Source organism: Paroedura picta, chromosome 8, assembly GCF_049243985.1.
Source record: "Paroedura picta isolate Pp20150507F chromosome 8, Ppicta_v3.0, whole genome shotgun sequence".
Classification (NCBI taxonomy): Eukaryota; Metazoa; Chordata; class Lepidosauria; order Squamata; family Gekkonidae; genus Paroedura; species Paroedura picta.
Window position 1 is genome coordinate 38,125,055 of NC_135376.1, and position 144,179 is coordinate 38,269,233.

General features: G+C 43.2%; 1 long non-coding RNA gene across 1 annotated transcript; it reads left to right on the forward strand.

Annotated features, from left to right (window-relative positions):
* The first annotated feature begins 51,354 nt into the window (after positions 1–51,354).
* LOC143842619 (uncharacterized) lies at positions 51,355–116,226 on the forward strand. The gene is made up of 4 exons (XR_013233224.1): positions 51,355–51,586; positions 52,192–52,296; positions 52,924–53,155; positions 116,093–116,226. It is a non-coding gene; the product is annotated as an uncharacterized LOC143842619 (long non-coding RNA).
* The last annotated feature ends 27,953 nt before the right edge of the window (positions 116,227–144,179 follow it).

The following is a 144,179-nucleotide window of genomic DNA, read 5'->3' on the forward strand; positions in this document are numbered from 1 at the left end:
AGTGGTGAACTACCACCAAAAACACTATGGCAGTAGATCTTCCACATGATGAGAGTGATCCTTGTGGAAAACTATCATTTGCAGACCTACAAGGATAGATCAGGATCATTTGAAGGAAAGATCCCTTGGGAAGGTCTCATATCCATCCTCACAGTAGGGTTGGCAGCCTCCAGGTGGGTGCTGAAGACCTCTTAGAATTGCAAGTGATATCCAGAATATATCAATAGCTTATTTATTTAAAACATTTATTCTTCTTCTCCTGGAGAAAAAGGCTGCTTTGGAAGATGGACTGCATGACATTGTATCCTACCAAGCACTCCCCTCCCCACAAGCCCCATTCTCCCAGGCTCTACTCTCATTTCAAGACCTGGGGACGGCAAGCCTACCTCCAGGTATGATGCAACTTGTGAGAGCAAGATGGGCCATATTAGTCTTATTTTGGGCACATTGAATGCTTCTGGGAAAAGTTCCCGAACCAGAACAATTAGAAACCCATTATTCCCAGACGTCCCGTCCCCACAACCCCCCCCCCTTCCGGTAACTACTGGTCTTTTCGGCACCGCTGGTTTCCTTCACTTTCAAAGTAAATTCCCATCTGATTATTTTTTCATGTCAGCATTTAACTGCACTTTCCAAGAGGATGTCAGTTAAAGTCTCCCCCCCACTCCGTATGCATCGATTTCCAATCTCAAATTTTCAGCATACATTCAATGAATGGTTTTCCCGAGTGCTACTGCCAAAATTTTTGCATGTTTTTTTGGGCTCCAAGCTGAAGTTATCCCAAAACAGAACCTTCTGGTAGCCATCATTTCCTTCATCCAGTAATGCTTAGGCATTTTAAGGGTTTTTTTTTTAACAAGCTCCCCTTAAGTGTAGTGATAATTAGGGTTCATTGTTAATGTTGGAACTGTAGAAAAGCCTTCCATGTTGTTTGTAAATTGCCTCCAGACTTCTCCGGCCTGTGTTCCCGCTGTCATTTGCCTCACAGAGTGGGGCTCTGGGAAGCACCTGGCTGCAGGCTGCCCTCTCCTCCCTCTCGCCATCTCCATGTTCCTTCTGACATTTGCCTCACAGAGCAGGGCCAGAGGAATGGTGGAAGCTTGCAAGGACTGCAGGCTTCCCTATCTTCCCATATTGTCAATTTGATTTCTTTTCAGAAATAGAATGTCCACTGAGTCAGGGCAAGACTTGGATTCCTGGTTTAAAGAAAAATCAGAGAAAGCTTTATATGGTGGTTTTCTGCCCTGATTTTCAGTACATTAAATAGCCCAGTTGGAAAGGCATTACGTTGGAAATAAGGAGGTTGCTGGTTTGATTCTGGGTTTGGGCAAATAGGAACACAGCACCAAGGTGCTTAAAAGAATAAAATAGTTTTATATAGAAGAGATACAACTTTGCATAGAAAGATGAGAGAAGAATCCTATCTAACTGTTCTGTTCTTTGTTCATTCAGTCTGTTCTGGAGACAAGGAGGGAGGAAGTGTGTTCAAATGATCAGGAAGTCTCCAAATAAATCAATCAGGACACTGGAGGAGATTATTTGAAAAACATTAGGACATTCCTATTGTAACTATGCTCCATACACATCTCCTCCAATGCATCCTGTAGGATCCTCTTCATGTGCTTTTGAATTATGCAGACAACAGATCTTGTATATTCCAACATATAGCAACCCCAAAATGGATCCAGAAAACAGGAAGAGAATGTTTTTTTCCTTTGCCAGTCATGAAGTCAGTGGCAATTTCAGGCATTGGGAATCTTTGGTCAGAATAACCTCAATTCCCTCTGTCCTGATTGTGCTTACTGCTTCATGGCTGTGCCTCCCTTTGCCAACTTTCCCTGGGTCCAATTTGCACTGCCACCCATAGTGAGAAGATACTGTAACCACTAGAGGTAACTGCTGCATTTCCTTGATTGCCTCATGGTTTCCTTGCTCCAAGGGCCACATAGGATGTTATGCTGGGATTTCTATAATAACCTCCCAAGAAGGTTTTTATATCTTTTTAAAAAGACATGCAAGAGGAGCCCCTCTCTGATTGGAACCGTGATGTGGGGAAGGGAATTAAGCCTTCCCTCCCTTCCGCTTTCCATTCCTGAAACAGCCTTGCAGAGCTGTTCGTTGTCATGTTGGTGCAAACATGCAGCTCCTGATCAGCAGCTGTTGCACAGAGGAGGTAAAGTAGGTCTAGTTGTTCTGCACAGTTGACCTCCTGACTTGGTGAGGCTCTTGGTAGGGGCCTGATTATATCAAGAGCTGATCATGGCACTGCCCTTTGCCATACATTTCTCACGGCAAGTCAACGGTAAACGGCTATACACAGCCAATGATCCCCCCACACACACACTTTTTATTTATTAGCCAATAAAAAGGCCAAGGTGCCTGAGGACTACAAAGCCCTCTCTTGACCATGATGCAGTGCTGTGTTCTGGAGGCAGAGACAAGGGCAACTCTAACAAAGGCCTTGGTAGGCCGAGACAGAGTGTAGGAAGGAAGATGAATTGTTCTGGAATTGTTTCTAATTTATGGGCCTCCATGATTCCTGCTGCCATATGTCTCTGAGAAATGACACCACCTCTTCACTGAACAAAGATTAATGTGTGCCTGCATGAGAAGGATGAAATAAATCATCTAAGGGCAGGGGTCTCATTTGATTCCTGTTAGGAAAAGTGCCACAACGAATGGGATTTGTTAAATGTGAGAGCCAAGGGTCTGCCCAGACATATAAAACTCAAGGCTGTCTTTAGTTTCAGGTTTGTCAACAGCCACAGATGAAAAAAAGAGAAAGAACAAAAATCCACAGGAATTTCTTTTTCTTGTGATCAGCATATGCTCTAGCACTTTCTGTCCAGCTGAAGGCTGACCTTGCTTGGGATTTCAATACCCCAGTATTTAAATACCTTATATAGATCTATGGTATAGCCTCTTTTACAAAATTGCATTCATGTCTAGTCTCTTCACTTTAAAAAGGTATTAAAGAGCTGGGGGAAAATACATACAAGAAAGGAACCCAGGTGATTAAGAGGTTGGGGCACCTTTGCTATGTGGAGAGTTGTGAAGTGCCAGGCAGCAACAAACAATCCTCCACTATTATACCCAATTAATTGCCCACCTACTGAAGCAGTAAGTGCAAACTTAAATGGAGTCCAGGGAATGGTAGAGGACAGGAAGGCCTGGAGGATCATTGTCCATGGGGTCGCGATGGGTCGGACACGATTTCGTACCTAACAACAACATTTGCCTATCACCCATCAGTATAGTGGCAGGAGGAAAAAGTGTGTGTGTGTGTGGGGGGGGAGTGTTAACAGTGCCATGACATCATTTTTGGGCAAACCCTGGAAGTGATGTCACAGGCTGCTATGACACCCTAGACATTTCACCTATCTCTAGAGATCTGTGGGTGTGTTGTGTACATGGGGGTGTTGTACATGGGGGTGTTACATCGCTTCAGGGTTTTCATCTAGAAATGCTGTCACGAAGTTGGCAATGGTGTTTTCCAGACCTCCGTCCCTTGAAAGTCCCCAGGTGCTGTCAGTGATAGGCTGTCAACTCTGGCTAAGGGGGGAGGGCACTTCTGAAGGGGGACAAGGTAGAGGCTTATAACAATTATGCATGGGGTAAATTAAGTGGATAAAGAGAAATGTTCTCCCTTTCCCATAACATTAGAACTCAGGAGCATCCAATGAAGCTGACAGATAATAAATTCAAGATGAGCAAAAGAACTACTGCTATACTCACTGAGTAATGGAATTATGGAATTCAGTGTCAGAGGTTGTAGTGATGTCCAAGTGCAAAGATGGCATAAGGAAGGGATTAAAATACAATAATGGATCCATCACTGGCTTCTAGCCACTATGATTAAAGGAAGCTTCCACATTATGGGGTTTCCAACCTCCAGGTGTAGCCTGGAGATCTGGAATTACAACTGATCTCCAGATGACAGAAATCAGTACCCTTGGAGAAAATGATGGCTTTGGGGGATGGACTGTATAGCATTATATCCACCTTCTCCAGGCTTGGCCTTCAGAATCTACAGCAATTTCCTAATCCCAAACTGGCAACCCTACTACATCCAGAGGCAGTAACCCTCTGAATACCAGTGCAAAGAAGCCACACCAGGGGAAAACCTTGGCTTCCGTGTCCTATTTGTTGGCCTTTCATGGCAACTGGTTGCTCACTGCGTGAAAGAGGATGCTAAACTGGATGGTCCAGCAGGCCTTTCCTCATACTTTTTTATTAAGTTGTTAATTTCTGCTAACCCTTTGTGTGATAGAATTGTTATGCTCCCCTTTTCACGGACCCTGCTTCTTATTTCCCCTCACTGCTCTAAGTATTCATGACATGACACATAGGAAAGGTCTCCCTTCAGTAAGGATTTTTCTTTCCTCTGGTTTCTTTTCTGGTTTGCAACTTTGAAGAATTAGATTTAGCAAGGTGGTGGTGGTGGAGCAAGGCAGAGAGCACAACAAAGAGTTTTGTAGTATCTTAAATGCTAACAAATGTGGCATGAGTTTTTGTGAGCCAGAGCCCATTGGGTCTAACGTGTTGCATTCAGTCGGCACTTTATGCTTTAGACAAAAATGGACTCTGGCTCACTATAATAAATTTGTTAGTCTTTAAAGTGTCACAAGTTTCTTATTCTTCTAGCAGCTCTAGACTAAACACAGCTAACCCTCTGGTTTTTGTCACCAATCGTTTTCAAGAAAGAACTAGGCCTTTGTTCTCTGTTTTCCTAACAGACCCTTCTAGTCTCAGGAAATTTATTCTGAAGACTAAAGTTCTTTTACTAACATTTGGCTTTCTTGATAATTAGCAGGCTCCTGGGGCACTTAACAAGGCAAAAATGTACATTTAGTACAATGCAGATCTGTGGGAATGTCAAATATGATGGCCTTTGGTTGGGTTACCAGTTTAAAGATTCCCAACAAACCCCAGAAAACTGTATTCCATGTAGAATTTGTGGAGCAGCCTATAGTGTCACAGATACTCACACCTTAATGAACAGTACAATTACCAGATCATTTTATAGAACAAACCAAGTTCAGTGTTAAACACTTTGGATAAGAAAAGGAACATAAATGCTGAGCATCTAAAGGAAATATATCTGGTTACTCCTATGAACTGGTGTCTCTCTGGAGAGTTTCAGTTTACAACTTTTATATTCTCTTGACTGTTCAGAATTTGTCCCTGGAATTATTCCAAGGTTGAGAATCTATACTATATTTACGCTTAGAGAAATGCAAACGAAAAAGGGAGGATGGAAAATAATTCCTTGTGCAGGATCATCATTATACTGATGGCACCCATCTCCTTATGGGTCCAGAAGCTATACTTAGCTATACTTAGGTCTCTCAGTGGCTGAACTCTCTTTAAGGCTGGGTGAAGAATAACAAATTGAGGCTGAATCCTGAGTAACTTGTGTGATGGGTAATCTGTGGGAATACATTCACCTAACTTTACCTATCTCTATAAATAATTAGCATCTGGCCATGATTCAAGGTACTGATTCTTGTCAACAAGTATATCATAACATTTTTTTTCCTATTTGTGCCCCCCCACTCACCCCTGACAAGATCAACAAAGGAAGCTCTGCTTTAATTATCACCCCCAAGTGAAGCTTAAATTAATGAGTGGCTAGCCAAGGCCTTTTTTGCTGGGGCAGTGTTGCAATTCGAGAATTCAATCTACAAGAAATTCCCCAAAGAAACATTACAGTATAGTTTTAGATATCAAGTGAAGATATTTTGTTCAGCCCCTCTTCTGTTTGATGAAATTGAACACATGAAGTTGCATATTTTCAATCAAAGTCAGCATTGTCTGACTGGCAGTGACCCCTGAGGGTTTCAGGTAGAGATCTTTCATATCACCTGAGTCTCTTGACTGTAAATGCCAGGGGCTGAATCTGAACCTTTCAGTATACTAAGCAGATACAGTATTATTCAGCCACATCCTCATCAAATGTATGCCCAGCAGATGATCTGCTACTGCTACTATATTCAGATCCATAACTAATAGCTACTTGTGGCCTCCATCTGCAGGTATCTAAACATGCAGATTAGTACCACAACAATGCTAAACAGATAACAAATCATTCCTACCAATAGAGCTAGTGGACATTCACCGCATGGAGGATTCAGCCAGTTGTTATGCCATGCTGTTTTGCCTCGGGATAGTTTCCCAATTTTTTCTGTGCAGGAGCCTTTAGGCCATTTCCCCTTACATGTGGCCCAGAGCCTACTTACATCTCATGTCCCACGGCAAAAAAGGGAACACGGATTCTTCCACATTTCCTTGTTGTGGGGCAACTGAGGACCTGACTTGGGCCAGGCCTGGAACCACTCTGGAGAGGACCTGATTCCATCTGAAAATGGGAATTAGACCTGCACCCAAACAAGTGGGGATCACAGCCAAATAGGTTGTGTGGAAGACATCATGGTGGCCACTATAAAGAGGAGCTCCAGGGTTGGCAGCAGCGGACAGCAGAAGGGTTCCAGGCCCAACCACAGTGGCAGCAGATGCTGGAAGAAGGTCCAAGTCCAGCCACAGTGCCAAAGGATGTCTGACGTTGCCTTGGGCCCATATGCTGCAGTAGAGGGCATCAACTGATCCTGGGCTCATCCTGTGTTGAGCAGGGGGTTGGACTAGATGGCCTGTATGGCTCCTTCAAACTCTATGATTCTGTGATTCTGTGAACTGAGGTTCACATCCGGCCATGGCAGTTGGCTTAGAATGGTTCTCAGGCACCACTGTGATTGGAATCAAAAGTTCGTGATGGGAACTGGAGCCACTCCAGGCTGGGCAGTAGGAGGAATTAATCTCACATCCCCCTTCCCTTTGTATCTATATATGTGTTAGATGAGATATGCTTTCAAAATGTTGTAAAATTATTTTATTTTACTGAAATTATAAACAAGAATGTGCACTATCAAGGGAAAAGGTTGTCTAGATATACTCCGAAACACATAAATAACATGAAACCATCGTACAAGAAATGAAAAGACTCTTCTCATGATCATAGAATCATAGAATCATAGAATCATAGAATCATAGAATCATAGAATCATAGAATCATAGAATCATAGAATCATAGAATCATAGAATCATAGAATCATAGAATCATAGAGTTGGAAGGGGCCATACAGGCCATCTAGTCCAACCCCCTGCTCAACGCAGGATTAGCCCTAAGCATCCTAAAGCATCCAAGAAAAGTGTGTATCCAACCTTTGCTTGAAGACTGCCAGTGAGGGGGAGCTCACCACCTCCTTAGGCAGCCTATTCCACTGCTGAACTACTCTGACTGTGAAAAACTTTTTCCTGATATCTAGCCTATATCGTTGTACTTGAAGTTTAAACCCATTACTGCGTGTCCTCTCCTCTGCAGCCAACAGAAACAGCATCCTGCCCTCCTCCAAGTGACAACCTTTCAAATACTTAAAGAGGGCTATCATGTCCCCTCTCAACCTCCTTTTCTCCAGGCTGAACATTCCCAAGTCCCTCAACCTATCTTCATAGGGCTTGGTCCCTTGGCCCCAGATCATCTTCGTCGCTCTCCTCTGTACCCTTTCAATTTTATCTACGTCCTTCTTGAAGTGAGGCCTCCAGAACTGCACACAGTACTCTAAGTGTGGTCTGACCAGTGCCGTATACAATGGGACTATGACATCTTGTGATTTTGATGTGATGCCTCTGTTGATACAGCCCAAAATGGCATTTGCCTTTTTTACCGCTGCATCACACTGCCTGCTCATGTTTAGTTTACAATCCACAAGTACTCCAAGGTCTCGTTCACACACAGTGTTACCTAGAAGCGTATCCCCCATCCAGTAGGCATGCTTTTCATTTTTCTGACCCAGATGCAGAACTTTACACTTATCTTTATTAAATTGCATCTTGTTCTCATTTGCCCATTTTTCCATTGTGTTCAGATCTCGTTGAACTCTGTCTCTATCTTCTGGAGTATTTGCTGTATTTGATGATGTCATCTTAGTCCCTCTATGTAGAACAGAGGAGAACAACACTGCTAAGGAGACATTATTTTAAGTAGAGATAGGACACTGAGAAAAACACACAAAGCTACAACAGGAACAACAGTGTAACAGCATATTTGGTCAAGTAGGTACAATTTTCCATAACAAGCCAAATACGGAAGCTATAGCTTAGTATTGAAGGTCTATGGTTCAATCCCAAACTACATATCAGTAGGCTTTGATGATGATGTTTCTTTTCTGCTGGAGATCCTGGAGAGATTCTACTTGTCCATACAAATACTAAGTTAGTGGGTGAATAGTCTGTCTTGCCATAACACAATTTAAGATTGTGGGAAACATTTCTATGGGTGATATGTAAGAACTTAGAATCCTAGAATCAATAGAGTTGGAAGGTGCCATATAGGCTATCTAGTCTAACCTGTTCAGTGCAGGATCAGCCTAAAGCTATTAAAAGGTTTACATGACTGGTTTATTCACCATGCATTTGTGTCCTATCCTTCCTCTATGCAACTCCGCATGCCATACAAATCATTGTGCCATTTTATCCTCATAACATTCTTGAGAGGCTAATGAAGCTGACCCATGAGACAAGGTGAGTTTCTTGACTGAATAGGAAACTGAAGCTGAGTTTCCTTGGTCCAGGACTATGTTGATCCATTATTCCACCGTTCCTAGTAATGTGTACATTTTGAAACTGAGAGAACGGACAAGGGGCTACTGATACGATATTTGGATGGGCTGGGTGGTGTGTGGACAGAAGGGTGCCCATGGCAGTTTTCAACAGCTGTGTTTGAAACCAGCATCTCTTCTCTCTCCCTGAAATTTAGTTCACTCTACTTTTGGAAAATTTGTATTTGTCAAGAGAAAGACCCCTCCTACCTGCATTTGTCTTGGTACAAAAGCTACTGCACCCGCAGACCATGGCACTTTTTGTTCTGCTATGGAACAGGATGTTCTAGATCCATAAAGAATCAGCTAATTAGGCTCCCATAATTAAGAACCAGCCTTGTAATAGCGGCAGACAAAGCATACACAATGAACCCACTAGACATCAAATGTGACACACACAAAATAATGCACATGTCCACAATAATAATGGCTATAATTTATTTGTCTCTCGCCTGCCTCCTCTGTTTCGTTTAGAGTGGCATCAATAATGTTGATTGCAGCTTTTAGTGTTTTAGAGTTGGTTTTCCCACCTGTGCCGATAATGGCTAGCTGGAAATGAAGGCAGGCATTATTAGAGCAGGCGCTGGTTTTAATGTGTATTCAGTGGCGAGTAATAAAATGAAAAATGTCTTCGTGAATCCCTGATGATTCTCTATTCAGAGGATGAGGGTGGCATCTGGAAAGCTCTGCTGCTTGCCCTTAGGAGCAATCCTAAGCAGTAGTCAGAAGTAAGTCCCATTTTACTCAATGGGACTTACTCCCAGGAAAGTGGGAGCTTCCATCTGTACAGTAGCATACATAGATGTGCCGGTAAGATTGAATTTGCATGTGGTTTTTCTGCAACCCCCAGCAGGTTAAAGAGAGAGAGAGAGAGATCTTTTTCACAGCAGACAAGGGTATATCTGTCCTTGCTATGTAGGGCTGATGAGTCTCTTGAAACTCATCTTCTGAGAGTCAGGAGGCAGAGCCTGAGGGCTCTGAGGGCCTAGTTGAGCAGATGCACTCTTCTTAAAAACAGCCTCGTATTCTAACTGAGGTCCCATGCCAAATTATTGGCCACTCTGTCAAATATTGGCATCTATTGTTCTCACCTATAAAAAGAGATTTATATATTAAGAATGAAAGAATATGCATGAAACAGAGCAGTAATTTAGAATTTTGGAACAAGGAAGCTGAAAACGATTCCTGTAGACGTTAGTGTGTTGTCTTGTTCCTAGCTTCTGAGACATCCACTGAAACAACTACACTATTGGTTGTACATATTATCTCCCCCCCCCCCCCGCATTTCCACTTAAAAGCTAATCTGGCTCAGGCACTTATAATGTAAGTGGAGTTTTCTTAAGTGTTACAGTTGATGTTTGCCCAGAAACTTCTAGTGCTTTGCAGCTGTATATCAGTTGAATGGGATTAACTTTGATCCAAAGTAGACCACACAAATGCCTTATGTGTACATCAATGGATGTGTGCTTTATCTCTCAGCTCAGCACCATTCCCCATTTCCAGGGCCAACAAGGGTCCACACAGTAGTGTCTGAGCTGCACGAACACCAGGAGTGAGATTCTTGGCTCCAGCACCTCCATGGGCATATTAAGAATTCTTCCATTCTTAAAAGAAGCTATTTTCAATCAAGTCCCTCCCCCTGGCTCTCTCCTCCGAACTTCCGGCAAAGCGATTGCCATTTTTTTTTTCTCGGAGCAAGCGGAAAGCAATGAACCAGCAAGGCTTCATTCACCCAGTGAGGATTCTCCGGCTACAGTCCATCCACAGAAGTGCTTTAAAGCTCCCCTAAGTCCCCAAGCACAACACAGCCCCGTTTGCAAGTTCCCTGTATTTTCGGCCAAAAATCGCGCCCGTGCGGGGGGGGATTTATTTTTCACTCGGGGGAGCGTGGTAATGATGACTCGCCAGCTCACACACCAGCCAGATGGGTCTCTCCATTGCAACGAATCAACACGTATTTGTTGCAACGTGTGTGTGTTTTAAAAACCTGTCTTAAAGGGAAAGGGGCTTTTCCAGAGCATGATAACAACCGCCCATTGGCTGTTCGTTTGATTGACGGCCAGGGGCGGGACCAGGCACAGAAAAAATCGCTTTCTTTCTAGCGATTTTTGTGAGACCAGAAACCTGTGGGAAACGATTGAAACACTACTGGATTCCACTACAAAGGCAGGTATGCGTAACGCCGAGATTGCACTTTTAAAAATAGCGTTTCCGCTTTGTGGAACCTATTGGCAACATTGGTCCTTGTGCGGAAACACCCTGTGTTTTCCTTGGAACTGCAATTCCTGGAGTGACTGCTGTAGTGTCAGTGCCAAGCCGCGAATGGAGACTCCTTCTTCTCTGCCTGCATTGAAGGGAGGCAGTCCCCCCTTGGCAGACTAAGAGCTGGCCCTCCATCTTTGTTGACTCTATCAGGCAGTCATAATCATATTTACATGTGATGAAGCCCCACTGAATACAACGGGTAGGTATTGTATTGAAGGAACCTGGTGTTAGGATGAGCACCAGAGTATAAAGGCAGGGCAATATGATGCTTTTCCCCTAGGGTTACTATAACTTTCCATCTTGTCCCTGGTAGCAGCTTCAGATGAGGATAGGTTTCCTTCATTTGCTAGAAAAACTGGCTCACAATGAAGGAAACAGCCAAGAGTATACTCCTATTGGTCTGTCTCTCAATTTAGTTCAGTACTGTAAAGAAATGGTTAATGCTTTTGCAGTGACATACACTAGGAACTGGTAGAATATGGTAAGATGCTCCTTTGTGGCTACCCAAAAAATCACCACTTAAGCCCCAGATGTACTTTGTGAATTATCTTTGAAAAAGGTAATAGGTTGGGAAATGAAAGCTGCAGTCTTGATTAAACAAAGCAGCAGTAGATTAATCAGAGGAATTTAAGATGACACGCGACCAGTTAAAGACACATTGTTGTTCTTTGAGGTTATATGGTTCTCTTACATTATGGCATTGAGGAATGTAAAAGAAAATATCATAGAAGGTATTCTGTGGTACCGCGATCACTAGTATCTCCCACTATTAAACTTTATGTTGTCCGGCACCTTCTTCCGTATCTCAAAAAGGGCCCAGATTTGTATTATCTCAATGCTTTTAAAAAAGAGTTTATAGAAGATGGTTGCACATACTGTGCCTGCAATCCTATGCACACTTGCTCACTTAATGCAGTATGGCTTACTTCCAAGTAAATATTCATAGGATTTGGCACTATGTCCCACAGTCATACATTGTTCTCACCATGTGCTGGCACTTTAAATGCAACCCCATCCCGCTTCAGGAGTCTTTCAATTGTAAATGCCTGCTGCCCTTGGCAACATTTTTTTCATAAACTTGGGTTAATCTTGATACTCGGCATCCAAACAACGCTAGTTGCCCATGAAAACACCTTGGAGTAAACATTATTTTCTTTCTCTTCTGCACAATTTGCTACTGCCCCCAATATGTAATGAAGCTCAGCAGCTCATATTTTTGTATGCAGCTTCGTTTCACACCTATTAGAAGCTGGCCTAGTTAAACCAAAGCCTGTTAGGATGCCAGCAGTTGCTTCACTGCAGGGGGTGGCTTGCTGCTTTCCATGTGCCTGAATGAATATTTAGGTGTTCAGGCTGGCTTCTCCAATAACATCATATATATTCACAAAGATCCCGCTCCTGCTGGCTTATATTGAAAAGAAAATCGTGTTAAAACCTTCTAAGTTGAGGAGACTGAAACTATCAGACAGTTTCTTCACCACTCGTGAGAACTGGAGAATTCTTTTCCTTGCCAGACAACATTGCCCCTTGGAACTGACTGTCCCTAGATGTGGTCACTGCAGGCTGGCTGCTTACTAGTTTTCACACCAGACAGGAATACATGTGGTAAGCAAGAGGCCTTAGGATTTACAATTGTAAATAGTAACAAAATATGTACAAGAAATATGAGTGTTTGAGTCGGCATCTTAGAATGGGACACTTTTTTTTGGTTTTGCTTCGAGAATGGAGCTCACATGGATTGCTGTAATCATTTGGTGCCATTTCCGTTCTGAATCCTCACTGAATCCACTGAATCCAGTGGATTTCGGTGGGCAGAAAGTGGAAGATGACCTTGGCTTTTTAAAGCAGGGGACATTTTTCTCCCCAACTCTGTGATTATACACAGCTACTCTATAACTATTTCCCTTGTGGTTTATCTGGAAGTTTTGCCCCCTGTGGTATGAAGGCTTCCGAAATAACGTTTTATCTACTTTTGCAAGAACCATCTTTCTTATGGAAACAGATGTATCACTAATCTCCTTCCGCATTTCTGTGACCAGGGGCTCTCCTGCAGCACATTTGTTGCCTGTAGTCACATCTTGCAAAGTTCTGGAGCAGGGTTGGTATCATACAAAACCCTGTCTGGTTCACAAACAGGAAACAGTTGAACCATGTGTGTACATGAGAATAGACCCCACCCTGTAATAGGCAAGGTAGTAGAAATTTAGTTAAGAGGAGCAGCCTTGAAAACCCTAAAGGTGCCACCAAAAACCAGCTGTGACTTGATGGCCACCACCACTTACAACCCATGGCTTATCTGGCCTTTGTTGAATGATCCCCCCTCCACTTTGATTCTTCAGCCCTCCACGTACAGCCAGCTGGGTGACCTCGGGCTAGTCACAGTTCTCAGAGCTCTCTCAGCCTCATCTATTTCACAGGCTGCCTGTTGTGGGGAGAGGAAGGGAAGGCCATTGTAAGCCACTCTGAGATTCCTTTGGGTAGTGGGGTCTAAAAACTAACTCCTCTTCTTCTATAATACTTACAACATGACATGTTGAAGGACAGCTGAAAACTCACTTCATGCAAAAGGCCATACAAAATAGTGTGAGCTAGTCTTAGGCAAGGATTGTGGATTCTAACAAGTAGATTTTAACAGGCATATATTTGATCCTCAAAATGAACTAGAGGCTGTGTTATGGTGAGAATTAGACTGTTTCCACATGACCGATTAGGCTCAGATCACCATTTGTTTGCATCCAGTTCCCCCCCCCCCCCAGTTCTGCACAGAATCTGGCAGGGTCCCAGGGCTGTCACAACTTGTCCCATCAGTTGACATTTTTTTTTGCCATGGGATACAATGGGATGTATGTTGGGGCTGGGCCTCACAGAAGTGGGAAAAAATGAGGGCCTGATTCTAGCCAGGCCAGATGGGTGCTGGGATGGCCTTTCCCCCTTGTGTGGCAAAGGTCAGAGAGACTGATTATGCATGGTGCCGGCTATGCTGGGCCATCAGCACAGCATGCCCCACCACTTCTCAAGTACATATGGGGGACAAAATCCCCCAGCATACACTGTCTGCACATATAACTCCAGGGTGGGAAAGGTCCACTGGGCCTTATAGCAGTGGTGGTGGTGGGGCAGGGAGGATGGGGATCCCACTGCAGGATGATGGGTCAGTGGCATGCCTCTGTCTCACCATCAGGGGGTGTAGGACTACTCCATTTGGCTCCACAGCACCACAGAGCCAAACGGGGCATTTTGTGTCTCTGTAGTGACACCATACATGTGGGGTGAATCTGGGCCTTCCCTTATGCACAGGCCTGCCATGGTTGGGCTTCTGCTGGCTGCCGCAGAAAACATGAAATGCAGAAGAATCTGTATTCCCTTGCCATGGGCAATCAGAGACCCTAGCATGGCCAGGGCCAGCAGGGGGCTGGGATGGTGGTGAGATCATGCATATGCAGGGATTAGCCCCTCTGCCCTGCCACCACCAGCTCAACCTTTTCACCCAGTGCATAATTGGTCAGAGTGACTAAATGTGGGTGCTTTGCTTCTGGGCAGAATTTTTTTTTAATGTATCCCCTTCATGAGAACCATACCTTTGTTAGTGCACTGCAAGAAAAGGTGTTCTCTTTGCTCAGACAAGATCTTGCAAACTAGAAAGGCATGGTTGCTGCCTGTTTCCATGAACAGAAGGACTGCTCCAGTCTTTGCCTTGTGTGCAAGCAGAGTTTTGCCTCCTCCACTGAATAGAATCACAGACCTGATGGTTGTTTTAACTTCATTACCCCAGCCTTGCTAGCTAGCTACTCATTTGCACATTAGACATTACTTACATCTTGCAGAGCTGATTAAAGGAAAATTTGGACTTGGCCCAAAAGATGGGAGTCTGATTGCAACATGACTAAGACGGGCTGGCATGAAGGGTGGGGTGGTAAGCACTGATCATTTAGTTAATGCTGCTTTTATTGATCAGTAAAAAGCCTCTAAATTTGCAGATCATTCTTTATTGGGTAATAAACTTTATAGTTGTGGTTGTCCTGTGGGAATGGCTTTTATGGGTCTTCACTTCTATTGCAGAGGTCGTTACTGGCACTCAAAAGCAGGGTCGGCTGTAGTTACATCACTGCGTTGCCTTTGAATTAAGTGGTCCCACCAGGCTTTGTCAGAATAAACACAAAGGCAGCTTGCCTTCTTCTCTGTATATTTGAGATGAAATTCTTGGGGGGAGGGAAAGTTAGTAAAAGCCCGCTTTGTTTCCTCCCCATTCATTTAAGAATAGATTTGTAATTTTATAATTGGATCCAGAAAATCCTGAGGGTAGCTTTTAAATATATTCCTTCTGCCCAAGACTCTTCACTTCTAATGAAACAAAAGACATGAGAAGATCACTTGAGACTGCCTCCAGGGAGAACCTCCTCCATGCAATGAATTGTTTGAGGACACTGTCCCACCATCCAGATTGATTTCATAGAATCATAGAGTTGGAAGGGCCATACAGGCCATCTAGTCCAACCCCCTGCTCAATGCAGGATCAGCCCAAAGCATCCTAAAGCATCCAAGAAAAGTGTGTATCCAGCCTTTGCTTGAAGACTGCCAGTGAGGGGGAGCTCACCACCCTACCCTCTCATATCTTGTCTTGATAAGGCTGCAAACTCTTGCCAGAAAGTCTTAATATAAAGGGGTGGAATTAAACCACATGGTAGCTGCCATCTGAAGCATACAGTGAGCCAGTCAGTACATGAGTGCTGTCTGAACAGGATAGCCATGAGAGGACCCTACCCCCTCTGCCAGCCAATTAGGGTTCCTTTTGTATTTTAGACTTTGTTGTGTTAATGGGACCCACTTTTAGAGCCTAAGTGGCAGGGGATCTGAAGGCATCTGAAAATCCCAGGAAAGAAAAAGAAGAAGAAGAAGAAGTGTGCTGGAGCTAGAAATTGGTCAAGTACAATCTCACTCAGTTCAGTGGCATCTTGTTCTCAATAACAAAATACTTTCCAACACAGGAGACACCACCCAATATTCTAACATATCCCAGAGGTGTCTGCCCAGCCCAAGGAAGTTGTTATATGCAGTTGTTGGGGTATTCCTTCTCAAACCTTTTAAAAAACTATTTTTTTCCTTCTCTGGGTCCAGTTTGCATCACAACCATTAATCTAGGTGGCTTCTAGAGATGTATGACTCCCCACTCCCTGGGAAATGTTCTTGATCTTCAAGGAAGACTTACAGTGACCTAAAATTGGGCACTTTTTAAAAAGCTCAATTTTTCCCTGGTTAGAGTTTTCTTTCCATTAGACAGGGGTCTCATTTGGCTGGCTTATGTTTTGATTAATGTGACATTTCCACGTGTGCAAAAACAAAATGATTCCAATTGAGGGAGAGGGCAGAACAAAGTTTACATTGTAAGACCAACAATGTTTTATTTCAGATACAAGCTTTCTTGTGCTGCTTCAGACCAACATGGCTGCCCAAGGGGACAGTTTATCTTCAAAAACTTAAGATAAAGTGAATAAACATGGTCTTCATTCTAAATATAAAAACATACCCCTTTTTAAAATCTACTTAAAACTTTCAGGTAAGTTGTGTAATTTTTAGGTCCATTCCGCACAACTTCAATGTTGCAAAAAGCTTCCAAATTGTAAACGCTACTAATTTGCAGTTATGCGATTCGTTGTAGCGCTTAAAGGGAAATCCAGAAAAGTGGATTCACCCTCCGAAAAGTGCTACACTCTTGCAAACAATCTGCAACACTAGTGAAAAAGACCTGTGCATTCCCATTGTTGCGGTTTCAGCCAAGTCCCTCCCCCTGGCTCTCTCCTCTGAACTTCCAGCAAAGCGATCGCCATTTTTTTTTTCCGGAACGAGCAGAAAGCAACGAACCGGTAAGCCATCATTCACCCAGTGAGGCTTCTCTGGCTACAGTCCCTCCACAGAGCTGCTTTAAAGCTCCCCTCAAGTCACCAAGCACAAGACAGCCCCGTTTGCAAGTTCCCTTTATTTTCAGCCGAAAATCGCGCCTATGCACAGGGGGGGGGGGTTCACTCGGGGGAGCATGGTAACGATGAAATGGCAGCTCACACACCAGCTACCAGCTAGATGGGTCTCTACATTAGGAGGAATCAAGGAATCAAGGCATATTTGTTGCAACGTGTTTTTTTTTTTTTTTAAACATGTGCTTAAAGGGAAAGGGGCTTTTCGGGAGCATGATAACAGCCGCCCATTGGCTGCTCATTTGATTGATGGCCAGGGGCGGACCAAAGCACAGAAAAAATCGCTTCATTTCTAGCAATTTTTGGTGAGACCGGACACCTGTGGGAAATTATTGAAACGCTACTGGATTCCACTACAAAGGCAGGTATGCATAATGCCGAATAGCACTTTTAAAAATAAGAGTTTCCAATTGCAGGAACCAATTGGCAATATTGATCCTGGTACGGAATGGGCCTAAGCCTTCACCATCTGGGTCTCATCAGTCCATGTATGTCTAAAGTGGCTGCATCTTCTCAACTGCTTACAGTCATAAGGCTTGCCAGAATGGCTTCTTTGAGTGATCCTTGAGCCAAATTATACACATAAGACACAAACCGAACCTCCCTTTGATTTTATCAAGGCAGGGAAAAAAGGAAACTTTAACCCAAGTTTATTGTGTAGTAGAGGCACAGAGCCTATTGTGGCGCAGAGTGGTAAGGCAGCCGTCTGAAAGCTTTGCCCATAAGGCTGGGAGTTCAATCCCAGCAGCCGGCTCAAGATTGACTCAGCCTTCCATCCTTCCGAGGTCGGTAAAATGAGTACCCAGCTTGCTGGGGGGTAAACGGTCATGAGTGGGGAAGGCACTGGCAAACCACCCCGTATTGAGTCTGCCATGAAAACGCTAGAGGGCGTCACCCCAAGGGTCAGACATGACTCGGTGCTTGCACAGGGGATACCTTTACCTTTACCTTTTAGAGGCCCTAAAAGACTAGACTCCCCCCCCCTACACACAGTACTTGTTTTGTTTTTAAGGCTGTAGTAACATCACAGACAACAAACAGGCCCCAATATACTGTATGTTCTCTCTTGATGTGCCCAATTTAGTTGGTAGTTTTATTCTTAGCTAGACATTATTCTGTGCAGGGTTTGTACTTTGCTAATAGATTGTTACAGAGTCTGATGCCCTTGCAAATTGTTGGCATACCATGAACTGCCTTGAATCCAAGGAAATAAGGCAGGATATAAACACTTTAAATAAATCAGTCTAGAGTTTGCAATGACACTTGAGGGAGGGATAGTGATTTTCAGGAAATACAGGCTCCAGCCATAGCCATCTTTCTCATTGCAAAGCTCGGCTTACAGTGCTGTAAGCTTACATTTCGATTTGGAGTCTGAGAATTCCATCAGGTATCCGGCTTGGATCATCTAGTTATTTCTTTTCAAATGGCATATAGACCCACAGTCACTACAACACAGAAGCCCTGAGGAAAGTGCCAAGGCTTGAACGTTCCAAATTAAGCCCTGAGCAAAACGGTGCTGTTGGAAGAAGGCTCATTCTCCATAGAGCAATTGGGGAAATGCAAAAGGAAGCCTTTCTTTCTTGCCCCTTCCCATCCACTCCCCAACCCCTTGTTAGCTTCCTTTTGACTGTAGAGCCCTTGCTAATGCAGTGACAGAGCTCAGTTCCCTAGTCTTGCGTCTTGGAGCTCATTTGTCAAAGAGATAGATCTCTATGAAAGGCTGTTAGCGGGGCATTTACTGCCCATTTTTCATCCTGAGATGTCATCATCATCCAAGATTAATTAAGGAAAAAGAAAAGACATCTTGTCTGCCCTTTGTTTTCCCTTTCCCCATTGTTTTACAGCCTCCTGACCCCCCTGCATTCATGTGCTGAATACTTTTCTGAACAAGGCAACACACAATCTAGGCGTGTTTGTTTTCCTCACTATGGGATCGTATATCATGTTTTTGGAAGTAGGCGGGAATGCTTGTTTATGAGCCAAATCCATCCAGAAAACACTCACAGAATTGCCGTTTATAGAATTACAGCTTCAGTTTCCCAGAGCAGAGTCCTGGTAGCTTGAAGTCTCCATAATAAAACATACATTTTAACCCACCCCCCAGCATTATTTACTTTGTTCTTCAAGTTGATTGTTACTCATGTAGCAGAGCATTTCAGGACCAGAAGGCTACTGTGGTGTCAAAATGAGATGAGAAGAAGGGGACCAATTGTCACTCATTCAAGTGGGGAAGGACAGTGTTATTAGGTCAAACAAACCAGGCAAGGTAGACTTAAGCAAGGCAAGCTCTTTGCTGCTGGATAGAGGATAGTCTGTAACTGACAAGGAATTAAGTCAATCTATGTAGGGCTTTCCTTGATATTGACTTGTAGACTCCAATTGGTCCAAAATGGTGCTGTGCTGTTCCTTTCAGGGACCCAGTGGAGGGCGCACATAACACCAGTGCTTGCCCAACTGCACTGGCTCCTGATTAGAGACTGGATTTGATTCAAGGGTTTGGAATTGACCTTTAAAGCCCTAAATGGTCTCAGACAATCATATCTGCAGGGCCACCTCTCCTATTATGTGCCCCAAGAACATTATGGTCAATGGCACAAAATCTGCTCAGGGTCCATGGGCCTAAGGAAGTGAGACTGGCCTTTTTGGCCCTGGCCTGATAGAATACTCTGCCAACCAAGATCAGGGCCCTGTAGGACCTTAATCAGTTCTGCAGGGCCTGAAATGAAGAGCTATTCCACCACACCTATGACTGAGGCCAGGACTATAACATATACATCTAATTGACTGGCTTCCCTTGAAGACATTCCTTGAAGAAAGTAATTGATAGCAATGGAAAAATACATCTACCAAAAAGTAATGCCCTCCTTAATGTGTGCTATGCAATGTTAATTAGTTGGCAGATTGGGATAGTCTGAATTGTTTTACATAAAATATGATTTTAAAACTACTGTTTTTATGCACTTATAGTTCCTGCCCTGAGCCACACGGTAAGGGTGGGATAGAAAAATAAATAAGTATTAATTTATTTTAAAACTTTCTCCACTTCCACAGAACAGCATGGACTCTCAGTCACCACTGTCCTTAAAAAACATTGTGGTGATATTTGCTTAGCCTCTCTCCACCTTCCACTCAGCCACCATATTGCTGACTGTTTTACAAGGAACTAGACTGCATTTTGTGTACCTATGTAAAATAAGAAATGCAGCATGCAAATGGGTGGGAGGAAAATAAGTGAGCAGAGCTTAACTGAAAAAAAGAACGTGGCTTTGCGAATCTGGATGTTGTTTTTACACAATCGCAAAAGGACAAAATTTCAACACAACGAAAAGCATGATGGGATGATGACGCTTTTGCAAAACAAATGCTGAAAGCATGCAGCAGGTTGCATCCTGGAAAGATACAGAAAAGTCTGAACAAAATGGCCTAATGAGGAACTCCTGGTGCAAACATTCTAGAAAAAAGAAACAAGAACGTAACATGGAAACAGGCTGGGAGTAGCATACATGCTATGCTGTTATGCAATTCAGTTTGGAGAAGATGCAGTGAAAGGGGTAGTCAACCTGTGGTCCTCCAGATGTCCATGGACTACAATTCCCATGAGCCCCTGCCAGCATGGGAATTGTAGTCCATGGACATCTGGAGGACCACAAGTTGACTACCCCTGAATTAAAGCATGCCATCATGGCCTATTCTTTTAAATAATTGCTTTTTTCCTTCAGTTCACACTGGTTAGTTTTCCTTTGTTTATGTTGCAGGCCTATTATTTTACACCTTCGGGTCTGCAACTATTTTTTTTTGCTGCTTCTTTATTAATATTGATCTATAGAGAAGGAGAGATCAAAATGGTAATAAATTAGCAATGTGGTGGAGGGGAGAGATCAAGCATGCATCCACAGAGCATCAGGAGGAAAGAAAGTAACAATATGTGTTTGCTATCTATTGTCTGGATTTGAAGCACTGGATGAGCCTTCAGGTGGAAGCCTTGCTTTCTCCCACAATTTTTCCTTCTATGCTGGCTGGTTTTGAAATCAAACTGGTTTTAAACACCTCAATCATAGGTTTCAAAGGTCAGGGCTTGAACTGGAGAGTGGATGGGCTGCAATTGTGTGAGATTAATGCTCACTGACCAGCCAACAGGCCCAGAGCTCTGATGCAGGGGAGGGAGGGGGAAATAGGTATGAGAATTGAGTTCTGGTAAGAGCAGAAATGAAACACAGTCATTTTTGCAGTATTAATGTGATGGGATACACTCTCCTTGTTCTAAAATGTGATTTTCTCCATTACTTACATGACATCAGATTGCAACGGGGTTTAAAGCAAAATTCTGGGAGACTTTAACATCCTTGCTGAGCTACTGTCCTCTAGAAATGGATTAGACCTAGTGTCAGCCATGGTGACACTAGGGCTTTTGCAATTTGTTGTTGGCCCCACCCATCAGGCAGGCCCACCCTGCACCTCATTTTGGGTGCAGGTTTGAATGTGGGTCTGGTCATGGCAAATGCCATGCTATGGTCATACCACTATGCCCTGAAGGCTACCACTCCCTCCTAAGGCTACCACTCCCTCCTCAGTTTGGCGCCCAGTGGATTTTAGCTTGCTCGCAGACACTTATGGATCCGATTGAATTCCTGAATTTTCTGCAGGACCCAATGCCTCCTGGCTCTTCTCTAATTGGTTTGGTCAGCAACTGGCACAACATAATGCTGGCCTCCATTGATGAGATAGCTCCCTGACATCCTCTCTACTCCCATGTAAATTGAGTCCCTTGGTATACTGAGGGACTTCCCAAGAAGAATCGGGAGCTGAGATTACTAGAGCGAGTCTGGAGGAAGACTTGTGACAACAAAGCCTCAAGAACATCTTATATAATGTAGTTAAGAGCCTATGAGATGGCAGTGGAGTCAGTGAAATGCAACTTTTACTCAGCTATCATCACATCTGCTAACTCACCCCCAGCACAAGTGTTTCGGGTAATTCGATCTCTTACTGCCCTAGAGGAAGGGCAACAAAACAATATCAGCTGTAAGGCCTTTTGCAAGTCATTCTGCAGAAAAAATCTCAACACTCCACTGTGACCTCCCTCCATCCTTAGACACAGAAAGTGAACTATAGGCTCATTGGCCATCCTTGAGAGAATACTGAATAACTTTAGATGACTCACACTGACTGAAGTGTACGGGATGCTTACAGCAGCGAGGCCAACCATGTGCCCACTAGACCCCTGCCCATCATGGCTAGTGTTTTCAGGTATAAGAATAAGGGACCGTATCCGGAAGATAATCAACCTCTCCCTTGAAATGGGAGAATTCCTGGAAGGGCTAAAAGAGACAGTGGTTCATCCGCTCTTGAGAAAGAAAAAAAAACATCCCTGGAATAGCGAGAGCCTGATAACTTCCAATCCCTTTCGCTTCTAGTGTTCCTAGGAAAAATGTTTGAAAGGGCTACCACAGACAAAATGTTAGCATTCCTGGAAGAAGCTTCAGTCCTAGACCCATCCCAGTCAGGTTTCTAGCCTGGCCATGGGGTAGAGGCAGAGCTAGTTGCCGTGATGGATGACCTCAGTTGCCAGTTGGACCAAGGTAGGGAGACGCTGCTTGTAGTATTAGACCTTTCATCAGCATTCAACACAGTTGACTATGAGCTTCTAGCTCATCACCTCGCAGATGCAGGAATTCAGGGGACAGCCCTCCAATGGCTGATCTCCTTTCTCTGGGACTACGGACAGAGGGTAGCACTAGGAGAGAGATTTTCAAACCACCAGCAGCTCATATGTGGAGTCCCATAGGGAGTGGTCCTCTCTCCAAAGGAGTGGGGAATTAAATCCACTTGCCAGATTAACTGCAGCACCAAACTGTAGTGAACAGCATTTGGGATAAGATTGATCCTTGTGGAATCCCACAAGATTAATCTAACATGACTGATAACTCGTCAACTGGACTCTGAATGTGGTTGTGAGTATTGTGGTTTAATTCTAAGCATCTGAGGGTAACTCAACAAAGTTAGCTACTTTGCGTCCTGTTGATCAGGAGAAAGGAGGATCTATCTGGAAATCAAACTTAGAGTAAATCATTTCACCTGAGTACATTCCAAAACTAAAATGTTGTGGATTGAGATAAGTAACAAATTAGTTATCTACTCAACTTACAACACTTGAGGAAATATTTAGCTCCCTAAGGTGTGACATGGAACCATTAGCACATTCTCAGAGGAGAGAGGAATGGTTAATGATTAGTTTCTAAAGAGCAATCTGAATCAGATGCATGCAGCTTGGTTTTTCTTCAGATATGCTCTCTTGCAATTCATTCTTGATATATTGGTCAGCCTTTTTAAAGGGATATGTTGCAACTTTGTGAATCCAAAGAAGCAATAATCTCACCACACAGCTGTCCCTTTTGAGTCACAATAGTAGGCATTTTGCCTTCGAAATAAATCCCATTGAACCCACACAGAATTACTTCTGCCTATGAATGCATGGAATCATGCTTTTTGGCAGACTTCAAAAACTTTTCTGACTATCAGGGTCATTTTTATATCATGTTTTATTATCTGACTCTAATTTTGAGTGGCAAATACATGTTGAAATTGACCTTTTCCTGGTTCAAGTATATCTAAATGGGAATCTTATCTTCCCTTGTTTGATCCTTGCGCATTTTAAAGAGGAATGAGGCAGTTTCTGTGCAACTGCAAAAAAGGATGTTCAACATATGAATACGAATATTTGTACCTGAATATGAAGAGGTGTTGCTCAAGTAGAGATACATCTCATTACACTGTCATTATGGAGCACATTAGGTGCTCTCTCAGGTGCACACCACCACTTTATGTGTTTGCATTCATTTGTTATTTTTAAAAGAAATGCTTTCATTTATTTTTTCTTTATTACAGGTGTTCATTTTGTTTATTCTGTTCTTTATTCATTTACTTTCCACTGGAAACATATTACTGGCTAGAACGAGGTTTGGTTGTTGTTGTTGTTGCTGTTGTTGCTTCAATTCATCTGGGATGTCACTGGCATATGAGATCCCTGCTGCCAATTTGGATACAGGAAGAGGACACATCCTAATGCCACAGACAATTAAAGACACAGCTCAGTTCAGGATATTACTTTTATTTCCCAGTCTAATTGAAATTGCACTCTAAGGGATTGTACCCTTCACCCACAAGATGCTCAATGAAAAACTACACCAGACACATAGGTCAATATTGTATAGGTAATTTTCACTTGCAGGGAAACATTTGACATCCTGCACAGCAGGATGTGCAAAGGGTAAAGAAGTGGAAGGCAAATAGGTGGGCTCTGGACCCCTCAAGGAACCGGACAGTTCTGTCGAGTGGGCATATTTTTATTTATTTTTTAATTTAATCCATATCTCATCCTTCCCAGCATTATATGTGACCCTTGGGAACTCAGTCATTTAGAACAAGTTGGGGACCCTCTTGAGTTTGCCCGTATGGATGCCAGCCTCCAGGTGAGACCCTGGGAAACCACTGAAATAGTTCCTCTGGAGAAATTGGATGCAATGGAGAGTGGACTCTAGAGCACTGTACCTCATTGAAGCCCTTGGGCTCCCCAGGCTTCATCTCTAGGAGTTCTCCAGATCTGGCCACCCTATCCCACCCCCCATCCCTGGCCAGTGGCCAGACAGGTCCTGTCAACTGTATGTGTCCCTGTTCACTGAGGTGGCCCCAAGGGACAAGGACTTTTCGCCTGGTGATGTTACTATATCTGTGGAGCACAAATGCCTTCTCCATTAACATTTAGGCACTAAGTACAGAAAACTCACTTCTGTTATTTTGGGCTTTTAGTATTCATTTTCTTTTATTTGAGACTGGTTCTGTTTCTCACACTGTAATGGCTCTCTTAATTGGCTTTAAAGCTGCTCAGTGGATTTTATCTGCTGCTGAATGTTGCAGTTGTTAATGGCTGCTTTTTATTATTTTAGTTTTGATTAGCTTTATTTTTACTGTATCGCCTGCAAATTAATTTAACTGTTTTATTTGGAGTATATAAACAAGAAACATGAATAAACCCTCTCCAGAGCCATTCAGCTGATTGGTCAATGTGCCTCTCTCTCTCCCTCTCATATTATCTTCTGACTCTCAGCCTCCTGTGTAAAAAATAGCATCAAAGTATAAAGTGTTAATGAGCTTGCTGGATTGTTCCTGAAAATTATCAGTTTTTGAATTTGGATTCAGTCTTATAACTGTATTAAAAAAATGGAGGCCAGCATTATGTTGTGCCAGTATGTTGGAGTTCAATTTGTTACCATTTTTCTGCACATCCCTACCAGTCCAGCATTCGCTGGCAGGGGCTTCTGGGAATTGTAGTCCATGGACATCTGGAGGGCTGCAGTTTGACTACCCCTGATTTATAGTATCAATCTCTAGGGAACAATTAGAAATGAAAAATACCCTAAACTGGATATTGGTTTCCTTCAGATATAACAGGAAATGGTTTATAGTAACTATGGTTAACTTTCAAAAATAAGAATCAGCTCCCAGACAATCACTCAAGTTTGTTTGCTATGAGAAATTCTGATTTTATTGGTCAGCGAGACAACACTGGTTAAACTGAGAGAAGTTTTAATTTTGAGACTTCCTGGGTATGCATGAGGAATTAATGATTGGGAAACAAATACAGATAAGTCCAAATGTCTGCATTTATGCATCACAGAAATCCTTAAGTAGAGTAATTGTAAGCCAACTTCAGACCAAGGGATTAGATCATGATCTGACATAGTTGGCTTGTGTTTAGACAATCATATGGGACAATCATTTGTGTGTGTGTTTTTAATATTGACTGGCATGATGTACTAGGCCAATAAAGACGCGAGCCAGGGTTTGGCAATAAATAAGGCCACAGCTTTAATAACAAAACCAGGGGTTGGCCTGGCACGAGGTGTAGAGTAAACCCCCGCGCAGTCGTCTGACTGCTGACTTGGGCTCAAGGGGTGTCCTGGGTCCCCTTTTCTCCCAGCCGGGCGGAAAGGATCCCTTGCCCCTCATAGCCCTTCCTTGGGAGAAGGCAAGTTATGGTTGCTGGGCGTCCACCACATGCAATCCATCCTTGCCTCCTGGCTCCGAGCCCCAGACCTTCCCAGCCGGGTAAGGTCGCGCTCGGTGTCAGCCGATCTCTTAAGGAGACCCCCTTCCTCAGGTCCCAGTGCGCAAACTGGTTCCTGCTCCATATACTCCACCTCGTGCCCCCTATTCCGCAGCTGTGACAGCAACATCCTCCAACAAACAACCAGGGTGGGCGGGTGGGTGTCCTCCGGCTTAGTCAGCGGCAGAGAGGGCGATTCCCGGCCGTGCGGCGCTTATAAAGTGCCCGGCCCCCTTTCTGCACGCTGACGTCTTCAGCGAGACGACGCTCCCCTCCCGGCGGCGTCGCGTCTTTCTTGCCCCTCCCATCCGCCGCGTCAACTGCGGCCCCGTCCCAACCGCGGCCGCTCTTTGTGATTTCATATGATGTCTGAACCACACTTGTGAAATAAATACATTTTAAATCTCACACTGAGATGAGTATTATACTATAATGGGTTTTCAGTTAATTGGATACAGTATTGCATGGAGACATCAATATATCTAATTCTCCACATAGCCAAATATGTGCATACTTAAATCTAGAAACTGGGATGATGAACAGAAAAGGCAGATCTTTCTACCACCTGAAAAACATCCAAGATACACAAAAAATATGCCTTCATGGGATTACCTTCCCACAATACAAGAATTACCTGTAGCTTTAAGAAATAGATGTCCTCAGTGGCTGTTCCTAGGCAACCATAACAATATTGCTAGCCTTCAAGTCTTGAATTCTGTCTGTAAAAGGGGGAGGGAATTTTCCAGTATTGGCATGGCTTTTGAAATAGGACTCAATGGGGTAAGGCTTGGTAGCAACCCCCAGACAACTCGCTAGCAAGTAAATTGCATGATGCACGGAGACCTGGCTGCTTGCTACTGTTCAACAGCATCTACCCATGTAAGCCATGCTTTCGGCTGATCCTGCGTTGAGCAGGGGTTTGGATTAGATGGCCTGTATGGCCCCTTTCAACTCTATGATTCTGTGATTCTATGATTCTATAAAATGGAGAAGAAAATGATGTAAGCAGTTTTGATTCCCATTGTGGAGAAAGATGGGATATAAATGAACAAATTAATTAATATAGCTGAAAATGGAGGGGTAGATAAAAGGTACATTGTTTGGTGGATGGGAAAGAGAAAAGGAAGCAGGGAAAGGTAGGGATATGGAGGCTGTTAAAGGTAAAGGTATCCCCGGTGCAAGCACGAAGTCATGTCTGACCCTTGGGGTGACGCCCTCCAGCGTTTTCATGGCAGACTCAATACGGGGTGGTTTGCCAGTGCCTTCCCCAGTCATTACCCATTTACCCCCCAGCAAGCTGGGTACTCATTTTACCGACCTCAGAAGGATGGAAGGCTAAGTCAACCTTGAGCTGGCTGCTGGGATTGAACTCCTAGCCTCATGGGCAGAGCTTCAGACTGCATGTCTGCTGCCTTTCCACATGCGCCACAAGAGGCTCTGTGGAGACTGTTAGGAGAAGGGAAAAGGTGATAGTGTGGAAAATAGATACAGGGTAAAATGAAATACCCTTTTCAAGTCCTTGCAGGTCCTTTGCCATGCAGATGGGCTTAGTTCAAATGGTACCACATAGTTTTTCAGGAGTTTTCCCAGCAAGAGGTTGCCAGGGGGAAGGGAAGAGGGGAGGAAAACTAAAGACAAGGGGGCAAATAAAGTTAGGTTAGCTAGGAGTTGGAAGGGTGAGAAGAAAGCAAGAAAAGGAAAAAAGCTAATGTGACTACAATTAAAAGAAAATAAAAAATAAAAAATCGTGTGGGAGAGAGAAATAAGAAGCCCCAAGTCCTTGCTGGTCCCCCACTAGGTCTGTATTGAAATTAGGAACCATGTGGAGAGATGTAAAACTTCCCCAGGACACTGAAATTATCTTATCAAAATATCGGCTCTTTCTCAGCAGAGATTCTCCAGATGTATAGTTTTCATTAGATCCTCCGAATACAGCAACAAAAAAAAACTGCTTAAGAAATTGACCAATCTGACTTAAGGTCCTTGGAGGTGAAATTCAGTAGCATTTATATATGTTGATGTGTGAATGTCTGAGAATAAATGATGCTGATCATGTAACATGGTTTTATCTTGAAATGGCTCATGCTGAGTGTGTTTCCCATCTCTGCAATAGCTCTTGTCCCTAGATAGGTGAGAAGATACTGTTTGGAAACTGACTCACACTAGCTGAACCTTGCCTGAGACTATTTTTAACTGCTCCCTCATGGAATGAAACTTTTTCCAGAGCACTACCCAACTGCATCACTAAATCCCCCCAGTCATTGAGTGCCTTTGCTTCTCAGGGGCTTGTTGTTTTATTTTGCTGCATTCCACTTTACCATAGATATTGACCAAGGCTATGTTGCTAGGAAAGAAGACAATGCAACATGTTACAAAAGAAATAAAGCAAATCAGGCAGAAAATAGAATGCCAGCAGACATTTGCAGCAAACACTGTTCCAGTTTTTGCATGGATATGTTAAAAAAGGTGTACATGGTTGCCATTTAGCTACTGTCACCTTCACTGAGGCCTCAGACTGGATACTGATCCTTTAAGACTGGGCTAAATCTGTAGGTTCCTCCTGGGCCATCTTTTGAGTAGTGTAGTAATTAAGAGCCATGGCTTCTGGAGAGCCAGGTTTGATTCCCCACTCCTCCACATGCAGCCAGCTGGGTGATCTTGGGCTAGTCACAATCCTGCTTGAGCTATTCTCACAAAGCAGTTCTGTCAGAGCTCTCTCAGCCCCACCCACCCCAGAGGGTGCCTGTTGTGGGAAGTGGAAGGAAAGGCGATTGTAAGCAACTGTGAGGCTCCTTTAGGTAGTGAAAAGCAGGGTAAAAAAAACAACTGCTCTTCTTTCCAGGGAGATGTGACAGAGCTCCTCGTATTCTCTCCAGCCATCCTTCGGTCTGCTTCAAGAGGCAATGGTGCCCATCAAGGTAGAGCCAGTTATCAGAGCTTCTTCCTCCAGATTAAACTTTTCAAACATGGATGCTTTGCCCTCTGTGCCAAGGGACTTTATTTTTTCTGTCTCTCCATCCCCTTCATGTCTCCAATTTCTCCTTCCTGGCATTGCCAGGAAGATCCTGTCTAGCTTCTTATATCTCTCCATCCTGGGTTAGCCAAGAAGATAATATCTAGCTTCCTGCCTCTATTACCTTCTATGTGTGAGTTTCCAGCCCAAGTGCGAGTTCTCTCTGGCAAGGAGAGGTGCCTGCATTTATGATGCTTTGATGGGTGAGTATTTGCCAGAGCCATTGGCCGGATGGGCGATACTTGGAAACAATTGACCCGCCCCCATTTGCCAGTCTGCTGCTCAGAGATTAAAACTGTTTAAAAACTAAGTCTGGGGTTTGGGCAGAGCCCAAGTCTTAAAAATAAAATGCATGACTGCAGGCTACATGCCAGCTGCCCCTTGGAGATGATTGGAAGAGGGGTATAAATTAAAAAAAAACAGACTTAGAATAATGTATGTATTGCCTTGTGTGCTGTTCCCTCCAATGTGAAACAGTATGGATAAAATCAGAGTCCAGTAGCACCTTTAAGACCAACAAAAATTTATTCAGGGCGTCTCTCCTTGTGTTTTTGTAAAGTACACTAAATTCCAGGGGATTGATTGGCTGTTTTGACAAAGGATTATCATTGGCTGTATTTGGTTGTGACACAGTCTACTGATGTAACAGAATTGATTTTTGCTATATATTCCCTGTCATGTAAGGAGATCATAGTCTGATGAAGAGCGCTTGCACTCAAAAGCTCACACCCTGAATAAATGTTTATTGGTCTTAAAAGTGCTACTGGACTCTGATTTCATTGTGTTCCTCAGACCAACACGGCTACCCGTTTGAATCTATCAGTATGGACTAAGTTAGAAATAATTAAAAATAAGAAATTTGGTAGAAATGCATCCAGTATATCTCGTTGGCTCTGGGACTTTCCCCAAAGTAGTTTGGTGGGTGTGCTGCTGCTTCCTGTTACCATGTGGTGGGTTAATTCTATTCACCTTGGTCCATAGAATACTTGCACATCTACACCCAGCCCTATCTTTTCCTCTCCAGCATATGAAGGATCGGTGCATTTGTCTGCACAAGAATATAAGCAGAAGCAAGGCTGCTCAAGCAAGGATATTGAAACCCCAGTGTACTTTATCCACAATCACACGGAGATGTCTTTCCTCTTCACATCTCTTATACACTCAAAGCTGACTTCATTGATGCTCTTTTTACAGTTAACTGGTTTGCAATATCATAGAGGTTTGCTGAAGGGTTTTCCAAGCCTTTAGATTAGTAATGGTCTGAGGGAGTTGTCATGAAATGTTGGCAATAATTCAAAAGACATCTGTGTGCCTGTTTCTTGGTAGTAATATTGCATCTGGGACTCCTGCTTTGGTTTCTGAATTCATAATGTGCATGAAATTAAGCAACAAGAACTTGCAACATGCCATATTTGTACAACAGGATAGGAACACAGAAGATCTGAGACATGGATAGTTTAGCAAAGGAACCTGTCATGATCCTTTGCCTTGTTTAGAAAATAACTCATTGGATCTTCCATAGTTGTATGCAAACATTTCCTTCCTCATTCTGCTCCTCATTGTTCTCTGGGAGTTCACACTTTATATACACTTCCTGAATTCAAGGTGTTGATTTTGACCATTGAAGTCCTACATAGCTTGAGAGTGGGACTGGGGTATCTGAAGAACAGTCTTTTCCCATACACTTGTCTCTGGAAACTCAAATCACAGAGGAGTCCCTCTTGACTGTTTCATTAATCAAAGTCATCTGGTGGGTACACAAGAGGGGGCTTTTTCAGTGGCAGCCCCAGTTTATGGAACAATCTCTTTTGCCTCCAGCTGCTTTGTCTGAACCAAGACTCCGAAGCATAGACTGCCTGTGCCCTCTTGCACAGTACATCTAAGAAAATATCACACTGATAAGATGGATCTTAATGTTAAGAATAATAGAATGGTTATGATTAAAACAAAGGATAAGGCACAGTTTAACTATAGAGCCAGGTCCTATGAAATGCAAATAGCTGCTGCTTTCCAGCTCTGTTGGAATGAGCCATTGTCAATGAACAAGTTTTTCAGATATGTTTTCTGTTGATGGATCTCTTGGCTTGGACAATGTTGTAATAAGGGACCTATAGATTTTATGGTACTTCTGTGTTGGTTGGAAAGTGCCATATCAGTATTATAGATCTGTGACCCTTAGTTATAGACATGAGAATGGTGCATAGTTAAAACAGCACATAAACATCCCAGTTTAAATGCCATCCTAAAAAAACGGTATGCCCCTTAAGAGAAAAGACTTTAATCTTCCACTGGACTGAAATTATTCAGCAGATGGTGGCAATGATCTGCTTAAAATAAATACCTCTTCTGCAGCGCAGCTTTGAAATGGCATTAAGATGTATCCCTCCTGCATCAGAGCCCACAATAAGCAGTGAGCAGTGCTCCAACAGGTGAGGGGATACATTGACATATGACCACAGGGCCGCACAGTTATAGTCTGGTGCCATTAAAAAAAATAGAATTAGGACTGCAAAGAAAAGAAGACTTTCAATGAACTCACCCCGCTTGACTCAATTCACAGCCAAATTCCTGAGCATATCATCCTCCATATGGACAGTCTAACCCCCCTCCCCTTCCCCCATCAGCACTACAGCTTCAGCCTCTGCAAGCCAGCCATTTGTTAACTGAGGACATCACTGGTGGTTCAGGAAGCTTCTGTCTGCAGGGAATGACAGACTGTGCCTCACTGCACCCACCTGCCATGTCCTTCCCCCTCTACCTATCTGGCCGGCACCAGGCAATTGACATGCTCATTATTCTAGCGGAGCTCAAGTGAATCAAAGTGACAATCAAAGTGACTTGGCTGAATGAATTAAAACCTAAAAAGAAGGAAGGGCAAAACTAAGTGTGAGGGCAGAGGAAGATTTCTTTCTCTTTTTTTTAAAGGATGTGGAATGGATACAGGCAACTGTGGCTCACTTTTGGTGCCTGAATTATTCTGTCTTTTGTATCTCATCGTTCACTGTTTATTAGATCCCCACAGCCCTGCTTATTTGTTTTCTCACAATGCGCTTCTCCACCTGGTGGCAAACATTCTCCCAAGTTCTCCCAAATAAATGGAGTGCGGTCTATGCAACATATGCTGCCCAAGCCTAAATAGATCAACACCACAAAGGGAACAAGCAAAACCTCACTGCAAAGCTTAGAAAACTACAGCAGTTATATTTTTGGGTAGCTAAGGTGAATCATTCTATCAGATACAGGCAAGGGGACAATAGTGCATCAAATCTGGCTGTGAACCAAAAGAGCTTTTGTTTGTGGCAAGCTGGAAACGGATTTGTGTCTATGGGAAGGGCTGAGTGTAACATTCCACACAAAGCTACACACCCCTAAATAGACTTCGATCCAAGCAATTGAAAAATTACATGTTGAGTTGCCCTCATTAATAATTGGCCTTCCAGAAACTTGTGCATTTTCTCTGCACAATTAAACATGCTTATCTCATGCACTGCATGCCGGCAATACTAACTTCACAATGCAGAGTCACAGCAACAGGTTGCCTTGGGCACACAAAGAGCTAGAGTCAGAGAACCATATAGCCGGAATACAGGACTAAAAAGATTTCCCCCTAAACGTTTGCCTGAGGACGAGATATGGAACACTTTCCTGAAAGTTCGATGTTTTGGCTGGAAAGAGTTTAGCTCAAGGGCAACAGAGAGAACTAATCCCAGAAAAAAAAGACTGACCTAAAATCATGCAGAAAAGAGTTTGCGAACTACTAAAGCATCATTCTGATGTCAGGACAGAAGCAGGGTGGCTCCATCTGGCATTGATCAGAGACCATGCTTTTCTTCCTATAGAAGTGCTCACCTGCAGTACTGACTCTCTAAGGTAATGAAGGGGCACCATCTTGAAATTTTTAATTATTCAGAATGGGGTTGCAAGACTATTTTGTTTGCCAGGGCTTACAATAGAATATGAACTGCAGGTATCTTTTATGGAAGGGGAATTTGGGATTTTATATTATTTGGCATATTTTTAATTGTAATTTGTAAGTTATCTAGAGCAGCGGTCTGCAACCTTTTCCAGGCCGGGGACTGGGGATGGGGGGGGGGGGGAGGAAAGCCCTTGTTGAGTCCAGGGTATGCCATTGTTTTGCCTCTTGATTCATGGTTGACTGCTGCAGCAGATTTGCTTTTTTGCAGTTGCATGCTTCCACCAGGGTCACCAACTCTCTGCCTCAACCTCTTTGGATTCCTGCATTTCTTCCAAGATCTATTGTGTTTAAATGGATGACCTAGGAAGGTGACAGAGCATCAACTCCCATCTGCATTTCTCCAGGAGTATCTTGCCCTCCCCCAGTATGAAGTATATTGATATGGGGGAGAGAGAGAATGCAGGTCATTAGTTGTTTTAAGTAATTAAAGGCAAATGGGAACGAAGCAGTGAAGTGCATCACAATTAAGCATAGTAAACTGCAGTGCTAGATGGACTCAGAGTGAGAACGTATTACAGGAGGGCATCATCACTGGTAATTAACACAGAAGTATTGCTGGTTAAAGTTTATTCAAGGCCTGGCTACCATCCTGTGTATATATGCGGTTTCTCCCCATGCCAGCACATAGGCAGTCTCTTATGAGTCATTCTTTTGAACAGCATGCAGGAGGATTGAAAAAAGGTTGATACGTCTTAGCTTTTTACTCATTGGCAGCAAAGAAATAACCAAAGCTGAAATGGCAATGAGATAACAGTGGTAGAACAGTGAGAGAGCAAAGCAGTTATTAAAGAGCTTATCCCAACATTTGGGGGGACTTGGAAAAGAAGGGAGTTAGGCAGATAGCATTCAGTTATAAGCTCGCCTGCTCTCAAGTGCATAAAACTATCCCTGCTGAGATAAGTACCCCATATTAAAACTGTCAGGCAGCCACTGTGGTTTTGCTGCATGGAAAGATGACCATACTTTTCCCTTGAACATCAGCTTCTCTAAGGTTTAATTAACCTGCAGGAACCTGGGGTGAAACTCTGAGTTAAGAGGAAGCAAGCAAGGCTGCTTCACAAAGTTACCTGCTGTGGAGCAGTGGAGGGATAAGGGGGAGGATGGAAGAAGAGAGATCAGCGGGAAAGATAGGGTGAGTTGTAGTAGATACAAAAGATTCAGATAATCTTCCAGGGCTGTTTATGCTGTGAAGTCTAGGTGGCAGTCTGTAAATTTATTTATCCTGGCCAGTCACTATAAATAGCTAAAGTTAGTACATTGTCATCATTAGCAATGATTAAACTACAAGGGGTTAGCAAGAACCAAAGTAGGAGGGAACATAAAAAGAACTGTAAGGTTTAGGACAGCACAATATATGAAGCATACATCATCCCATCTTTTCTACTGTTATATTTTCAGAGGTTATGTATAAATGATTAAAAAATGTTGTTGACAGCAAACAATGTCAGTGAAGGACTATCTCCATCACTTTGCTTCATGAGGTCATTGAGATAAGCATTATGGGAGAAAAGAATGCTGGATTAGATGTATCTTTAGTCTGATCAAGGAGGGCAACTCTTAGATTCTTGTATTGCAATTGCCCATATTGTTATATCCAAAGATGAATCTCATTGTTAGTGCCAGAAGGCAAAGTCTGCTTAATCACTCTGAAGAATACCCTGTCCTTATGTCCAACAGTGAGAGCTATTCTACACATTATCTGTACATAATTATGCTAGACTTGTCCTGGATGATCCTTGGCCATATGTAAGGTCAGTAATTATAAGTATATATCAACAAAAGCCACCTGGCCACCTACCAAGCTCAAGCACCATCACTGTGAAGACGCAAGATTACCCAAATGCTTTCTGAACTGCCATCACAGTGATCTTTTGACTAGACAGAAATTGAATTTTGCAAACAAGGTAAATATGCAATTTGAGTACTATTAGTGAACAAATCACCCCTGCTTCATATGCCCCGCCATCAATAATTCTAGTTGAAATATCCCTCAGCAAATAGCACCTTCTTAGCAGTCTTCTTATCGACCATATACCCCAAATAGGGTCAATGGTTCATTCTGTAATGTCCACATTAAACCCTGATTCTGCTTTACATGACCTGGATTCTAAGAGACACAGATCATACAGTGAGTACCCAAAACTGGTGATGTCATCAAAGTTTTAATTACTTATTTAGCAAATTATTTGATGAGTAGGTTTGTGATGCTCATTTGAGGTGACTACCAGTTGCTAAGTCCTTGAAGTTCTTCTCTGCTAGAATAATAATAAAATGTATGTGCATGAACAAGTAAACAGAACTTGATGTGTCTCCATTGCCCCTGGGAAATGTGGGATATGTACTTCCAAGCTGGAATCTTTCAGAGTTCATTTCCCAGATGTCCTTTTGCCACTGAACATTCTAGAGGTCATCTTTAGGAGAACAACATTATTTGTCATCAGGCAGAATATGTGTCAGGGATGCTATGGGGAATTTAAGAAGATCTCTTCAGGTTCCACAATGAACTAATTCCAGCTGCTTGTGATGGAACTGAACAGGTTTTTATTACATATATATGCAGTCCAAACTGCTGCTCTTCAGCAGCCATCTTAACAACTACAGCATGCCCTTGAATGGCCTTCCCATCAAGAAATGGGGATCACAAAACATTGGTTTTATAATACTTTAGAGAGCAGAGCACTGATTCTTTTGCACTTATTTTTATTATTGATTTATTTATGGCATTTATGGTCTGCATTTCTTACTGAAACCTAAGGCAGATTGTACAGTGTAAAAAGGTAAAGGTATCCCCTGTGCAAGCACTGGGTCATGTCTGACCCTTGGGGTGACGCCCTCTAGCGTTTTCATGGCAGACTCAATACGGGGTGGTTTGCCAGTGCCTTCCCCAGTCATTACCGTTTACCCCCCAGCAAGCTGGGTACTCATTTTACCGACCTCGGAAGGATGGAAGGCTGAGTCAACCTTGAGCCGGCTGCTGGGATAGAACTCCCAACCTCATGGGCAGACAGCTTCAGACAGCATGTCGCTGCCTTACCACTCTGCGCCACAAGAGGCTCTTTATTGTACAGTGTAGGTCAATGCAATTGATAGGATAAGACATCTAATAGAAGTGTAATGGCTCAAGGATTAGAAACAAAGTATGTGAGTTAGACATAGCATGTTAAAAATACATGCTGAGAATATTGTATATACTGGTAATCAAACACTGACAATTGGCAAGGCTAAATTTGCCAACATCCAAGTGGGACCTGGAGTCGTCTTGAAACTACAACTGGTCTCCAGACTACAGACATTCATTCCCCTAAGGGAAACAGCTGTTTCTGAAGACGAAGTCTATGGTGTACCATAGATTCTAGGTGGAATCTCTTCCCAAATCCTTCCCCTCCACAGGCATTGTACCCAACACTCCAAACATATCCCCAGTCTGGATCTGGCAACCCTATATGAAGCCTCAAAGAGTTCAAGAAGACTGAAAGGTTTGGCCTTATGAGCAGGGGCAGAGGTTCATGTTCAATCAGTTAGTTCCAATGCACTCCCAAGGCTCTGTAGCTGCTCTCCCTCAGTGTCATACTTACCTCAGATGTAGCTGATAGACCAGGATACCATGAAAGCATTTGCACAATAGCTTCTTGGTTTTGTGAATTCATAACTGTATTTCTTATTATTTTGATAAAGGATGCCAGACTTCTCTCTCTCTCTCTCTCTCTCTCTCTCATTCATTGGGTTGCATAGGGATGGTCAAGTTTCTTGCTTTTTATACACAGGAAGTTTAGGATTGTCCCTGACTATAATAAGCCTTTCTGTAATTCTGCATAAGTAGGGTAGATAAATGGGGGTAGGGATTGGTTCTGAGGGAAGCTGATGTATAGGCTGAACCCAGCAAGTGGTGATTTCATTCCTCCTCACACCTTGTAACTGGTTGTCAATGTGGGCAGTGTTGAAAGAGTGTTAATTTCCAGCTATGTAAAACACTTGCTTGAATAATTTATTGGTTATTTATTCTGCCTGAGAGGAAGGTCAGAATATGCATTTAAATGGAAATGCTTTTCACAAATACTACAGAAAGGACCTAGTAATTATCACAGCTTCTCAGCCAGACCCCCGTTTGAAACAAGCTGGTCAGGGAGATCAGGGAGCCCATACTTAATCCTCAAGCATTTATCATGCACTGTTGCTGCTGTTTTACATAAACAGGGTTCTCCAGAATGTGTCTGAGCTCAAAGTTCCTGTCCTTGGACACAATCAAGTCAGCACTCTTCCATTTCCTTCTCTTCTCACTTTGGGCAGCCAACCTCAGATAGGGCAAAGGGACACCATGGATATACCAGACTTCAAGACTCAAGGATTGCAAACCAGGATGGAGAAAATTTTCGGCTGGATTTATTTATTTGATTAAAACATTTATATCCTGCCTTATAGTTCAAGGCAGCTTAGGATAATAGTTTCTAAAAATACATCTTCAGTCAAAACTAAGAATAAACCAATAAACCCCTTAAAAGATGTCTGCCATTCAAATTCCCTCAATAGCACTAGCAAGTAGCAGTGCCTCCTAGAAATCTTCAAGTCTCTGTCACCTTCTCAGGAAGCACATTCAGGGAACCAGAACCACAATGAAAAGGCCCACCTCTGATCAATGCCTGATGGACCAGCCTAAGTGGTAGGATAGCCAGTAGACGGATGGTCAACGGGTAGTTCTGTACAGTGGTCACGCAAGTTAAATAGTAACATGTTCTCCCTTTATCCTTCCAGGATTGCCAAGTGACAGAGACTCTTCCATTTTTACATTAACTAGTGTCCCTAGTCTGTGGCACTAGTTTATTCATTGGCCCTCCCAATGAGTCCTGATCCCTTGGAGACTAAAGGCTTGCTGTTGCTATCAGTTCTCACCCACTCCTGAGCTAATGGATAGTTCACAGGCTCTCTCATCAGTAGGCTTATTGCTTGACTTTACCAGCTGTCTGCTATCAGAAAAATGTCAGATTCTTTCTCACCTTCCGCCCTGGAGTCACATGTGACCCAACAAGGTATGTTATACTAGATGTACACTTAAGTCTGCAGTGATAAGATCAGCTGCGTTTCATTGGTGAAACTCTAAGACTGTTTATGCACTGGGAACTTCATTACCCCACCCCCCTATCAGGAGCACAGATAGGGGGTGGATGAGGTGCACTAGGCCAAATGCTCTCCCATGTGGGTGCAGGAAGAGGTGGGGCAACCTTCCATGACTAAAACTCTAGCCTGCAGCCCGGCATGAAACCTCCAATGCATAAACGATCTAAGAGCGAAAAAGAGTTCTACAAGCTGGGTAAAGTGCTGGGTGGTACCTAAAGCAGGTCTGGTGATCAGGGCCACAGCCAGAATTTTTTTGTTATGGGGCAGTGTTTTTGGTGAGGGGGTAGTAGAGAAGAGGGGACAGCAGCTCATTCTGTGTCAGTACAGGACTGCCATGCTTATACTTCTACTGTCCTTCTGTTCTGCTCTTGACTTCATGTGATTGATGATGTCCACCTCTAGTTCTGAACCTGACCATGTTCTAAGAAGAAAATATAGAAGTTATTGAACTATTGCCAAATAATCCAATATCCAAGCCAGTGTTATCCATTAAAAAATAATGTTTCACAAATTGAATACAGAAGGAAGGGAAAATCAATGGAAATTATCCACTCCCAAATACACACCTAAACACTGTCCTGCTATTTTTATACAGCTAAAGAAAAGTATCTGACAAATGGACCATCAAGTCACTGTGCATAAAAGAAGACAAATCACTACCAAGTGCTTTCTGTGTATCCGGACGAAAAAGAAACCCCATTTTTGTTTCTTGCCCTGCAAAATGCTAAGTAGAACCTACCACCAGCATGATTTCACATCGGCATGTTTGTTGGAGCATTATCTGTTCTGTAGCCATGTTGGTCTAAAGCAGCAGAGCAGACTTTAAGATCATCAACTCTTCCCACGCTAACTTGGCAGTAAGCACCACTGAACTTACTGGCAGACATGCTTAGGATCATAGGAGATATGGCATCCTTCAACAGAGAGACTTGTGGCAGAACAAGCTGGATCAAAGAAATATAAAATGAACAAAGGCTGGGTCCAGGGCACCTTTAAGACCAACAAAATTTTATTCAAGGTAGAAGCTTATTATGTGCATGCACACTTCTTCAGATATGGAGAAAAAAATGGTTCACTTTTCAGCACAAGAGAGGTGCTTTTGAATGAAGTTAAATTCTTCCGTTGTTTTTTGTTTGTTTGTTTTTTTTTGTACTTTCATGGGGAGGGGAACACAATATATCTATGTACTAGCAGGAACTGCTACCCAACTTCTAGGAAATAGGAAGAGAAAGCTAAGGAAGAACAAATTTAGGGGGTAGAGTTTTCATCCACTTCTAATCAGGTTTCAGTTGATTCTTTACTATCCATTTTCAACACTTTATTTTGCTGGTTCAGAGGAAAACATGGACTTTAAACAAAGTCACACTTTAAACAAAGATCATCCAAAGAAATGCCCTGGGGAACATTTATCCTGCCCCCAGTCCCCAACCCTTTAGCATATCACTTTTGTTCAGTTCCTAGGTGCAATGTTGCCATTAGTACTTACTGCTGGAATAGAGAGCAGGGAAGCAAGCTGAGACAGCTTGCTCACAAGACCTCAATATAGATCTCCTCCAATGCCCCCTACAGGACACCCCTTGTATTTTTTCTCAGTAATGCACACAGCTGACCTTGCATATTCCAACAGCTTTTAATCAGTTAGTTACTACATCTTCCAAATGCACATTGTTACACAGAAAAGGGGATGAAAAAAGCAAATGTTTCCATATTCAAATGACCCTTATCCAAGCACAATAATTGAAGCAAGTAAATAGGCTTAATTTGCATAGTATGCAAATTGTTAGCTAATTATGTAAGTCACACAACTGATTTGTGTTATTTACCAGTTACTTTGCATCTTCATTTGTTATCTGTTTCTAACAAAAGTTGGGATAGGACCACAGAAAGGATAGTGTCAGCTGGCCCTTTTGCTCATGCCAGGATTTGCTCAGGCTGTCTTCTGTGACAAGAGTGAAACTTGCCCTGGAGAGAGACAGAGGAAGTGAAGCTCTCTGGACTCTGGTTTCCTTGCTCTAGCAGTTCATGGCTCTTCTTCATCGACCAGAGGCAGAAGGTTCATGTTTGTTTTTCTCTCACACCTTAAAAATACTAGTCACTGAAACACTAACACCCCCTTCCATTCACTTGTAATATTTAGTCTTAGTGAAAAGTAATGGAAATCTTTGCAGCTGAAATAAGGGTCTATTCTGTGCCCAGGAATCTTCTATTGATTTCTGTGGAGCTTCATTGGCTTTCATGAAACGTTGTCAATGAAGCGTGAACAGAACCACAGCCTCAAAGTCCAGCCCTAATACATTCAAATGTCAGTCCTACCCATTGCAATGGAAGTAAGTTCCAAAGAGGCATGCATAATATTGCAGCCTAAGCATCTCTAATGCCTCCAACAACATGCAGTCATATGGGTCTAAGACTTTCTCTGATGAAGCATTTAAACACTGGCTGCCATCTTTCCAAATAGTCTAAGCCAATTCCTTGAGTTCAGACAAGTGCTGTTACAGATTACTTGCCAAAAGCTGGTTATGTATGGCTATTCTACTCCCATCCCAAGATTACAAAATCAGAATATTTGGAGATGGGGGCATAACAATTAAAAAAATTGCTGAAGGTCAGGTATGCATGTTGCCCACATCACACAAAATGGCAACTGTGCTAATTAGGATTGCAGTTAGTGCATTCTGCACCATGCATATTTGGTGCACCGATAAAAGGGCTTAAAATCGATATTTGCACAAAGAACACTGTACATAGTGTCATGAGTTAGAGGTAAAAGTTTTCAAGCCAAGCATCTCAGATAAAAGGAGAGGTTTTTGATTGAGCCTTGCATTGTTTCTCTGAGTTTCCATACAGACCTATGAACTCATTAGTGGCACACAGTAATTTAAATGATGATAAATGATACAGCCCCAAAGGAGCAATGAGAAACAGAGTGAGAAATGTCAATAATTTATTTTTATTTATTTATTAGATTTTTAGACTGTTCTCCTGGTAAACCGGTTCTTCCTTTTCTTCCCAGGATTTATGCTGTGATTTGTGACATCTGTGCCTCTCACTGAAGCCACCGAGAAGAACCATAGAAACATAGAGTTGGAAGGGGCCATACAGGCCATCTAGCTCAATGCAGGATCATCTTAAAGTATCCAGAATAAGTAGCTGTCCAGCAGTAGCCGTCCACCACTCTCCTACATTAGAATCCCTGACCGTTTATGCATGGAGGCATAAACTTTGCACTGCCTCCTGATTGCAAATGCAAGTTTGTAAGTCATGAATTTGCATACTTCCTCCCGTGTCATTCCTTTGCTTCATCATAGCTTTTTGCTTCCCTACAAGTGTGCAAGGGAAAACAAGCCAAACTTCTCCCCTTGCTCCTTGGCTTGCCAATCACAGCAAGCCACCAATCACAGCACAGAGGTTCTCTCGCAGAGTGAAACTTACTTCCTCCCCAACCCCCCAATTTCTTTTTTTGTTAAAGTCACTTACACATTGCTATGCGTTAATACCACAACACAGAAACATCTTATGCATAAAATGTGATTCATAATTCTGACAACATACTGAAAGTTCCAAAGCCTCCTATTGGTGGAACCTCCCCTCCCTCAGGGCCAATTGCTGCTCTTGATCAGGAGACCACACCCCTCCTCCCTTCAGGCCTGCTGTGAAGGGAGCCAATAACAGCCCCTGACTGAGGGGAAGGACGTGTTTCCGAGAACAATGCAGGGGAGTCTGAGGGCATGGGTGTGCTTTCCATGGGGGGGGGAAGCTTTCCCATTCTGCCTAACCTCTGGGTGACAGGGATTCAATGGCAAAGCTTTTTCTCACTTAAAATATTGCTGTGGCTGGCCTTGCTGCTCAAGGGCAGATACAACCAAGTCATGTATGTCTCTTCTTCACAACTCTCTGAACATTTGAGGCCTGCTCTGTTGTTGTGCAGATGAAACTGGATGCTATTGCCTCCGGTTTCATCTGCACAACAACCCTGTGCAGTAAGCCTCAAGTGTTTCATCTCCACAACAACCTGCATGTAAGGGCTTAAATGTTTCTTCTGCACAACAACCCTATCCATCCTCCAAAGCAGGCTTTTCTGCCTGGGGAGCTGATTTTTGTAGTCTATAGGTGAACTGTAATTCCAGGAGCTCTCCAGCCCCCAATGGAGGTTGTCTACTCCTGGGTTCAAAATATTCCTGGAGGAAGGTCTTAAACTGGTACAAGTTGTCTGTCCTGGTCTGGAAATATTCCTTGAGGTTTGGAAGTGGTGCTTCAAAAGGGTATAATGCCTCTGCAGCCACATAGCACACCCTGACTTATTTCAGATCAAGAAAAAAATTGCAGAAAGAAGGTCAGATTGTCAGATTGGTGTAGGCTCTTGTTCTGGACCTCCACACTACCTAGGCATGCATAAACCTGACTAGAGTTTCAGACTCTATTTATCTCTGGATAGAATTGTGAGAGGCTGGAAATGGACCCCAAAGAGAGATTTGGTGTAAACAATGGTCTTAGAAACTAAGCACACAGATGCCTAGCTGATTGGGAGAGGGATACTTCCTCATGCACCCCCGTCGGGACTGTGTTTTGCCTGCCTGATCCCAAAAAGACAGTGGACATTTTACAGAGGATTTTATTTTACTTTTGATAAAGTAGGTTCATGGTCCTGCAACAATGCAGACCGTGTCATTAAAAAAAAAATTCTTGGAGTAGGAAATGGAGAGGGGAGGTCAGGTACAAGGGCAGAACAACACTACAGAGACTATCATGCCTTTCCCCTTCCATAAGGGCTTGTCCCTGGTTATTCCCTGATGAGAAGCAAGTGGAAAATCCAGTTCTGCCTCATCCCGAGGCAAATGTGGCCAAAATTCGAGCCAGCCACAGCCTCATCACTTCCAGAAGCCACAGAGGAGTTGGAAAGGTCTGTCCATTCTTTTTCTTCCTTCTAGGTTTGCCAGGTACCTGCTCATGGCAGGCAAACTCTTGCCATTGTCTTCAGTTGCCCACTCTCAGACAGGTGAGCAGCAGGAGAAAAAATGCCAGAGAGGCAGGATGCAAGGAGGACAGAATGTTCTACTGTAGTAAGAACCTCCTACCCCCCCCCCCCCATGTCTACTATTGCTCAGGGTAGCAGTGCAATGCACAGTGACAGGAAATTGAGAAGAAATGCCGCAATGTCACGTGTCATGGCAATGCTCTAGCAACCCCCAAATGGCTATGGTTTTACATTGTTTCTGCTGATGCAACTGGAAGTAACACTGTGCAATGGCTAGCTCTTTATCCCAAGCTTCCAGGGGTTACCCTTGTCTGGGAGCCATTTCAGGTTCTGGATGATAACTGAGATGGAGAATCCACAGCCACATCCAAGTCTCTATTCCCCAAAGCTCACGGATGTGAGCCTGGGAGCCTTCCTTCCATCCTAACAGTATTTGTGTGTTCATACCATACAACGTTCACCTGACTGCTGGCTGACCCTCACCGCACCTGGACTACATGCACATTCACTGTAACATTCATATCAGGCTACTCACCTTATTTTAAAATTTAGGAAAAGAAAAAATGCAATAATTGCAGCATGGTGTACATCTACATAATATATACACTAGACATTCTAATAAAATAAATTTCATTTTAAAGAATTCTTTATACATCTGAATTTTAGTAGTGCAACACATTTCATTCCTCAAATCTGACCTTTTAATGCTGTTTTAATATTTTGCCTTCTGCCTCCATATCTAAAAGTCCTACAGTGCAATCCTAAACAGAATTACACTTTTCCAAGCTCAATGACAGAGATTACATTTTGTAAAATGATAGCTAGAAATGTGGGCCAGCTCATGTGTCAAACATGTGCCAAGTGGGATGACCAGATGGAAGACACATAAGAAAAGGGGGGGGGGAGAACCCCAGTTGAAACTGATGGGTATTTTGTTTGAGAGCACCTGAGAGACCAAGTTAAGATCTAGCACATGTACGTAGGTGTGTACATACCCCCAGCCACACATAACACTGGCATTCATATTTGAGTTTTGACATTGTTCAGGCACGTGCATGCCAGCGATTCAGCCCTGCAATTCACAGTCTTAACTTTTGCTAGCACCATGTGTAAATAAGTACACATTTAGCTTTGCATTATATGGACTGTTAGCCAGAAATAAAATGAATTAATGGGAGGACAAAGAGCTGAAAAGCAGCCTGCCCTTGACTCACTCTGTTTTACAAGAGATTCATAAAAAGTGCAGAGAATTAACTCAGCCATGAACTGCTCTAGTCGTAAGTGGGGGGTTGAATTTATTATGAAAGATCATTCAAACAATGCTTCTTGAAGAAGGGTTTCATACACTTATGGGGAAATATGAAATATTATACAAACTTTCTGGCCAGTTCTGGCGATTGCAGCTTTTGGTGTTCTCAGTGCTATTGCTGGCCAGGGTAAAATGAAAGCAGTAATTTAAGAGGAAAATCTGGTGCACAGTCTTCCCTCTTTTCCAGGGCCTGGTGTCACTGACAGCAATGAGTGGAGCAAATGGGGATAGCAATGGAATCGGCCATATGATGAGATTATCACCACATGAATAGGTCTGTTAAAGAGAGTGGTCCATTTAAAAATATAATCAATTAGCATTCATGAGAGTGGCAAGCCAAGCGGAACTCTGCCAGTCCCCTGGGAATTCATAGGATCAATGCACGGGTACAGTCCACGATTAAACAAATCCCTAGTTGGAACATATGAAGCCGGTTTAGGCTATTGGTTTTTCTACCTCAGTATTGCCTAACAAGCCAGGAGTTCTCCAGGGTCTCAGGCAGAGCCTCTCCACACATTGTAAGGCGCTTCTTAGTGGGCAGCATGCAGTGGGAGTCAAGTGCCCCTCAGATGCATGCTGCTGAACCTTTTCTGCTTATAACTGTGGGATACTGGGAGAAATGGCTTCAGTTGTCCCCACCCCATGTCCACATACTCAAAATCGTCCATGGATCCCCTATTCCTCTGTGAAACTACACTACTTATTTAGCTACACAGTTTTTACAGCAGAGGCAATAGGGGTTTTGGGGAGCAGTTTTGAGGACACAAAAATGGTGTGTGGGGTGGTTTGAAGTCACTTCTTCCTGCATGCTATGATCACAAGCTGAAAGGGGCTAGTGTGTGCACGGGAGAAACAAAATGCGACTGATGTGAAGTCATTGTGTGATTTCCCCTACAGGCACGAGATCTTTGTAACATGTATTGAGACCCTGCCTAAGGTTGCCACCTCTGCCTTGGGAAATGCCTGGACATTTGGGGGCAGAGCCTGGGGAAGGGAGAGAGCGGCCCTGTGTCTTCTTCCCCTTTGCTCTCATCCTGTGCAGGAGATCGCTACATGGGAGACAGAATTTAAAAGTTATTTAAAAAATTAAATAAATAGAGCTGCTCTGATTTTTGCAACACATCTTCAAGGTATGTGCTTTGAGGACTGGCAAGTCCACTGATGTTTCCATTTCTATAAGGCCTGAAATGGATATTTTTTTCTTTGAGACTAGAAATTTGTCATGGCTCTTCAAACAATTTCAGCTGCTGACACATGAAGCAGAAAATTTTCCATTAAGACTCTGTGAGACAAGGATAGAAGTTTATTTTGAGAGAGTGTTCATTTACTTTTGGAAAAAGAAAAAGAAATGATTTTAAATAAAATTTGAATTTGTTTGCGGGGAAAAAAACAACAACACCTCATTTGTGCCCAGCTGTATGTTGACCACTTCGAAAGCTATATAAATTCAGTCCCAGAAGTTGATGTACAGATGTGTGGTGCCTTGGTTTAACGGAAGGAGAATCCACTCCTTTAGTGGGGCAGAAGGGGAAAGGCTGCAGCAGTAGCACCATCATGCTCAGAAAGTGTTCCAGTCCCCAGTGGCTTGGCATTTCCTTCACCGGGACTGTTTCCCCAGTAGGAGATATACCTTGTTTTAATCTCGCTTTGGATTTCCTTTGGATGCTCTGAGTTGACTCTAGCCTTTCCACATTTGGGCTTTCCTTTCCTCATTTTCCATGCTGAAATTTGCCATGAGCTTTCCACACAGGATCCGATAGAGCAGGGGTAGTCAACCTGTGGGTAGTCAACCTGTGCTGGCAGGGGCTCATGGGAATTGTAGTCCATGGACATCTGGAGGACTACAGGTTGACTACCCCTGTGATAGAGGCAATCTCCCATCATGCTTTGCTCCCTTCCCCTTTTCAAAAAATGTGTTTTTGTTTGTTTTTTGCAAAATGGTGCCTGCTAACACCTTTGTTTTTATTACACCCCTTAATCCCACCTTTCTGCACCTTTGATAACCTCCCCTCTTTCCCCCAAAGTGTCATGAATGTAATTTAAAAAAAAACCTGGGTTATAATGTTGCAATGCTGTTGTGCAAGTCTGCTTTTTATAAAAACTTGGAAACAGCATTTTGGTGCGATCACTTCTTTTTCTTTAAAAAAAAAGGCAGATTTTTCAGAATGGAGGAAGGGAAGGGTAGGAAGGGAGGGGGAGGGAAGACAGCAAGGAAAAAAGGGGCCATGTCCAAATGACTCAAAATGGCAGGCATGGGGTAAAGTATGGGTTTCTGCAGAGTATAGGTAACCCCTAGGTGTGCAGAAAAATATGAAAAGTTTTTTTTAAAAAAGATTAAACAAAGCTGAAAAGGTTAGAAAGTGCTAAAAACTTACCTTGCAAAAACTTAGTTGTCATTTTGGGTTGCCTAGGCAACTTTTTAAAAAGAGTCCCAGAGAAAAAAAGAGAAGAAACATGGGTTGATGATAGAGCAAAATCTACCCTCCCCATGCAGCCTTGTGGGTCTTCTCCAGGTTTTTTTCTAAGAGGAAGATATTATATAAAACAGGATTCGAGAAGTAGTTGTAACAGAATGAGTCTTTACCTTAAAGCTACTGTGATTATTCCTTTGAGAGTAATGTTATTTCTCTCTCCCTGACAATCAAATAGAAGAAAAACACCAGGAAATGTCAAGAGTTGGATTGTTCTTTGAAGAAAGAAAAATGACCATACTTTCCATATCTTCTTTGCAGAAGAGAGAGGCTGATATGAATTCTTTCTTGGGGTATTGGTCTTTTATGAGCAATCTGCATCGTCTCCATATTTTTGACTTCCATTCCCTATTTGCGTAATGAAATATCATTCTTTATGCAACTTTTCAGTTATCAAACATGGCTATGAGGGAGTTGAGCCTCATTATTAGCAGAGTTATTGTCTTCTGAAGATGGAGTTACTGTACATTTGCCTTTCTAGATGCAATTAATAACTGCCCCATGAGGCACTGAATAAGTTACACTTAGTGAGATGGCGTTATGCTTTTTCATCAGCATAGACTGCTGTGTGCAGTCTTTATCTCTTGGTTTAACACCAGTAGGGTTCCAATCAGTTATTTCTCTCACTTTGTTCATTCTTTTGAAACAGACATTGAATGATGCTCCTTACAAGAAAGATGGACAGGGAAGCTCAATGCAGTGACAGCTAAGACCAAGCAATATAAAATAAAACATTAGCAGTTCTGGGGTTAATGTTGGAAGTAAACTTCATCCAGAGCCAGTTTATCCACGTAGCATGTGTTGTGAGCCCCATGATTCCAGAGGTTTCACACAGCGCCTTCCTACCTGTGAATCAGTAGCCTCACCCTTTTTCTGTCTTTAAGGACACTCATAGTGATACCCCTTTTACATTGTGGAGGGCCCTTCCACTTCCAGTTTGGCTGCTCCTGCCGCAATGGTACTCTGCTAAGGCTCTGCAAATCCTTGAACTGGCTCTGGAGTTACAGGCCCTGCGAATCCTTAATCCACTCCTGCCTTTATCAGTCACTGGGAGGGTAGACAGCTCTACCATAGCAAACATCAGGAGATTTTAAGGATGGTGCCTGGGGAGGATGAGATGTCACTTCTGAATGACACCCTAGGAATTTTTCCTAATCTTTATGGAGATGGGAAACTTCCTAGAATGTCACAATGGAGGATATTTCCTGGCCATTTCCCCCCCCCCCACTCTACAATTTCTCAGGGGTGGAGGACTGGGGCTGGTAATGGGAGTTTACCCACTGCAAGGGAGCATATGCCAGATCTAGTCAGTGAAGAACCTACACACCATGAGATATGGCACTATTCCAAACCTTGAACGATGGCCATGGTATGATATTCCACCTCATCCACCCCAGCTCTGTTCCTTCTGGCTATGGCTATGTTTGCTACCTCAATCACGGGTACCATTTTTGTACAGAAACCAGACCAATGGTCCATCTATTCCAGCATCCTGTTTCATATAGTGGCCAACCAGTTTCTCTGGAAAGACAGCAACAAGGAATAGAGGATGTCTTCCACTGATCTGGCTCTAGGATTCAAAAACTTAGTGCCTCTGAATGAGGAGGTTCTTCTCAGCCACCATGGCTAGTAGCCATTAATATACTTGTCCTCAATGAATCTGTTTACTCCTGTGGCTAGGAGTGTGTATTCAGCTGTATCCGAGCTGAAAAAAAATACTCCCAAATTACTTTACCAGTATTTTTCAGGTATTTTAAAGCTGAATTCAGAGCAGAGGATTCAATCAGTTACCAGTATAGCTGTTGCCAAATAAAGTCATTTTTTTCGACTTTTGCCTGGATATATTTGGTTATACGAAATAACTTGTAGTGGAGAGGTTTAAAGAGCTGCAAGACACTTTCAGATTTATGTCATCTAGGGATTTCCCCCCATTATTGCTCAGGTTGCCAGGGAATTGTGGTGGGAAGCATTTTTTTCTGCCCAATGGCATAAATGCTTTTGGGGGAGCTGTAGGGGGAGACAGTCATTGCAAAACTTTTACAAATGGAATTGCATTGCAGGTTTGCAACTTGCAAGGTTGTTGGCTTCAAATGTGAAGTCCAAAAGTAACTACCTTGCTATCCCCACCCATTTTCAAAGAACAGGAGGGAGGGGGGAAGGAGTCGATTTAGCAAATAGTATTTCGGTTTAGGGGGAACACTGTTCTTTAGTCAATCTCAGGAACTTGTTCTTTGCCTGGGCAAAGTGCATCAAAGTAATGGTCTGGCTGAGCTGCACTCCACTGCTGAGATAGCTTTGGAGAGTGTGCTCTGGTTTTGGCTTCAGCTGCTGCTTTAAGCCTGACTCCTGATGCAGATTTTGGTTCAGATCCTGCCTGATTAGAGAAAACTAGTGGCTAGTTCGACTGAACAGCATTTTTAATTTTTTTTATTTTTAATTTTTCTTTGGGCTTGGGTGGGTGGTAGGTTGTGGGGGCGTTGAGGGTGAAACTTTGTGGCTTGTTTCTTCTACTCCCCCCCCCTTTTTTTCTTTTTTGGTCTGGTGTATGTTTTTGGATTAAGTTCTCCTTGCTTTCTCTTCTACCTTAAATCCTTTTGCCTGTCTTTCCCCCCATTAGTTTTTCCATCCCTGTATGTCTTCCCTTTAAATACAATAAGGTGGTTGTTTGTTTTTTTTTTGGGGGGGGAGGAAGTGTTGAGGTTCACTGTTCTGTGTTTCAAGTATGTGCTTCAGGTTTCAAGGGCTATTAAGTACAATACTTAGGTACTGCTAAATAGGTTTTTACTAATAAGGGGCTGTTTTAGGAATTGTTTAACATTTAAACACTTTTAATTAAATTTCAGCATAGGGCTTTAGTTCCTTCCTAACTAGGCCAGTCCTATGAGGATATTAAAAGAGGCATGGTTGTGTGTGTGTTTAAAATGGTGGTATAATAGCCTAGATTAACTCTTTAAAAAGCCATGTGTGGTGCTCTGAGCCTCGGTGGATGCAGGTGCTTTGAGAACATGTTTCCCTTCAGGTTGTACCCCCCCCCCCCCCACACACACACACAGTTTTCAGGCGGGAACTCCTCAAAAGGCTAAGGAGAAGAGTAGTGGGATGTTGGGGAAGGGAGGACTGTGGCTTTCCCTCTTCCTGCGTGGAGGACTGCTCCAAAGCTGCCTTCCACCACTCCAGCATCTGACTGGAATGGTGCAATGAAGAGGGCTACACACTTGAAAACAAGACACATTTTTAATTGATAATGCATAGAAAGACAGGAAACATGAAGAATGGCTTGAATAGCTGCTGAGTCCTCAATGCTATCGCTGAATGTAAGGAGAACAACCAATCACTTGGATGAGAGGCCCCTGGGAGCCCCATATAAGAGTTAAGAAAAGCTTGTATTAATATTCAAGCAAGCTTGTATATTAAATTTAGATTTGTTTTATTTTTTTCCATTTATTTCCCCCAATTTTTGTAGTTGCCCATACTTTCCTACTGGCATATATTGACAGCTTCAGATGGCCAGAAATCACCCAGGTATGAATGAATACCTGCCATAAACACCAATGTCTTATTCAAAGGGATCACAGTGAAGTGTAAAGGAGGAGGAGTTAGCCTCTGGGACCCTGAACTGCTCTAATGTGCTAATTTTGCCTCAGCCAATGCTGATAAGATTCACACGATCAGGTGAATTAAGAATTCTTCCTTTGAAGCTAGACATCACTTAACAGCTGAAAAGATTATATACCAGTGGTGTCTTAGAAGATTAACAAATCTAGCCTGGCAGATTGTCCCACTTCAAAGATATGGATGGGTTATTAAGATAAGGAAAAAAGTGATGGTCTTGTCCAGGGTTGGTAAGTAATCTCCATACCAAAGTACATTAGGTAATTACTTTGAAACACATGTTTCCTGTGATCAATATTCTGGGTTCAAGATAGAGTCAGCTTGGACGTTATAGAGGACTTCACTTTAGCATTAAAAAAAACCTTGTTCAAAAAGGGTCTCCCATCCCACCATTTTCTTGTTCACTGGCATGCTGATCTGCACTTCACTTTGATGCACTGCTACAGGTATGCAGCACTGTCAAAGATTTTGACCCAAAACAAGAGAAGCATTCATTGGTCTAACATCCTGTTATAGTTAGTACAAGAAATCATTGGTCTCCAAACTCCAAGTGCCCTTCTAGACTGGCTGGGTAGAGAGAGCAACACTCTCTTTACAGCATCAATATTCAAGGGAAAGGAAAAAGCAGAGCTCTGCATCACTGCGGCTGTGAGTAACAGTGATGGACTCACTGAAATGTGACAAGATTTATTACTTTCTCCCAAAGAACAATTGCCTGCTTGGTGTCCTCAGTAAATAATGCTCTCCTGTATGCCATCTGGGGACATCATTAGTCCAGAAGACAGTGACACTAGAGTTAACCCTTAACTGATCTTTCCCATTCCCAGTGAATGAGACCTGACCTCATGAGGAATCCTTATTGATGCTAGTGAGGAAATCCTCACTGAGAATCACAGATGAATGGCCCTGTTTTCAGAATGGAGTAATGCTATATGAAAGAAGGAAGACAATAGCTGATGAGCAGATTTACTTCATGGATTTTGAATGGAGTGTGAGGAATAGGGGTATGAATTCCAGAGAATGGTTTAACCACTGAACATCATGTGTGCCCAAATGCTGGAGGAATTATGAACCAAGCTTTGCATTTCCCCAAATCGTTATGGCTGGCCTGAAAAAGCTGCTGAAAGGTGAGTGGTGGCAGCAGGGGAGGGAAGTGTGGAGGGGCTGTGTAATGGCATTGAAGGAAGGGGAAGACACTGGGGAGCTTACTACCCCCACACCTCTCCCTTCTCAGCCACCATTTGGCAGGTCTCCTAAATACAGCAGCCAGTCTGTGAGAAATTGGGAGATACCAGGGGGAAATCTTGAATATGGAGAGAGGCCCAATGAACAGAGCAGGGCCCCTTGTGAGCAACTCAACAGACAGCTCAGGAGTTATCTTCCTGCTTAGGCAGATTGTAAGTGGGTGGGCAGAAGGGATTGGGTTTGAGCTTGGCTCTTGTGGCTCTTTCTTGCATGCCCAGGCTCATGCCTATCACCATTTTGGGGTCAGGAGGTGAATACCCTCCCAGCCAGACTGGCCATGGATTCTGTTTTTTGTTCTTGTTGGAGGGGGGGCATCATCTGGGCATGGGATTGGGGTCACTGTGGGTGGGCAGGTAGTTGTGAATTTCTTGCATTCTGCAGGAGGCTAGGCTAGATGACCCCGGAGGTCCTTTCCAACTCTGTGATTTTTATGAATAGCCTCTGTGTTGAAAGACAGAATTAATGAAAGGTAAACTTCTCCTTACAGATTAGCTGATGCTTAGACAACCAAACCTGAAGACCAGCTTTTGTCACTGACAGAGCAATGTGTATGTTTCTTCCATCAGCCAGCTTTAAGGGAAAAGAAAAACAGGTAATGATGAGTTGCTTATCTTTGTCCTTTAACATGGGCATGGATGAGGTATAACTGTCTAGTAAAATGGGCAGAAGCAAGGGACAGCTTGAAACAATAAACACCGAAAGGGGTATTTACAAACTAAGTTTCTCCAAGAAACACTACTTTGGTCTCTGCTTTATATTTTGTTTATTAATGAGTTGCAACAATACCATGGATTATGTTCACTGTCGCTTTCAGTTGTTTTTAAGGACTGAAAACACACTTGGGAGAGGTGGCTGCTACTTTTTTCTGCTTTAGAAGCAAAAGATATGAGGTCAAATTGTAAAGCAGCCAAGATAAAACAACTTGGTTGTGGTATGATAGGGAAAGGAATATGTTGTGGGCACTAAACCACATTTGCAGTTATTATTTTGTGGAGATTGTAATGCAGCCAATCAGCAGCCATTCTTACACGTCGGTTTCAGCCAATAAAATGCCTCACTTGTTGTCTACTTGGAAGGCCCCATTAAGAACCAATCAGAGTGCTTGGTGGGAAGTGTACAAAAGTATATTGAGTTGTGTGTTTGGTGTTTTGGTTGGTGTTGGTGTACAACAAAGAGCTGAGTTACTGAATATACTGCCTCTGTGTTGCCCAATTCACAGATCTAACAGAATATGCCAAGATTATGATGGAGGAAGATTTGTTGCTGCTGTGGGAGGTTGATGTACTTTAGCCTCCATAATTTAGGGCTGATAGATGTGTCAAGTCACTAAGGTTGTTCAGTAATGCGGAAAGACTGGAGCCACTGCCTCAACTGATGGGATTCAATGCTCCATTTTACAATCAAAGATACCTGTTCAGGGTTTCAGCCAGCCAACACCGCGTTCTAATCAGGTAAAGATTTCCCCGCATACAGCATTTGCACGTTTGGGATACAGGTCTAAATACACACTGTGCATGCGAGCCTTGGCAGTGGACTGGAGAGGCTTGGCTTCTCTTGCTCTTCTCCAGCCACAGTCTACTAGTAATGGGGGGAAGAGGAGAGAGAGAGAGACCTTGCCAAGAAGTTGGAGAAGGATCCCCCACCCCACCCCAGTGGACCTCTTGGGCTGGGCTGGGAAAGAAGTGGCCTAGAGGGAGAACAAGCACGGTTGCCTGGGGGGGGGGGAATCGGAAGAAGTAGCTTGATCTTAAAAGTCAAAAAGTATTTAAACGGTACCCCCCTCCTCCCCAGGTATGGGGCTGGCATTTCTGGCTTTGAGACAAAGACGTCTTCCCTAGGTGTAAGTCCCTTTAGATTAAGGTGACCAGATTGTCTCAGTTTTGGAGGGACATCTGGGGGCACCTGGCAAATTGTACTTAAGTTGCAAGTACAAATATATATATATTACAATACTATTTTTGCATTCTATGTGTTCTACGAAAAATTTTGTTGCTCCATATAGACCAAAATGTTAATCAAGAACCCCCCCCCCCCGGTCAATGGTGTCCCGCTTTACCAATGTTAAAATCTGGTCACCTTGCATTAGATTAAATGGACATTATTTCCAAGGATACCTGCTTAGGATTGCTGCCTTGGTGCCCAGGCAAAATAAACCATAAACAGGGTGTGGGAGGAAGGCTGGTAGGGAACCAGTGTGCTTTTGTTGTTGTGTTTGTGCATGTGTGTGAGAGAGTAAGCAAGAGAGAAAGATTGCCTATGGAATAAAATCCTCCATTTTCCCTTTCCTTTTCCCTTGGCTTCTCGGGAACGCGCTGTCATTGCCTCCAGTAGCAGCTGTCACCTGAATGGTCCCTGTAGCTTTCACTGTTCCTAATATTAAAGAAGAAGCAGTCTTCGCATTACAACGCAGCAGTGTTGTAATTTGATAACCTTGTTTATTTGTTTTAAAAAAACAATACCTGCAGGGGAAGGGGGGAGGCAATCTTGGTCATGGAACGGTGAGATGGAGGGGTACAATTAAAAGCAAGGTGCAAAGGCACCATTTTGCAAAAAAAAAATTTTTTTTTGAAGAGGAGAAGGGAACAAAGTATCATGGGAGGCTGCCTTCTTCCTGTAATGCAGAAACCATATGGTGAATTACAGCCTGGGAAATGAGGATAGAAAAGTCCAAATGCGGAGAGCAAATTTTAACTCACAGCATCCAACTGAAATCCAAAATGAGGCTAAAACAAGGTATGACTTCTAATGGAGAAATGGTTTCAGTGTCTGCTATAATTTTCACTTAGACACGCTGTACCATTATAAGTGTTGTTCCATGTGTTGTGTCTGTAGGTCTGGCTGAGGACCAAGCTTGAGGTCCATGGCAGGATTGTAAACCTGTACTGTAACTGACCAATGTGCTACTAGATCCCATCTGCCGGATCCAGTCAGTTTAAAGTGAAACAGGAGAAGGAGAAGAAGAGTTGGTTCTTATATGCCACTTTTTACTACTCGAAGGAGTCTCAATGTGCCCTCCCTTTCCTCTCCCCACAACAGACACCCTGTGAGGAAGGTGAAGCTGAGAGAGCCCTGATATTACTGCTCAGTCAGAACAGGTTTATCAGTGCTGTGGCGAGCCCAAAGTCACCCAACTGGCTGCATGTGGAAGATGAGCAGGGAATCAAACCTGGCTTGCCAGAATAGAAGTCAGCGCTCCTAACCACTACACTAAGCTGGCTCCATTTGACCAATAGCATGCACTGGAGGGAAGATCTACTGTGGGGCTTTTGTATATAAGCTGGGGTTGGTTGTGGGTTTCTTTGTTTCAGTTTTTTCCTCTTTGGACCATCATGCTGGGGTCATAATAAAGAACTGAAATGAACTCCTAGTGGCCTGCTCTTGAACCCACTGATCTAACACTTTGAACCATTTAAAGTCCAGTCCTATGTAGATTTATTCTAAGTTCACTGAAATCCATGGATGCAAACAGTAGTAGCTCTGCATAGTTCGATGCCCTTATGGAACCTAAGCCAGGTAAATTAAGCATGTTGTAAAGATAACAATCTAACATTTATTCTCAGGATAATTTTCTGTAAAATATACCTTTAATTAATTTTTTAATGAATGCTTTATTTTGACACTGAAAGGAAAGTAAAACATTTAGATTTTGCATCAGGTAAGGATTCCATATTTTGATTTGCTTAGTTCTCTTAATTACTAAGAGGAAGTACCTGTCACCTCTTTTTGTGATGGGAGAAAAATACAGAGAGCATTTCAGTGCTTGACAGTTGGGTTGTTTTTAGTATTAGATTTGTACAACATTCTTGAAATATCACACAAACGAAGGAAAATATACTCCCCTGGACCAGATTAATCCCTCTTCCCTGGGGTTGACAGCCCTCACAAATCATTCATATCTCCCCTTGGGAGAAACTAAGCCACAACTCTAATTTTGTAATAATTCCTGCCATGTCTGTTCCTCCCTCTGTGGGATTCCTGGCAATGGTGTCAGGATTAAAAGTTCCAGTAGACCTACAATGGTATCTTTTTGGCATTTGTCTTCTTGGGTCATAGAGAAGGATTCAAAGATTCCCACACTGTGTTTTGCTCTGACTTCCAGGACTCTGTACTGATTGTATAAGAGACAAAGTTCACAAGCATTAATATCTGACCTATTACCATACCATAACAATGAAAAATGCTCACTCTGCAAGGTCTAATAAAGCAGGCCTGCATCTCTCCAATTCCTCCATATTTATTTTGCTGCACCGAATCTGCAAGCAAAGGGGCCTACTGATTATTGTAATTCAATTTATAATACCACCCCTCTTTTTTTTAAAGTAATGACAGCAGGTGCCCTCCTTTTCGGGTTACTGCCTGATCAATACTCCTGCCTGGGGCAGGGAGATGCAGCTCTCAAACATCTTGGCACTTCAATTCCACACATGTCAAAACAGCAGAGACAATTGGGTTTGGGGGAAGAGACCCAGAACAGAGGGGAGAAGTAGGAACTTTTGCTGTTTTAAAATGGGATATTGCATACAGAGTATTGTGGGTCTATTTTTTAATATTTAATCCCACTTTGCCTCCCAGTTTAAAACACAAAGCAAAAAAGCTTACAATATAAATCAATAAATTAAGAAAGTATTTCCCAGTCATATCTAGTCCTGACTACATTGGCTGGCTCGTTTGAAGGCAGAGATTGAGAACCACAGGCTACAGCCAGAGTTTCTGGCATGTGCCCAAGGGATCTCACCTCTGGCCAAGTCTGGCACTTATTCCTGCAGATAGGAAGGATATACCCTCCTCATACTGAGATGCTGTGCAGCTGACAAGATATTCCTCATTGACAGTTTCCCTCTTTGTCTCCTATTCTGATCCCACTCTGTTGCCTGTATCCGAGTCCCGTCCTCTTAAGAAGTACAAGTCCCATACAGAAGCCAAGTGTATGGCAAATCAATTCTCACTGGTTGATTAGAATTCTTCAGTGGTATCAAACCACATACATAAGGATAGATTCATCAGTATACTTCAGTTGGATTTTTGTTTAAATTGCTTTTCAGATACTGTAAGAAAACCATCCATACATGTATAATTGACATTTGATTGTTCAGGTCTTTAGTTTCTTCACAGAACCCCAAACCTCCAAGTTCATTGACTGGAAGCTATCATAGTTAAAGTTTCCTCAAGCTGACCAGGGCCCCATTTTGAATGAGATGTAACCAGTTCTCTGATCATCATATCTCAAAAAGGATATTGCCAATCTGGGGAAAAATTCAAAGAAAGGCAACCAAGAATATTAGGGAGTTGGAGCACTTTTCCTATGAGGTTGGAAAGTCTGGGAGTTTTTGGACTAGAAAAAAAGACTACTAAAAGGGACCATGATAGTGGCTTATATGATTATATATGAGATGGCAAATGGATAGAAAGAGGGTTTTTTTTCTTCCTCCCATAATACTACTAGATAATAATACTAGAACTTGTGGGCACCCAATGAACTTGATGGGAATGGGTCCAGGGCAGACAACAGAAAATACTTCATTATTCAATAAATAACTCAATTTTGAGATTCACGGCCAGTAGAGATTTTGATGACCTTGAGAGTAGTCTAATCCATCCATGGCTACTAACTGTGAAGAGTAAAAGGAATTTCCATATTCAGAGACAGTAAAGCTCTGAATACCAGTGCTAAGAGGCAACATCAGTGGATGGCCTCTCTACCCTCTTGTTGGCCCTCCAGAGTTGGCCACTGTAAGAAAGGATGCTGGTCTGATATGTTGTGATGTATTGGACACATCTTTATGACATTTCATGGTTTTAACCCCATATGTGTTGGTTTTACTAGGGAGATGGGCTCAGAAACCAGTTCAAGCTTCACTTGATCCCTGCCCAGTAGAAGAATCAGAACTGTAATAATTGCATTGGCCATAGTGCAGATTAGAGAATTTTCCATCTCTGTCTCCTTTGCTTTCACATTCTCATGCTCTCGCACCCTTAAGAATTTGAATTATGTAACTCTGTGTCCACCTTTTTCTTTGGGTCTGTTTGTTTCTAGCAAAACTGACAAACCAAGCAGCTCTTTCAAGCTGAATATTGAGGCTCCTTGTTTTACAACTTGGACTGCAATTTTCTTACAAGTAAGAGATCAACTTAGTGAGCTTATGCTCCATGCACATGGCATCTCAGCACTATAAGACTCAATCAACAAGCTTAAATCTGATATCTTACTAGGATATAGAAACAGAAAGGAAGCCCGTATATTTGAGGAAAATTCCTATGAGTCTATGAAACACACCTTTAAGGAGCTTGACTCACATTTTAAATTTCGCTTGTTCCTAAATATTTCTTTGTTTATCTCATTTTCAGCTGCGCTTTTCACTGAACAGCTAAGCAGTTGTAAGTTACTGCTAGTCCATGCTGTAAACAAGTGATGCAAATTGAGAACAGCAAAGTGTAAGGGCAACAAGATGGAGGAGGCTGGCTTCTTGTTTTCTATGCCTTCCATCTCCCCATTCCTCTACCCCTTCCATTTCCCCAGTCTGATTTATTCAGTTGCCACTTCTGTTTGTAAACCTGAGCATTTGCAATCAAGAGAGAGAAGGGAACACACATAGGTGACCACTCATGCAGCACAAATACTGAATTGGACACAGATACATGTGGAATGGATAATCAATATGCAAGAGTTGTTCCTCACAAAGAATCCCCATAATGGCTATGCATGGCAGATACATGTTTGGAATACATATTTTGCCTGTGGCTAATTTGCTGAACAACAGGAATGATAAATGCCCAGAATATGTGATTTGATGTAATTGCCAGGCCTTCACGTGGAAGTGGCCAATGTCTTTTTATACTCCTCCAAACAACAGAAGGAAGAAATGGAGAGCACACTAATGTAATGTGATGCTGCAGGTTAGGGTGGGGATTAGAGGGACTGGTATCTAGAACAATCAAAGCAAATAAGGTCTTTAATGGTTAGTTGTTATGCAGCATAAAATTTGCAGTGCAGTTCTGAATTATACTATTGCAGGTTGGGGTCAGTAAATATATAAAACTTCATTTTTAAGTAGTCCTCAAAAGAGTTCTCCTTTATTAGCAAATGGTTACTAAAAAACACTATTACAAAGAGGGGGGAATAACAGCAAATTGTACCAAAAGAACTGATCCATAGATGTTTCAGGACATGGGATAAAGTAACTTATGGTCTTAATCCTTCAAGAAGCTATTATCTTTGATAATGGAATTGAGCAACCTGAACGAAAAATGCTACTGCATCTCATCATAAACCATGAAAAATGCCATAAAATTGAAAGTCCAGATGGAGAAATAAGTGTGAAAGAACACAATGATGATAGCATTAAAATCAATACATTGTGTAAAAATATGAAACTATTGAATGCTTTTGTAGCAGCAGAAAGCTAGCACAGTAGTTAAATAAGAGAAAGGTATTACCATAGGTGCAATAGTTTTGCTTTTCCCTCAGTAATAGGGAGATGCTGTAGAACAGGGGTAGTCAACCTGTGGTCCTCCAGATGTTCATGGACTACAATTCCCATGAGTTCCTGCCAGCGCTGGAACTCTGTTGTTCACTACCCCTGCTGTAGAAAATGTTGCCTGGAAAGTATCAAATTCCCTTAATTCCTCTTTCTCCACTTTCTCTCTGAAATCCAACAATTCAGAATTTTATTCTGCAGATGCTCAGAAGCAATCAGTGTCTTCCTAAACTTTCATATTTGCCTGCTAGAACACCCAGTGGTAGAAACAAAAATCATCTGCAAGGCCTGAACAAACCAAAGGGTGTACAAAGAGAAATCAGAAAAGTGAAAGAGAATCTCCCTTTGAAAGGGGGAGGGGGAGAGAGTATGTGAGGAATCAATGGCTACATCTTAAAAAGTGAATTTTTTTTGGGGGGGAATCCCTTACGCATAACAACACTACTAGAAAAAGAACAAAATGAAATGACTGATACAAGGAACAAACTCTATTGCAGCGGTGGGCAAACTGGCTGGCAGGGGCTCATGGGAATTGTAGTCCATGAACATCTGGAGGGCCACAATTTGCCCACCGATGCTCTATTGTGTCAGTGAAGACCACATTTTGACTTGACAATTACATGGAGAATAATAACCAGAGAATGCACAAAACAGTGAAACCCACTCATTAATAACCTCATAGATTTTCAGAAATCATTGTCAGCTGCTTCCATCATAATTTATTATAGATCATCTTGAAGTGTTGGGGTAACTAATGAATGTCCTTAAGGCAGAGCCAGCAGATTCCACTTATATACTGACATGAAAATAAAGATGTATTTTCCAGTTTCCTTTGTAGCATCATTCCATTTCCATCAATGTCATGATCATTGTGCAAAGCACAGAGGCAAGACCTATTGCTTGGAAACCTATCAAAATAGGCCTGAAGAGTCAACTGGATGGACCACTTTCAGATGCAGCAGGGCTCTTTCTCTCTTCTAGAAGCTATAATACAATTTTGGTTACTGGAAGGCAGTCAACAAATACTTGCTCAGGTCTTAACTCTTTTACTGGCATAAAGCCAGGGGAAGACATACAGCAGTGCTTCCCATTCAAAAGGATGAGTAGAAGCAGTAATCTCTTAGTGATCTCAAGTCTTTTATTCTTCTTGTCAATAAGAATGAGCCATGCAAAGGAAGAAACTATTTCAGGCTCAGGACAGAGTTCAACCTACAGTGTACCTACCATCTGCAACTCTCATTCTGCCCCATTAACTCTGTCTAGTATGTTTGGAATTATCTAAGTTCATAATACAGTTATCTGAGCACCCTTGGGCAGCTCTGAAAATCATAGTCTATGTTTAGAAATAAATGATTAATAAAGTAATTTTGCCTAGATGTTTGTTTCCAGTACGACACCAGCATCTTGAATGAAATTAAGTGCAGCTGATTGGACTAATGCACTCTATCCTGCTAACAAAGTCAGCAGGAGAGTAGAAGGGTAACATGGCCATTTCCACCCACCTACCAACCAAAAAGTAGTCTTTTAATATAACATCTTCTCTCCCGCAGACTTGGCCCCACTGCAAATAATAAGCCAAATTGCCATGGTTGAGCACATAACAAATTCTGCAGCATTGACTGTTTAGCTTCATTGATGAGTGAGATCCATGCCAGCCAATATCCATCCACTTGATCCACCATAAATTTAATTCCCCGAGCAATTTACTGCACTTTTGAGAGACAAACAGACACTCATCTATTCCCCCCACTCAATGGCTCTTCTCCAAGCCTATGTTATGGAACTGTCATTTAGAAAAGAAGAAAAGGAATTTCTCAGGAATTCAGAATGTCATATCAGATTCCATGACAGTGTGTGATCAGGGGCATAAAGGATAAGAAGCATCCCTCCATCATGAGAAGGTGGAGAGAAATAATTAGAGAGAACTGTACCTGAACACATACATTTATGAGTTTTCACAAATTTAGTGAACGTATTCAAGGAAAGCTAAAGTTATATTTCCATGAACTGAGGAAGGAACGGAGGTTAAAGCCTATGAGAATATGAGGAGACTATCTACAGGAGGAGGAAAAGACTATATGTATTAGAAAGTTTTGTGAAAGAGGTGTCATCCTTTCCAGAGGAAGAGTTTTGCTTTTTACCACTTCAAATGGGCACAAGAGTTTAACCTGGTATTAAAGTTGCCAACTCCAGGTTGGAAAATTCTTTGAGTTTTGGAGTGGTGGAACTTGGCGAGGGAAGGGATTTTATCAGGGTACAGTGCTATTGGGTGCAAAGCAATCTGTAGCCAGGAGATCACTTGTAATTCCAGGAGTATGCCAGACCTACTTGGGAGACAGTGATCCTGTGAGGGAGCAGTATATGACCAAACAATAAATACTACTCTTCTCAAAGGTTCTCTCAATTGTATGTTATGCTAAATAATTCTCTGGGAGTGCAAAAAAGACAGTTCTAGACTGAATAGAGCCAAGCAGCATGAAAGCCAGTATGAGAATTTGGAGGACAAGTGTCTGGCAGGAATTTATTTACATGCATGAGTAAATTCCTAACAGATGAAAAGTGTGTTTTAGAACAGGAGGAGGATAATCTGGGAAGACTCTGACTCTTGCTAGGTCCACCTCATGTGCTTAGTCTCCGCATATGCTTAGAGTAATGTATGGTGTTATGAAGGCCCTGTCTTCAATAGCAAGATTTCCCCTCCATTTTTCTCTCTTCTGTGAATGAGCCACTCTAGTAATATGTTTTCTTCTTTTCTGAAGAACTCTGACAGTATTTTGTCTGTTGATTTAGCTTAGGAACCTGAGGGAAAGATCAGGAGCCTGCATTAACTTAAACAATTTGAATGGCACATGAGGCATTTTGAATTTTTTTTTTAACTATTTAACATAGAGGGTAAAGGTCAGGTGTAATCAGGGGTTGATATTTCTGAGATAAAACTAGTACAAGCACAGATTTTAGGTTTTAAGCTTTTTATAATGACGTAAATCTTTACGCTGAGAGGCTTTTGTTCAATAGTTTCATAAACACTTCAGTACATTTCCTTTGGGTAATCTCTAACTCTCTTCAAAAGGCTGGTGCACTCTTTCCAATACCCAACACCCCATTTTCTTTTCTTTTTTTAGTTTTTAACTGACTCTTAAGGAGTCTAAAGGCAGTTTCTAACCACACTCTGCACTCTTCAGAGCTAACTCTCTGTTTGACTTGGTAGGGAATCTTCTATCTTTAGAAGCTTTATCCTCTTTCCTTGTTCTGAATGGGAGTATCTATCTAACTACCCACTTGTCCTTGCCAACTTTTCCATAGTTCTATGTTTTGCTCTCAGCTAAGGCTGAAATCAGACCCTCTCCAGTACACTTGTGCACCAGTGGCCCTATCAGGACCAATTTGACTTTGGCACCCATTAAAGTCAGTTGACTATAATGAGAATTCCAGTGTGCCTGCCTTTCCCAGGGCCTGGGGGTTGAGGATTCCAGTTACAGCCTACAAACTTTCAGGGTAGCTCTAGGAGGCTTTTTTTCTGACCCTCTTCCAAATTTCACAGTCATTGGACCACTGGGTCCATGTCCAGGGGTTCCAAAAGAGGGTGCCTCCATCTCTCCATTCTTTCCAATGGAAAGTCTGTCCCATTGGATAGAATCATGTAAATGGGGCACCCCCTTTCAGAACCCCTGGACATAGACCCGGTGGTCCAATCATTGTGAAATTTGGAGGGGGATTAGGGAAGTGCCTCCCGGACCTATGCTGAAGCTATGTTTGGAGGCTGTCACTGTAAACCCCCCCCCAGACATCCGGGAAAGGCAGGAATGCTGGAATTCCCATCAAAGTCAATGGCGCCATTAACTTTAATGGACGCCGAAGCCAAATCTGTCCAGATCTGGCCCCTGGTGCTCAAGCCTACCCTCCAGTCAAAGCAAAAATCTGTCTGTTAGTACTCAACTCAGTCAAAGCAGAAATCCAGCTGAATCTCTCCTCAACATGGAGCTCTCTCAAGACTTTCTCCGCTCAGCTGATGCTAACCAGTACAATTGCTTAGAATAGCCTGTTACTCAAGGCTTTCTAATTCTGTGAAGAATTAACCCTTCACAGTTCTTTATCTGTTTACACAGTACTTCTAAGCTTTTAAAGGCACAGTTCATAATGATGTGACAATCCAGAGCTTTGAAAGAGTGGAATGTTATTAATAATATTCAGCAGAAAAGTTTTGGGATAAAACCCAGTGGTTCTGCTCATCCCTAGAGGTTGCTATGGAGATTCTGCATAATAGGGGTGATATGTACATTTCAGCCACTGGGTACAATTAAGGTTTCAAATAATTTCCAGATGCAATTTGCAAACAAGGCCTTAATTTCTGAGCCATACTTTTTTTCTATTTGCTTTTTTCTCTCTATGTAGGTAAAAGCCTAGCTAAATGTCTGTATTTCATAGAGAGCCAAAATGTAATGAGTTTTTAAAGATGAAACAAACAAAAAGCATTTAGGAAACTTCAGCCAGGAGCAGAACAGCAGCTCAGTACAGAGATGAGAATGTAACCCTTTATTTATTTATTTCCCACAGTATCTTCATCCCACATGAGAAAAGATTTGCAGAAAGCCATTCACAGAGAAAGGGATCAGGCAGGAAACCAGTGGCACCTTTGAGACCAACACTTCATTCGCCTTAAAGGTGCCACTGGACTCCAAGATTTTTAGAGTATATGCTTCTGAAACTCAAAACTCTTTTCACCGGATACCTTGACTCTCAAAAGCTTTTACCCTAAAAATCTTGTTGGTCTTGAAAGTGCTAGTAGACTCAACTTCTGCAGACCAACACAGCTACCCTCTGAAACTATCTTCAATGACACATTAGAGACTCTTGTTTCCTTTTGCTTCTATAGACTAACAAGGGCCCATTATGCATGGCCGCCAAAACGGCAATTTCGGGCCACATGGAAAACGCAGAGGGGAAAGACGCGAAGCACACTGGTTATGCATGGGACGGGGCGTGACGGCAGCAAAACCCAGAGTAGCCAATTATGCACGTGGCGATCCCGGCACCGCTTCTGGTTGTGCCCCAGTCCCCTGCGTTGCTCTCTGAAGGAAAATGCCTCCCTCCCCTCATTCAGGGCCTGTCAGAGGCTCCTTCCCAGCAGGCCTCAAGGGAGGGGGAGGGAGCACACTCTCCAGCCTCCTGCCAGCACTGTCAGGGTTCTGAGGCAATTTGCAGTTGGACTTGACAGTTAGGACAGCCTTGGGGTGAAAAGGGCTGGCACAGCCTCTGTTCTCATCCCCCTTGGCAGCCCTACTGACCTCCTCTCCCGTTGGTGGTCAGGAGCAGACTGACAGCCAGACTGGGCTGGGTGAATGGAATTTTGGTCTGTCCTGGTGAAGGGCCAATGGGAAGGCGCTTTGCGCGCCTCCCCATTGGCCGCTTGGCCCTTGAGTGGCACTTGGAGGGGTGAATCAGGAGCCGCTTTGCGGCTCCTGATTCGCCCCTCCGAGTTTTTATCATGGACAGAGCCCACCCTAACTCCTCCCCAATAGCCCTTAGGGCTTTATTTAACTGCAGGAGTGGTTAAAGATAGGGGCTTTTTGCACGCCTTCAAAATCGCACAATGGTTGCCAATTGGAAACGCTATTGATTTGCCATAACGCACGACGTCGTAGACAATCTGCCACACACCTGAAACCAATCTGCAAAAAGCGCTTCCTTGTAGCGCTTTCAGGGGAATCCCAAAAAGTGGATTCACCCTCCGGAAAGCGCTACACTCTTGCAACCAATCTGCAACACTAGCGAAAAAGACCTGTGCGTTAACATTGTTGCGGTTTCTTCAAAGTCCCTCCTCCTGAGCCTGTCCTCCAAACTTCCGTCAAAGCGATCGCCATTTTTTTTTCTCCGAGCGAGCGGGGATAAACGCACCAGCGAGCCTCTTTCTGTTTAGAGGCTTCCCTGGCTTCAGTCCTTCACCTTTAGTCACTAAGCACAAACCACAGAAAAGCCCGTTTGCTGATGTATTTTCCCATTAATTTTTACACATTCATTCAGCCGAAAATCGGGCCCGTGAGAGGGGGGGGGATTTTTTTTTTTCACTCGAGGCAGCGTGGCAACGATCATACGATCAAACGACAGCTCAAACACATTAGGCAGCTGGATGGGTCTCTCCGTTGCAACGAATCTACACAGATTCGTTACAATGGGTCTGATTTTTTTTAAAAAAAACCTTTCTTAAAGGGAAAGGGGCTGTTTGGGAGCATGCTAACGGCTGCCCATTGGCTGCTTGACGGCCAGGGGCGGGACGAGCTTGGCAATAGCGCTTCCTTTCTAGCGATTTCTGCCGAGACCGGAAGCTGTGGGAAACGCTACAAAACGCAACTGGATTCCACTACAAAGGCAGGTATGCATAACGACGAATTCCACTATTTTAAATGGCGATTTTTCATTCAGTGACCAATTTGCAACAAATATCCCGGTGCGTAAAGCCCCATAATATATCCCTGAAGTATGGCTCTTTCCCCTGTCTCATCCCATCCCATAGTTATATATTCTTCTATATGAATAAGGCGCTTTTGCTAATAGGGAATGTGGAACAAGTCTTGAGCTAGAATCATTATTTTCAGCAGCAGAAATCTTCATGATGAACTGTTTTTTTCCTGTACAATAGACAGCTAGGCCTATAAACAAAGTGTTTACAAGGTGGTGGAGATCGTTGAGATTTTAAAAGCATATTTTCTTTTCTTTTCGCAATGACTGGTTGTATAATTTTGACAGGAAAGAAAGCATGGTGGAGGAAGCTGATGACAAATACCCTTTCATTAAGTACTTTCATGCTACAAAATGTGGGCCAAATGTCTTCATCTTAATTTATCCTTTTCTGCTCTGCTTCCCCTAGTTCATCCCCGCTCTGAAATAAAAGATCTGGGAGGAGGAGGCAATGCTTCTGGTTCCTCATTTCCATCCTCTCACAGCTCTTATGATATTCTATTTCCACATGCAGCAGTTTACATGAGCCACTAGGAATTATACATCATATTCTCTTTGATCCACCCCTTTAAAAAGGGAGGTACCCAGTGGCATTACACAGATGCTTATTCTGGGTAGCTAAGAATGCCAGTGCCCTCACATGGATAGCCCATGCTAGGCTGGTCTCATAAGATCTCAGAAGCTAAGCAGTATCAGCTCTAATTAATATTTTATTTATTTCATTTTATATATTTATGGGATTTATAGTCTTCCCTACCTTTAGGAAATCAGTATGGATTATATTTTATTGTCTTTCACATACAGTCATCTGGGTGACCTTTGTTTAGTCACAGTCCTGTTAGAGCTATTCTCACGGAGCAATCCTGTAAGAACTCTTTCATCCCCACCTACCTCACAAAATGTCTGTTATGGGGACTGGAAGGGAAGGCAATTATAAGTCACTTTGATACACCTTTGGGTAGTGAAAAGTGGGGTATAAAAGCAAACTCTTCTTCAATACAATCCCTGCATAAAAGTTAAAATTAATTCAATACAGTAACAATGAAACATTTAGCTTAAAATCTTGTATCTTAAAATGATGAATTGATAGCAAATATTAAATATTAATATCAACTGTAACAATGTCTCTATGGGGTTTGGAGGGAAGGAATAATTCGATCTAAAGTATTACATTTCACCATGATGGGGGTTGGGCAGAAAGGCAAGCAGAATTATAGGCCTGATGCAACAGCTCTGTCTTGCAATCCCTGCAGAACAGTTGAAAGTCCTGCAGAGCTCAGACGTCCACTGGCAGAGCATTCTACCAGGCTGGGGCCAGGGCTTTAGGGCTGGGGACCTTCAGCAGATTTTTCTCATTTGAATGCAGTGCCTTATGGGGGACATACCAGGAGAGGCAGTCATGCAGATACGATGGTCCCAGATTGTTTAGGGCTTTAAAGGAGGATGGGAGACCACCAAAGAAGTCCAGAGTCGTGACAGGCAGTGACAAGCCACTTCTGAAGTCTCTTGTCTTGAAAACTTCATGGGATTGCCATAAGTCATCTGTGTCTCAACAGTGAAACAAAAGGAAAGGAAAGGTATACCAGGAAACTCTGAACTGTATTCTTTTTTTTCCATTTAGAACCTAATTTGCAAAGTAGGAAACAGGACACCATCAACTACCAACTGTATTCCAATGGAGATGGTAGTGAGATTGTGTAAAAGTAATTGGGTCATTTTTTCCAAAATCATTGACATGTGGGGGTAAAGAGTTCTTCTATCACAGGGGATACCAGCTTAACCCACTCCAAATAACCCACCACAGACCTGATGCTAGCGCATCTGGAAGAAACTTCAGTCCTTGACCCATTCCAATTGGGCTTCTGCCCAGGTCACAGGGTAGAGATAGTGCTGGTCAACCTGATGGATGATCTCCGGAGATAGATGGACCAAGGCAAATGCTGGCCCAAGGCAAATTGGTGCTGGCCGTATTATTAGATCTTATGGCAGTGTTTGACGTGGTAGACCACAAGCTTCTTGCTTACCACTTCAGCAATGCAGGGATACAGGGGATAGCCAGTCAGTGGGTTACCTCCTTTCTACAGAGTCTAGGGCAAAGGTTTGCAATCGGGGATAATCATGCCTCTGCCAACTCCACTGTGGAGTTCCACGGGAGATGATTCTTTCCCTGACATTTTTTAACACAATCGTCTTCATGTACCCACTTGCTGGTCTGATCTGGAGCTATGGGCTTGGTTGTCACCAATATGTGGATGTCACGAAGCTCTATCCCCGGATGGATAGCCAACCAGGTAATCCTATGGACTCGTTGGCTGGGTGTTTTGAGGTGGTGGTGGAGTGGCTCAAAGGTAATCACATGAAGATGAACCCCTTGAAGATAGAGGTTCTGTGGCTAGCAGGAAGTGGTCAGATAAGGAAGCATGCTTGCCCTGCCTGGATGGGGTACAACTGTCAACTAAACATATGACCAGGAACATGGGTGTGATTTTTGATGCATCCTTGTCAATGGAAACTCAAGTCACAAAGGTAGAAAGGCAGGCTTTTTTCTATCCTTGATAGGCCCAGCCCTACCTGGCACTGGAACACCTGGGTACAGTAGTCCATGTGATGGTCACATGAAAACTAGATTCCTGTAACTCGCTCTATGCAGGCATGCTCTTGACCTGGAAGTTACAACTGGTCCAAAATGCTGCCATGCGGGTCCTCACTAGGACACCGTGGAGATTCATATTAGACCAGTACTGTGGCAGCGGCATTGGCTCCCAGTGGAGTTCCAGGTTTGCTTCAAGATTTTGGTTCTTACCTTTAAGGTCTGGGCCCTGTGTATCTAAGGGACGGCCTATCTGAATATTTCCCCCAGAGGGCACTCCATTCTGCAACAGATAATTGCCTGGTAATCCCCAGCCCAAAAGAGGTCCAACAGTCCTTGACTAGAGCCAGGGCGTTTTTTGACACTGGCCCTGACCTGGTGGAACAAGCTGCCCAATAACATCAGGGCCTTATTGGAACTAACACAGTTCTGTAGGGCCTGCAAGATGGAACTCTCCTCCCCAAGCTATGGTTGAGGCCAGCTCAGATGACAAAAAATTCAAACAATAAAGGTCTTTCCCCACTGCGACCACTGCCCCAGTCAGAAGAATAAATTGGGAATAACACTAATCATTGGTAAATTAACTTTTTGATCTATTTGAATTGTTTTAATTGATTCAAAATGTTACTGTATTTTTAACAATGTTGTAAACTGCTCCGAGGCGGCTGTGCTAATAGGGGCAGCCTAGAAATAAATAAATAAATAAATAAATAAATAAATAAATAAATAAAAAATAAATAAAAAATAAATAAAAAATAAATAAAAAATAAATAAAAAATAAATAAATAAATAAATAAATAAATAAATAAATAAATAAATAAATAAATAAATAAATACACTCAGTTGCCCTTCCTGTACTTTAATTCCTTGGAGGATTTCACTGCCCTGGAGGAAGCCCCTATCTCATCCCCTCCCATGGACAGAAGGCTGTGTCTGAGAATTACCCAGTTTCTTTTCTGCTTGCTTCAGCTAAAGACACAAAGACATTATATTCTGCTTTCTGCAGAGAGGACTGAGTTCCTCCACTTCTGCCTGCCCCTGCTCTGAGCTCTGAGAACTTTTGCCGTGGAATTCAGTATCCCAGCAGGGGTGGAATTGAACATATTTAAGTGGCCAAGGGCAGCCCAGGGCTATTGACTGAATTGTGAAATCTGGTGGCAGGGCTGTCTTGTTGGTCCCCAGGCAGCCAATCAATGCTAATTCCCTGCTGATGCTTGCAGCTGCCAGCCCATTGCTTAAGTGAGAGTGCTGCCCTGCTGAGCAATGATTTCTGGGATATAATTGGCTTAATGCTTGGCTTGGTCATTTAGTGTTACTAAATGACATAACATCAGCTGCCTTCCAGCTTCACCAAGAATAAATCTCTGTAGGCAAGTGAAACTTAGGGCAACTTGTTAAGTTTTCTTTCAAAGGACAAACAAAGACATTTTTAAACCATGGAGGTCTAGGTTTGGCCATTACCCCCAAGTGCTCAGTGTTAACTCACTGCCCAGAACAGCTTTTTATAATAATTGTTTATCCTCAACACACTTGTTCAAAAAACATTTTCTTGGGATAATCTCTCTCCCTAGAAGGCCATTTCCCCTTTACTGATTTTCCCTCTCTGTTTACATAGAAGACGATTGCCCTGCTTGTGTGTGTGCCATTTCTCCAGAGGATTTATAAAGTATAAATGGTCACATATAAAATTAATGGAGGAAAAATGTAAGAGATTTGAGCTCATGTTAAATTCATGCAAATTGATACCCCTTCGTTCATACTTACTATAGACTTGTTTATCTAATAAATATGAATAGAAACTCAAAGCAAGAGTGACTAAGATAAAACATCTACTATTGTGGTTCCTCTTCTGGCATTTGCCTGGCAAAATTTTTGTTCACAGTCCTCCAATTTTGCTTTTCTCATACATTCCTGTTCCTACCCCCATTTTTTTCTTTTTTCTTTTGCAGAACTGTCTTATCTCAGTACTTATTTGGCACACCTTGAAATCTGGTGGTTGCTAGATACCTCCAGAAAACTGAACAGCACTTTTGTCCCTACAGGTCCCATGGCTTATCAGCATTATAAGGCTGAAAGATACTTCCAGAGGAGAATGCACTAAAGCTGTTTCATGCCACAACTTGAGTGCTGTGGCTTTATTCTTGCCCATGAAAAATACTTCTTGTCTCACACTGTGGGAGATTCATATCTGTTCAGGAACCATCATACCCAATGGGCTTGATTGTTTCACTAACAACTTTCTGATAGCTGCAGCTCTGGATGTTCGCTCCCCAGCCAGGAAAATAATCCCAGTCTTAGCAGCTGCACATTCTGCTTTGGCATCTGAATCTTTGTGTATATTTGTATATAATGGACAGGAAGAGATTAATATATGAACCCATCTTATATGGTGTCAGATCACTGAACTTTGTGCTGGCTGCTCAGACTAAGACTGGTTCTCAAAGAATCTTGGGGAAAGAACAGTGTTTTCCCATGTCAGAATAGGATCTGGGACCCACAGGTTTGAATCCCCACTTTGCCATGGAAGCTTATGGGGAGAAATAATGTAAGCTACTTTGGGCAGAAAGGCAGGTTTACTACAAATTAAGTAAATAAACAAATACATAAATAAAATGCACCCCTAAGCCCTCCCTACAAAGAGACCACAGATGTAAGGGAAGACATTCAGTCTATACCTGCTTTCTCCTCCTCCTCTGTGAGTTTTGTTGATGCTGGATATTCAAGCATCGACTTCTCCCACCCATCTTCAAATACCATGTGTCATCTTGCACATGTCTATTAGGCCTCTAGTAGGACACTTGGGACTTAAATGAGGGATAGTCACATCCCCATTGCCAGGGCAATAAAGCTGTAATAACTCTCTGCCCCTAGGCTCTGTGCCAGCAGACTGGTGACTTCGGTTGCCTTGGAAACAGGTACAGGCTCAGTGGTTCTCCTTGCCTCCACTGCAGTCAGTCATTGGGTCTGCCTTGACAGGAGAAGTTAAAACAACTGAGCTGCTGGTGACTGTTCAAGCTGTCAGGCCTGGACATGTCAACAATAAGAGATCCATATTTGGTGAAACAAACATGTTTCTGAGGAAATTGTTGTAGTAGAAGAAAGAATGAATAGATCAGAAAAACATTCACTCAGGTTGCTCATGTGAAGTGATGAGAAACAGTGGCCAAACTTGACTACAGAGAGGCAACCTCACGATCCAACACAATGATGACATTACGCAAAGAGCAGGTTGGTCTGCCCCACTAAAATGAAACACCTCCACCCACAGCATCCACTGAAAGTCTGTTATAAATCACATCTCAGCACCCCAACCTTGAGATGACCCTGAAGGAAACAGATTCACTCTATAGCTCAAGACTCCTTATAAACATTTCATCATCATGTGAACAAGGAAGACCAAAGGAAGCTGTTTTAATACCCATTAAGCCAGACTGGAATACGGGAAGTATTCTGCAGACCAGGAGACAGGCATTTTCCTCGAAGAGCAGGATAGCATCACTTTGATGTTAAAACAACAAAGGCTCCAATGAACAGAGAAAGGTAATATGGAGGTGTTAAAAACAGCAGGCTGTATTTCAAAAGGAAACATCAAGAGATTTGGAGGGGAAAGAATCATCTGGGAAATAAATCACACTCCTTGCCTAGTAGCCAATAAACATACCATGTAAGAATGAACAAGCTTAGATGATCTCTAGTTTATTCACCCCTGAATATCAGGGTTCTCCATTAGAGCAAAGAGATGAGCCTGATAATTTACATGGGGCAGTGGTAGTTCCAGAGCTATCTGAAAATACCTATCTGAAAGAGTGCGCTGTGACTCATGAAATCTCATATTGAAGTATATATTTGTATTCTTTAAAGTGGCACTGTACTTTTATTTAGTTCCAGAACTGTCCTCAATCACATAGTAAGAGAAGGAGGGGGACTGATTTTTTTTTGTAACACACTTGAACTGGTAAGGGTTACTATCCTTGTGCCGGCTGCTTATCTCAGCATATCTCTTCTCTTTTTATGTGTCAGCTCTCTTTCCCACATTTCTAGAAATTGAACATCCATGTGCATATGTGTGCATGCACACAAACATGCACATTGGTGTGTGTGTTTGTGTGTCTTGTCTAGAGAACACGCATGCATATAGACATAAAATATCAGCATATTCCACAAGTACTTCATATAATTTTTTTGCCAAACTTTCTTTGTACAATGTATAACATTTTCATTAAAATAATAAAAATCCAAGGAAAATAAATTATATAAAGCTATTAAAAGCAGCATCACCAAGAAAAAGTATTGTTTAAAAAAATGTTTACCAGAAGTAATGAAAACAGCAGACATAAAACAGTTCAGAAAACACATAAAAATAAATGAAAGGCTAAAAAGCACCATAACTGCTACTCTATGGCCATTTATCCTGATAGCAAATGCACAGTAGATGGCCTTAAACAGTGGGTCCTCTCTGCTTCAAAGGGTTCCAGTTCCCAAGTGAACCTTCCTGTCATTTTAAATCTGTTGAATAGGTCCTGTGATATACCTGATAATTGCTGTCCTAGGCAAGTGCAAAAAGAAAAAAAGAAGCCTGAATCCAAAGCACCTGAAGCACCCTTCCCTGGCTTGAATTTGACCAAATCCATTCAGCCAGATTGAAAATGATTTGGTGCTATTAAAATCAAGGGTGCCATCAAAATTAATGGGAATTTTTCCCTTTCTCTCTATTTTGTGGTGAGGGGGGCAGCAAAATTTGCAGTTTCGCTGCAGGAGTCTCTTTTTAAAAGAATTGCCAAGTTTCAAAAAGACTGTATAAGAGGGTCCAATTCTAAGGTCAGTCAAAAGGGGTGCCAGACCCAAGCACCATTTTTGGCAAGAGAAGAACTGAGAATCTTTTTTTCTTAGCCATTGGAAACAATGGAGGTTGACGGGGTACCCTCTTTGGGTGCCTGTAAAATTGGATGCCCTGATTCAAACTTTTTGAAACTTGGGGAGTTCTTTTGATGAGAGGCTCCAAATTTGATGCCTCTACCTCAAATCTCCATCCCCCAAACTATGGAATAGACAGGAAAGGAAAATTTTGGATTCTTTAAACTGCCTGATCTCCACATGACCTAATTGTGCATGAATCATGGTATGGTGACTTGGCGAATGCTAATTCAGGCAGTTTAACTACAGGGAAAGATCAATTAAGACCAGATTAATAAAAAAAAATGTCCAAATCAACATTGATTCAGGTATGGTTAGACAATCCAAACCAAATTGCACATTCCTAGGCTTGGGGGTTTGTCTTATTATACTGTTCTTGGTGTGAGTTGCAAGAGCTGTTATTCTTCACCAGTCCCTTTCTCCCTTCTCTTTTTCCCAGTCTCAATAATTAAATCTCTGAGGCAGTTGTATACATTACTAGTGTGCATGTAAGAATTGCATATGTTTGAATAATAGGACACTATGTAATGCACACCCTGACCTTTAACACACAGGAAGCTTCGTGCCATGCTGCCTCCTGGTGTTTGATTCTGGGCAGGTGGTCCCAACGCTTCCCACTCCCACATGGGGGAGCATTTTGCCTATTGCACCCCAGATGTGTGCTTCCACACAGGAATCAGGGTGGAGAGGTTCCACCATGCTGTGAGGTGGTGGGGGCCTTTTTGTTTGTTTGTTTAAGAATGTGGTAGTGCATTGGGATGGAATACCATGTTCCTAAACAAACAAACAAACAAACAAAAAACACCCCAGGCAGTTCTGCTCCACTGTGCAGTGTGGCAGAGCCACCTAGGGCATCTTTTGTCCCTTCTGGAATGCCATACGCCAGGTGAGGGTGGGGAGGAGACTTGCCTGGACAACCTGACCCTTCCCTTCCAGATAGCCCTGGACCAACATAGACCCCATCGCCACCCAGGGGAACAAAAGGAATGCTTGTCCAGGGACACTGAGGGCCTGAGTGGGGCCAGGTCTGGGACTGTCCCAGGCCAACATCAAGCAGAACTGGGGATTTGCCCTGCCACTAGATGAAGTTGGAGCAAATTCCTGTTGTGGAAACGGTCCCTGCCATTTCACACACTGCAGTTGGTCAAGTTTATTTTGAACTGTTGACAATGACAACCACAGACTGTAGGACAATTATGTTTTCCTATGAACATATTTTAGCTAGCAGGACAAACATGCTGTTTGCTTTTAAACCAGGCTACTGCAGAGTAAATTAATGTAGCAAGTAGATGCAGGAGGGTCAGCATTCTGCAATGATGAGCAGGGGGCTTAGTTGGTATGAGAAAAGAGTTGTTACAAGGGTGCTCTGTTTTCATCTGCAAAATGTTGGAGAGCACTGAATAGAACATTCTGTTTCCAGCAAAGCCAGCCAGATGCACTGAAGCAAGTCATAAAAATGGCAGCTTTCCTCATTGTTTGTCACAAGCATCTGGAGGTAGGATTGATCTCTCTTTTTGGCCAGGTTGTTGTACATGACAGGCAGGAATTCAGAAGCTTTCATTTTTCTTGGCATAAGGAAACAGGAGTGATGAAGAAAGTTACACTTGATGAATTCCTACCTGTCAATTAAAGATTCACATGTCTGACCAGAAGAAAAGTTGACCGCTCCAAAAAATGGCCAGTGGAACTCTAAAGTCAGGGAACACGTTGACCAAGAAAGAACCTCTTCCTTCACTAATTCGATTTTCATGCTGGGCACAAACTACATTTGTTGAATTTCTACCTTGACATGCACCTGATGAACGCATAGAGGATATGGGGAGTGGGAACTGTAGCGATCTTGCTGACATTCTTGGGGAGAAAGAAGCCAGAAAGTTCATGCAGCAGCATACAAGCGAACCTGTCTGTCATTTTGTAGCAGCATCATTGAAAATCACTGCCTTCCTTTAGCCAGACCGTTCCACCAGTTGCACCAAGCAGCTTTAAAAATACCATTAATATGTTATATCCTGTTTAAAGCATCTATGCTTGAAGGCTGCAATCTGGTCTGTGCTGGAATAAATCGACTAAAAAAATTGCAGAGTTATTTGACATACGCAGCTATTTTCCTAATCAATTTTCTGAGCTGGATATTCGTCCCATCAGTCTTCTTTCTTTTATACCTCCAAAGTTCTGGTGTTTATTTCTATGTAACCTTACCATGCATTTATTGATGATATCCTAGGGGTTGCCATGACAACAGAGCCCAGTGTCACAAGACACTACTCTTGAGGTCATATGCAAGCAAAGCGGGAACTGGAGACTGATAAGAGGACAAGCCAGATCCATCTAGTTTATTTAAAAATACTACAAATAGCTGTATATTTTTATTATTGTGCTTTGCAATCTTACATACACGTCTACCACTTTGCCTGCTGCAGATTAAAAAAAAATCTGTCCATTTTTCTGTTACATCTTTACTAGGAAAAAGGCATTGCCTCATATTTAATAAGCATGGGGCAAGCTAAACACAAGGCTGGATTCACAAGAGGTCTCCTGGCGCAACAATATGTGCTAATTTACTAAAAGCTGTTCCACCAGCAAAGAAAATCAGCATCAAAATTATTATCACCCAATGGCTGTTTGATGGCCTCAGATAATTACATTGGTTTCATCCAGTCTAGTCTTAAAGTTTTGCATTAGAAAAGCATTCTCAAAACAGGGTATATTTCTTGGCAATATTGTCAAGAGAAACAGGGATTATTTTTAAAGGTTTTATTAGGTCAAGCCTATGTTTCGTTGATTAAAACTGAATGAAAGGCAGGAATTCCATTCTGAAGATTGAGCATCTTTAGGATGGGTGGGCTCTCCCCAAATATCAGTGAAGCATTCATGCATTCCCCACATGTAAATGACAGTCCTCCTCTGAAGAGTTCAGGGTATGTAGATGCCATTTCCCCCCCTGCATAACAACTCTAAGAAAGAATGGGTGGCTTTCTGAAGCATTATGTGAACCTGTCTGTCATTTTGCAGCCAAAGGGCCATCAAATCGCAGCCAACTTCTAGTGATTAAGTGCGGTTGGTGTGCTATCTCTTTCCTCTGCAAAGTCTTCCTTTGTAGTCTCCCATTCAAGTACCATCTCTGTGTTCTGACCATATTAGACTATACTGTATCATTCCATATCCCCTGAAGCTTTATACTCCCAGCCAAGTTTTTCTCACACACACTTTCCCACATCACTTTCCCTTGATTGTGTCTTCTACTATATTTTACTTCCTTCTTTGCACAACTCTTAATAGGTACTGGAAGTACTCCCCCCTTCCATTTCTTGCTCCCGGGAGACTGTTTTAAGTATTGCAATCTTTGTGTCTAACAATATAGGTTGTTAGATACATTTAAAGAATTTACTGGTTCAAGGATGTGCTCCTATGATAATTGATTAAGAACTATGTATCATTGAAATCAGTGGACTAATTTCCAAACTGATGCACTACAGCCATTCTCATGATAGTTTCGGCTGTAATCCACTGTAATCCTGCCATGTCTAGACACCAGTGTCCCATCCACAATTTAGTCAAGGTAAAAAATATGGCTCCCCCCTATTCCAACCACAACACTGAAATTTAGGTTATGCTGAAAGGTAATGACTGACTCAAGATCACCCAGTAAACTTTGTGGAATTTGAAACTGGGTCTCCTCGTTAGGAATGGTCACAAACCACATTTTTTTGCTGTTCAGTTTGTGATTCATGGCTGAACTACAAATGAAATCATGAACTCATATGAACTGGGAGGTTGGTTTGTGTTTTGTATCAGTTTGTGAGACATTTTAAGTTTAAACCACAGAAAGATGTCTGCAGGTTTCATGGCACCCACAGGTACCTTGGGGGGATGCCTTTTTTATTCGATTGTTTCAGATTTCTGTAATCTTAGTCTTAGTGCATTGCTTATTTAGTGTCGATCACATTGACTTACACTATGTAATCCACCTGGTGTCTCAATGAGAAAGATGGACCATAAAAATACTTTTAAAAACACTGCAACTGCTTTTGCACTGAATGTCTGCTCTTTTTGGGAGTTTCAAACATTTTTGTCAACCGAATCTTAATTTCTCAGTATTTTCCACTGAACAAATTATATTTCTCCCTATCCCCCTTTTAAATGTTCAATTTTGCTGTAAACGCTGCTGTAATCACATGGAATCTGCATTCCTCCCCCCCCACTTTTGTTTTTTGAATATGCAGGTTATTATGCTGATGAGATACTTTAGGCCAGTGGTCCCCAACCTTTATTAGGCTGGGGACCGGCAGGGCTTCGGACCGCACCCGCGCGGGCCACGCTCACACTTCGGGCCGCGCCCGCGACCCGCGCGGCCTGGCCCTGATTCCCTCTCCCCGCCCTCCCGCAGTAAGAAGCTTCCCGGGCCGCAAGATTGGGAAGTTTTTTACTGCGGGGGGGGGGCGGGGAGAGGGAGCCGCGGCCCGGCGCCATGGCCTTTGCAGCCCGGCGCCGGGCTGCGGCCCGCAGGTTGGGGACCACTGCTTTAGGCCTTAGGGATTCACTATTTTGTGTAAGTGCCTATGATTGGTACAAGATGGGGAAGGAAGGTATGCTTATTGTCCTTCAACAACTTTCATTGTGCTTGGGCAGACTTTTTTTTTTTTTTTAACCAAGTGCACCACCTTGCAAATTAGCAAACACAACATATGCCCTTCCTTCTCCTCACTGGAGTTCATCAAAGCCTTTCTGCTTTCATTGTGCCGAATAAGTTGCATATTAATATACTCACTATGGGATAACTACGGTAAACCATTATTTCTGTGTTGGTCCTAGGAAGCATAATGACTCTTAAAACTAAACTGACTTTTCTGTAGGGCTCCATTGCACTCAACAGGGAAGAATGATTTTCAATTAAGGACTTGGCTTGCAAAGCACTAAAATTATAGGGCAGTTTGTGGAGAAAAGAAGAGAGATTCTTCAAGTCCTCCCTAGGTCCGAATGAGGCTTTGGAGGCTGGAGCCCTTTCTAACATTGCTTTACCGCCCCCATTACTTTTTTTTTAGCTCGGCAGGGCTTCTGTTATTTTTAATGAGTTCAAGATTGGATGGAAAAGGTTCTTTTAAATTAGCATTTCTTAAAGTATTTTTTTTTTTACATTCAGACATTCTTATCTGAAATTTACATACCTCCAAAGATCTTCCCCCTATCCAGTGCCAATCATAAGTCTGGTAAAAGAGATTTTATGGAGACCCCTCACGCCCAACTGAATCCTTACTATTGTTGCACATGAACATGCTTTTTGGAGACAAAGTATATGAAGGGTGGATTTGTCATGAAAGCTTCCATTTCTCCCCAGTCTCTTGGTTGTTCCTAAACGAACATGGACAAACACTTAAGTTCTTATTCTTTCAGAGGTTACTTATATCATTTCTGCTCATTTTCCCGCTACCAGAAGGAAGAACACTACTTGCTGAAGAAGTATCTGAAGAAGTAACTCACAGAAGCTCTTGCCTTGCCAGAAATTGCGTTAGTCTTCAAGGTGCTACCAGACCCTTGCTCTTTTCTGCTGCTATAAACAGACCAACATGTCTACCCATCTTGATCTAACTCTTTACTGCTTCTTTTCTTCTAGCAAAGGATCACTTCCTGGATCCTAGCAATCATAGTCTCTTAGCTTTCTTTGGGACTTTAAGTTTCAAAATCTATATTCTGCATAGGATACGTCCCTGTACCCTAATGCTAACAATGTTTATTCAAGTGTAAATCTCATTTTCTTTGCAAGTATGCTTATAATTGCAACAAACCCATGATTTATAACTTGCCAGATGGCACATGTAACTCTGGCTAGATAAAGCATTCACTGCTGTTTCAGTAGGTCTTTGGGATAGTTCATACATTCAGTGCTTGTGACAACTGGTATGTGATAGGTCTTCACTCTCAGTTTGTATAAATAGAATAATCATATGAACCAAATGAAAACAGAATCACAAATTGAGCATTAATCCATTGATGGTATGTGCATTTATCACATGAACAACAGATGCTAGTAGCTTCCTGAGAATGGTTTTAGAATATAAATTATGTGTGGCACTGTGAGTACACAACTTTTTAGTTGTCATTATTCTCAGTTAATGAGTCCACAGTTAAGAAAAAAAAACTAATATCTGTATTCCTGGCTAAAGTTCGTAATTCTGTCTGCCAAAATTCTCTGCTGGTTTGGTGAATGGTGATTTCTGTGTTAGCCCAGAAACCTGGAAGGTACAAAATAGATAAAATGCTACATTATAGCCAGGATAGATGTGTACAAATATGTACTAGTTTTTGAATCTCACAAAAGTCTATCACCCAAAGTGATAAAAGGGTTCATCTTGAATACTCATCTCGAATAGGCCCTCAATTATTCTCTGTTGGTTCATAAAACGCATTGCTACACCTATTTGATATCACCACCAGGCCTTTGGATGTGTACTGCTTTGGAAGTGAAGCTCATTTGGTCATCCCTCCTGGAGCTGTCTTGCTTATCCCAAGACTGCTGATGTTCTGGAATTAAAATTAATGAGTTGTCAGGAGCCGGTTTTACTGGAGGTTCTTCCCATTTGTCTCTAACTAGACACTTACACTTTAATGGAAGAAGAGGGTTTTTTTTTCCTGACACTTTAAAAAATTACTACTCCCCATGACCCTTTTTGTTTCACACTGCCTGGTCTTCCCCCATAAGCACTTCTGAAACATCCCTATCCTTGTCAGTTTAATCAGACCCTTAGAGAATTAAACCAACTGAGATATAAATGCTTAAAGGAAGCTGCTGCCAATTTGGCTGTTTTGACTGACCCCTTTCAGGAAACTATCTTTTGAAAACTGAACATTTTGAAGATGGATGGTGTTTAATGCTGAGCTGTCAGTGTATCCTTCTTGGTTCTCCATATCCAACCAAACAGTGTTTTGAGGGGAGAGGAGACAATGTGTGAAGAATGGCTGCTCTCAATGAGACCAGAGGTGTACATTGTGCTAGGAAGGGATTGGGGGCTTTTAAAAGGGGGGCTCTGTGCTTTCACATCTGTTCCATTGTGAAAGAAGAATATCCCAAATCATGAACCTTTGACAGTTAAATACTAAACATACACACATCTTTTAGTTTCTAGCATTTAGCCTTTGCTGAAGTGGAAAGTCACTATTAGGCATATGTGATTCAATCCAAAACTTTGTTTATTTGTATCCCACCCCTCACAAAGTCTTGGCATGGCTAACAAAGGAGGAGTTTACTATAACACCTATACATTGGAATAAAACGTATAAAATACAAAATAAAAATACACATGCAACTCCTCCATTAAATCAACAGTCTAAACACCACCTCATTGGTCCCAGAATGGGTATAATTGTGCAACCTGGGGAAAGATGGTAAATTCCTACCCTGGAAATTGATGGGGCAAAACATATACATCGATACACATAGATGTATGTAGATGTACATATGTAGGAGAAGGTCTGATAATAACTGCTACATGCAGTAGCTGCACGCTGGTCTTAACCAAAGGCTTGATGGGAGATCTTGGTCTTTATAGGCCTTGCAGAACTGCTGAAGTTCAGGCAGGGCCCTGATCTCACTTGGGAGCTTATTTCACCAAACAGCCACATAAAGTACCTCACTCGGTCAAATCTGGTCTGAATTACCATTTCCCAATAAGTTTAAATGGCTGAATTAACTTTGTTTGAATCATTCAATTGAAATTCAGCACAATTCAGCAATTCGAGCAAGTGGACTTTTAAACTTTAAGGGGGAAAAGAAATGGGAAAAGTTTCACTTTTTGCTTTCTCTAGCTGTGTGTGTGTGTGTGTGTGTGTGTGTGTGTGTGTGTGTGTGTGTGTGAGAGAGAGAGAGAGAGAGAGAGAGTAGAGTCATCAAACTTGCAGCATGGCTGCAGGAACCTCTCCTCAAAAGAACTCCCAAATGTCAAAAAGATTGAGCCATGGAGTCCAATTCTAGGGACACCCAAAGAGTGTACCTCCATCCAACATTCATTATTTTCTACAGTGGAAGCAGACCAGCTTCAAGGATCCTGAATATCTCCCAACAACATGCAGTAATATTCAGTACACAAATTCTTTCTGCACAATTAAGAAATCTTAACCACAAAACAGAAGATAGCAGCAGTCCAACATGACCTCAGTCAGTTAAGTGAATCTAAGAAGTGGTAGCACAGATTCCTTGTCACCAGCAGACTACACTGCTGTGACACTCCACATGAATTATGTACAATTTAAATATGCTCCTTGTTAGCGAATCAACTAAAGTATATCTTGAAGGTATGTGGAAGCTCATTTATTTATCAATTAAAATATGTATATCTCCCCTTTTCTTTTTACTTCAGCAATCTTACAGGTAATAATTAAAACATTACAGATTAAAGCCAGATAAAATAAAACTGCCATATACCTCCAACACAAAAGGATGCCTGAGTCATTGAAGCTAGGCCTTTGTTTTCCTTATAAGCTTGCCAACGTCCATGTGGGACCTGGAGATCTCCTGGAATTATAACTGATCTCAAGACTATAGACAACAGATCCCCTGAATAAAATGGTTGTTTTAGAACTACACCCAGCTGAGGTCTGTCCCCAACTCCACCCTGTCCCCAACTCCATCCACAAATGTCCAATAACTCCCCCAAGTGGAGCTGGTAAGCCTATTAAATCACAGTGTGGGACTCTCTTCACCTGTTAGGGAGTTTATTCCATGGAGTGGGGACTGTGATGGAAATGGTCTCAGCTCCTCCTTGGTGGGCCACTCTGATTGAAACAATCTGAGAGCCACAGATGGTGCATGGAAACAGTCCTTCAACAAGCCATAGTAAAAATATTTTACTATGAGATTTATTCTGCTGCCACATGTGTGTATGGGTTTTAAAATGTTTCACGGAGTTTTATGTGAGGTCTGAATTTTGTTACCTGCCACAAGCCAGCAACAGGAGTGGCAGGCTATAATTCAAATTATAAATAAATAAATTATAAATAAATATTGTTTCTTCATTTGAACAGAGCCCTACTGTTCTGATGTAAAAGTTTTTGTGACCATTCAAATTGTTACTGAAATCTGGCCACAAGAAAAGAAAAGTAAAAAGTAAGTAAAAAAATGCTATGTAAAAAAAAAAATAGTTACAAACCAGTCATTTTTATTTAGTTGTTTAGGTAGGCCAAATTATTACCAGTGTCTACAGTTTTTAAAGATAAATATCAAACCTGCGATATTTTAATTTGTAATAAAGGAAATGGATTATCTAAGTATTTGCTGCCCCTACAAATCTGGGACTAATTACCTGTCATGTACTGCAGTAAAGTTCCAAAATGTAGGCAAACTCAGAACTTCAAGCAAAAAATTCTGTAGTTTATTTCAAGGATAGAACTTAAAGGGACACAACATCTCAGGAAGACCCTCCTGAGTCACTTCCCACCTCTAACAATAGAATGTTCCATTCACACTGTTCACACAGTGGGCTTATCTTCAAAGAAAAAAATTCAGATCACAACTCAAACCTCTAGGTGCAAACAATAGCCTAAACTTCCTGGGGCTGTGAGGCTTTGAGCATGAGAACACACAGTGATGGTGGTAGTGGGGGAGGAACAACAGGAGTGACATTATGTACCCAATGGATAATGCCACTCAATTTGGCTCCTTATGAAAAATAATAATATTGAATGTTTGCAAGTTTTTAGAAAGTGTAAGGCACTTTCAAGCATTGACTGTGCAAATGCCCTGAAGCTGCCAGCGTAGTACATTCTTCCATTCCTGAAATCTCTTTCTATAGAATCTCTTCTATGTAGGAAAAGAGTTGGGCATCTCACTTCCATACCTCTGAATGGCCAGCTGCAAGGCGATGTAACTATTACACAGCAATCAATGCAAAATGACCATCTTGGTTGCACTTCCTTTTGGCAGACCGCACAGATTAATAGGTCTACAATATTGTCCTTTTGGGGATGTTGTCACCTGCACATTAGTAAACAATGCCCCTAAAGTACCACCAATTATGCATTATATTTCCCTTCTGTAAACATAAAAGAAACTGGGGCAGATGAAAATCCTGTTCTCATTAATCTGACAGTTTTCACAGAGTTGCCAAAGGGTTCAATGATTTTTTGATTGCCTTTCAGCATACTGCTTCCAAGATGACTTACAAAATAACAGAGTATCAACAAGAAAATTAAACATATAACATCATCAAAAATATATCCACTAACAATTAATGAATCTTGCCCCAAAATATCCCTCTAAATCTGTGAAGCTTCAGGTTTTATCCTAGGCACTTTAGTGTTAATTATACATTTATCAGGCAATGGGTTGTTGGGGGGGGGATGTTCTAAGAGAGAGGTGCTGCTACCATCACACTTTCACAGCAATCTGTGAGATGTCTAAATGGAAATGACAGAAATGGTTCCAGAAAGGAAAGAGAGAGAGAGAGAAAACTCCTTACGTGACCTCATTAAGAGTGTTACTAAACTATAGTGCTTCTGAATAAACTACACTGTTTCTGACAAAGTAAATGCACTTATCTCTGTGTGTGAACTGTTAAAACAGACATGTTTGACATTCCAAATCTGGGATATCACCCAGGTTAAGGAAACATAATCACAAGGCAGTCTAAAAGGAGCCATGTTTCTGTCTCTCTAGACTAGAATGTCGGAGGGAAGGCCACATGGTATAACCCAGGGGTAGTCAAACTGCGGTTCTCCAGATGTCCATGGACTACAATTCTCATGAGCCACTGCCAGCAAACAGGGGAATTGTAGTCCATGGACATCTGGAGGGCCACAGTTTGACTACCCCTGGTATAACTTGAGCTAAGGATGCTAGGGAAGGTTGGTACTTGGAAGTAGACCACCAAAGAAGACTGCAGAGAAAGGCAATAGCAAACCGCCTTTGTTTCTCACTTGCTTTGAAAGACCCTTGCGGGGGTCCCCAGAAGTCAGCTGTGACTTGCCAGCACTTTACATACACACAGAGAATAGAATATTGTGAAAGATTCTGTGTTTTAATGAGTGAGGTTTCATGATGGTTCATAAAAAGCATGACATTGTGCAAGCAGTGTCTGCCAGAGGTGGAAACAAGAAAGGATTTAACTTAAGATTTGTATGGTCAGAAGTTAGCCTAACGTCTGATGAGGAGCTAACTATGTATTGTACAAGTGCATATAACTGAGCCGGGCCAATATTTTTAAAGAAAAAGTTGGTTTGGGAGAGGAAGACCTAGAATAATTAAGTTGAATAAAGGATTTTTAAAAAAGAAAAACTTACTAAAATCAGTTCTAGCTCATCTTTCTCTTTAGAAGGATTCTGTTTGAGTAGCATACCCCTTACTAGTTCTCTGCCAAAGCTGTCTGCCTGTCATCTATGTATCTATCATCTATCATTGCAGTTTCAATGCCTAATGAAGTTTTAGAGTTGTTACACATAGAACTGTAGTGGGCTCCCCATAGAAAGACATTTTAACAAATAAACTTCAGCCTGAGTAGTAGCAGCAAGCCCTGCCACTGACATTTGTACTGGGTCTATTGATGTAGAAAGTGTACTGCTACATATAGGCTTGTCCATATGACTGGTTTTCTAACTGCACAGAACCAGCATTCAGACTAGGGATGTGCAGGGGAAGGAAACTCCAGATCACTTTGGGTTTGGAAGAACCTGCCTCAGACCGGTGTAGGCTTGGCTGAAGTGCTTCGGCCATTGATATCACCCTGGGCCTCTCGCCTACCCTGAAGGGAGAAAAGCGAGAACCTCACCCTTACTCACTCCCTGCCTGGGCTGCCACCTCCCCCCTGAGCACCACAAAGTAAGTGTGCCGTGGGGGCAGGCTCTTTTTGATGCCTGGCAGAACGCTCCCCCCTCCCCAGCAGCACACTTTGTGCAAAGTAAGTGCACCTCAGGGGAGAGCGTCCTGCTGGGCATTGGAGAGGGCCCACTTCCACAGGGCACTTACTTTGCAGTGCTCAGGGGGAAGTGGCAGCCACACAGCACTCCCCTCTGAGTCCAGACAGTGGTCGGCGGGTCAGCCAGCCCCAGGTGAGTGTGGCAGTGGCAGCCCGGGCAGGGAGCAGACAAGGGTGGGGCTCTCGCTCTCCTACCTTCAGGGCAGGCGAGAGGCCCAGGGTGGGCAGGCACGGAGGCAAGCCAAAGCGCACCAAGGCATGCCAAATCACACCTTTGACAGCCACTTTGTCTCCTCACAGGAGTTTGCGCCTCAGACTGTTTTGATCAAAAAATCTACAAAGCAAGCCTGCTTCAGAGATTCTTCGATTGAAGCAGTGCAAAGTGCACAACCCTAATTCAGACAGTTTATATATACGTATCGCAAATACTCCAACAGTTCCTACATAGCTGAGTTGGTTTGTCACTGATAGGTCACTGACTTTGTTCTTTGTCTCAGTTTTGCATTCTGGTTTGTTTTCGTGCACGTGGTAAGTTGCAGCTGTCATTCTGCCAGATTTAGCTGACTCCTAGAGTTTCCAGAAATTAAGTTTCCAGACTGCCAACCTTAAGCACAGAGACATCTGCCCATTGAAGTCAGACTGGAAATCCCCTGGAATCCATTGTCTGAAGAGTCCAGTATTTATCTTGGATGGGAACCCATAATTATCTATTTTTTGTACTGTTGTGTAAACACAATTCAGGGCTTAATTACATGAAGCATAGTCTTCATATCCCCCTTACCAGTGCTTACATGGGTTATGTCAGAGCTGGCAGTTCTGTGCTTGAACTTGAATTCTCAGGTGTGTAAGAGATTTATTTGGACTGGACCTGCAGCTTGCAGAAAGATGAGTCTTCAAACTTTGCCCTGTGTTGTTTTCCCAATGTGCAACTGTTCTGGAGAGCTGCTATTTCCCCTATCTGGAGAGCCAGTTTGGTGTAGTGGTTAGGAGTGCGGACTTCTAATCTGGCATGCCGGGTTCGATTCTGCACTCCCCCACAGCCAGCTGGGTGACCTTGGGCTCGCCACGGCACTGATAAAGCTGTTCTGACCAAGCAGTGATATCAGGGCTCTCTCAGCCTCACCCACCCCACAGGGTGTCTGTTGTGGGGAGAAGAATGGGAAGGCGACCGTAAGCTGCTTTGAGCCTCCTTTGGGTAGGGAAAAGCGGCATATAAGAACCAACTCTTCTTCTTCTTCTTCATCTATCTCTGTGCCTAGGAATTAAGATCTGAATGCAGGAATTCCAGCACAGTTTGGTAAACAGGACGGTTCACATGAAATGTCTATATGATCCACGATCTATATTCCAGACAAGGGGTTGTTCTTAGGACAGCATATGGAGAGAGAATGATTTCCGTTTGGCAAAGGTGTCAGACAAGGATGCATTTTAACTTCTCTCATCCATCTGTATGCAGAACACATCATAAGGAAAGCTGGACTAGATTTAGATTAAGGTTAAGTAAAATTGGTGGAAGTCACATTAGCGATTTGAGAAATGCAGATGACACCACATTCTTGACAGAAAACAATGAAGACTTGAAATGACTACTATGAAGATCAAAGCAGAAAGTGCCAAAGCAGAATTACAGCTGAACATCAAGAAGACAAAAGTGATGACTACTGGGGAATTATCCAACTTTATGGCTGCCAATGAAGAAATTGAAATTGTTCAGGATGTTCTATTCCTTGGCTCTATCAACCACCAAAAGGGAGGCTGCACCCAAGAAGTCAGAAGGAGACTGAAACTGGGAAAAGCAGCTATGAAGAAGAAACTTGATGGCATTTAACACACACACAGATAAGAAGAGCATCAGCAAGAATATCATCCCTTAGAAGTTCATGCAAAAACAAAGATCACATGACCTGTGAATATAGACCATAGTAGTTAATGGCAGAAATACATTTATAGACTTGTCTTTGTCATGAATTTAATTCACTGTGTTTACAGCTGGTATTTTGCTCCCTTTTTAACATGAAGATTTCTCTGATTTCTGAAAGCCTGAAATTTTTACACCAGCCAAAGTCAGTCTAGCATTAGGAATTTTACATACCGTACTTTTCTTCTCCCTTTCTTTCAGACACAACTGCTACCTTCTGCAAAATATGCTTTCTGGCATGGCAAGTCAGGGCAGTTCCACATATTGAATAAAATGCCAGTGCAATGGCATAATGCTAAAAAATAACACGCCTCCAGCCATTCCTCACCTTCTAACTCTCTCTCTTTCCTCTGCTGCCTTCTCACACTTCTTAGCACTCTGCACACCTGCTTGAAATGGCAACTCTGCCAATCAAGCCAGACAGCCAATCACCTTTCTCCATGTTTTAAAGGGCCCACAATGCCAGCTAATTTTTTTAAGTAAAACTTCTCCACTGATATGCCTATGCATATAATTATAGATGCATAGTGTTTTAAATGCCACCCATTTTGGAATCATGAGCCTTGAAGCTTTTAAAAATTAATCTCATTCCCGATTTTTTGGGGGGGGGCTTTAGAGAGGCATGCTTTCTTTTCTTTTTTTTTGCCTTTTCTGGACAGTTGAATGCCTAGGAAGTTTGCTTAAATAAAACTAAGTCCCCGAGCGAAGGGAAATGGATGTGGGTGTGAGAGCAGGCACTGGAGGCAGAGATATTGCTTCCTCAGCTCCACATATTTCCTTGGTGTGTGGCTTGCTGGTTGCTGTCCCCTGGCTAGCACTACACAGTTTGGGGAATCCACTTAATGCAGTTCCTCAGCTAGCGCTTTAAAATGGAGGATGTAGCTACCGGTTTGTTGCTTGGACACTGGATGTTGGTGATGCCTTGTAAAATGCCAAAAATGTGGCGAAAGCATAAGGTAAGCATTTCACTTTATTTCCCGGGTGCGGAATGGCCCTGAGTATTTCCTGTTAATATCATTGCCATACAATCAGCACACTTCCTTTCACTCCCTTTTTTCATCCCTGTCACTAATGAAGCAGATGGAAAGTGAAGAGTAATTGCATTTGCAGCTGACAAGCGCTAGTAGAAGCGCATTGCTAGGAAATGGGGGCTTGGCAAAAACCCCTGTCTGGAGGTGAGAAAGGGCAGCCAAGTGTAGAAACCAAGGCAAAATGGACCTGTCAAAACAAGTTTGTGCTGCTCATCCCTGAGCCATGAAGCTTATACACAGGGCAAGCATGGGGAACTTGCTTGGGGAAAATAAGGCTTTGTAATTTATTCTGGCAACTCCTCCTGGCTCATTTGGCCTTAGTTGTTGTTGTTTTTTTTTTTTTGAACCCAAAGAGGACCTTCTTCATCCCCAGGTTTTCAGTTCTATAACTAACTTGCCAACTTCTGTGGGAATTTCACCCAAGCGTCCATATTTCTCAACATGTGCTTTGTGGTTTCAACCCATGCTTCACATTTGGCCCTGAACCTGCCAGACATCTTGAGGTATATCTCACCAAAGATTTCTGTAGAAAGAAGGGAATGCATGTTCACATTATGCACATTTTTCCCTTCCCCATTCCATTGTAGCCCAAAATGCTCCCTTAAATGCTGTTCCTGGAAAACAGGGGGGAAATGTCTGTCACCATGTGTCCGTCACCATGTCAGTTCTGGTTGATTTGATTCCTTGCGAGACTGCACCTAAGGAATGTTTTCCTTATGATATCATGCATGTTTCCTTAGGAAGCTGTACTCTGTGAGGGAAATCCTAAGGAAATAGCAACTGGGAATGGGGCATTAGTAAGCAATGCAAATTGTAGCAGCTGTCATGGAGGCAAGACCAAGAAGAAACAAAAGGGCAGAGCCTCCATGGCCTAGCTGGAGAAGTTTGATCAGACTAATATGACCCATGAGCAGCTCTGTGACTGGGAATGAAAGCATATGCCCCTCGAGGCAGAACTGGGAAAACTCTTAGTCACTCACATGGCCCCTCATGATGCTTCCTAGAATGTGCAAAATTCCCCTTATTTGCAGTATAACAAGTGAACCTAGAACCCATGGGGGTGGAATATGAAATCCTCTTTCAAAAATGCCTATTGAAGCACAAAAACTGGAGATGTGAATCACTTGTATACCTGCTCCTCAATATATATATATATTGAGGAGCAAGTATACACTCTTCTTTCTGAATGTTTGCAACAAGGGCTTGCCAATTTTAGCCCCCAGTTGTTGAAATTTCACAAGGGGAAGCAGTATTTGCAGAATGAATGACTCAACATCTGCTTCATCTCTTTAATTTGCCTAATACATATTTCTTATAAGGTGCAGGATTTTCTCCTGATGTTCAGAGAGCTCTGCCAAAGGACAGAAACACTCTTGGCTACCCACGGCCTTATTTCCTGGAGGTTATTGTGCTTTGGCCCATAAAATCGGGATTAACATTTCCCTTCAACTCAATCCTGGTTTCACTGCACTGAAGGCAATTTGGCGCTTTGCATTTAAGAAGAAATTGATAATTGTGTAACAGAGTATAACTTCACTTATCTAAATGGCCTGGGGAAATTCAAAACATGGAGATAATTAAATTCTCAGAAAACAGAATGCTCTTTACACAGAAGTATATAAGAGTATGGTAACAAGGGGCAACAAACACACAATGAATTGAGATAACAGGAAGCTTCAGTTAACTAAGGATTGCCTGATCCAGGCACCTCTGTGTACAGTTCTAATACAACCAGGAGATCTTATTTTTTGATCTTCTGCAAAGCATAAGCCTTTGTATAAAACCTGCTTTAAACCCGGGTATTTTCCTTCTGGATCTGGGATAAGCAGCCTACGACCTTTGAGCTAAGAGTTCCAGATGGAGAATAATATGCACAGCATTTACAGCCGCAAAATATCTCTCCAGCAATTGTGACATGCCCCAAACAAGCTGAACACTACGGAAGAACTCACAGTGGATAACAGATACTCATTTTTACCCTGCACGCTGATCTCTCCCAAGCAGACAGACAAAGGACAATATCATGGTTCTGCACATTATTATGTTTCAGTGCACCTGCCTACAAAGCTAGTGGCTGCCATGTCTGATGCACCTGTGTGTAGCCATCCACAGCGTCAGTAAAAAGGAAAAGGAAGCAGAGGCCACAGTCTGAAAAGGAGTGCTTTGAGGGTGGTAGCTGTGACTGATTCTGTTCATCAGGAATCAACCAGTTAATAGCTCAATTGTTGATGAACACTATCAGCCACAGGAGTCAGCCATGCAGTGCTAATAACCACTGGTTTATTAATCCTGATAGCTTTCATACTGAATGTCAACTATCAAAGGCTGGATATCAAATATTAAAATACGTTCACCAAATGACAAGCAGCCAATCAGGAGGATCCTAGAGAAAACTATTTCAGCAGGAGGGGTGCTACCTCAAGGTAGTATTTTAATCCTCCTGTGTCCTATGCTATGCTATTCTGCAGATACATTCATGACATTTCATGTGGCTAAAGATATACACAGCAAGAGAGTTTAAGCATATTTACTAGAGCAGGAGGGATGGGAGGCCATAGCCCACAAGGGCACCCTGCCTGCTGAACCACCTTGCTTAAAGGGGTGAAAAATGAAATGCCTGTTCAAAGCCACCCCAATATAAGCCAATTGCCCAACTATCAGTAAATATGACCTTCAAGAGATTTAAAATATCTTGAGATCTAAATTTAAATTAGGTAACTTTCTTTCCCTCCCTCCCTCCCACTCTCTCTTTCCTCTGCTAAGCCTGATGGGTGAGCTGCACCAATTAAAAACACCTTGGGAAGATTAACAGTGTTTTAAATAGCCACAGGTGGGGGGGACTTTTTCAACCTACAGTGAATAAGAGGGTTGGGAAAGACCAGCCCTACTCATTAGCTGCCTTGCAGAACTGACTGCTGCCACCTGCCAGCTTCACAGACACTCTTGGAGATGGAAATGTAGGTAAAGAAAGTGACTTCACCAACTATATTTTAGCTGGGGAAGAAAGCCTTTTCTTCCATGGCAAGATAAGTGACCTTTGGGGCATTGGAAGTGGAACATTCCAGCTAATGAGACAGAATGACACCCTGGCAAGCTCTGGAAAGGCACAGTGTACTGATCTGGGACTGTTAAATGCTGTGTTGTTTTTCTCTTTACTCATAGCAGTCTCAGCTGGCAGTTCCCCTCCTGCTGAAATACTGTGCTGTCATAGCTAGCGTCTCAAAAGAGACACATTCCTAAGTACGATGAGATCGGTTTAAATACACACGTACTAAAAATAGCCTAGTGGAGTTGCTTTCTGGCTAATTTTTGGCTTCCAAGTTGGCACAAAATTTTCTATTCTGGTTCCTACCTATGACCAGTCATGATCAGCGTTGCCAGAGTCTTTGTTGTTCCCTGACTGGACTCCCGTGTCATTAATAACATGACAGGCATGAATATGGTGGGTTTGGTTTCCCAAGCATGGCGATGTGATCATAGAGAGCATTATTCTTTGAGCTGCTGTGCAGCTGTCCATATGTCAGGGGGAAAGGTGATGGTATTAACCATGAAAAGCAATAGCAACAAAATCCTGATTATATTGAGATTTAACAAAGTTGCATATATAGACCTTTGTAAAGAAATCCCAAAATGGAATGACCCCTGACACTTCACAGCGACAGGGAAGTTCCTGAGCATTTCCAACAACCCCGCTTAGTATTAATTATATTTCATACAGCACTATGGCCAGATACAAACCAACACTGCTTTTGTACCAACCATCAGTGGCTCAGCCTCCTTGCCAATCATTCCGGTCCTCGGTCAGCATGAAATTGTTTTCAGATAGAGCTAAACACTCCTCAGTCACACTTAAACTTTCCACAGTCAGAGTTCAACTCAAACAACGTAAGTTCTCTTCAGCAGTCAGTTCCCACGTTGTGCTGCTCAACGGATACTAAGCAACTAAATTCCTTTGCGTCTGTCACTGAAGGCCCTCTGGGACTGTTTCCACAACTGGAATATGGCCTGGCCCAGTGCTCGTCCAGTTGTGGGGCCATCAATTCCCACTTCTGGATGACATCAGCACCCTCAGTTGGCCTTTTTTTGCCACAGGACTCATCAAGGCATATGTCAGGCCTGGCCCATCTGGAAGGGGGAAAACCAGGCTGTCCTGGCCCAGCTTCTTTCCACCGCCACCAGCAGTACCACATTCCTAAAAATAAAAAGAAATGCCCCAGGAGGCTCTGCCATGTGCAGCATGGCAGAGCTGCCTGGGGCATTTCTTTTTATTTTTAGGAATGCACTACTGTGTCACAGCACACATTCTTAAAAAAAAATTTTTTTTTTATGGCCCATGCTGCCCCACAGAGTGGCAGAACCTCCCCACCCTGGCTGCCTTGTGTGGAAGCACAAATCCAGGGCAGACAGGATGCAGCGGGCCAAATGCTCCCCTGTGAGGAGCAACGTGCCCCAAGGCAAAAACTGGGTGGCAGCATGGCACCATGCCTCTCATGCGGTAAGGGCTCTGGGAGGCATCAACCCTTCACAGTACTTCACAAATGTGCACAGTACTTTGGAGCTTTAAAAAATGTGGCACATCACAGGATGGAATTTCAAAGCCCCCAAAATTGCAATAATTTGAAACCTAAAGTTAGATTTTGCATGTTTTATGGTGAAGAGAGACATACAATTTTAGAGCAGTCACAACAGGTTTTTTTCATGTTTCGTCACTCACTGTGATGAAATACGGAGTGGCTTTACAACTTCCCTCTCATAATACAGATCACTGAGTCAAATACTAGACATCAATCCTGTCCCCGGTGCACATGTGTGTAAAGTACCATCAAGTTGACCCCAGCAAGGGCTTCAAGGAAACTGAGAAGCAGAGATGGTTGACCATTGCCTTCCTTGTCTCCAGCATTGTCTTTGATGATCTTCCTTCCAGTTACCAACTCTGCTTATCTGCTGAGAGCCGATGAGTTCAGGTGACACCATGCTGCCTTTCCCATTGTCAGTCCTGCCTGACACTTCCATATTATAATGAAGTCCCCCCTCCTCATAATAATGATCTTTACACTGTATTTATGTGTTTATAGTGTTTGCAAAGTGATTAATGATCATCATGTTAATAATATCACTAACTAGAGGCAAAACCCAATGCACCCAGGAATGCACCAGGGTCTAGGCCTGGAGAGGCCCCAGTGGGGCTGTCGGGGTTCAGGGCAGGCATCGGCTGGGACTTCCTGCCCCCTCCCAGAACCAGAGCAAACTGGGTTGCCAAATTCCTGGTGGGGGGCTGGAAACCTTCAGGAAGAAGAAAGAGAGAAAGTCAGGATGAAAGAGAGAGAGAGGGAGACAAAGAAAGAGGGGATAGAGAAGGGAGGAGGGAAAGAAGGCATCAGTTCTCCTGAAGAAAACAGCTGCTTTGGAGGAGCACTAGCCCTCCTACCCCCACTCCCATACCCCAAAAGAAAGGCCATCAAGGAACTGCCTCCTTCCCACCCACTTCACATCTACCAAAGGCTGGGCCAGGCCAGATAGGGAAGGCTGTGGGGGGTTGCTGCCTTCTTCCTTTCTGCCCCCCTCACATATTCACATATTGGGCCAGGCTGGGTATGGAGGTCCAGGGAGGGGGCTGCCTCCTTCCCACCCATCCCTACATTTCCCAAAGGACAGGCTGGATTGTAAGGATGTGAGGGGTGCTGTCCCCTTCTCATCCCACCACATCTCCCAAGGGCCAGGTTGGGTGGGGGAGGCTGCTGGATTCCCCCAGCCCCTCTGAGGAGAGGGAGGGTGAGGAAAAGCAAAGAGTTCTGTGATGGCCAGTTGCAGGGCCATGGGAAGGTTTTGTGAGCCAGGTCCTGTTAGGGAGAACTCCTCAGAGGAAAAGCCTTGCCAGGAGCTCCTAGCTTCACCTGAGCCTCAGCCTACCCAGATGTTTAACAGGCAGAGATCTCTGACCAGCAGGAAGAAATGTAGCTGCAGACAAACTAAGGCTTAGATCCCAAAAGTTGTTGCAGCTTCTCATTCCTCTGCCCACCCTCCAACTGTAGCTCCCTGCCATGTCAGCTCACCTGTGCCAATTAAGCAATGCCAGCTATGTCCTGGAAGAGAGCTCCAGTCTAAAAGGCACCACACCATATTAGCAAGACAGTTGCTGACTGCAGAAGACTGGGAGTCATCACAGGGTGAGGATTGAAATGCTGTTGACAGTCTATATTAACTTAAGGCTGGAGATGACTGGGTTGTGGCCTTCTCCTTCTGCTGATGCCCTTGGACTGCCTGAAGGAATGCCAGACATTCATTGCATTCTGTCTTTTAAATACTATCTCTGCCTCCCTTGCAGCTCATCTGTACGTCCTTCCAGCAGGGAGCTGAAACTTGAGACCAGCACAGGAGGCAAAGGAAGCAGCTGGCTTCCCTCCCTTGCCTGGGGGAGATGGAGGGTGGGAAGAGGTTGAAAATGGAGCAACTTACCATCAGCATGGCCTTTCATAGAGGCCAGTACCAATTCCACCCAGCAAGCAGCAGGAAGAGGCAGAAGAGGACAGATACGCCCCACAATTGGCCCTCATTGGAGGAGTGCTCTCCCCTTTTGTAAGCACACCCCTAGGAAGGTAGGGATTGAGTCGTAGGGATCAGGTAGGGATTGAGTTGTCTGCATGTAATTTGAACTGGATTGGCCCTTATTAGCAGAGTGGTATCCCCTATTGGTAGCACACTCCCAGGACCAATCAGGTAGGGGGTAAGTGAGTTGACTGCACACAACTTCAACTTTGTAATGTTTAGTGAAGATATTGATGATGTTAATCAATAGGCTCCAACCATGTGTAGTTTTTCAGTTCATTCACAATTGCCTAAACTCTTACAAAACCATTTGTTTTCCACGAAGCTCATTCCAGCAAAACAGAAATATAAATAAATATAATATATAATATATTTAAAATAGCAGCAGCATTTTGGGAATGTTACCATCAGTCTTAAAATGTCATATCTTCCTTTATTCCATTATCTGTGACCTACTGCAGCTGCAGAGAACCATTGTAATGGGGGAGATGACATTTTTATTCAGTACTTTGTTACATGTTAGCAAATAATGTTGCCTTTTATTATTTCTGTGTGTACACTGTGTATGTACACTTTGAAGCAGCGCTAGAAGTCATTCAACAGAATGTTATCCAGCAACATTGAAACATAGGGAACCTGGGTGATAAATACTCAACAAGAAGTTCAAAAAGAATGTGCTCTTCAGCAGCTGGAAGGAAGCCAGGCGCATAGTTGTGCCCACAGTACTGTCCTAGGCAAATGATGCTTAATGGGGAGGAGAGAGACAGTCACCCACAGTGCTGTCCTTGGTCCCACATCCTAGTTCTGCAAACTGGTTCCTAAAATGAACCACTGGGATCTTCCATAGCCCAAATGGGTGAAAGCAAGTTTCCATGCTGAGCTTTAGCCTCAGCAGAAAACTCTGAGGCTGAACGATCCATTTTGAAAATGATTAATGACATGCCAGATCCCAGGCGAATTCAGCTGTGTCTCGCCACTGCCATAGGGGAGTGTAGGAAACAGTATTTACTTTTCAGAAAATCAGAGAGAGGAGGGTTGTTAGCTCTGCTATGGTTTTGGTTAGCAAATACATGCCTGCAAATTGACAGGCCTATGCCAAGAACATTCAGCTGAAGTGCTTGTATGCCATATTGGAGGCTTGCTTTCTGGTAGTTATGCTCAGCCTTCAGGCTTTATAGTGTATGTGTCCATGAAAACAAATGACCTAAGTGCATTGTAAATATTCACACAGGCATTTCAATCTGTGTTATACCTGTTTGCAATTAGAGCATCTTTGTTACTCGTCATATACCTGGCCCAGGAAAGATTGGTCATTAAAGCCACTTAGAAGTGTCTTACTGGGCCAATGATAGGGTTGCCAGTTCTTGGTTGGGAAATACCTGGAGATTTTGCAGGTGGAACTAGAAGTGGGAAGGATTTGGGGTGGGGTAGGGAGGGGCCTCAGTGGAGTATAATACTATGGAGCCCACCCTCCAAAGCAGCCATTTTCTCAGGGGAGCTGCTCTATTTAGTCTGGAGATGAGCTATAATTGCAGGGGATCCTCAGGTCCCATTCCTAACCAATGGCCTAGAAGCTACCCCTCCATACTGACCTCCACACTCTGTCCTCCCAGCCCCAAGAGAGATAGGGATGAGTTAGAAGTGTGGGAAAGGAGGGCTCACTGTGGTGAAGGACATATTATCCCAACCTAGCTTTGCCCTCATACAGCCTCACCATAGTGAAGTAGAATATGTCCTCACCAGATCTTGCCTCAACAAGGGATGGGATGTTCCTACCTGACCATGCCACACCACAGGGTGGAACATCTTCTCTTGGCTTCACTACAGCAAGGAGCAGGATGCACCTGCCCTGCCTTAAGTCAAGAAAGACAAGCCAAGCCAGGCCTATCAAGCCTCAGCGTGGCAAGGGACAGGGTGGGTTGACTTGGTCTTGCCCTTCCCTGTGGCTAGCTTGGTCAGGCACTTCCTGCTCAGGGCTGACTGAACAAGTGCTTCCTCCCTCCTTTGGGCTGTGTGTGTAGCCGGGGTAGGGACAAATGAGGGGAGAGGGAAGAGCATTTTTCATGTTCTTCCTCTCATCTGCTCTTGATCTGGCTCAAGAGAAGTGTTCTTTTACTTTTGCTCACAGTGGTAAAGGGTACTCAAAGAAACCCAGAAAAGCTGGCAACTGGGAATAAAAAAGACCTAGATTCCCACCTTAAGAATTCTGAGTATTGGAACTTATCACAAAAGAGTACAATTGAATGTTAAAGAAATTTCTGGGGGTGAGAATCCTATATACTCTGATCCTTGACTAGCAAATATGTAGCTGTAATTGTTATTTATTGACTTACTTCATGTAGACCTCAAAAACATTCTCCTTGGCTCCATTCTATCTTCACAACAGCCCAACGTGGTAGGTTACCTTGATCCATTCAGAAATGTCATCTTACAAACAATACTTATACTGTTTCCATTCTTCTCTCTTTAAGAAGAAAGACACTAGACAATCAGCAGTGCTGTTGCCTTTTATTTTTTGAAAATTTGATTTTAATAATTTAAACTGAGATCTTTATTTAAATTATAAAATTTTAACTTTCTAAGCCAGTGAGAGAAAATAATGGCAACTATGGAGAGAGTATAGTAAGTGGTGTCACCCCAAAGTCCCATTTTTGGGTGAGTCCTAGAACCTTGCTCTCAGCATGCTGATGTCATTTCTGGTTTTTGCCAGCACTGACATCATGCTTCAGCATGGCATTGGCTTGCCTTTCACCACAGCTCCTTTCCTTCCCGGGATTTATGAGTTGCATCTGGAAACTCTATGATGAAACAGTGAAATACCAAGAACAGCCAACTCTCTCCTGTGGACACCACACAATTTAACTTCCAAATTATTTCTGAACAGCTCATTTTACAGTTATCCTCCTTTAGCCACTGAAAATCACAGCCAAGTATGGCGGAGTGATCCCAAAATCAGAGAGAACCTCTGTATTTATCCTGGAAAGTGAGGGCCTGGGTGTGCAATTGATTGTAATAGCATTAAAAGGCAAGGAATCCTTTCATCCCCTTTGTTCTCTAAGCTTTGTGACTGCCTGACAAGACAGGGTTCCCCAAAGTGCTGAAGCTTCAATATCCTGCTTCTCATGCATTTTACATGAATCTTTGCTAGATGAAGGTTTCTGCCATCTCTTTGCTCCCATCCCTTGCCATCCTCTACTGAACCAAGGATGTGGGGAGACCATCCTTTGCAGATAGCCTTAGCTACCGTCATATAATCAGAGGTCAGATGGTGGGCATGGCAGTTGTGTGTGGGCATAGCTGAGAAGAACAGTAAACTACATACCAGGTTCTGCTTATTGCTTCCAGAACAGGAAATAAGCAGCATTCTCCTTCTCTGTCTACATTTTTTCACCTACACGGGAGGGTATTTTATTCAATTTATTTTTATTTAAAACATTTCTATGGTGTCTTTCCACCCAAAGAATGTTCCTAGAGTGGTAGATATCAAAGCATTAAAATGTTTTAAAAATTATGCATCAATACCTTAAAACAGTATTTAACATATGTATATATAAAATATTTAAGCAATTCAATAAATAAAGGCATATAAATGTTCAACAAAACTGAAACCTTCTGAATCCAAAGGTGTAGGTGCTTATAGAACAGTTCGGGGAAGGGGGAAGCTGGCCCAGATTACTTCATTTGCTGGCCAACTGAAGGCAGTTTTCTGGTTTCTGCAGTCATTATTGTTCTCTCTTATTTGTGAGCTTCAGCCATTCAAAAGAATAGGGGCTCCTTCAGAAAGCATAACAGGCTTGCAGAATTGATGCATTGTAGGAAAAGAATATCTCTCTTCCCATGAATGGTGCTATGACGAGTAAGAAGCTGTTAAAAGGAAATGGAAAGCACATTTCTTAAAATGGGAGGACATGCAACAGCAAATGAAAAAAATCCCTGGCAGCTGTGTGATTGGCTGGATGGTTGACATGGTAACTGTTCGCCAAGATACTGGGGTACCCCAGTTAAGGAGCAGAGAAGTCACTTCATGCAATGACATGCTGTGTCTGAGAATAAGGGCAGTGGGGTCCAGGCTCTTGGAAATGGATCCCTTTTACCCACATAGCTTTTAAATATTCTCCAGGGATATTTAAAAAGAAGGTCATTGTCTAACAAGTCAGGCAGAACACCCCTACACACACACACGTCGTTTCTTTTGCCAGCAGTTCAGCAATCTCCAGATAAAGTTAATAAAATGCAGGGGCTGCCAGAGGGAGGACGCCTGTCGTAAGGCATTACCATTGACTTTGCCAACATGATAATATTGTCCTTCATCGGCAAGAGGATTAGGAGCAGGAAGGGCGTGTGGTGCAGTGGATTAATGCACTTACCTTCCAAGGTCAAACGCAAAGCTTTGCAAGGCTGTTGATCCTTTTCTGGGGAAGCACAGCAGAAAAAAGAGGGGGGGATGACAACATTTAATGGAACTAAACAGGAGGCTATGGAGTCCCCCCCCCCTCACATACACACACACAAGTGGTAACTTCCCTTTGATAACGTTCCTGAATTAGTTGCCTTCTCCAGATGTTTTGTTATGGCCGCATCAAAGTACAGACACAGTAGTTCCCTGGGGGTTACTCTGACTAGAGGAAGGCTTTTGGACAACTTACTGAAGATGTAAAAGCACCATGGCCAGCATTTCCAGCGTTATTAAGACAAAGAACGCCAGCTTGCTACTGGGAGGAGTGTGAACACTTCTTGGCATGCCAATTCCCTGATCTAAATCATACCCACCTAGGCCGCTGCTTTTTCTGTTAACATTACCCATATAGTACCATCCTGAGCAGAGTTACTTCCCCCTAAGCAAATTGAAGTCAACCGGTTTAGAAGAATATAACTGAACTTAGGAAAGTACTTTAAAATACTGTATGGTGTGTCTCCCTAAATCATCCAGGCCTTGTACCCTACTGTAGCATTTATTTATTTTATTTGCATTACTACGTTTCCCCCTTTTTCTCAGGGACTTGACATATTACACAGAGTGAGTCAGCAAATCAACAAAATGGCGCATTTCGTAACCAGTGCATTAGGATTTCAGAAGTCTGGAACCACCAGAAAGAACTGAAGCACAGCATAAGTGCTGACATGCCACATTAAGCATTAAAGAAATGACATAATAGGCTCCTACTTACAATGAGCTGTACACAGCAGCCTATATATAATCTTTGGAGTCCTGTGGTCTCAAGGTGGGGGAGAGGAAATTGAGATGTTCGATTGGGGTAATGAAGAAGCTTGAGCTATGCGATGGAAGTACACAGAAGAGACTGACTTTACCCACAATGTTCCCTGGACCTATGCTCTGAGTTCTGGATTCCATCTAAAATTTTGGGAGCTGGGTCAGTAATCAAATATATCTAAATTGCTTAGTTCCAAGTGGTTGAGCTGACATGTCATCGCATTCTGTCAGTCCAATATGCTTCTATGCATGCATGCCAAATTTTACTGCATCACAGAATCATCCCAAACCATATTTTTGCTCCCAAATTATTTCTATGCACTTTTGCCATGAGCAGAAGACACTTGCTATTCTGAAACCTGGAAACCAAAACATCTGGTGGAAAGTTACAGTCTTATTTCCCTTCTGAGCTCCTGTTACAACTCCTCAAGAGGCTAATCCTGAATGGAATCAGTGGCCAAATGAACAAACATGTCCCTATAGAGCAATTTAGAGGATTTAGACCCCATTACAGTTGTGAAGACTAGGTTTTTGGCTTAGTAATTTTCACTGAAGCATAGTATGAGAAGTCTTAAGAAATAAGCTGTTTTGGTTGATCTGATTACTGTTTATGACAGTCTGGAGGGATGGTCTACTGTACAGGTTTTTACAGGTATTCTCCTGCAAAACATTATTTTGATTCATAAATAATATGCTGAGTGATAGAACTTTCCAAGTAATTATGGGTCAGTTGATCAGCAGGCAGAAGAAGCTGAATAATGGCTTACCACAGGGTTCAGTCTTCGCTCCAGTCCTGTTCAATCTATACATCCCTGATGTTCCTGAGATGATATTCAGGACGTTTGTTTATGCTGATGATGTGGTAATCGCAGTAAGGCACAAATCAATTGAAAGGACTGAGAAAATACTGACTATGGACCTTGAAATGTTTGACTCACTACTACTTAATGGCAGTTTATTCCATGTCCAGGAAAAACAGAATGCTCTTGTTTCCATCTCATTAAGAATCTTGCCAACCATGAACTAAACGTCTACTTGAGACTGTGAGGACAGGGGTGGCCTATAAACTGAAATATAATTATAGATAAACTAGTAATCAAGCCCGCTGTATGAGTAATACAGCGGGCTCTAGGCACGTACCAGATCGTAGGAGGCCCGTCGGGCGGCGGGGCCTCTCCCGGGCGGCGGTCATTTGGTGGTCAGGGAGTCCCCGGCAGCCGCGCTCGGTGCAACTGCCGGGAGCTCCCTTCCTGGTGGCGTGACGCGGCGTGACGCGCCTGGCGGGCTGATGCGCCTGGCGGGCTGACGCGCCATAGAGGCAGAGGGCAGAGCGGCTCCGCGTCAAGGCGAGGGCGCAGGCGCGGCAGCCATTTTGGAAGCAGGCGGACGGCAGCACAGAGTCGCCTACAAGCAACATGTCCCGAAGAGATGATTCCAGAACGTCGATCTTCTCCCCAGAACACCGCCTCTATCAGGTGGAGTATGCCATGGGGCACGCGGGCAGCTGCGTCGGGATAGTCTGCAACAACGGGGTACTGCCGGCTGCGTCAGGCCGCCAGGCAGGGAGCCCTCAGCAGCCACGCGGAGTGCGGCTGCCGGGGACTCCTTCGGTCGGCGGCCTGATGCGGCGAGAGGCGCTTCGCGCCTCTCGCCGTGTCAGGCCGCCGGGCAGGGAGCCCCCGGCACCCGTGCAGAGCGCGGCTGCCGGGGACTCCCTTGCGGCCAGCCGGACGTGTCGGAGCAACTGCGAGCCGCGCTGTGCGCGGCTCGCAGTTGCTGGGGCTGGGAATCGGAGGGACCAATTGGCAGGCGCTGCGCGCCTGCCAATTGGTCCCTCCGATTGTCTGTCCTGAGGAAGGGTCCTATCCGGACCCTTCCTCATCACGGACACATCCCGCCTTAGGACCCCTTAACGCTTTATTTAGTCCGTGGCGCCCGTGGCGCCACGGGCGGTTTAAAGATAAACCATCACCTTTGTGCCATGGACCTTGAACTATATACACGGTCTTACCAATGTAGCAGCAAAAATACTAAGATCCTGATTCCCAGCAATTGGATCTGCACAAATCCTGCAATATTCATTCTGAAGAATGAATGGTTGTAAGCTTGGATGCAATTAGTTCTACCCAATATCCATAACCTGATAAATACCAACAAGAGGCTTACAGGATTTGACTTGCTGCATGAAGTATGAAAGATGGCTAACAGAATATGAAAAGGGTTTAGTAGTTCTTCAGACCTGTTGCTTAAATTGGGCAAAATGCCAGGACATGAATGTGAGTATGGATGCAGCCTGCCAAACTATTTTTCATCAGTCACAGGAATGTGAGCATTGTACTTTCCAGTGTAGTGTGACAGAGCTCTTTCACCTCTCCCCAGATGCAATTGAGTAGATTGAAAATTTAGATATTAGCATTGAAGGGAATTGCCTTAATCAGTCTTCATACACTTAACAACTTGGTTACATATTTTATATTATTATATGATTCTTGTATGCAACTCTCCAATATGATAAATAAGTAAATAGTCCTAACAAATTAAGCATTTTTCTATTTATTTTTCTGTTTATTTTTTTAATGAATTAGCATCACCCATGAGATTTAAGAGTCTCTTGTGGCGCAGAGTGCTAAGGCAGCGATAATTCTTAACCAAGAATAGTCCTAAAACATTCAAGCCAGGATCAAACATGTCTGAACCTTTCCTTGACTGTTTATGCACTGGAGGTTTCATGCCAGTCTGCAGGCGAGAGTTTTAGTCTGCTCATGAGGCTGGGAGTTCAATCCCTGCAGCCGGCTCAAGGTTGACTCAGCCTTCCATCCTTCCAAGGTTGGTAAAATGAGTACCCAGCTTGCTGGGGGGTAAACGGTAATGACTGGGGAAGGCACTGGCAAACCACCCCATATTGAGTCTGCCATGAAGACGCTAGAGGGCGTCACCCCAAGGGTCAGACATGACCCGGTGCTTGCACAGGGGATACCTTTACCTTTACCTATGAGATTCAAGCCAGGAGTAGTTGAACTGCGGCCCTCCAGATGTCCATGGACTACAATTTCCATGATCATTTGCTGGCAGGGGCTCATGGGTATTGTAGTACATGGACATCTGGAGGGCCGCTGTTTGACTACCCCTGATTTAAGCCATTTCTGCACAGAGGCTTCCTGCTGGCAAACACGGGATGGTAAATCGCGTTTGTAGCCCCCCTCACAGGGAGACCTTTACCACATTTTCCCTCTGCCCTGTCGAGGCTTTTTGTCCCCTGATGAGGCTACAAGGGAAAACAAGGCAAACGTCTCCCTCCATTCCTTGGTTTGTCAATCACAGCAAGCCACCAATCACAGCACAGCAGTTTTCTCATGGACTGAAATTTTCTCCCCGCCCCCGAAAGCCCTGAAATCATTTTTTAAAAGGCACTTCAGTGTTGCTATGCAGTAAGGCCATAACACAGATGCCTCTTTAATAAAATCAACACTATTGCATTGGTATGGAGAAACGCCAGAACGATACAGCATCACCCCTTTTAATTCTAGGGAGTTTTTGAAGTTTATTTCTGTCTGGGTGGATTTCTGAGATGCTGGGTGGATTTCTGGAGCCCATAAAGACATTTGGTGCTAATGGTTGGCTTTAAATCAAGCTGCTCAGATCCCTGTAGGATCAGGAGGAGGCATCCACATCATCCCCCACCCTCCACTAATTACTAGCCTTTGCACTTGTTTACCTTACACATGTGCTTTATTAGAACTGAAAAGTGATTAGTGAGAACCACTTGATATAAGTGTTAAACACTACCCTTTCAGGCTATGTTTAAAAAAATCATCACTCAACTTTAATCTAAGTCTACTTGTGTAATCTTAACCAAATCACTATAGCTTTTTCTAATCTATTTCTCAGGTTCTCCCCCCCCCAAAGTTATTTATTTACTTCATTTATATCCTATCTTTCTGCCAAACAGGGACTCCAAGTAGGAAAAGAGACCTATTAATATTTTCTAACCCAGGGCCTACAATAATCTGGCCCCAGTCCTTGTGAACTAATACAAAATAATAAACCCAAAGGAGATGGTCTTTAAAGCCATATCCATGTCCTTAGCCTTGCTTTAAGACTAGAGTGCATGTTAAAGTAACTATATTGCAACCACTTGGATGACCCAGGATAATCTAATCTCATCAGATCTGGGAAGCTAAGCATGACTGGCCCTGGTTAATGCTTGGATGGGAGACCAACAAGGAAACCCAAGGTTACTATGCAGAGGCAGGCAATGGCAAACCACCTCTGTTCCTCTCTCACCTTGAAAACCCTACAGGGTTGCCATAAGCAAACTGTGATTTGGCAATGGTTTCCACTATGTTGCAACAATATTGTCCATTGATTTAGGGACCACATTTGATAATAGCCAATTTACTGTTAATCACTGCTGCTTAACATTCAAGATTATATATGCTTTCCATGCAAGAACAAGGTCAGGTGTGAGTAAGCTATAAGCCTGACCCTTTTACCATGATAGTGTGATTTTTAATAAGCTAAAGAGGCTCTTTATGCTTCCTCTATCATTTACATTGTAAGAAAATCTATAAAAGTCTGGAGAGTAAAGTTTTAAAGGGAAAGACAGACATTCTTAGGATTTAGAAAGCTGTTGGCGAGGTAGGATAAGCTAGTGAAAATATTGTTTAGAAATACTAATATGTGTGACTATTTTGTAGACTTGTTGGCAACAAGGCAATTTTACCATTATGTCATGCAGCTTGGTGTGACATATTTATAAAAGAAAGAAGCTCTGAGCTTAAAGCACCCAATATCCCTTTCCAGCCTGGTTCTACTGTTACAAGTATGGGGTGGTTATTAATTATATACCCATCAAATTTTTCTTCAAAGGATTCCAGTAGCAGTTTGCTTATGTAACAATCCTACAAGGCAAGTTAATAGTGACTACAAGGCAACATATAGTGACTGGTCTGTACAAGGGGCTTCACATCTGTATGGGGATTTGAACTTCGGTTCCTACTTCCGAGCTCTAGACAATACACCACTGAGTCTTTATAATTGCCTCAATGTGCACTGTGGTGGCTGGAAACCAGCCTGGGCTAGCTTTTTCTTCAAGCTGCCATGGTCATGTGTATAGGCTCTAAGTCGCATTGATTCCAATGGAGCTTACTTCTCAGGAAATGTGATGTGGGTCTTATGAGGCACTTTAATCCTCACTAAGGACACTGAAAGAGCCTCTTGTGGCGCAGAGTGGTAAGGCAGCTGTCTGAGAGCTTTGCCCATGAGGCTGGGAGTTCAATCCCAGCAGCCGGCTCAAGGTTGACTCAGCCTTCCATCCTTCCGAGGTCGGTAAAATGAGTACCCAGCTTGCTGCTGGGGGGTAAACGGTAATGACTGGGGAAGGCACTGGCAAACCACCCCGTATTGAGTCTGCCATGAAAACGCTGGAGGGCGTCACCCCAAGGGTCAGACATGACTCAGTGCTTGCACAGGGGATACCTTTACCTTTACCTTTAAGGACACTGAAGAGATTGTCAACAGAAATAATAGGCAATAACAACAATCATATTTTTTTGCTTTCCAAGTTTCAACTTGCTGACTAAGTCACAGACAGGGTGGCTTTGCATTTCCCATTAGCCTCTTCCCTCTGCCCCTTCTGAATTTGTCAACAAAGACTAGCCTTGGTTATATTGCTGTGTAAGGCCCCTTGATGATGGACCACTGACAATAATAATGAATAATTCCCATGGAAGGGACTAAATGGTATGATCCTAAGAATCCTTTCTGGGGAATAAGAAATTAAATAGACCTTTGTAAGTTTAAGAGTAAAGGTAAAGGTATCCCCGGTGCAAGCACCGAGTCATGTCTGACCCTTGGGGTGACGCCCTCTAGGGTTTTCATGGCAGACTCAATACGGGGTGGTTTGCCAGTGCCTTCCCCAGTCATTACCGTTTTACCCCCCAGCAGCAAGGGGTACTCATTTTACCAACCTCGGAAGGATGGAAGGCTTGAGTCAACCTTGAGCCGGCTGCTGGGATCGAACTCCCATCCTCATGGACAGACAGCTTCAGACAGCATTTCTGCCACTTACCACTCTGCACCACAAGAGCAGATCTGCTTAATATTGCTCTGTGGGATAGCATGCCTTTCAAGGACGGTTTATGCACTGGAAACTTCACTGCCCCAACTCCAATGCAGAAGTACAAATAGGGGGCGGATGAAGTGCACCGAGCCAGATGCTCACCCATGTGGAGGCAGGAAGAAGTGTGGCAACCTGCCATAACTAAAACTCCCGCCTGCAGCCTGGCATGAAACCTCCAGTGCATAAACAGTCAAGGAAAGTTTCAGACATGTTTGATCCTGGCTTGAGCATTTTAGGACTATTCTTGGTCAAGAATTACAAAGCCATTTAATGGACACTCAGTTGTTACTAAATTAAATGGGAATAAGGTGTCTGAATCCCTCAGGCACTTTGCAAATGCCCGTCAAGACGTTTTCCTTTCCTTTTTGTGCAAAATGAAGATGGGCATATTTGGCTGCAACAATAACTGAGCTGTCTCTTGATAAAGGCAGAAAGAGAGATCTGAGTGAGATTTATAGGCTGTCTAAGCCAGCTTTGCTTTCAACAAGTCTTTGAGTTGATTTGGTCACATTCCCCACCAAGAGACTAAGCGTCTGTGTAGTGTATTTATATATGTGCTTTAGAGAGGCATGGAAGAAAGTGGTTGCTCAGATATTTACAGCAGAGTGCTATGGAAAGTGACACCTTTTGTTACATCTCAGTGGCTTTAGACAGATGCAGCTCTACTTAGGACTGCACTTTTACTCTGAGAAAAACTTCTGTAAAATTTTTTATACAACACTGTGCAAAAATACAACAAGGAGGTTTTAGGAGAACTGGTTTTAGAAGTAAGTGCAAATGTTTTGCCTTCGTACAGTCACCATTCCTATTGATGGTGATATGGTGTTGCCAAGGGACATATACTGCCATGCCCTTGCCGGATATCCTGATTGTGGGGTTCTGGTCTTCTCACTTTGACAGCTTGCATGTGAGAAAGAAAATAATACACATTTCCTTGTGTGTTTTAACAAATCACTGACCACCTATGAATGGCAGTGGCTGCATTGGACCATCACCAGTTCCTTGCAGCAGGGTATGTTGCTGAGTACATGGGGGACAAAATCCCCAGCACACGTGGTCTGCCCCAGAGTTGTACATAGACACACACTCCTCTGGAGCAGACAGGTTCTGCCACACCACACAGTGGAAGAGGAGGTGAGGGGATGTGATATTCCACCATGGTGGGGGTTGACAAATGCCCCATTTGGCTCTGTGACACTGCAAAACCACCCTGAGCCTTTGGGGAGGACGGTATAGAAAGAAAGCAAGAGAGCAGGGAAGCAAGGAAGCAAGCTGAACGGGGCATTTCATATCCCTGCTGGGACACTGTAGGTGGGGGAGGAGCCCAGACCAGCATGAGCCCAGCCCAACATGGGTGCCAATGACACCTGTGGGTGCCAATGACACATTGTGCATATGCAGGGATTTGCCCCACTGATGTGCTGGCCTGGAACACCCCTTCAGTGCATAACAGGTCACTGTTACTCAAATATGTGATGTGTTTGAATAGCTGACAAACATCCACATAACTATCCAAGATAGTTCTAGATCCAGGATCTAGAACTAAAATTTGAATTATTTAATTTACCCAGTAATTCTGCATCAGTGTGTTGTAGGATGGTAGCTAATAGCTGTGAACAAAGAACCTCCCGGTGCATATTCCATGAGCTGCAGACATTTTAGACCCATTATTTTCTCCCAATGAGTGCATCAAGCATGGTCATTCAAGTGGCATGGATTATCAGCACCACAGACACCTGTGGTGCATTTTGCTTGTGATAACACTGTTGATGAGAAGCAGCTTTCCACCTGTGTGCCATTTAGGGAACATTTCAAAACTTTAATTCAATTATTTATGTTTAAAGTTCTTTAGAGGTTAAATAGTTCTTGTGTTATTTAGTAATTGCAGTTTTGTGAACTGTCCTTTGTCCTGTAGTGTATTTCTTGCCTGATCTTTTTTTTTTCTTTGGGGGGGGGGGGATAAACCCGGCAAACTTGAGTGCAGTTCTCTTGTGTCCTAAGTCTTTCTTCCCCAAGCATTCTCTGTCTACAGGGTATCACATTGCTGATGCTAGAACACAACTTACACAAATGTCAATGTATAAAATATGTCTCTAATTGTTACAAATTTAAAGATAATATTATAGGTGGAAGAAGGCCATCATTTCCTGTGAGATAGATGTTTTGTAGAAATAACTTGTGCTGGTTACCATCCAAACGAGGACACATTTTCCCTAATGTACCTTCAATGTTTCTGCTGTATCACTCACTGGTTAATAATCTAGGAAAGCTGTCCGTATGTATTTCATCTTTCAGGAAGATGTGTCATCGTTGATTTGGTTCTCAAAGAGCCTACTGACAGCTCTTCCTTTCTTAAGTTACATTTTGCTAGACATATTTTCTTTGCCATGCAGGTAAATTTAGGCCTAGGGAATGTGGTCAGTGATATCCACCCTCCCCCCGCCCCGGTCTCTTCCCCTTGTGGTATAGCTTCTAGTGTGCAATCTGACCCAACAACATCTTGGCTTCCCTTCAAGCAACTGTAATCAGGAATTACTAAAGACTCAATAAATGCATTAGATTAGGGTTTATTATGTTCAAATCTCAAATGTGCAATCATTTAAATCTCCTTTTTAGTGTAGGTTTCCTACAAAACATCCTGACTGTAGATTGCTAGCATTTGGACAATTCCTCCCTGTCTTCAACTCAGCCCAGCCAAACTTTCAGGATTTGCTTTTCTAGCCCGGATAGTTCCTGTCTATCACCACTATTCCCCTGATAGTGGTCAGTATAAAAGTTCAAACTGAGGCCATTCCCTTTCTAGCTGACCTGGTCAGTCATGAGTGGCTGCTTCTGATTCTAAATAAACTTCCAGCAAATATTCTAATCTCACCATACCCTCGAGTTCTACAAGCTCAGGATGCTATAAATATCCAGTCTTTCAGGAATAGTGTGAAGCAGTCAAAAAAGGATCGTGCTCAGAGCCAATTAGAGATTGCTCCCCCACCCCAAATTCTACTTGATCACAAATTGAACAGCTAATGCCATATTGTTCTTCTGAAGGGGGAGGGCAACGCAAGGCAGGCATATTTGCAGGGGGGGGGGGAACCCTGACACAGAGGAGTCCATGAGCTATAAATAGTCCCCACAAGGCAGCCTTCCTTCTTCCAGCCCACAGTGGTTTCCTCATCCTAATTTCCCATGATAGTGGAGTCTTATTATATTTATATCCCATTATTTACTTAGACTGCTGCTGATGCTGAGGGGAACCTTGCAGAGGTGGCAAGGCTCAACACCACACTATTGTCCTTGGGAGATGGAGCAGGATCAGATGGTAGCAGCCTCCATGTTTCCTTCAGCATCTCTTTCAAGATCCTGGCCATTATGCTTCAGGCTAGCACTTGTACCAAAATGTAGGAGTTTTAAAAACTTAGGAATGATTCATTCAAGCCAACTTGTTAGGCTCCCTGTTTACTTGCTGATGTTTCTGTTAGGGACAGTCAAGTTATTCTGCTCCCTCAGATCCCTTCCCATTCTTCTTCTGTGAAACCTTTTACAGGGCACTGTAGAGTCACCTGCTTTGTGAATAAAAGCTTTATGCACAACCTCCTTTCTTCCACTAGCTCTCACCTCTGGCAAGCGTGTTCCTCCCTCTGCCAGTGTGTTTACACCAAGTTTTGCTTTTGACCTGTCCATGGTACTCAGATCCTCTAGGCAGGGACTGTTATTAGATTTGGTCTGTACAGCAACTAATGATGATATGATCACAATAAAATCAGAATCCAGTAGGACCTTTAAGACCAACAAAGATTTATTCAAGGTGTGAGCTTTTGAGTGCAAGCACTCTTCGTCAGGCTAAGAACTGACCATCATAACAGTAGGAATATATAAGGAATATACTGCTTATATATTCTTAGTCTGTTCTTAGTCAGTTCTTAGTCTGAGGAAGAGTCCTTGCACTCGAAACTCACACCTTGAATAAATCTTTGTTGGTCTTGAAGGTGCTACCGGATTCTGATTTTATTGTGCAACTTCAGACCAACACGGCTACTCATTTGATGATATGATCAGTTATTTCACTTGGGGCTGTCTCAGCGACATACATGCTGCAAAGCATTTTGCTGACCTGATTCTCAGTACAGACCTATGTAGAATCAGTCCAGTTTAAGCTTATTGAAATCAGAGGCTTTATAATGGATTAACTCTGTATAGGATTGGACTGTCTTCCACTTGTTGAGGGATAGTGGTGATGGCAAGCAGAGTCAGACTCAGAACTTCTCAGTCCCTGTTGTAGCAATGATGCCTGTACCCGCTTTAAAAACATGAGAAATCACCTTTCTCCCACATATGGCTGAACTATGGAGAGGACATCCAAAGTATTATCTCACTATTCCTTGAAAATCCATAAAGAACAAGCAATAAAGCAAGGCATGCCCTCTCATCTTAGTCAAAAGTGTTGATATTGCCTGTACTTATTTTTACAGGTGGTCAAACTATGAGAAACTAAACTTGGAAGGAAATCAGATTTGTACACTCTAAAAAGTAATCATCCTGTATAATGTTCACCTCTAGCAAGATATATTGCAATTTACTGTGGTACAGGCCAATCATGAAACAATGAATTAGGCCTAAGGTGCCAGATGCTTACACTGGTGTCTCATGTGTTGGATGAGTCTACATTGTGACAGTTTCCTATAAATCTCATTGCTGTCATAGCACTTGGGAGTTTTCTTGTTTATTTCTGCACAGGCCATGTTCTGATATATACATAAATTACCCATCAGCCTATGGCCAATTTTTTTTCTAATTACCTTTGCCAGAAGTGGATGCAGATCAGTCATGTAGAGGCATCTCCAAGCTAGCTCCCATGAACCCCCTCCCCAAGTTCTCCTGTCATGTTAAATGTCTTTTTCCAATTGAGTGTACAAAATAAATCTTACAGCACAAGTTAGTCTATAGAGAGAGAAAGCCCCTGGGCACTTGATAAAATTGTCCCTTTATATAGCTGAATGCTCTGCATGCTGCACTTTAGCTTTCACATATTTATATGAGCAAGAGAATTTATGTATCAAAAAACATCTGAAGGGGGGGGAACAACCACCACCACCACCATAAATGAAACAAGGAGGCCATGATTAATTTTTGTTATCAGGTGTAGTTACCACAGCAGTAAATCATTGTTGGACATAAGCACTTATCTATATTCCCGTATTAATGCACAGAGCTCACCAAGTCTGTACGTAATAACCAAACAACTGGAAGGCTAAAATAAATAGCAAGGTCCTTTTGTCCCACTGCATGCATTAAGAAAGGGATATTTCACTCTGGGGTATCTTAACAAATAAGCAATGTTATGAAATTATAGAATGATCTAATCAGTTCCATGATGCTCCCACATTTCACCTATTGTATGGCTCACAATATAACCTTATGGTGCTTTCCCGCAGTATGAACCTATTGGTTTCACTGTGTTTAGACTAGCATAACTCTTCATAGGATTGCAGTGTTCCATTTACTTTCATGTATGAAGAGCACATGAGGGGGGATTATTCTCAGTTGATACTTCAGTTGATTATTATGGCCTAAACTGGGTGACAATGATGCAAATGAAGATCAATATTGGTAAATTATGCACTTCTGGACATAAAATCCTAACTTCAGGTATAGGCTAATGGGAGACCAAACTTTCTGAGACAGAGAAGGGGAAAGATCTTAGGGTCAACCCAGTGAAAGTGTTAACCCAGTGTGTTGCAGTGGTGAAAAAGGCAAACTCTATGTTAGGGATTATTAGGAAAAGGATTGAGAATAACATGGAAAATATTGAAATGCCCCTGTATGGATCTACAGTGTGGTTTCATTTGGAATACTCTTACAGTTTTCATCACTATCTCAAAAAGGACATTAGGGAGCTGGAACAATTACAGAGAAGGGCAACCAAGGTGATTAGGAGGTTGAAGCACCTTCCCTATGAGGAAAGGCTGAAGAGTCTGGGACTTTTCAATTTTGAAATGAAACAACTAAGAGGGTATATGGTAGAGGCTTATAAAATTATGCATGGGGTGGAGACAGTTGACAAAGAGAAATTTTTCTCCTTCTCTCCAAATTCTACGACTTGCGACCATCCAATGAAGCTGATGAGTAGTAGGTTAAGGACTGACAAAAGGAAATATAATTTCACAAAGTGAGTGATTAAAATGTAGAATTCACTACCAGAGGATGTAGTGATTGCCACAGGAATAAATAACTTTAAAGGGGAATTAGATAGATTCATGGAGTCTATCAATGGCTACCAGCCATGGTGACTAAGGAGAATCTGAATCTTAGAACCAGGAGGTAACACCGGGGGAAGGCTCTTGTCTCTATACCCTGTTGTTGCCCTCCAGAGGAACTGATTGGCCAATATGTGTGAGAGGATGCTAGACTAGAGGGACCATTCATTGGTCTGTTCTAGCAGGCCTCTTCTTATGTTCTTGGGAGAGACAACCGTTATGCCAACTATTTGCGAGTAAAAGAGAGTGGATACAAATAGAGAAGAACCTCTTCAAACAACAGGCTGCTTCACTGGGCATTCTGCTCACCTACTTCACAGTTATCAATTAAGATATCATCACAAGTCAGCAGCCCTTAGGCAACTGGTCTACTGAATAGTGACTCTGCACACAAAGAACCTTAGCTTGAGAAGAACTTGGGAAATTGGGGATGCAGTTCATACTATAGCTGAGCTTTATGAATCGTCCAAACTAATATAGTGAACCAGGTCATTGTCCATTAAGGCAACAAGCAAGACAAGTGGCAGCCCAAGAAAAGGTCTTCTCAGTTGTGACACCAAAACTCTGGAAATCCCTTAAAGGGGGATTTTTCTTTCTCCATCTATCAGTGCCTTTCACTTCTCTTTCATCTGGCATACCTCCATTAACAGGTGTTGTTTGTTTATGTGTTTTTAATTTCTATTTTATAATTTCAACTGTATTTTTAATTGCTTAAATATTTTTTAAATATTCTAAATCAAATAAATAACAGGAAAATGACTATTGGTCAGGCAGTATACCTCTGCACAAAACAATGAGTGAGTCTCAGTGGGACTATGCTTGCAGTGGAGAATGTCTCCTTGTTGCATTCCAATTGTATATAATTAGGTTGGGTTGAGGCCTGCCACCTACCCATCTACCTGGGACTGCCCAATTGATTGCTATGGTGGACAGCCCCCTCCCACAACTGTGCCTGCTTCTGTGAGAGGGACAAAAATCAGTGTCAGCATTGCCCTGATATCAGTTCTGGTTTCAGAATGGGAAGCAGCATCATGGGGCTCACTCTAGGAATTTCCCACGCTATGAGAAAATTTTGGTATCATGCAACCCTGATGTTGAATTGTCTGCCCCCATTTTGCTCCACCACACATGTTCTCTGCATATGCCTGTGAAGGTATAAAAACAGCTTATTGTGCATGGTAATATGTGGATATATCTATGTGCACATGCACTTCATTAGCATGATACTCTTTTCACCTTTTGAGAGTGAGGAAAAACCACATTTGGAAGACAATGCGTCTCATCCATGTCCCATCCAGGTTGTCAGGATCAGTCCTCTGCTCTCTGCCATGTTTGATTCAACTGAACCTGAGGGACTCCATCTTTGTGTGTGTGTACTTTTGCTGCCTTTCCCATGTAACCAGAATGTTTATGGCTTTGTAGTGTTCCTTTGATCCCCACTTCCTTTGATCCTCCCTCCGCTTTCACACTGCATGTTCTCCCTGCTGTGATACTTTGTTACCAGTGTCCCTGTAAACATCTTATCTACAGCCTGAGGCACCAAGCTGACCAAGGCCATGCTAACAAAGACACTTTGGCAGGAATCCTGGGATGGCACCTGGGTGGAGGATGGCACCCCTCCCCTTGGGAACGGGTCTGGTTTCGCCGGGAGAATTGTATTGATAACTGCTTGACTCCCCGATATCGAACAGTCTTGACTTCAGTTGTTTAAGTGTTCAGATCTACTTCCAATTAAAGCTTTCTTTCTATAGAAAGAAATCATCAGAAATCATCAGAAAGGCCAAAGCTGAGAGTGAGCTAAGATTGGCCAGGGAAGCCCATTGTAACAAGAAAAGATTTTTCAGTTACGTGAGGAGCAAACGTAAAGTAAAGGAGGCAATAGGCCCGCTGTTGGGTGCGGATGGACAAACTCTAACGAAAGATGCAGAGAAAGCAGAAAGGCTTAGTGCCTATTTTACATCTGTTTTTTCCCACAGGTCTAAGTGTTTAGGCACATCTACAGATGGCTGTAGCCAAAGGATAGTGTCTGGGTGGCAGGTTAACATGGATAGAGAGGTGGTCGAGAGGCATTTAGCTGCACTGGATGAGTTCAAATCCCCTGGTCCAGATGAAATGCACCCGAGAGTACTCAAAGAACTTTCCAGAGAACTTGCACAGCCCTTGTCCATCATCTTCGGAACCTCTTTAAGGACTGGAGATGTCCCGGAGGACTGGAAAAGAGCAAACGTTATTCCGATCTTCAAAAAAGGGAGGAAGGATGACCCGGGAAACTACAGACCAGTGAGTCTGACCTCTGTTGTGGGGAAGATAATGGAGCAGATATTAAAGGGAGCGATCTGCAAACATCTGGAGGACAATTTGGTGATCCAAGGAAGTCAGCATGGATTTGTCTCCAACAGGTCCTGCCAGACCAACCTAGTTTCCTTTTTTGACCAAGTAACAGGTTTGCTGGATCGGGGAAATTTGGTTGATGTCATTTACTTGGATTTTAGTAAAGCTTTTGACAAGGTTCCCCATGATGTTCTGATGGATAAGTTGAAGGACTGCAATCTGGATTTTCAGATCGTTAGGTGGATAGGGAATTGGTTAGAGAACCGCACTCAAAGAGTTGTTGTCAATGGTGTTTCATCAGACTGGAGAGAGGTGAGTAGCGGGGTACCTCAGGGTTCGGTGCTCGGCCCGGTACTTTTTAACATATTTATTAATGATCTAGATGAGGGGGTGGAGGGACTACTCATCAAGTTTGCAGATGACACCAAATTGGGAGGACTGGCAAATACTCCGGAAGATAGAGACAGAGTTCAACGAGATCTGAACACAATGGAAAAATGGGCAAATGAGAACAAGATGCAATTTAATAAAGATAAGTGTAAAGTTCTGCATCTGGGTCAGAAAAATGAAAAGCATGCCTACTGGATGGGGGATACGCTTCTAGGTAGCACTGTGTGTGAACGAGACCTTGGGGTACTTGTGGATTGTAAACTAAACATGAGCAGGCAGTGTGATGCAGCGGTAAAAAAGGCAAATGCCATTTTGGGCTGTATCAACAGAGGCATCACATCAAAATCACAAGATGTCATAGTCCCATTGTATACGGCACTGGTCAGACCACACCTGGAGTACTGTGTGCAGTTCTGGAGGCCTCACTTCAAGAAGGACATCGATAAAATTGAAAGGGTACAGAGGAGAGCGACGAAGATGATCTGGGGCCAAGGGACCAAGCCCTATGAAGATAGGTTGAGGGACTTGGGAATGTTCAGCCTGGAGAAAAGGAGGTTGAGAGGGGACATGATAGCCCTCTTTAAGTATTTGAAAGGTTGTCACTTGGAGGAGGGCAGGATGCTGTTTCTGCTGGCTGCAGAGGAAAGGACACGCAGTAATGGGTTTAAACTTCAAGTACAACGATAAAGGCTAGATATCAGGAAAAAGTTTTTCTCAGTCAGAGTCGTTCAGCAGTGGAATAGGCTGCCTAAGGAGGTGGTGAGTGCCCCCTCACTGGAAGTCTTCAAACAAAGGTTGGATACACACTTTTCTTGGATGCTTTAGGATGCTTAGGGCTAATCCTGCGTTGAGCAGGGGGTTGGACTAGATGGCCTGTATGGCCCCTTCCAACTCTATGATTCTATGATTCTATGATTCTATGATAGAAGCCTGGTTGTGAGTTTTGCCTCCTGTTTGACACAGGAGGAGTATGCATACTTCCCCAATACACTCAGGATTCTTGGTGTTGTGAATCAACCTGCATCTTCACAGACTAGCTCCCCTTTCTAATGAGTGAAAAGCTGTCTGTTATTGCTGTTTTAGAAAAACCTCTTTCAAGAGAGAGGGAGTCCACAAGAGTAGAGATGAGGTAGCCAGGCATGCAGTCAGGCATAGCTATGATTTGCAGCTCTGGCTGAAGCCCCTACAGAATGCAGTTCGGGCTTTATAAAATAAAAACTAATAAGAACCATAACAATATTGTTTTCTGTCTACAGCCTGCAGCCAGCCCAGCGCAACGTGGGAATTGACGAATAAAGGCCATCAACGTCTCCTGGCTCTGCCAGCCCGTTGCCTCCTCCTACCTGCCTTCTCCTCCTGCTACAAATTGTTTTGAAAACATTGCATCTCCCATACCTATTTCATTTTGGCAATGAAGTCATCAAACATGATGACAGGGACTTTCCAAGAGTGAAATCAATCAGCAGCTTTCCCTGTTTTGCTTTCCCCCCCCTCCTAGAGAGGAAATAGGTGAATAAATTCTAAATGAGACAAAGGGACAGCAATGGCATGATCAACATGATCAGGCTCTGTATGGCACAGTGCACAACATGGAGAGGCCAAATGAAGTCATCCTCCCCCCCACACACACACACACACTCACACACAGGTTGTCACACGACCTGGAATCTTAAGGATCAGCGGAGTCGTTTTGCTCCCATTCAGCAATGAAAGGGGGATTCAAAGTTTTCCAGATATAATCAGCCCAAAGGGATCAAGCCGTCACCCACTCATTTAGTATGGTTTGAAAGATGAGTTGAAACATTTTCAGTACAATCCTAGGCAGGGTTTCTCCAGCCAAAGCCAATGTAGTAATTCTGAATAGGACTGCATTGCCTGTCAACGTGCATAAAATGCAAATATGCATGGGCACTAATTGACTGTATGATACACGTTAACACACCAGAGGGAGAGGATTGGAGACATATGTTTGGCACCATGCAGTTAATGAAATGACCTTGATAGAATACACTTAGATACTTGGACCTGGGGCCTCTGAGGAAGACTTGGTTTTACTACAGAATACTGATGGGATGGAGTTTGTCATGCAGTCTTGACACAGCTGCTCCTATTGGGAAGGAAAAGTGGTGGAAAACTGTCAGGGTTTCATCCCCTTTCACAGATGATAGCCAAGTATACACTGAAACAAGGATATACTACAGGTTTTCTTAATGTACTTGTTTACCTAACGGAGCCCGTGATAGACATGAGGCTGGAAATTTTGTTTGTTTAACACGTGTTTCCTTTTATTAGTAACTATTGCTACCCTCCCAAAACCCCTGGGAAACCATGGGATAGAAATTCAGTCAATCATCTTGCTAACTCAGGCAAGTAAATATGGGATTTAATAATGTGGACTATTACATGAATAGAAATTGAATTCTTTGAGGAAGCAGCGATTGAAAAATGAAAGAGATTAAAGTGAAAAGTTCCATGATAATTATGGAAATGGTTAGAACAGTTGCCTAGAAATACCCAGTGTGATCTCAAAGACCGTTTATGCACTGGGAACTTCACTGCCCCAGCTCCCGTGCAGGAGCACAAATAGGGGGCAAATGAGGTGCACCGAGCCAAATGCTCCCCCATGTGGGTGCAGGAAGACATGGGGCAACCTGCCATGACTAAAACTCCAGCCTGCAGCCCGATATGAATTCTTCAGTGCGTAAATGGTCAAAGAGATAAACATAAATGGGTCTAGGAGGGTGTAACTCTGTTTGGGATAGCAAAGCAAACATCTGCGGGTATTCTCCCTGCCCCCAGTAGATGCCTGAGCAAGTCTACATCTCCGTTTCTGTCCTAGTCTTTATGTGAAAGCTCTTCTGGCAGTGTGTGTTTGTGTTAATAAATAGAAAATCCAAGGCATTACATAATTCTCTTTGTTTTGAGGTGGTGAGACCTTTATTGATGTGATATGAAACACTGGATTGTGACAAGTGCTGCAGGTAATAAGCTTGTCCTTCCAGTCTTCGACTCAAAATCAATATGTCTGCATAGAGGAGGGAGCCAATACTTCTAGACTTGGGGAAAGGAAAAGGTTAGAATTAATATAGAACCTTTATTTTAATAACGCATTTGGTTGATTTGCAAGGCATGTAAACAAAGGCTGATACTCCTGAAAGCTTTCCTTGACGAAGCCAAATTGTTGTACCACAGAGAGGCAAATTGATCCCTTCTAGAAAAAGAATACTTTCACACTGTTTTATGTAACAGATTTATTTTTATTCCATTTTATAAATAAATCAGATTTATTTTGAATGGTCTGAGCCTATCAGCTGCTGTGCTGGCAAATAGGTTTTGTGCACAGAGCACAAAGGCTGTGGAGCTACTGTGATGGCATTGCAGAGGAGCTGGAAGCCAGTCTTGGGCATTACACTGGTGCCAGTACATGAGCAACAGCCATTCTCTCTGGAAACCAATGTTGACTTCTGAATGGTTTCTGCATTAGGAGTTATGGCAGGATGGTCCTCAGGCTGCAAGGGTGCCTTGCAATCAACAGTCAGCATCAGAAGAACCTTAAAATCCAGCAGTGTTCAGCGTGTTGAGCAGAGGAAACTTGTGTTGGAATATGCAAGATCTGTAGTATGCATGATTCAACAGTATATGTGAAGAATTCCTACAGGGGGCATTGGAGGAGATGGTAGTGAGCATATTTGGATCAGGAACTTACTGTCATTTTTCCTGTTTGCCATTAGATGAAGAAGAAGTCAGTCAGTCAGTTAGATAGCTAGGACGCTTTCTTCCTCTTTACAAAATCTTAGGGGACCAATGGCCTGAGGGGCTGCTGCTGCCCCTGCTAGGATCACCCCAGTCTCAAGCAAGGGATGGCCCTAGGATTTCTAAGACTTCCACTATGTCACTTCTTGTCGCCCACTATGACTCCTGTGGGGCAGGGGGGGGGCACAAGCCAGTCTAATTCTTGGCTAATTTAGGGTCATGAACTGATATGTGCCCATTCCCATTACTGTGTCTTCCTTTTGCCGGGTGGCTTTCCTAAGATCTAGTCAAACATAAAATTATGTGATCATTATGTCTCAGACCTCTTGCTGTTGAATTCACAGGGCGGCATAAAAATTAATTTAGAGGGTTTTAGGATGTGCAATTTTCTCCATAATCACATTGCACCTGATCAACTCACTACTGAGGTTGGTGGGCTAGTGTTGAGCAGTGGCAGCCCATTTGCAAGTGCCAAGGGGCAACACTAGGCTCCAGTTTTCTGAACTGCTTCACACTAACAATGTGTTATCAGTTTTGTTTGTAGTTTCCCTACTTAGGTCCTTCTCTTGAGATATCTTGCACATTCTATACAATCCCACCTACTGGCAAACTAAGCAAACAATGCCCTGGTCCACCCTGGGGTGCCATTATGTGCTGTGAAGCCATCCAGGGCATTGTTTGACCCCTGGAGGCCTCTGTAGGGCAGGGAGGCCCAGCTCTTCTCAGCCTAATGAGCCTGCTGTCAGACAGGTCTTGTTGGCCTCTGCAGCATCAGAAGGGAACACAGAAGAATCCATGTTCCCTTAGCGTGGGGCTTCTGGGCCCTGATCCATGCCAGGCCCCGTAGGGCGGTGGCCTGACGTCATTGTCATATGGACACAGGGATTAGCCCCAGGTCCATACTACTGACACCGAAAAAGAATATGAAATGAGGAATCGGCCTTTGAGAGGATAAAGCATGTTGCTTTAAAGGGGCAAAAATGATGAGTTGAAGATGTTAACACTGATAATTTATCTAAAGGACATGAGGTTCTAACTTGACCCCATGAAATGGCACTATTTAGTTTTCAAGTTGCATAAATTGTCACGGACATTTCTTTATAAGTACAATTCACAAACAGCTGCACTTCATCATGGAAAGATCATGGAAGTCATGGAAGCAATACCTCTAAGTCAGTCTTTGTATTGGGACTGTTTGATTTTACCAGAAACGTAGTTGTTGTTTTTTTATCAAAGACACTTCGGAAACATTCATCCTCAATCTGACTAGGTGCACCACAGTATTTATTTCCAAATGTTAGGAAGCAATCGCAGTAGAATTATGCAGCATAGCAGCAATGTCCGTGCTGTCCCTTATGGAACTGGGCAACACATTTGAATGCCATTGTCTCTTTTCCATTAACATTTGATTTCCCATCTTTGTGTGCTTGATCCATTCAGCTTTATCTTGGTTGGTATTTCCAAAATAATACTATTGTAAGTAAGGTAGGAATCCAAATGTTTGCATTACTGCCAAGTAAAACATTTCACAAGTTATCACAGCTGCTTTGTTTAATAATTAACACCATTATTTAAAACCACAGCTGCTGTAGCAAATCCTTTGAGGACTTCAGGGTCTTTCCCAGTTAAGGTAAATGTCACTGACTATTAGAAAGCAAGCCCTTCCAAGACATTTAGTGCTGAGCTGAGCTGAAGCTGAGCTGAGCTGAGCTGAACAATAGACAGCGAGATTCTCTCTGTGTATAAAATGATCTCTGTGTATAAAATGCTTCCAAGCCACAGCTGACTTAGAGGGAGCCCACAGGGTTTTTGAGGTGAGTGATTAAGCAAAAGTAACTTGCCATTGCTTTCCTCTGCAAAGTCTTCTTCAATGGTGTCCCATCCAAGTACTGACCCTATGTAGGTTCTGGGATCAGACAGACTATACAATGCCACTCCATGCCCCATGTCTAGATCCCACGGCCCTATTCATAGCAGAGCTGAAACTGTAAGAGAGTTTATTTGGGAGACAATGTTCCCTAAGGCTCTACAAGCATAGACCATAAAAACTTAAAGGCTAAATCCTAATAATACTTTCCTAGAAGTAAACCCTAATGAATAAAATGGGACTTACTTCTTAGTAAACATGCTTAGGACTTCTTTCACTCAAGATTGACTCTTGAAATAAACTGAGAAACATAAGCAATCAAATCACTGGAGAACAGGTCAATAGAATAATTTCTGCTAACTCTGGCCATAATATGGGCAGCAGCTTAAGCTCATTGACTATGTAGAGAGTAGATTTACATTCATGATTTTGATATGCAAAGAACAAGGGAAAAAGCTAAATATTTTAAAATGCACATAATCCAAAGGAGTGGTTATTAACTGATTTTAAGCAGATTGTGAGTGAGTGAGCAGGAAGGGATGGGTCACTGTTTGTCTCTTGTGGCTCTTCCTTGCATACCCAGCAAATTGCTGACTGTCACTGTGGGATGGTGGGCGAATTCCCTCCAGGCCAGGCTGGATTCTGGAGATTTTTGGTGGAGGCATCACTTGGGCATGAAACTGGGGTCACTGTGGGGTGGCAGGTAGTTGTGAGTCCCTGAACTGTGCAAGGGTTTGGACTAGATGACCCTGGAAGCAGGGTTTTTTAAAAAAAAAACATTTAATGTTACCATACAATGTTAGCCTACAATTTTAGCACTGTAACATTTAATGTTAGCAAGCATTGTACAACCAATACCAGAAATATCTGGGAGAGAAATACTTTTGTTTTCAGTATACAAAAAAGAAAACTATGCCTCACTGAGTATTTGTAGTATTGGTTTAGAAAATTCCTGCTGCTCTAGACCTCACTGATAAAAGGATAAATTGGAGAATAACAGTAGCGTTCACAGAGCATCATGGGCAGTCATTCTGATTGTACTTTCAGAAATATCCTCTATAAGGTTTCTCCCCTCAAGTAGGTATCTTCTTCTATGCCAACATTGCAAGAAAATATAAATGAAAGGAAGTAGAAGAGAAATAATCCAGTAAGTGACTGCGCACAGCCAATAAACCATATGCTCAATACATTTGGCCTCTCATTTTTTGCAGAATGAGCATTAGTGGACTGCAATTTTCTCCAATTTACTTCATTAAAATTATTCAGCAGATGGCATTATAATTTACTTTTGGCTGTATTTGCTGATTTTCAGCAGGTCACCAATATGAGTACCCGATACTTCACAATCTTCGCTGTGTCAGTTAGTTGGCATTTGCCACATAAGACTATGCAATAATTTCTGATGCCAAGCTGACTTGATCTGTCTGAATAGTCAAGTTCATAGTCTAAATATGGCTCCAAGGGGGCAAGACAAATGGTCTTGCTTCAGGCACACTCAGCCTAATAGATGGCTTAAGCGTCCTCTCAGCATGGTTTCACTGAGCAGGAGATTCTGTATTAACTGTATGTTAACGAGTGACAAGAAAACAGTCAATACTACTCAATTATCGAAACCATGAATAAGTACCCAGCAGTTTTACTTTATGGACCATCTCCATAGTTCGGACAATATAGTAAAATTTACTAGGTGGACAACAAATGTCTGGTCATCCCAAGTCTTATAAATTCTGATGCCCTGAAACAATCTGACCGATGCTGATAGAGGTGATAGATGAAACCCTGGGCAATAAACTGGGACCTAGGAAGTAGATAACAGGCAACAAGCACCATAGCAGGGTATGCAGGTTGTATGGTATTGATGAGTCCCAGAATATACCAGTGGCACTTTTACAAGAAACAATGGTCAGTCTTAAATACCAAAGCAGTAACTGTCCATCACCTTCCTGGGCTTGGAACCTTGCACTGATGCTTCCAAGTAGCATCTAAGGATGCCTTCTGAATTCTTAGGTGGTAGTTCCCTAGATGGTAGCTCAAACCCTTGGCTCGTTTTGTATGTCGATAGGGAAGAAGATGCAAGTTCCTAGCCAGGTGCTCTAAGGGCTCATTTTGAAGACAGAAATAGGCTTTCTTTTCCTTAGAGATGATCAAGACAATTATTCTCCTTTATTTTTTTATTTTAATTTTTTCGTAACTGGTCTTTCTCCCAAGACTCAAGGCAGCCTATGAGACACAGTGGCCAAAGATTCAAAGTACAGCAGATACTAAACTATGGCTATGGTTCAAAAGAGCTACCAAAACATTAGTAAAAAAGGCTCAGTAGAACAACAGGCCAAACAAGGCCAGTCTGTTGTAACAAGGCACGACAAAGAAGCTCAGTTTGGAGTGCCTTTATAAACTTAATAAAGAAAGAACCTTTTGCAGTTCTTCAGGAAAGCTGCTACATAAAATTGAGCTAGCTGAAAATGCTTGGTTTCAAAGAGCTGTGAACTGAAGCATACTGCTCCAGGAGGGGATGCAAAGAAGGGAATTGCTGATTGTCACTGTGGGATGGTAGGTGAATTTCCTCCAGACCAGGCTGGATACTGGAGATTTTTGGTGGTAGTGGTGGGATATCACTTGGGCATGAAATTGGGGGTGCTGTGGATAGGCAGGTAATTGTGAACTCCTGCATTGTGCCTGCATTGTGGACTAAATGACCCTGGAAGTACCTTTCACCTCTATGATTCCAAGTTATGCAGGCGAATGAATCTGGTGTGTATTAGGAGATGTCGTTCTTCAGCCATGTGGATCCAGGTCATGAAAGGCTTTATATTAAGCACGAGCACCTTGAATTAAAATCAGAAGCAAATCATCAGCCAAATACGATATCATGAAATAGTTTTTATATGTTAAAAACCAATTCCAAACAAAGATGCCTTCTGTAGTAATTGGAGTTTCTAGATTTTCTTCAAGGGTCACCACATTGCAATTTGGGCTGCCATCAGGAACACAGCAGACTGCTGAGGCAAGGCATTCCATCTCAAGGATATTGAGTGAGATGCCCAGAAGCACTCCAAATCGTGTTAGAACCACCATGGAATTTAAATATTTTCACCATTTTGTTCCAATATGACTCCTAAATATTTGATGCTGGCTCCTTAAAATGTGAGTGTCATTTTTTCCCCTTAGCCCCATGGCACAGTTTTATTGGTCTTATCATACACACTCAAATAAATTGTATGTGCATAGTATATCTAAAGTTGCAAAGAATAAGTTCGAGGTTTAGATTTGTATTTTCTTAACAAAAAAGCCAACATCTTCAGTCCAAAAATCAGTTGATTTGCCAAATGTGGATAACATAGTTATAGGCTTATTACCCAAAATTATATAGAGGAAAATGAAGAGCTCATAATCTCATAAATCCTGTACTTGGTATATTATAAACAAATATATTATTTTCATCATGTACTACTTATATACTCCCTTTTAAGTAAACAAATATATTTCTATGATCATCTCCTACAAAAAGCATATTTCATCAAGGCGTGACAACTAGAACATTATTAAAGCTTCTTATGGTTATTTATTACAAATATTAGCATTGCAATATCGGAGTATTTTCCTTTAAAGTAACCTTTAAGAGGAAATATTATGGTATAAATGTATTACTCTGTTCACAATTTTCAGGAGGAGAGTTAGACTGCAGTGCTGCATATCATTTGCCTGCCAACATCCCAAGATTTCAATGGGATTTAAGCAATCTAACCTTGTGCAGGATTGCAGCATTATACTGTTGACACACTTCAGTATGAAAAGAATCTTGCCATCCACTCTGTTGCAATATTACAAACATTTCACTAGCAATAAATGAAAAGGTTTCATTAGTAGTTCTTTTCTTTTGGATTTCTTTTTCCTAATGGGCCAATAACTGAAGGAAGATTATTTTGAATAGCTCTGGGTACTGCACTGGGAATCTTTATTTACTACTTGTTTATCCCATTCTTACTCCAAGGTATTCACAGTTTTCACTTCCTCTATTTTATCTTCACAAAACCTTGTGAGGCAAGTTAGATTGAGAGAGAGTGAAGTGACTGGACCAAGTTCATCCAGTCAGCTTCACACCAGTGGGGACTGTGAAATGTGTATGGCCAGATTTATTTATTTACTAGAGGCAAAGCCCGTTGCACCCAGGAATACAAGGGATGCTAGCACTTATACCTGCACTGTGACCTTCCTGGGTTCTGGCCCCCCTCTCTCTCACCCTCTGCTTGGTCTTGAGACCCAGTGTGGTGAAGAGGTTAAAGAGTAGCAGACTCTAATCTCAAGAGCTGGGCTTGATTCCTGACTCCTCTGCCATATGCAGCCAGCTGGGTTGCCAACTTCCAGGTAGGGGCATGGAAACCTTCAGAAAGACGAAAGACTGAAAGAATGAGGGGGGGGGAGGGAAGGGAGGAGGGAAGGAAGGCATCAGTTGTCCTGGAGAAAACAGCTACTTTGGAGAGACACTGGCCTTCCTACCCCCACCCCCATACAACAGTGTCTACACAGGTGCTGATTGGCATTCATGCCCCCAATAGGGAGAGGGCACTCAATCATCGAGGGCCAATGACTGGTCTTCCCTGCCCTCCTGCTCCTCCTCCTCAGTGCCACTTCCCAGCACTTGGCAGAATGAGGAAAAGTCAGCAGAAAGTGAGCCAGGAAAGTGTGGGAAGAGGCAGACCACATTCCCCTGTGGGAGCTGCACTGGCCATAGTGGCCCAGCTCACTTGGCTGACCTACTGTGATCCACATCCTCCTGCCCACTGGGGAGCATGAGAGGCTCACTGGCCATACTCTGCCGGCTCACCAGCTGGGCCTCCCTGCTCTTCAGTAGCCTTCCCACCCTTCTCCCTCCATCCTGATGCCTTTGCTGTCTGGTGGGTGGCCCTTCCCCTCCCACCTTTGTTCTCCTATGATTGCCCTACTCTCCACAAGCCCTCCTACCCTCCACCCTCCACCCTCATGCCATGGCATTAAAAAAACAAATGGGTGCTCCTCCCTTGGGGCTCATCAGCTGTGCAGGTGGGCTGAATGTAAGCCCTTTGGAAGTAGCTGTAGGGCAAGTGCTACTGAAAGTTAGTGTACACCTCTTCACGGGTGCTGTGCAGAAAATCAAGACCGAGGCATGAGTTGTGGTAACAAGAGTGCAGGCAGTGCATATGTTGCTCCACTGAGGCAGTGAAGGATGGGTCCCTAGTTCCTGTGGGTGTGCCACTGTGCTCCCATGCCTCCTGGCTGCTGGGAGACTGCGGGTGGCCTGGCACTCCAGCCCCCACACTTGCGCTGCCATGCTCCCATGCCTCCTGGGCATTGAGAGGGCCAGGGAGGCCAGCCAGGTGTGTTCTGCCATGCCATGCCAGTTGGGCCACCCTGCTCTCCAGGAACCCTTTGTCCTCCCACCTTCCTTCCTTTCTACATTTGATTTTGAAAATGGGCTTAGCTACTAATAATAATATAAAATATGTAGTCAGGTAGGTACAACAGTTATGCCGATCACTTCAGCAATCCCCTTTACACTAAGTACTCTCAAATCCTAGTCCAGCTTTCTGACCAGTGTACCACACTGGCTACCATTAGAAATCTAGAGGAAAAACCAGAGGAAAAAATCCTAGTTTATCTGTTGAGAAAAGTGCCCTCCCACCAGTGGCAAACATTATTTTGGCTTCTTTTCTGATATCAAGAAAATAAATAGGACTGCAAAGAATGTTAGCTCATTGGCTTTCATGCAGATCTTGTTTTTCTAGGCTTTATTGCCCTGTCTCCAAAGGGACAAACCCTTTTACCCCCATAAATGAGTAGATGGGAAGTACAACTTTTAACCAGGTCCAACATTTATTTGTGAAGAGTGTTTGAATATGCAAGATCCGCAGTGTGCATAATTGAGCAGAATATTAAGGGGGGCATCAGAGGAGATGTGCATTTAGCACAGATAAGATAGGAACATTCTGATGATTTTCAAATTATCTCCTCCAGTGTCCTAATCGGCTCAACAGGATACTTTCTGCTTTTTGAGTGCACTTCCTCCTTACTTGCCTCCAGAACAGCACTTACACTGATACATGACTAGCTACATATTTAGGTCTCTGTCTTTTTATACATATTGTATCTTTTCATAAAACTATTTTATTTTTTAAGCAGCTTGGTGCTCTACTCTCTCTGCATATTCAAACTGTGCCAACAAAAAGAACCTCCATTTCAGATGAACCCTAAACATAAATTTGTCAGCTGCAATTCCATGTAAACGTGTTTGGGTATAAGCCCTGTTGAACTCAGCAGGATTTGCTCCTGAGGCTGGACTGGACTGTCGGTCTGTTTGAACTCCGCAATTTGCTCCCATTCAAAGGATTAACTTTCAATACAATTTGCAAAGCAAACAAGTGACTTGTAATTTACACATCCTTATCTCAGTGGTATAATGCCAAGACTCTGTTGGGAGACTGTGCAAACAGTGTTGTTACCCTAAAAACCTTGTTATTCCCCTCTCTTTTTAATTTGTGCTAAAGGAGAAGATATTAGTTAGCCTTTTCCTTCCTGGCTGCTGCAGTCAGCGTGATGCTCCAAAGATGCCTTTGCTAGCCGTCTGTTTTCATTTTGGACCTACATGAAAAATTATCAGGGAAAAAAAAGTAAGTGCTAAGGCAAGACTTAAGTCCTTTGGGCTTTGCTTCGTAATTGAAGCATTCTCCTGAATTTTTCTGTTTTATCCTGTACTAAATTTCCCCTGTGACTATTGAAGTATGCGGACCAATATCCCTGAGCAGCATTCCAACACCAAGCAATTACTGGCAAGAGCATGGTTGGACACAAGAAGGGGGTTACAGGGAGAGTTAACAGCTTTAACTGGAAAATTGACCCTACCTGGCATGGGGCGACTTGTAGGCAGAAATGGAATGTCCTGTCCTTTCAGGAGGGGTCTGTGTGTCACCATTCTTATTCTTACAATTTATGTCAGTTGACTGGATTCTAATGAGAGAGGAGTGTTTTTGCCAGACTCCATATTCCAGGATGGGGAGAATGTGTGTGTGTGTGTATGGGGGGTGGGGAGGTGGGAGAGTCATAACTCAGAAGGGCCGTCATTTCACAAGAAACTATCAAGAACTGCTTGACCTGCTGACGGCCCGGTTATAACTTTGGCCCAAGAAGTCAACTTTGTGGCTGACAGCAAACTTCAGCCAGGATTCACAATTAAAACTATAATATTCATGGGCCTGAGCAAGTTCTTTCAGCACAACGTCAAGGTATAGATATGACTGCTGCGTCAATGCCATGCCATTATTTGTAGTTGTCATGCAAATACTTCTGTTGTAAATGTCAGAAATCACCCTCTAGGCCCATTATGCACGGCTGCTGAAACGGCGATTTTGGGTCACATGGAAAACGCGGAGGGGGAAGACGCAAAGCAAACCGGTTATGCACGGGACGGGGTGTAACGGCAGCAAAATCCGGAGTGGCGGGTGTCGAGGCGCTGATGTGGAGCCAAGGGGAAGCGAGGCGAGCGCACCGCTGTGTCGGCAAGCGGACGCCGTGTTGGAGGCGGACGCCAGGAAGAGCGGCTGCAGCCTGCGCAGGCGCAGCCCTGCCGGGTCCGACGGGCACGGAGGGGGAGGGAGCAAGCGCTGAGCAAGCAGAGGGGGAGGGAGCAAGCGACTCCACGGCTGCCGGACCCTCCTCAGTGCCAACGTGACCTGCCGTCACGGATGCCGCCGTCCTGAAGCTGGACTTCGGGGGGGTTTCTGGTGTCTGCGCATTCCCGTCCCCTTAGTTTGCTCCCAGTTCGCCCCTCCCCTTGTTTGCTGCCCCGTTTCCTCTGCCCCCTAGTTCATCCCCTTTAATACTATTTACCCCTCGCGTTTTGAGTTTGTCTTGCTGTCCACACTTGTTTGTATTACTGTTTTGCACTGTTTTATACTGTTTTACTGTTTTATAAAGTTTGTCTGTTTTCATACCCCCCCTCGCCTGTGCTGTCGTTTGTGGTTGGGGGAGGGTTCGGGGATTGGTAGGTGATCGGTGCGGTGGCCTCTGTGCTGTCCCTAGATAGGGACATGCTGCCCTCTGTTCCCCACCAGTGCTCTGCGCCCCAGCCCACTGCTTGCGGTGCTCCCCTGATCCCCCTCCCCTTTGGGCTCCCTGGCCGCCTTTCTGTCCCCATTCCCTTTGGTGCCCTCCTGCATGCCGCAGCGTTCCAGCAGCCGCTTCGATTGTGGCTCTGTCGCTCAACCCGGAACTCCCCGGTTATGCACGCGGCGCCTTTGGCGCTGCTTCTGATTGGGCCCTGGTCGCCAGAGAAGATGCGGTTTCTTCCGCGTTTCGCTAACATGGCTTTTTCGGCAGCGTGCATCGAATCTGCATCCAGTTGCAGCCGGCACCATGCATTATTGGTGATTTTAGTCGCCGCCATTCCACCCCGAATGTGCGCTATTCCCCCCCGTGCATAATGGGTCCTAGGGAAGATGCAGACCTCTGTAGGAGAGTGAAAGGAAAACCCAAACAGTTTACCAGGCTGTTGTAGAAAGAACCAGCATAAGACAAGTACGGTCTTGTATACTACCTTTCAGGACTGTGGCAGACTCTAGCACTTCAGCTTCAGCTTCACCCAGCAACATGATAACAAAAGATGTCAGAAGCCAGGATCCCAGTAGTGGATTGCCACCATTATGGTTTGGGTGATATTAACATAAGGGGTGCTATCCTCTAGGTGGGACTTGAGGATCCCCCAGAATTACAGCTCATCTCCAGACTACATATATCAGTTATCCTGGAGAAAATAGATGCTCTGGAGGGTGAGCTGTGTTGCACTGCACTACATGGAGATTCTGGTCATTCACGTGCTCCATCTACAAATCTCAAGGAGCTTCCCAGCCTAGGTCTGTCCATCCTTATCCCGCTATCCCCTGCCAGAGGCCATGGAATAGAGTTGCCAGGTTCCCTCCACTTTCTGCTGACTTTTCCTCATTCTCTCTTTGTGTGTGCATGTACGTGCACACGTGTGCATACGTGTGCACTTGTGTATGTGTGCTTGTTTTCAGGAAATTATGTAAGTTGTGTTTTTTTTTTTTTTCAAGATCAGCTTCCATAGGCTGGAGACACTGCTTTAACTGCACGTTTTAGTCCGCATTTAATGTAGTTTATATAATTTTAACCATTGTTACTTCCCAGAGCCTGAGGGATATAAACACTGGCTAATAAATAAGCAACTAAAAATATCTGACCACTTGTGTTCAGTTCACTTGTGTCCAGCCTGTGTGTTCAGACTTTAGCCCATTTTTCTCTTCAAAATGGCGGCACCAGTGAGGTTAAACAAGCCTCATTAGTTTTACCTCAGTGAGGAGCTATTCAGCAGCATTTGGTTCTATAGGCTTTGTATTCACGTCCGTTAAGTTATTCAAAACCACACGCTTTAACGATGTCCTCTCGCCATGCTGTGAGGCACCTGGCAAACTTTACAAATGTTGCTGGTGGGCCCACTGTGCTTCTCAGCATAGGCAGACATCGTCAATGCCACAGAGAAGGAGCCAATGTCAAGAGGGCATTGATAGTGTGAGAGACAGCAGCACGTGGTACATTCAGCCTCAACCTTCAGCCACATCAATGCAGAGATGGGCAGCCTAAAAGAGGGGAAACAATTCTGATGAGCATTTGGATTTATTTATTTATTTTAAATAGCACACATCTGCCAGATGATAAAAGAGGTAGGACTGGTACACCGCTCTGAGTTTCTCAGAGAAATAATGGGGTATAATTTAAATTGAAACAATTTAAACAAATTTAAACAAAAGTATGGTACACACAAATAAAACCACTTATTAGCTTATTGAGGGCGAACAGCATTGCGTAGCTTTTAGAAAATCAGTTTTGTTCACCTAGGAGAAAACTCGGAATGTGGGATTATTCCTGAGCTCATCAGGTAGGCCAACAAAGACTGACTGTGTACAGGCAGCTGTGGATTTTCTGCATTAGCTGGGATGTGTCTACAGAAGGGGAACAGAACTGCTGTGGCAAAGTAGGGGGGGGGGAAGATATGGGGAGGCAGGGCAGTGAAGAGCTTTGTATCTGACAACCTGAACTTTAAATTAAGCCTGGTATCTGATGGACCACCAATGGAGTGGATGCAGAATAGAAATACTAAGCATCTCTGTTTGAGTCCAGTCAGTGTGGAATGATTTGATACATATCCCTTGGTGCCTACTTCTGCCTCCAAGCAGCTCAAAAACCTAGCTGAGACTTACCTTGGCCGAACATTGATTGCTGAGAGGAACAGGGCTTGCTGAGAGGAAGAAGCGACCACCCAGAGGCCCTCTAGTTTGCACGCTGATGGAATGCAGAGCACACAGCATCAAGGGCAGGGCGGGGCCTTTGGTGCCCTCTTCTCCAGGGACGCCACGGGAGCTGCTTCCCTTCCGCCCTATGTATACAGCATTGTTCGGGGTTTTGAGGGGGATGTTTTGTTCAATAATTGTCACAGCTGCAGGTTTGCATGGGATGGAGCCTGTTGGCAGAGAGTCCGGTATGTGGTTGGACTCCCTGGGATTTGGGGCCTCTCTTGAGATGGCACGTGTACAAGCATGGCTTACCCAGTTGGGAGGACAGGGGCTCATTTGGCCTGGGGGCAGTCAGATCAGGTTGGCGCCTGGTGGCTTCCCTGCATAGGTCGCTTTCCGTAGTGGTGGACTTGTAGGCAAGGGGATGTGCTATCCCAGCTGGAGATGGTGCAGGTCCCCTGTTGCCTCTGGACTCCGTGGGTTGCTGGTGCAGTCTGCTGACTGCTGGGCCTACCCTCCCGTGGGGAGGTAATAAAGTTGTGGGCTTGTTTATCCCAACTTTGGTGTCGCATGTTATTCCAGCACAGAATACCCTCATGCAAGTCAACCAGATGGCATGGTCGTAGATAAATCCAGCGGGGGGAGTATTCAGATGGAGACCATCAATTAAAATTAAGTTTTGTGCCTGTCTCACCCAAGCACACAGTGCTGGAAATTACAGTGAACTGCTGGTCTGGAAGTCATCAAAATGCAGATGGAGTCAAGCCTTCTTCCACCAAGCAGTACCATCTTCCCAGACTATAGTGCAGCATTAGTAGAGAGCTGGTGCAAAAACTTCCTACTCTTCCAAAGAATTCTTGTCCAGAGTCAAAGCAAAAGCATACCCAAGGTCACTAGGTAATCTGGCCTAAGGAAACGTTCCTTTCTTAGCCTGCACATTAAACAAAAAGAAGAAAAAAACTGGCAGAGAATAAATGCTTTTGGAGGCAATTCCCCTCCAGTCAAACTCCTATCTGTCACTATGACCCATCTTAAGACACCTCTGTTGTCCCAGTGGATGGCATTTTGGTATACCACACACACAACTAAAATAGCCATGCTCACTTCTAGGCAGCGAATGGAATTCAGATGCTGCATCTCAGCTGGAGGACTCAAATTGGCAGCCTTTTCTTGACCCGTCAATCTTTGAAGTCTATGCCCTACTGATCTGCTGAAGAGAACAGGAGAGGAGCAAGTTGACTGACTGTTTCTGCTTTTATATGCCAATGTCTTTCAACAGACTGCTTGGAAGAGGCTGTTTTGCAGCCTCCGTTATTAACCAGAGTAAAGCAAAGCTCAGCTGAGGAGTTCTAAAGACTTTCATCCTCTGTCAGTTGTAAAGATGGTATAACAAAAATCTTTTTTCCCCTCCCCAATCTCCTGGGTTGCCATTGTGTAACAAATGTTTCAGAGCCTGAATAATTGGTGCAAACCTGAGACCTTGCTTCTCTGTAGCCAGTACACCAATAGGGCAGGTTCCCCACTGCCAGAAGCTGGTACAGCATCCTTGACCCTGATGGTGCTGAGCTAACTGTGATGGGGCCTGACATTCCCAGCAGGCATCTGCAAGGTACCGCTTCCGCATCCCATGCTTCACAGAATGCCCAGCTAAGCTGCTGCACACTGGGGGAGGGGGGAGGGGATCATGTTTGATGTTGCAGTGCCACTTTCCAGGCTAGCAAGACCTGTAACTGTGTGTTGAGACACTGTCACATGGCTACATAAGGACATTCTCTTAAAGGACATGTCAGTCCCTTGATTAGCACTGTGTGCATTCAGTGATTTCAGAACTGAAAATTTCAGTTCTCACTTTAAAAAAAACAATAAAAGCATGTGCCTAGCCCTGTAAAATTCCTGGTAATATCTCAGAGGAGTGGTTGAGTAATATTTTCAGCAGGAGAACTCAGTGAGACAGGTTGGCTCTTTGCTCTCTCTATGATTAGCAGAATTATGCAAACTAATTAGATGAATTCACATAATGCATCTGCATTACAGAATTCGGTATTCATTGACACAGAATTGGAGCTGCCCTGAGATACAATTTGGTTTGGGTGCAGAGTGTATTGAGCTGAGGATGTGGAAGGGCCGATCTTGTTAGATCTCAGAAGACTTTGCAGAAGAAGGCAATAGTACACCACTGCTGCTTAAGCATTTGCCTTGAAATCCTTATGGGGTCATAATAAATCAGTTACGTGCCAACACAGATCCACCCAGCCTGTCTCTACTCCTACTATGTATGCTACCCACTGCAATCTCCCATGTGTCACAGAACATTTTGCTCTAAATAAGGCTGTATTAAACAAGAGTTTTGTGTCAACTAAAAGGCTAACAAAAATGTTATTTTATTGTGTGACCTAGAGCCAACTTTTTAGATGCTATGAGTGCTTCCACAGATATTTTAAGCAGGTGATAAGAAAACAAATCAAACAGCAAGGTGAAGGGGCCATGAAATGCAGGAAGTACAGAGTGCAATTAGGTAAAATTCAAATCTGAGAAAGAAAACTGCTAAAACTGTTCATTAATTCTGTAAAACCAGTAAATGCTTGTAATTTGTGGGGAGTCCCAGTTTTGCTATGATCTTTAACACCTACAGTGATTAAGAAATCCCAGCTCCTTGTTTAAGACTGAGGGCTGGAAGAGTGTCTTAATTCTAATTCAGCTTTTTCACACTGGATTATCTCCTTTTGAAGTTCTTCAGCAAGACAACCTTGACTTTTAGACCAATAGCAAAATATCATAGAAGTTCCAAATACTCTCCCACTGGTTTCTGTAGATGAGAATGTCAATGCCAGGTATGAGTTTATTTATTCTTTGATCTAGGAACTGACCTGTTTGTCCAATGTAAAGAACAGAAAGGAATTGTTTATACATGGCAGAATATATCATGTTAGATGATGAGCATGTGGATGACCTCAAGATGACATGACTGGTGTTTGGGGGTCTTATCATAGCATTACTGTCACGAACTAACTGTCAGCATTCTTGTAAGAATGCTTAGACCTATTCCAGTAAGGTTTCCAGCCTGGCTAAGGGGTAGACACAGTGCTAGTTGCCCTGATGAATGACCTCCGTCACCAGTTAGACCGGGGTGGGGTGGCACTGCTTGTGTTATTAGACCCCTCAGCAGCGTTCAACATAGTTGACCATGAACTTCTAGCTCAATGCCCATCTTCCAACAGCTGCACTGGCTTCCAGTCAAATTCCATATCAGGCTTAAGGTTCTGGTAATCACCTTTAAGGTCATATGCAGTCTGGGCCCAGTACCTGAGGGACCGCTTTTCTGCCTACACCCCTCAAAGAGTTTTATGTTCTGCTACTTCCAACTGCCTGGTTATCCTTGGCCCCAAAGAAGGTTACTTGACCTCAACCAGGGCCAGAACTTTCTCCATCCTGGCTCCCACCTTGTGGAATGAGCTCCCAGAGCAGATCAGGACCATAACGAAACGTGGCCTGTAAAGGGGAGGTCCTCTGCCAGGCATCTAGTTGAGGCCAACCTGAACCAACCACCTCCCAATGGCCCCTGAGCCTCTCTTCCATGGAATCCACTGATGATTCGTACAACCCACGGTACCATCAATATCCTGTAGTTGATTTAATGTTCTCACCACTGTTCTATTGTTCTATTATATTGTTCTATTTGTTATCACTATATTGTTATTGTTTTCAACATCTGAGCTATCTATATTGTTCCCCGTTTTATGTATGTATGTATGTATGTGTGTGTGTGTGTGTGTGTGTTTGTTTGTTTGTTTGTTTATATTTATATTTATATACCGCCCTCCCCCGAAGACTCAGGGCAATTTACAGGGAACAGGAAACAGATACAGATAACTGACATGTGGGCGGTATATAAATATAATAAATAAATAACTTGAGTACATACAAGGACAAAACTGGCATCTTGTGTCTCTGTAATACAGTTCATTCTTGATAAGAAGCTGTTTTAGATTGAGGCCTTTCAATAAGCAAGAAAAAAACCTGCCACCAATTTCAAAGTATTCCAGTGCACAATCAGTTATCTGTACTCCAGGCCTGGAAAATGATATTTCTTGCTTATGGGCCTTGGGAGATACTTTCAAGTTATTCCCTATAGTAATTGACTATCGTGGCTAAATCTGGAACTTCCCACCCATTACAATTGCTAACTGGTAAGTAGTCTCCGTATTTTTCATGATCACATTTAAATTTTACGTCATTATATTTCACTGTGTATTTTACCATTCAACCTGCTGTTTAATTTTCCTATACCTCTTGTATCCGCCTGGTGGAGAGCTGTTTTTGAAGCCTTCCTCCACAGAGTCTTTCTTTGTGGTCATGCAACCAAATACTGCCCTGCTTAGTTTCTGAGGTCTGACAAGATAGGGTTTACCATGCTGCCTTTCATTTCACTAACACAAATATCCCTCTGGAACTAGAATAAATCTGTAGCTGCTGCATAATCTTATGCACAGATTTAGCAGTCAACATGGTAAGACTTATTTCTATATATAAATGTAAAGGATTGGGCTATATATCCAGTAACTTATCCCACAACTTGAAACCTGATCACTATACTCTGTCTTCTGAACAGGCAGAGGATCCTGGCTTCTGAGCTCCAATGATTATTTGTGGTTTCTAATGGGAATATTCTTCATTCCCACACGTTAGCATCCTTATGAGCCCCAATTTATTTGTGCCGTATTTAATGAAGACTGAGATCTGTGTACTTTCTGGAATGGGTGTCCATGATCATTACAGTAAACAACAGTGGCTGTTCTGTGTTTAAGGTTTATGGCTGTGCAAATTTGCCAAACTTTGTGTAAACAATCCCCCCCCCCCCATAATCCGTCAGATAGTCATCCTTGAAATCCAAGCCTGCAGTGAATTTGGTCATAGAGCAGCCACGTGATTGTCTTCACTGCCCATGTGTTCAGTAGGATGTTCAAGCTGCATTTATGCAGCACAAGCAATTCTGATGGAATATAATTCCAGCACAAGCTTCAGGTGGATTATAATTGTAACCAGTGGTGACCACCTCCATTAGCCATTTTAACAGCAACAAAGGGCATTCTGTATCGTCAGGCACCTGCTGAGTGGGCCCATTGCTTGCATGGCAGCCAGTGTTCCTAAGCATGGGCCAGAGCACACTGGATGTTTTTTTACCAACACACCACTCCCACGGCTGGTGGCACTGGTAATGCTGATGCTGCATTTAACAGCACAAAGGCCACATTCCCTGGTATTAAAAAAAGAATTTTAAACTGACTTGGCAGCAGTTCCAAGCAGTGGCTTTGTCCAGAAGTACGCAAATCACAGTGATTAGAACCAGCCAAGCTTCCAGCCGTACAGAGATGCATCACAGCTAGTGGTGTGTGAAACTCCCATGAGAAATGTCGCTAGCAGTTCCTCTTTCCTTATTAGCCAGGCACCACCGACATGCTCACAAAACGCAGGTGGCTTTGGCACTGGACTCCGTTCCTTTAGTTCTTGTTAAAATGGTTCTCACTTGAGTCTACCTTTAAAAAACAGATGGGAAACTCACCCAAGTGGAAAGGCATGTCTGCTATTCTACAGTGGCTTTATAGAGATGATTTTTAAAGGGAAACTAGGGTGCCCTTGTAACCTATTCACTGCAGTGTATAGTCGCCTCCCCCTCTGATCAAACCTGATTTTCGCTCCAGCCTGAATTGCGAGCACTCATGAGGGATGGTCACTGGCACCTTGGGGTGTTGTGCCATTGAATCACATACGAGGAGGGACAATTAACCCCCCCACCCCCATGCTCAGGCAATTTTTATAACCATCTTTTAATTATATCTGTGTAATTCTTTAAGAAGAAGAAGAAAGGAAAGAACAATCCTCTCCCCTGCTGTTTTTTTTAATGCCCTCCAATATAAATTTCCTATGCCTTGGGGCACCCACCACTGGGGAGGGGGAGAGGGGGTTTAAAAGGATAGACAGACTTTTCTCAGTAGTGCTCAGTGGAGCAAGATCAGAGTCATCTTCCCTTGCCCACTATTATGTCTGATGCAACCAGAGGGAAGCCACAGTTACAGTTTCTTCCCAAATGATTGTCTCTTACTTTGGGTTTCTGACTTGTTCTGGAAAAGCCATTGCACTACTTATGCAAAGCAAAGTGTAACACTTCCAATGGCAAGGGCCTCTGTCCTTGCTGCCCTGTCCCTCTGTGACACCTGGACAGGCCAACCAAGTCGCTGACAGAAGCTTCACCGCCAGCTATGCAAAATCCCTTCATTACAATGTAGAATTCCCACCCTTCTTTTTGAATGACTGAGTCGGTGGAAAACAACAGCCTGTGTTATAGTTTACATGCCTCATTTCCAGAGACAGGATCAGCTGCTGCCATATGGCCATGTTTCTCAGCACCTGCCAACTCCCCGTGCAACGCCTGCAAGACTGATGTGCAAAGCGACTCTCACTGGTGTCTGCGCTGTCTATACTCCCTGGGGCTACAGTGACGAGCCATATGGGGAGGACTGGTGTTTTGGATACATCAGACAATGTGCAATGGGCATGGATGCTGTAGCAAAGGGATGCATAGGTGCCTTTTCCAAGGACAATTTCTCAAGCAGAGCCCCATTTGGAGAGCTCCATTCATTATAGAGACACACCTTCTTTCCTAATTGCAAACATATATGGCGCTGCTGGGGGGCAGGTTTCCCACCACAGTAGGGTTGTCAGATGGTGACTGACCCCCCATGGGAGATTGGGTGGGGTGGGGACACAGGAGGTACAATCAATAGCACGATGTCATGTTATTTTGGGGTGAACCTGGAAATCACTTTACAGCACTCTTGTTGGATTCAGTGGAAGCTTTGTGGTTTTACCACAGTGTTTCTGAGCGGTATCATATCACTTCTTGGTTTGCCACAGAATGATGTCAAGCCTTTGCATCAATTGAATCATTTCCTTAATTTCCCTCCAGCCTATTGATCTTCAGTGGTGCTTGGGGGTTGCTGGTGGAACCACTATGCAAAAGTGGGATCCCTCATGGCTCAGCTCCATTGTTATCTGACAAGGGAGCAGGGGGAAATTGGGGGGAGGAGATTTGGTATTGGTTCAATGCATAGCTTTACTTCCATCTCAAAACCAGAAGTCACATCTTCACACTGGTGCAATACTCTGGAAGTCACCCCAAACTCTATGATTTAAACAAGGAATTTGGGGTGCATCCTAGGCACTCTCCCCAATATGATGGGGCCACTTCAAATTCCACACTTGAAATGATGTCATGAGTTGGCACCACAATGAAAAAATTTAACCCTGCCTCCAAATTTTTCCCACCAGGGGTGGGGGGCTTAATCAGCACTGTATGTAGAGTTGGATTTAGGCACAAGCTAAGTGAGTCACAGCTAAGATTGTGATGGGACTGTAAAAATACAAACAAATCACTGAATTTCAGGTTTTACATAATGGCTTAAAATAACACATTTTGACAATGCCTTAAAACTTGACCAAGCTTAGGGCTTCCATTTATCTTAATTCAGCCTACATTGATGCATCAACCGGGAACGTTTGATAGCTGAGTGTCACAGGATGAGGGGAACCTTTGTTTCGCTTTACATGAATCTGCTTGCCAGAAGTTAGGGCAAGGTCTGTCTGAGTTTTGCAGTCTGTAGGACTCTTGGCTTCTTTCCATGACCGTGGGAGCATTTCAGTTCAAGCAGAGCCTTCTTCCCTCCCCCCCACCCCTAAGGACACTGTCTGACTTCCTTTTTGTGCACTACAGCACAGACTTAATCCAGACACATGGGAAGACACCATCTGGATGTGCCCTCAGTCTTTTGTGAGAAAAGTGGGAGAAGTAATTGGTCAATTAGAAACTTTTAACCAATGTGCGCTTCATAGTGTATCTGCACTAATGCTCTCAAAGGACTAATTGCTGTGGCAGGAAATAGCCCTTCACTAATTGAAAAAAAAAGAGAAAGAAGACTGCTCTAATGAGGGGAAGCGGGGCTAGATTATATGCTACAGCTACTGGACCCTGTTATGCAATTGAAATTATCTTCTTAAGCCTCTTTACTGGGGCACCCATTCAAAATCTACATTATGGAGTTTGTATGTTAGTTCTGGGATATTCTGGGAACAGAGGCCACTTAGTGTTCAGTGGTGTTGCAATGTAGTATGTGTTAAAAGGTAAAGGTATCCCCTGTGCAAGCACCGAGTCATGTCTGACCCTTGGGGTGATGCCCTCTAGCGTTTTCATGGCAGACTCAATACGGGGTGGTTTGCCAGTGCCTTCCCCAGTCATTACCGTTTACCCCCCAGCAAGCTGGGTACTCATTTTACCGACCTCAGAAGGATGGAAGGCTGAGTCAACCTTGAGCCAGCTGCTGGGATTGAATTCCCAGCCTCATGGGCAGAGCTTCAGACTGCATGTCTGCTGCCTTACCACTCTGTGCCACAAGAGGCTCTGTAGTATGTGTTAGTTTAAGAATAAGACTTTGAATTATGGTGAAGGGTACATAAACTGTATTCCCAGAGCCAGAACTCTCAGTCCTGGCCCTGACCAGGTGGAATAAGTTCCTGTAAGAGCTGAGGGCCTTGATGGAACTGATGCAGTTCTGCATGGCCTACAAGATGCATGTCTTCCACCAGGCATTTGTTGAGGCCAGGCTGTGTAAGATCTGGGGTCCCTCTTCTGGTTACCAGTACACCTAGAGCAGGAAGTGCTCCTCCCACCTGCGGCTGGCTGGGTAGGGAGTACAGGGGTGCCAGCAGTTTCAACCTGCACAGGACTGGAGCTTCGGGAAGGAGGAAGAGGGATTATGCTGCCAGGGTTTTATAACTGTCATTTATTATATTTTATGGAGGTTTTATTGTAAACTGTCATGAGCCGGCTTGGTCTGGCCATAGCAGTCAATAAATTCAATAAAATGAATAAATAAATAACACCCTGCTTGTCTACCCCAAATTGTTTCCTTATTAAGAGACATGCCTTGTTTTGGCCCCACTTTGGATTTCCTTTGACTACAGCAAGTCGACTCTAGGCTTTCGATTTTTGGGCTTTCCTCTCCTCGTTTCCTAGGCTGAAATTCATGATATGCTTTCTGCATTTGAATCCAATGGAGCTCTCCTCCCATCATGCTTTGCTTCCTTCTCCTTTTAATTTCTTTTTCACAATGGTGCCTGCTTGCACCTTTGTTTTCATTGCACCCCTCAATTACAACATTCTGTGCCCCTGATCGCCACCCTTCCTTCCCCCCATAATGCACTGATTAAAAAAACAAACATATTCAGTTATCACGTTACAAGGCTGCCGTGCAAGACTGCTATTTAAATATACAACTGCTTTTAAAATATACAACGTTCACTGTGTATTCTCTTGAATTGCCATGAAGGAAATCCGAAGGTCATTTTTCTGCTTTGGCTTCAAACAGCTCAGTCTGGAGAGTGTTAGGCTGAAGTTGTAATGGTCTCTGGTTTGATCCTGGGTTTCAACAAGTGGTATTTTATTTGTACTAACTTTCCCCCAAAACTTCAGATTTCTGCATTTGCACAAGAAAAGTGTATTAACTGAGTGGGCAGGGTGACTCTTTCCTCCATGAGTCCCACATGAATCTTCTGGAATCTCACTCTAAGAGCTCTTCTCCTTTGCCTCTCCCTATCACATACACAAAACCTCCTGGGACATTGCAACATCAGCTTGGCCGAAAAGGGGGTTGGGCTACCTTCATGATCTGAGCCTCCATTGAAAGGATTGCATCAAAGATCACCTCCAGTTTCCTGGCAGCCAGTTCCGCTGTTAATTGAACCCCATCCAGGCATGGGAGGTGCGCTTCCTGATCCTGCCCCCTTCTATCCAGTCACAGGATCTCCATCTTGGAGGGGAATCTTGTGGAAATCTTTTTTTCCATGATGGGAGAAGTACTGAAAGAATCAAAGGCCTGATTTTTTTTGCATCAGTGAGGCTAAAATGAAAGCAAGAGCATCCTACTGTACTCTCTCCAGCAAAACTGTTATAGGGAGGGGGAAAAGAAGGAAGCTGTGATTGCTGGTGGGGATGGACAGTCCCATTGGCCGTGGATATTGGCAGAAATGAAAACAAAGATCCAGTTGTGCTTACCAAAATGACAGAGCACAAGGATGACCAAGGAATAATGGGTGACTAATAAGTTCTAGATATTCTGGAAATGTGAACCAGTTCAACAGACAAATATAGCCTGTCCAATATTCACTAATAGAGTCTTGAGAGAAATCGGAAGCCAGCTCCCAGCTGACAGTGGGCTTCTACTCTCTTTCCAAGGCAAGACCAGTCCCATCAGATCTTGGAAGCTAAGTAGGATCAGCCCTGGCAAACACCAAGGAATACCAAGGTTGTGGTGTGGGGGCAGTCAATGGCAAACACCTCTTGCCTGGCAGCCAGACAATCTTAGGATCGCCTGGCTATTTTACACATGTGTCATACAACAACAAATAAATACCCCCCCCCCATTAGCTCCAGCTGGAAGTGGGCTTCTGATCCACTCCTCCACCCCCACCCAAAAAAATTTCTTTTAATTTCTTTGCTGCAGTCCCCATCTGCAGTGATCTTGGAGCCCAGGAAAATAAAATCTGTCACTACCTCCATTTCTTCCCCATCTATTTGCCAGGAATTGAGAGGGCCAGATGCCATGATCTATGTGGTAGGCACCTGAAATGTTCCATGGAGATGCATTTAAACTTAATAATTAGCAGATTAAAAAAGAAAGGGAAAAATGGTGTGAAGTATGAGGCTTCTAAACGGACCATCGTCTGAAAGAAATGAGGAAAGCCCAATGTGTGATCTACATTGCCTGCAGCATTCTTACCTGAGTTCCTAAAGAGAACTTTCACTTCAGGTTAACCCAGAGATAGATTAACCCACACTCCGTATCTTGGCATCAGCTAAACTGTTCGTACTTCCTTGGCCTTTATGGTGAGGCTCACTAGGATTGTCCATCCTTTACAATCACTAATAGAGTTAACGTAGCACCACTGACCAACAATGGAAGAAATAATCATACAATATGTTACAGTGCATTTTAGTGCTGCATGATTACTTATAATGGTTTTGAATGAGACCATGTAGGCTGCATGGGATGAGGTAACAAGGTGTTAATGGCTCTGGGTGGAGATGGAAATGGCAACTCACAGAGCTTTAATGGCTGCTTTGTGGGCAGGGCAGGGCAGAGACAGAGGAAAGAGGCAATCTTTGTTGTTGTTGTTAGGTGCAAAGTCGTGTCCAACCCACCGCGACCCCATGGACAATGATCCTCCAGGCCTTCCTGTCTTCTACCATTCCCCAGAGTCCATTTAAGTTCGCACCTACTGCTTCAGTGACTGCATCCAGCCACCTCATTCTCTGTTGTCCCCTTCTTCTTTTGCCCTCGATCGCTCCCAGCATTAGGCTCTTCTCCAGGGAATCCTTCCTTCTCATGAGGTGGCCAAAGTATTTGAGTTTCATCTTCAGGATCTGGCCTTCTAAGGAGCAGTCAGGGTTGATCTCCTCTAGGACTGACCGGTTTGTTCGCCTTGCAGTCCAAGGGACTCACAAGAGTCTTCAAAAGCCTCAATTATTTGACGCTCGGCCTTCCTTATGGTCCAACTTTCGCAGCCATACATTGCCACTGGGAATACCATAGCCTTGACTAGATGCACTTTTGTTGGCAGGGTGATGTCCCTGCTTTTTAGGATGCTGTCTAGATTTGCCATGGCTTTCCTCCCCAGGAGCAAGTGTCTTTTAATTTCTTTGCTGCAGTCCCCATCTGCAGTGATCTTGGAGCCCAGGAAAATAAAATCTGTCACTATCTCCATTTCTTCCCCATCTATTTGCCAGGAATTGAGAGGGCCGGATGCCATGATCTTTGTTTTCTTGATGTTGAGTTTCAAGCCAACTTTTGCACTCTCCTCCTTCACCCGCATCAACAGGCTCTTTAGTTCCTCTTCACTCTTAGCAATCTTAGCACATTACTATTGCCCAGAACCCTCAACAATACACATGCCAAGAAAAACAATTCCTTCCGGTGACCCTGTAGGATGCCTTGTGCCACCATTTTGCATTTGCTTCGCCTCAACATGCCTCTTCCTGTATGATTTAATCTGGTACAGATGCATTTACTATTAGACTGTATTCTTCAGGCAATCACATCAATAGTTGAGTCAAGCATAACTTTGCAAGCAGGAAAGCAGTAAAAGAGAACATGCATTTCTTGTTGCTTGTGAACAAAAGAACATCGTTATTTCATTAGATGCCCTCTACAATCAATCTTCCTTCACTTTAGAAGTGTAGTCAAGCGTCTGATGTCAGCGGCTGTACCAGAGAGACTGAATGCACAGACTGAGATAGGAGGCCCTTTCCTTTGACATTCCAGAGAGGTATTCTTGTCAGTTTGTTGCAGCAGACGTAAACTGTACTCCAGGGTACCCTATATACAGATACAAATTTATTTGATCTAAAGCTTTCATGAGCACTTACTTCATCTTATGTATGAAGTGGCCTTTCATGACAACCATATTTATACTTAAAACCACAAGCAACATGACATAACAGAATAAGAAGAGCATTGCTGGATCAGACCAGTGGTCCATTTGATCCCACATCCCGTTTTACAGGGTGGCCATTCAGTTGCGCTGCAGGGCCAACAAATGCACCAAAGAGGCCAAGATCTTCCCATGATGGTTCCTCTCAGCAAAGGAGTTTAGAGACTTACTGCCTCAGAATGTAGAGGTTCCTTTTAGTCTTAGTCATAGCACATTTACTGGCATTATTTATTATGTTATTATATTTATATACTGCCCTCCCCTGCAGCTCAGGGCGGTTATACAAAGAGTTCCCCTTAGTCACTATGACAAACAGCCATTGATAGACATATCTTCCTTGAAGCTGTCCAGTTCACTTTTAAATCCATCTGTGCTTGAAGTCCTTACTACCTTCACTGGTAATAAGAGGAAAGAGGGAGATGCTACTTGGCAATGCTCTCTTGCATCATTATATTGTCCACCAGTTTGATTCATATATTTGTGCTGATATGAAATCCTGAGGTTCATTGAGAAATAATGGGGTTGGAGTGTCATTGCTAGGTAGAGGAACATCAGCCATATGATGAAAATGCCTTAAATTCACACTGGTATAAATTATGATTACATAGGAATGTATACAAAATGGATGAAATATTGATAAAAGCAGTGATGACAACCCAGTGCACAAAATCTGAGTGCTATCAAAAACTGTGAGAAAAAAGCCTATATAGCTGTATGAAAGACTCTAGTCTTTCATAATTTTTAGAAATAAATTTTAAAAGGGATATAACAGGCAGAGTAGTAATCTAGGTGTACAGAGTAGTAAATTACATAAACTCAGTAATCTGAGAAACCAACCAGCAACATTTAAATTGCTGGGACCTGACATCTGAGATCTTCTTAGTGACAGGTTTATCAGGGTCTGTG